Genomic DNA, 141,200 nt, shown 5'->3' with positions numbered 1-141,200 from the left:
GCAAGCAACAAACAAGTGCAGAGCAGTTTAAGTAAAGCCCTCCTCTTCCCAACATATCATTAAGAAGTTTCTGTGTCTTGATTTTGGGTTTCTAAATTAAAAAACAGATTATTCTATGTAGATAAAAGATCTCCCTCGTTTTGTTGTTGTTGTTTCTTTAAGTATGAAGTTAAACTACAGTTATTAAAAGTAATTCCAAAGATGAAGCCTTGTGTTTTCATAATCCATACTCAGACAATCCTGCATTGTCCAGTGCTCATTTGAGTATACACACCTTTAAAACTGCAGTTTTATTTACCTGATAAAATCCAACAGTGATAAAGGTATTGAAAATTCAAGGTGAGTTTCCATTTCTGATTGATAATTAACAAAGCCAGAAATAGCTCCCTGTGTGCAGATTTTGTCCATCCACACGCACTTCTGACAACACCCCACGCTCTGAGCTTCAATCACAGAAAACTGGCAGGCAGGGCTCTCCAAAATCTGCATCATTTTTTAAAAGAAACAGCATCTGAGTATCACTGATCAGACTTGCAGTCACTTTCAATCTAAAGGAAGACAGTGAATTCAGAACTGAAAATTCACGCATATTTCCTTAGAGAGGAAAGCAGCGGGAAATCAAATCAAGATGAATAGGAAAAATGAGATGTAGCGTTTAAATACATTATGAGTTTAGTACAGGGATTTCTGTCATCACCTTTTAGGAGAAGCCTAACAGTCATATCACAGGCATGAAGGAAATGATCAGAGAAAAAGGCATGCCTGCTATATTGAACTAAATATGACACACAAATGCAAATGAAACAAGAACTTCCAATTAAATACGAAATATAATGGAAAGCTTCTTACCTGAAAATGTTCTTCTTTTTCAAACACTACATTCACAGCATTAAGTGCAGAAGTGTTTTTATTTGAAACAAACACAACTAGCAGCAAAGAGTCATCTTTCCACACCTTACATAAATACAGAGCTAAGGTGTCACTCTGACAAAGTTCTGTTACTTCAGAGTGAGGGAGTTCTTCCAGTTCTTCTGCTAAGGAAGGGAGCAGCACTGTTTTACTGGCATTTTCACACTGAGAACTTGGAGAAGGCTGAAGAATTTCAATATTACTATCAGCAAACAAAGACAGTGGAGACAGTCTGCTATCTGAAAGCTTGTCATCCAGCCCAGGCTTTTTTACAGACTGAAGTGTTTCTTCCACAGTATCTGAAGAACAAAGGGAAGGTTTCCTTAACACTGTGCGTTTATCTCCATCACAGTCTTCCTTGGTAATAGATACAGTATCAAGTAAGGGACCAAAATCTGATGCAGTGCTATTTTGCATATCCAGTGCCTCCTCATTACTTTGGGCTTCATCTACCTTTGATTTTCTTTTGAACTTCTGAGTAGACAAATCCACTTTCCCCATCTGAAAAGTGAAAAAGAAAATTGATGATGGAAGGAGCTCCTACTAATAAGCTGTGTAAATGTTAACAACGAAACAGAAGAAAGGACAAGTAACAACCAACAAAACTAATGAAAGAACAGTTCTTAGGGAAAACTGGTAACAAAAACAGCAGGTAAAAAGAAAGAAGTTCTACTGAACGGGATGTATTCCTGAGATTGTTTAATCAATATCCAGTCTGTTTCATACTTTAAAAAAGATCAGATTACACTGGTAATTTCCAATAGTTTTCCAGTGTCTTGATGTCACCTGTCTAGCTCTACCAAAAACATCAATTTGATCTCTATTTCCATATAAGTATTTCTAATTGTAAATAAGGTTATATACAAACTTCTAACTGGCAAGTCAAAGAACCACTTACCAGACTGACACCAGCATTTGATCCCAGCCCAACAAACAATGTTGATGCCAGCTGCTGCTTTTCTTTTTCTTCCTCAGAGAGACTGGAAACTTGATCAGATTGTGACACAGGCGTTTCAGCCACCCGTCCTGCTAATAAGCTGCTACAAGACACAGTCTGCGGCTCATCTTCTTTCCCTACTTTGCTTTCTTTTTTTGGAAGATAGCCTTCTTTGCCCCAGAGCTTCCTTACTCCCTCCAATTTCAGAGTATTTGTCCTAAAAGAGAGAAAAAAAGCAGGACTAACTATGTGAACATCATGTTCATAAAAGCATGCCAGCACTCTACTTTAAAGACCATTTGCCACTTTGGCACTTTAATTTACACAGTGAATAATGGAGTACCAGTGAATGCTTTCCAATCTGCTTGAAGTTCTGTGTTAATAATGTTATTCACCTCTTACAACGCCCTGCAAACACAAATTCAAACTACACTGTAAAGTCTGCATAGATTCCTGCAGCCAGCAGTAGAAACCTTGTCTGCCAACTCTATCCAGAGCTTCAGGTTATATTTATAACATATTTGAATAGCAATTTAAAAGTGAACACAAGCAACAGAGTCTTTCTTTCCAGGAATCCCTACTCATCTTTAAATGACTCTACTCCAGATTCTGCAACAATAATGTAAATTAAGGTGGAAAAATCAAAGAGACCCAGAAAGTGCTGCCATTTTGTATAAGAAGTGTTCTTGTTTATGTAATTATTATTTTTTTAATGGAAATACAGATATGGAATTTGCAGTGTTCTAAAACTTACAGAGCATCTTACACTGCTTATTTTAACCTTCAATCTAAAAAGGTTTCCTTAAAAGGCGTGCTATTTTAATTCCATAAAAAGTAAACGTGGTTTATAAAAAAACTGAAAGCCAGTAAAGTACTCCATCCATTAATCCTGTCTAAATTTTATTACAGTAACTCTGCTTTGATCTATTGTTCACCAAGAATGAGAAACAGTTTAACCCAAGGAAATGGTTCTGACATTAAACCTGCCAGAGCTCAAGGAGCATTTGGACAAAGCTCTCTGATGTCTGGTTTGATTTTTGGATAGTCCTGTACAGAGCCATGAGTAGGACATGACGATCTTTGTGGGTCCCTTCCAACTCACAATATTCTATGCTTCCAGTTATTTCAAAGAAGATACCATCCTAAACTTCTTATGTGACAGAAGTTTTCAAGTTTAACTGCATTCTTTATAGCTCTATGTAATGAAGCAAAAGCAAGTGAAAAACAATAAGAACACAAATTTAAATGTATTTCGTTTTAAAAACAAATTAACTCACTCTTTATGCCCCATCTCAGCACTATTACCAGATGTATCAGAACCAAATGATAAGCCAGTGGGGGACTGTCTACCAGCAATACCAGATGAGGACACGCTTGAAGCAAAGGACAATCCATAGGGTTCAAAATTCAGAGCTGCAATACAAGCAATCTTTTAGAATTATAGTAAAGGCACAAACAGATAAGAAGGAACTCCTTCTGAAAGAAAAAAATCAATACAATGCACTACTACACTTCCCATGCTATCCTATTCCGGATCATATTCGCATTAAAAACAAATTTGTCCACTTAAGTTTCATTTAGACATGTGAGATAAACAGCATAAATGAACTCTATCAAATATCACTAAAATATCTGCCAGTTCTTAATATCTGCAGACCAAAATATTCTATCAGATCTATGCTCTTCCATTTGCTCATGCACCTACATAACACATTCTGAGTTCACATCAACATGTCCATATACCACCATCTGCTTTACAAGCATTCTTGACACTTTGGGCTATAAATTTATTTTCAACAAAACTGGCAAATCAGGATTCAGGCCACCCACCTCGGCTATGCTTTCTGGAACAAAATATAGTTTGAGTAACTACTAAAAATTGTTTCCAACAGTACTTTAACAAAAACTGTCAGGGTTAGGCAAGAAATACAGCACAGACCCTCCACTGCAGCCCTGAAACTATACAGGGCTACTTTCTCTCACTTCCACTCAGCCTTACGCTGCCTCCTTCCCAAGAAGCAGGACAGAAGTGTTGGAGATCTGAGAAGAAAGAGGTCTCCTGATGCAGGAGCTAATAAAATGTCTGTTCTTTCTTGGTTTTTTATTTGTTTGACTTTTTAAAAAGACACAAGGTCTTTGAAAAAACAACACTCAGATTCAAGCATTAACACCACATAAAAATTACTTACCTAAAAAATAAAATTCCAATTAATGAATTTTGTAGAGTAAAATATTTGTGAACATTCTGCCTAACCTACACCTTATCTCCTAGAGTTATTTTTGAACCAGTGGAAGATGCCAATCAACACTCGTGATAACTGAGAGAAAAAACAGCAATTCAAGCCTACGGTGGTTTCCCTGTATAATTTTAAGAACACTGCAAATGCTGGACTGTGAAAGGGATGTTCTGTAGTCACCTTTCCCTTGAGAAAGCTTCTCCTCTTGTCTCTGGTGATGGGGCTTATATGGTGCTGCACCCCGGCCAAGTCCCTCAGCCACAAACTCATCCAGAAAAGATAAGGAAGCATCTACCTACAAAGCATTAAGGAAAAGGAGAAAGTGATGAATACATTTTCTATACAAAAGCCTGATGTTATCAGAATATTTTTGTCTTATCAGCAAGATTAGGATCTTTTGTCTCACATGCCATATCTACCAGTAAAACTGCTGTATTCCTCACATCCACTAAAATTGTTTTACATACAGAAATTGTTTTTCAAGTATACTGAAACAAACTTTGAGCTAGAGATACGTAACTTAAATCAACCCGTCCAATATTGATTTCTTACATAAACAAACAAAAAAAAAAAGCAGAGTGGATGTGTCCTAAAGCAATAGATTCTACCATTATATGAAAACACCGAAGGAAAAAACCTCAAGGATACCATCCATATCAATACTATTTTCCCACCTTTTAGCAAAATATTTAACTTCTCAGAACTACAGAAAGGTTCAAGAACAAGCTTTCTTACCACCATGTCATTACAACTAGCATCAAATGGAAGCAAGCCCTTCATCAATACTTTGTCTTCACACAGATGCTTCAATTCAAAGATATGTTGTCTCATGCATGTATCTAGAGAGCCACTGAATTCCTGGATTAACTTGTCAACTGTTTTGGAAAAAGAGGCACGTGATGCTATCTTGGTGACTGCAGCCATAATCCATGCTTTAGTTTCAGAGGTAACAAAAGTCTTCTTCAGCAAGTTGTGCAACCTTGTCAAAATAATTTCTGGATCAACATCTGTAGCAAGGCTGGAATATTCCCCCAAAACCTAAGCATAAGTAACAGAGAAAATACACTATCACTCATAGCAGAGCTTTCAGTTTTTAAATCAGCGTATAGTATCAAATAGTAACAAAATGAAATGCATTGTGCAAACAATCACTGATGTTGAAATGTTGTGGTTTAAGCTGGAAAGCAGCTGAGCACCACACAGTCGTTAGTTCACACCCTATTCTCCCAATGGGATAGGGAAAAAAAATTGGGTGGGGAAGAGGGGGATGAAAAAAGAAGTAGAACTTGTGGGTTGGGATAAAGCTATTTACTAAGATGGAGAAAAAGATAATTATTACCTGCAAGGTTAAAACTGCATTTGATAACCTAACTGATAAAATGGAAGAGCTCTCAGCATGCAGGCAGATTGATGATGTTGCTAAACTCACAACCGTGTATTCACTTTTGACCACACATCTACCTTACCCAACTCATGACTTGAAGGAACTTCTGTGGGTAGAACACATTTTCCTCTTCGAGTAAAGCTAAATAAGACCGCACTGCGTATGTTCGCAGATGTCTATCTTCTTTTCCATCATCGAATCCTGGAAAGGAAAAAAGCATGTTTTGCTTTAAACACAAATGCCACTTGCTATTATCAAAGCACGTTTTCAGAAAGCCAAATGATTACATAACATGTTTAATGCTCCAAATCAGATGGTGATTTACCTTCAGCCAAAAGCCTCAGAAAGTTGTTAGGGATATCAGGATACAAAACATCACCTCCAACTGAAAACACTGCATTCATGGTCTGGATGAACCACTCATTGTTAGGAGCATACCTGTCCACATGTTAAGGAATGAAGCGCTAAGGCCTAACTTCATTTCTTTTCAGTTTGCTAATTAGCACATCTTAAACTGTAAACGAGTGAATAAATGGCAGTGTGAAAAAGAATGCTTTAATGAGGCTTCACACAATAGAAAGAGACCTGCTTATAAGGATTTAGATCTGGAAACCTGCTCTACAATACTTGAAGCTCACACAAGCTCCATCTGACATATTCTTTAGAGTCTATTCATCCAGTAGCACTTAATGAATGACAGATCAGCTCTTTTCAGCAGTTCTGCAGCTGTTTTACTAAATAATAAACGGTGTGAAGTACTCAAGAGAAAGCAATGCTGTTTCCTTATATCTAAAATTTGAACAGCATTTGCTAACTCTGTAGTTTAAGAACCATTTGTTTCTGCCTTTCCTCAAAGGAATCAAAATGCACTTTACTGAATGGAAAATTTCAACAGAACTGAAAAAAGAATACATGCACTCATTTGTTTGCATTTTAAAGAGTGAAAAGCACAACTGTAACACTTCATATTTCAAAAGATCATGGAAGATGCTTTGAAAGGTTCCAAAAGGCTTCTGAAAAACAAAAGGATATTTCTCAGCCAGTTCTGCTATTTTGCCAGCTAAGGTGATGATAGCATATTCTTCCTTGGTTTCTTTTAAGTAGTCAAGCATCTTCTGAACAATGACAATCACATTATGTCCATTTGTAATTCTATAAAGAATTTCTAAAGTCTGAAAGAGAAAGGAAGATACATTTAATCAGCTTTAATGACTCAAAACAGTAATCAGGGAAATAGAAACACTTCAGTACGATACCAGAATGAGAGCAACTGTCTTTGCTTAATGAGACTTAATTGAAGCATTCTGCTTATCTACAGAGTCACATTAACATTGTTCATAACTGCTCACTCTCAGTACCTGAGACATAATACACCTTTCCCACTCTTCATTTTAGAAAAGTTACTAGTAACTTAATTTGCATTGTTTAAAAATTCACTGACCTCCCTTTTAATAATGGGATCCGGATGGTCCAGACATTCAATTATTGTCATCTGGTGCTCAAGTGCCAGATTAGGATCCTGCTGAATAACACAGGTCAGAGCTTTTAAACCTAGAATATAAGCAATTGGAAATTATCTAAAAGAGTATACACCAACATTACAAAATTAAAAGGTCTTTAATGAAATCCAGTTTCCTTACCTAAGTATTTCAAATTAATCTGGGGTGACAAAACAAATTTTCCAATGCACTTGGCAGCCTTTTCAAGTAATTCAGATTTGGGGTAAACTGTATAAATTGTTTGGACACATTCAAACAAGATGGCTAAGAGAAAAGAAACATAGTAAGTGGGTAATAAATGATTATATTATGCAAAATCAAACAAGCACACAAGTATACACGCTAGTATGATAACATTATGAGACTGAGCACTGCTCACTGAATACTTTAAAGTAGTCTTACACCTTGCTAGTAAAGCATCTACTTCTAAAGAACTGAATACCTATATTTTGGCTTTCAAGCAGATATTCTGTATACAAGAAGATTCCCTTTTTGCAAATAAATGATATTCTCATTGTGTTCAACTCAAACTTGAAAGTATAGAGCTACTGCTGCGGTACAGCTTTAATTACACAGCCTAGCAGAACTATTCCTTTTGTTACCATCCATCTTCATAAAACGTGAAAGAATAAATTATGATTATTCTGGCTTGGGTGGTTTAAAACAGATAAATAGTGCCACAGAAGTGCAGTACAGCATGGAGTAAGACAATTTATTGTAGCTCAATACAAAAAAAGGAATGAACTGAGAACAAGATAAAACAGAAAACTACACGGGGAGCAGTTCTGTTGCACACTGACTCCATTTTTTGTTGCTGCTGTTCTTGTCTAACAGAAGCAATTAAACTGAATAAACTGAACATCTGGCTGAGGCTTCCTCATATATTACTGAAAGTCAGTACTGCTCTCTAACTTCCCTTTTCTGTGGAAAAAGAGCTTACACGATGTTTTAGAAAACAGAAGTAGGCATTATACAAGAAGTGGAGGTCTGGACCACATTCCCTTTTAAAGTAATTTTTAAAACAAGTCTAAATTCTCCCTCTGTTCCATTAGCACAGGTACTTTGCCAACATCCGTGCAACTTTACTTTAAAAGGTAAAATAACAGGACTGTTATGTTTGGGGTTTTTTGGTCCTTAATATACTATGAAACAGCTCTCAGGCCATGAGGATACCAGATATGCTGTAAAGAAAGATACCACTTGTTTCATCATTTACTAGTCAAACACCTAAGAACACAACTAGATTTTCAGAAGTGTTGCACACGTATTTTAGCATGCATAAAGACTCTCACCTACCATAGGTAATATTATGATTTATCTCTGCTCTTCTTAAAGATTCCTCCAGAACATCATACATCAGCTCACTTGTCCTGTTTAACAAGAAGAACTTACAGTTCTTGTTTACAGCATGTAGTCTCAATTTCAGAGCAACCAACACACCAGAATTAAAAATATAAAACAAGAAACTATGGATTCAATTTAATGTGTTAAGAGTTCTATAGGCCATCTCTAAATGACACCTAAATGTTTACAGCTTTCAGAAGAAACAACTACCATAAGAATAAAAGCATCTAAGCAGGAGAAAAAAAAACAAACAACTAGGTACTCTTTCCTGTGGCTTGTTGGGTTACCCGTTGTTTGGTAACCCAGTCACAGAAACTCCAGCAAAAACATATTTCAAGCATATTCCATAATAATTAATTTCCTGTCTAATTCAGAAGCTGAGAAAGTAATTTTTCAATGTAGAAGGTTTCTGCTGAGCATATTGGTTAATAATTTAAAAAAATGCATAGGAGGTCCAACTCAGGTAAAATCCTCTTACAAAAAAGACAGACAAGTTATCTATGAGATAATGATCACAGCTGTATTCTTTGTACTTCCATAATATTAATTACAAAGAGCTGATTACCTTGGATCATCTTTTCCTAACAGTCCCAGTATTCTTAAAAGCTGAATTTGTAACCATGGCGCTGGCACGCTGTGGTAATTGAAATCAATAGGGAGCTTCCCTCCAACTACCTGCTTCAGGATGATTACAAAACTCTCTGTCAAGTCTTTATACCCAGATGAGTTTTCCTGTGTAACAAAGAAATACAACAGAAATACTTTAAATACAGCACCTCAAAAGCACAATCTACAGACTTGAATACAGTCAAAGTAGCCACCACTTGATTTCTTTAAACCCAACTTCTAGTCTCTTCCCACAACATCTCCCTATGCCAGTTTCTTGGACATTTGCAAAAAAAAAGCGAATATAACTTTAAAGCAACAGGGAAAAAAACACACTGAATTCTTTAATGTTCTGTAGAAGTCAAACTTTGTTGCCAGCTAAGGATGCCAATGGTACTGAAGTACTTGGATATGCAAGAAGTGTCAGTCAAGCTTAATGGAGAGCAAGTGCAAACATAACATCCATCACCACTACATTAACTTTTCTAACAATTAGGAGTAATATTTTGGTACAAAACTACAGTACCCTACCTGCTTAAAACAAAAGATACATAAGTAGCTCTGAGAGACGATCCTTTGCCTACCTTAATCATTTCCAGATAAATATGCAAAGAAGCAGCCATGACTCCAACATCTCTGTCACATAAGGCTTTCCGGAACTTGTCGTGAATATGCTGTACTTGGTTAGGAGCAATGAGATAGAATTTATATAAAGCCTGAACAGCTTTTCTTCGGATAATTTCCCTGAAGGAAAACAAGATTTTTCACAAACCAAAGCTGTGTATTTCAAGAACTTGACTCGGAAAAACAGAAAACTTATTCTCATTTCTCCAGAAAAGTAAAGTAAAATTACAGGATCAGCCATCAGAACAGTACGACATGGATAGAGAGGGGAATCCATGTTTTACAGTTGCATGACCGGATGACTTTGTAAATACCATCTAAGTGAAGAAGAAACACAGCAAACTTAAGAACTGAGTAATGTTTAATGTCTGACAATTCACTAAAGCAGCCACCAGATAAACCATGAAATTCACAATTACAAATACACGGTGGTCACACGTGCAGCTTCAAAGAGAAAGCCTAGGAGTTACTGAGTGACTGTGCTGTTTCTTAGAGCTTTCTAATTAATATAGCACTTATAATGTTTCATCTTCTGGGTGTGGGGAATGACAAATACACCAAACAAATAAAGGTTTTGGATCTCTTCAGATACACTTTTAACCAATAAAGCTTCAATAAAGAGTTTCATAGAAAAGAAGCAACAGTGAAGTACTACAAGGATCCCCCCATCTGATTCCCCATATACTCTACAAATACCTTTTCAACCACATATTTACTAAAAGGAGTCCAGCAGACAATTATATTGACCTATTCAAAGCAGATATAAAAGGAATGAATACTGGTCTAATATTTTGCAAAGAGTACAAATAAATGAGATAAAAATACAAGAGAAAAATGGAGAGGAACCATTTCTGAAAGTAATGACTAGAAAGGCCAAATTAGAGAAAAAACGTCAGTTTACTAAAACCACCAACAAAATTAAGTCATTCAACCTTACAAGGCCACATGCAATTCTGTAAATGAATACATACTTAGAATGCTGGAGCTTGTCTTCTATTAAGGGAAGAACAGCTGGAATCATCTCCCGTGGAAAGATCTGGCTGACAATGGTTAACGCCATGCTCACCTCTACTAGATTAGTGCTCTGTAAGTCCTATTGAAATCATTGAAATAAGACAATCATTTGTCATGTAGACTTTTAAGTTCTGTACAGACACACCCACCTTCAGCCAGCAGGATGGATCTAGCCCACTACAGCAAGCAACCTGCTGGTAATCAGCCTGCTGTCTGCTTGTGTTTGAGAAGTGACAGCTCTCACTGAGCTAACCGAGCTCTTCCCTTCTTTCATACAGAAATAAGGAACTCCTCATATTTTAAATGTACATGATTTCAACAATCAGTATTTTCTTACTGGAACAGTTTAATCATTATAAAACTATGCCGAGCAGCCACTTGAATCAGTGGGATGAGCCACACTTTATACTGAAGCCAACAGTATTCTCTCCAGTGCCTTTTATCTAGCCCCAAGAATTTAAAAAGAGAATACTAACATGCCCAGTTATATTGGCAATTACATATTTTTACACTGTAATTATCCACGCCCTCAGAAGAGAATGTAAATTCACAACCTGTCCCCAGTACAACTGAAAACAGAAGATACAGCTCATTGTAACCTAACACCAAAAACACCCCCCAGCATGCAAACATGGATGGAGTGACGAAATGAGATCAGAATCCTTTATCAAAACAAATTAAACACATTTAAGATGCCCAGCTCACAGCACAGATAGTTTTGGTGCTCGTTTTGGTTTAGTTACTTGGAGAGTCTCATTTCTTACTTCCTTCTATAACACCAGTTTCAAAGTATATTTTAAGGATCATAAGTTTTTTATCACAACAGTAAAACGAGCACCATTTTCAGTCTATAATGGAGCTTACTGTGACGTAGAAGTAATCTTTACATTAGAAGTTAGAACTGATTACTGTGAAAGGTACTACTGGAAAAGAAGACAACAAACCATCACTCTGTGATGGATTTTCAGTGTCATTCCAAAGCATAATTCCAGTTTCTATCAAAACAATCAAAAGAACTCTAAGAACTCAAAGAAGCCAACAGGAACCCACTGTCGGCTAAAGGCAAACTTTTACACTGAAATATGCATGCATCGTTCATTCTGAAGTTCAGAAAATATACAAACAGCGTATCTTACAAATGGATTTTTTAATGGAGTTATCACCTGTTTACAATTTTAAATCTCAGTGCTCAGAGGCACTGAGATTAAAAAAAAAAAACCACATTTCAAATTCTGATCTAACCAAAGAAACAGGAACTTTAAGAGAGCAAGATTTAACTTATGAGTAAACAGCTGAGATATTGTACGACATAAATTAGGAAGAAGCGGTCCAAGGTTAGATTACCTCCAAACCTCCAAAAACACTGTACCTTCACAACTGTGTTCACAAGCAGAAGTAGCAGTTCATGATTTTCATGGAGAAATAAAGAAACTGCCAAGTAACCTACAAAAAAAAGCAGCCTCCATTACTACTCTCAATAAGTAACTTCAAGATAGAAAACTTAATACTGTCTGTAATACAAGAAGAGTTAATTCAAACAATTATTTTTTTTAAAAAAAAAAAAAAGCCAATGTTGGTAAAGTAGCTCATGTTTTAAATATCAAAACTTTATTTCCAAGCAAACATTTTTAAGTTGCAATAAAGCTCAATAAATAATAGCCAAGAAACCACACCCTGTGAGAAATATGACACTGTTAAGAGCTAAAGAGCAGCCAAGAACATCGTGAGAAAGCAAATCCTGGAAAGTGAATGTCTTGTCTGCTGACAAAAATCACATTCCTACGCTGCAAATGCACTTCCTCACATTTGTTTCTCTTTCCTTAAAAATTAGAGGTTGGTTTCAAATATAATTCCACACTCCAAGTTGAATATAAGATTATTTCCCTTTCCTATGCCAGAACTCCTTTGTTACTTAACAATAAAGAAAAAAACTTCAAACTCCAGATAAGAAACATACCAGGAACCTTTCCTTCAGAAAAAGAAATCCCTCTTCAAGTTAAACTAAAGGGGTAAAAAACAGAGGCTTGAGGAGTGTGCCATTACTCAGAAATACAGTGCTACTATTTGTCTTAGAAATGGATCTTAGTCAGAAAGGGCTTGGTTCATTTAGAATTTAAATATAAAAATGAGTAACTTAGGCCAAATTGCACTATCTGGACTATCAGAGTCCCAAATCTATCTGCTTGTGAAACTACACTTCATCAGTTTAGCACACCTGTAGAAACGTATTCAGGTTAACACAGGGAGTAATGTATCTTGACTGGATCAGCTGACAACAATTCTTTGATAAAGACTTTGGTATATGGTAACAAGAACAGACAAGATCAACCTTATGTATCGCATTTAACTGCAGAATAAAATGAACAACAAACCCACATACACTCTCAATAATATCTTATTACCAGATCAAAGTTTAAATGCACTTTGTGTCTGGAGAACTTTAAGCCAACTTTATTAAAAAATGCTTCTTCACCAAAACCTACTTAGAGGAACTCCTGGTATGGAAAGGTCTCAAACTGATAATAATAAGACACGCCAGTTCTTGACACTTACAGAGGTCATACAAAGTTTTCTTCAAATCAGCTTACCACCTGCCCTCCCAGGTTTGCTGAAGATTAACTTTCTTAATCACTACCAGAGCATCTGTGCACTGGTTTGCATTACTCAGGGAAAAAGCAACTTTAAATCATCACTCGTAAGGCATTTCCTCAGAAACTCCAACACTTGAGTGGATGATCCAGATGAAATTCAAACAAAGGATATCAAACAAGTATATCCCGCAAGACACTGCCTTCCTTCTCTGTATGCAGACATAGCATTGCTTGGAGTTAAGCCATTTGCTCTGCAAACAAGAAGAAATGTCTTCACTAGGCAGTTGAATCAGCAACTGCAAGAAAATTCTCCAGACAATACAACCTAACTGCTACTTCAAACAAAATCTACTGCAAGAAGTTCTATAGCCACACTGCTGGCAGGGCAAGGAAATCAGTCCTATGAAATTTTAAAGAAATCTGAAATAGCCTTTCAGATTTCCTCAAGAACTTGTGCACCCACACTCTAAGGATCTCCCAGTTTGACTCACTTCCTTCAGCTGTTCCTAAACTAAAGAATACCAGCGTCACCAAAACAGACAATAAGAAACCTTACTGCCATTAGCAAAGAGGGCCCAAGGTCCTTATAAAAACTAAGACGTTAACTGTAACCAAAATGCTGGGAAGGCAGTACCGTGCTTGTGGAAATTGTGCCACTCACAGTTTCTTTCTTATTTTGTATCAAAATTCTTAAAAAAAAAAAAACAAAAGGCAGATCCTGACAGAAACTCGTATTTAGTTTGGAGTTGGTTGTTAACCACATTTGTTGTAAACGACTTATTAGTGCTGCCACTGAAATCACTGAAAGATCTGGTGACTGAAAGTGATTTCTCTTGCCTCCTGCTCTCCAAACTCACAAACTAGGGAAGTAGTTATTTTCAGAAAGAGAGACTTCAAAACAAGGCAATAAAATCGGAATACTTTAAATAAGTTGTATTTCTAAATGAATTACAAGTCCTAAGAAATGTCAATAACACTGTTTGAAAATATTGAGGCTACAGCCATGTACACGTACCAACTCTTTTCTCCAGAAGGTTCCCTTGCTGTGCAAGCTTGATTGCATGTATATATCCAAAGGAAGATTCATATCCCAGCATTTCACAATAGATGAGCCTCACCATACATTCTTTCATCAGTCTCTAGAAGAACAAAAATAAATTATTGAAGATTTTCAGTCTTGCTTCATACTTTTCTCCACCACTTTAACAAAATGCAAGCAAAAAAGTGCAATAGGAACATACGAACATTCCTGTAAGTTTCCTAACATCAGATTATTTCTCACTTTTTCCATTATGAACATGTTTTTGTGATTCAACATTGATTTTGAGCACAACAGAACTCTTCCAATAACTCCCTCAAAGATATTACCTAGTTTTGAGCACGGAATTACTTACTGAGTTACCTGAAGTGTTAAACAATCTCACTGCTAACGCATTCTTTAACCAGTCACCACATCGTCCTAAGTTATCATTATATATGAGGCAGAAGAACAAAATCACAGTGTCCTGACTGTACAACCACACTGCAAACATTGGCAGCATCTCACGTTGATGACTGAGCAGCTATGCAGTAAAAAACCAGTCACTCCACTGGGCAATAAGAGTGAAGCTCAGAGTTTATAGGCAGGGAAAGCAGCAGGACGAAAGCAACCACTGACAGAACTTACAAGTGAGGTGGTGGGGGCAGAAACCATTGCTTTCAAACTGGTTATTTCCTGCTGGATTAATTTTTCTTCCTCCTAGAAAAAAAAATAATTAAACTTGCCTTAATTCTGTGTAATTTTTTGAGACAAGATATGATTTAAAATAAACCATAAAAATCAGAGGACACGTATTCACATAGTGGGACTCAATATTCTCAATTATTCCCGCACTCCCCGGGAGGAGCCAAAGGCCCGGCCCGCCCCGGGGCACCGCCCGCAGCCCGTACATGCTTAGAGGTGAGCGCCGTGATGTTCCGGATGAGGCTCCCGAGCCGAGAGGAAGCCGACAGCCTGTGGGGGCCGCTCGCACCCCCCGGCCCCACTCCCGGCTCGTGCTGCCCCAGCAGGGCAGGCAACGCGCCCAGAGTGCGCTCCACCACGTCGCTCATGGCAGCACCAACACGGCCCGACACAGCACGGCCGGAACCGCAGGGCGCAGCGCCGCCCAACTCACACGCACTTCCGAAGCGCCCGCAGTGCTACGCGACCGCTGGCCGGCAGGGGGTATCGCGGCTGTGTGCCGTGCTGTGATCTGCTTGTTTGAAGGCTTGTGCTGGCGGCTTGTAAAGCTTTTCCCCTGTAAGAAGTGCGGTGGCTGAGGATACCCCTTCCATTCCATGCCATTCTAACAGTTCCCTGCTTGCAGCTCTGTTAAAAATCGCTTACTCAGAGACACAGCTGGAGCAGCTTGTGAGCCTCGCAGACAAAAAACATGAGCTCAGGCAGCCAGGAAAAGCTGTGGTGCAGCTGATGGAGCTCGAATAAACGTCAACATGTCAGTAGCTTGGTGTTTATGTCAGATCCTTTTCTGAGCCTCGAGTGCCTCAGTAAGCAGCCCCTGCAGAAGGACAGCCCGAGCCCTCCACCATCCATTGGGTTCATTCCTGGTGCTGCTGCTGGCTGTGTTGGAATCAGGAGGGCTATTCATAGTGCAGACATGTTAGGTGTTACAGATATTCCTAATGCCTCGCAGAAAAATCACCATTAGCTCTTTTTATTCATTTTCTATTAGGCAATGGAGTCCTTGAAACATCATAATGTGAGATAAAGCAGAAGAAGCACATCCACAGCAGGATGGAAATGTTACCATCCAGGCACGCTCTTGGCAAGGTGGATTGGCAGCGTTTGTTCCTTTTTCTTCTTTCATCTCCTTTCTGTTTTCGTCAGCTGGATGGGAAGCCTTGAAGTGTGGTTATAAAACAACGGTAAAAATAGCACTGAGCAGCTGCATTTCAGCTATTTCTCAAGGCTCTGTATCAACTGCGTTCACCACAATAAAAACATTCTAATTGCCATTCCTGTAAGCTCTCCTTGGCATCTGATATCAAGTAGTATTCTTTCTGGCTCATGAGTCATTACTGGGAATACATAGATCTAGAATAGAAAAAGGGTTGGTTCCGCTTGAGCCAAAATAGAGTCTAAAAAATAGAAGAGCTTATGCGTTTCACTGGATTTTCTCTGCACTGTGGAGTGTGTAACAGTACGTGATGTAAATGGTGCCAAATAAAAACGGATATAGCGAGAGCTAAAGACAGCGCTTTTAAGTTGTCATTTCTCTATGACGATTAAATGCATTTTCTTGTAATTAGCAGTGATAATGTCATGCCAGCTCACCAAGGCACTACAAAGGAGTACTGAGTCAGATATGCAAATATAGAGCATGGCATTGCAGATGGGCTCAGTGCTTGCCTCAGATGTGTCTGAGTACACCTCTATGCACCATCTGTGTTGCCTGGCTGGAGCAGAAATGATTAGTGTCCCAAGTCGTAGGCTTGGCTTCGATGAAGGCAGGTTTGGAATTCCTTTCTCTACCCCACTGTCACTCCAGCTGCTGCAGAGTTCTGCACTGGTTCTTGTTAGAGAGGCTCAGCGAAGCATAAGGTGATTTAGCTCCAGGGAAATAACAGACATTGTAGAACTGGGGAATAATGTGGAAAAGATTTCTACATTATAGAAATAGAAACACTTAAATTATAAACATAAATGTATAATATAAAACATGCATTAGGATGCATTTGGACATATCAATATAGACAAAAAGCCAAATGTACACATGACACAAAAAGGTGTATTTTTAACCAACAACTTTTTTGCAGTATTCTTATCAACTAGAATTCCTTTTCTGATCTCACATATTTGTGGCTATCCTGATTTCAGTATATTTAAAGTACATTTACTGCTTTGGTATGGCATGGTGACATTTCTCTGAATGGCTAAAGGTTTATGGATGTGTCTTTTCAATGTATGGTGGGAAATGTTGGAAGTGGGATAGAAATAAATGGCAGAAAGAGTAAACAAAGAGAAAGTCTTATTTTTGACTCTTGAGAACATTTGATAGGCAGTGAACTATCGAATTAATACAAAACTGAGGTAGAAAGTCAAGCCACATTAAAGTAAAATGATGTTTTCATTTTTCAGTTACATTCTACACTTCCAGGATTTCTATATATGAAGAAGATGACAGAGTAAGAAGACAACACTTTCCTTTGGAATCTGCTTGTTTTCTGTGCTCCAAAGAAGAGGGAAAAAAACAGTTTAATATGTTAATTTTCCCCATGAGTTGTCAGGCAATGCGTAAAAAAGGCTTTTTTATGTTTACGTACAACCATGCTTGAGATGTTCTTACCTATGATATCCAATAATTTCCAACTCTGGTACAGCTTCACAGATAGCAGCTATTCTATAGTTGAGGACTGTGACTTATTACTGCAAGTTCTTTCCTTTCCTCTGAATCTGTGGATCTTCAATTTAATAAAGCAAGCCTGACATAACCTAGAGCATTGGATCTTGCCAGTATCTAATGTAAACAAGATGGAAAGACATGAGTATTAAGCGTAGTGATTGCTAGCAGGAAAATAAAGGAGTTGCAGTGATTTCTAGTTTTGTTTGGTCTTTTGTTTGCTTGGGTTTTTTGTTTTGTTTTTGTTTTTTTAGTACAACTAACTGTCATTCTCCCAATTTTTGTTTTTCCCAACTTATATTATAATGATATTATAAGAGATTGAATGGTTAGGCTGTAGTCTTGGATTCCAGTTATATGTGCACTGATGCCCTTCATGTCTTCATGTGGCCAGTTTTAGCTATTTTTTAGCAATCACTGCACTAAGTACTGTGGTACTCTGAGGTTCCTCAGTTAAAACGTTTCCAGCTGACCCCTGCATGTCTGTCTTTGTGACTACAAAGTGGAAAGATCTTTTTTAAAGAACGACTGCCATTGTTTATCTTTCATGCTGGAAGCAGATCCTGCGGTTCTGAAAAGCACTGCTGTGATCCTTTGTTCTTCTGTAAGATGGGAAAATGTCTTCCCCAGGTCTCTGGGGATTTGCTGCTCCTCTGTGCCTCAGAGGGATGCATTTTCATTTATGGAAATGTTCAGAATTAGCCCGTGTGCTTATTGCCATCTGTGCTTTTTTAATTCTAAATTTGACAGAACTAGATGTGCTTCGGTTAAACTTCTGATGTCATCTGTGTAGTGAAGATTCATTGAAGGCTGTGCCTTTACTCTGCCAATGAACCCTTGTAAAGCGTTGGTATGTATGTGATTCCTTGGCCTTCAGCACAGGACCAGGTTTCCCTTTCATGGTTTGCAGCTCAGCATTTCCCGTTTGATACATCAAAGCCTCTGCATCAATGTGTCCCAGCTGATGTTTGATCGTGGCCTGTTCCGAAGCCTTCAACTGTTCAAAAGGCGGGCAGGGCAGGGCAGGGCAGGGCAGGGTAGGCCACCCCATACTCTGGTTCGTGTACCCCGGTGTTCGGCACGCTGCCCCATTCGGAGGCCTCCAGCCGGCAGCAAGCAGGGGCGACCAGTGACTGCGGCTGCCGCCCCCCGCTCGCGTTGCGGGCCGCGCATGCTCTGCCGGCACAGCCCTCCCCCGTCTCCTCCCCCGGCCGGGCGGGCTGCGGGGCGGCCTCCACCATTTCCGCGGGCGCGGGGCGAGGAAGAGAGCGGGGCCGAGTTGTGCCGGAGCGGCTCCTGCGGCTTCAGCACCGCGGCACTGGACAGCGCCAGGCGGGCTGCGGCTCCGCGGCGCTGAGCGGCTGCCGGGCGGTGCGGTGCGGTGCGGTGCGGTGCTGAAAGCGGGATCCCAGCCGGGCTGGCCCCGGGGCTGGGCGGCTGCAGGATGCTCCTCAAGCTGGCGGTCACGCTGCAGGTGCTGTCGCTGTTGGCAAGCCGGGCTCACGGCTTCCCGAAGCCGGCGGGAAGAGGTAAGCTTCTTCACGAACCCGTTGTCTCCGAGATGAGGAAAGTTTTGTGGGGTATCGGTGGAGGAAAGCAAAAACTTTCCCCTCGGTTGGCTGAAAGCGATTAGATCCTGAGGAATATCATTCGCGGAGCAAACCAGTGAGTGGCTGGAGTTGCAGTGTGATACCGGAGTGAGGACAGAGCTGGTGGCACACGGAGCGGAGTTGCGGCGCTCTGCTCGGCTCTCGCTCTGCTCGGCTCTCCCGACACTCTGGATTATCAGATTTCTGAGCCCTTCCTTGTGCCGATCCGATTATTGCTATTTTAGTCAATCTCTTACTGCATTCCTCCCCCCAGTTTCCTTATGAGTTTTCTCATCAGAAAGCGGTTACTTTGTTTCTGTTACCTCGTTTTCAGAACCTCTCTCTCTGTCCCAATCAATCGTACTTTGTTTAAATGTTTGACTTCTTTTATTTTTGATCCCCAAGACATTTTTACAAGCACTTGCAGTTAGCAGCATACTTAAGATACCAGGTTTTATGCGAGAAAAGTAGAAATTAAGAAAAGATGTGCAGCCTCCTGAGATTCGTGTGCATCATGTAACTGAATACACTTGTTTATTCTAGATAAAGCTGTACACAACAGGGAATTAAGTGTAGAAAGACCTTTGGAGGAACAGGTACGTACCATAAAAGATATTCTACATGCTTCCTGTTTGTATTACCAAAACCTTTTTAGCACTCAGATGAAATATGCATGAATATTCTGCTGGCGTAGCTAATGACAAACAAGTAGATTCATCAGTAAATAGTGCTGTATTTTAGGAACAAAATAGATTTTCAATATTTTGTATGAGATTGTATATGTATATATATTTTGCTGTTCATTTTCCACAAAGCAGGTCATCAGCTCCAACTGATCACATGTGAGGAACTCCCTTGTGTTCACATCCAAGGGGAGTACACTCAGAGCTTGGGTTAAAGATGGAAAACATAACTGGTATTTACCCTAAAGCTGAAAGTCTATGCAGTCTCTTGCATTATCTGATTCTAGTCATAGAGTGTGTTTTGTTACTGTCAAGAAATGCCAAGAGATTAAGGGTGTAAAATACATTAAGCCAAATTCGTACTAAGAATGAAGATCAGGCATTAAGGCTTCGGCTGCTATTGATAAAGTAAGATGTCATACATTTTAGTCTATTTACTCCTTCAGCCTCTGCTTTTTAAATTATCTTTGTTTTTTGTATATCAGATTGCTGAAGCCGAGGCAGACAAGAATAGAAAGATAGCTCCCACAGGTAAAGCATCTCTCCATCTTTTGTTATTTTTCATAATGGTATTCAAAGAGGTATAAGAATCCATGTTGTATGTATTTTCCAGAAAATAAGCCAGAGTTCAGGAATTATTCCTTTGTTGATGACTTGAACCCGCTAAAGTCAGTAGCAGAAAGAGAGAGGAATGAAAAAGAGAGGGAGTCAATTAGAAGCTCTTTGTATGAACAGCAATTGGCCATTGATGATGCAGACTCCACCAAGAACCGCAGGCTCGTGGATGACTATGACTCTACTAAAAGTGGGCTGGATTATAAATTCCAAGGTATTTTGTACAAACCTTTAAGTAACTGTTAGGTTAGACTTCTCTTGCAAAGTAATTACAGTCACAGCCATTGCATTCATCACTAACCACGAACTCTATTCATTGCAGCAGTGACATTTCAGTTATTTCCAGTTGTAGAGGATAGGCATATTGCGATTTTGTTTTGAATCACAATACAAAAGAATTGCTAGTGTTGATTATTACAGTCTTCTTCCGTGGAGGAAAGTCCAACTGTAATTTGCACTAAGTTTTTTAGAGCTTTAGATCTGATGGGGGAAAAAATAGGACATTTTAAAATGTAGATATAATTATTCTGGTTTGAGAGGGAAAAGCACTTTTACATAGAGCTAAATTGCATACATTTGTTACAAATGTTAAGTCTGTTAAGTGATTCTCCTCATCTTATAGCGAAAAGCAGTTAGTGAAGACCAAAGAAATGTGCCTTTACTATGGGAGTATTTAATTGACTTGTAGTTTAAGTGAGTCCTCTGAGAGCTGGGAGAAGCATTTAGTTCAAGGTATTTTTAATTATATCAAGGTGTGCTAATCACAGATCAAAGCTTACTCATCACATTCACTTTCTCAGTGGTCATGATGATATTATTTCCCATAAGTAATGATTCAATAATTAAAACTCAATTTGCTGAGATCCAAATAAGACTGTACTATGCTGCTTGTTAAGCATATTATTTGATATGGTATCTATGGGTGAACAGTATTCTCTCATTCTTACAAGTTTTCTTATGGTTTGTTCCTGACATTTTTCAATGCTTTTTCTAAAGAGCCAGTTTTAAAGATATTTTTTTCAGCTGTACTAAATGGACCTGAGCACCATTTGTTTGATACTGATGTAATGCCTTGCAAAGCGTGTAGCAGTATTCCTAATGTGTTTTAATGAGCATGGCTTTGTTCTGATGAAGAAAAAAAAATACAGACATTTTGGAAGAAATGTAATCCAAATGAGCAAGAACAGTTAGCACATGGTTAAACTGTGATCCTTTTAGATGATCCAGATGGCCTTCATCAATTAGATGGCACTCCCTTGACTGCTGAAGACATTGTTCAAAAAATTGCTACAAGGATTTATGAGGAAAACGACAGAGGAGTGTTTGACAAGATCGTTTCTAAACTTCTGAATCTGGGGCTAGTAAGTGTCTTGTTCATATCCATGAATCTGTCTTGTGGGATGCCTTAGTGCTCTTTTAAGAAACGGTTGGCACAAACTCTATCCAGTGAACCTGAGAGAAAATTAATGGGATTCTGATTCAAAGCAAGCTCTAATAGTCAGTATTTGGGCACATCAGTTTCACTCTGCAACAGTTTTGCTATTCATGGGTTGGCTTTGCAGCACAGTATGCAAAACTGCAGAATGTTTCCGATGTGGAGAAAATACCAGCTCTACTCCTCCCATATCTGCCCTCATTATGTCTATTTCTTCTCATTATTTTCTATTAAAGGTCTGAGCTCATTCTTGCCCACCTACTAATTATTTCAATCAGTGGACATATGATCATGGTGATTAGCTGAGGGTACATGTCTCATTGCTGCTGGTCTGTACTTTGACTTTAATTTCTGGATGTCTCAATGGTTTTAGCCACTGCAATATGGAATCCTTATATTTTAATCTACTAGTGTTATATTTTCTGCATGAGATTTTGCAATCAGCAGCTGCTGATTATTGATTACAAAGGAAGGTGTGTAGGGACAGCTGTTACGAAGCACAGAATTAAAACAAAACATTTTGAAGATGACCTAGAAAGCTATTTGCTTTCTCTATTACCTTTCTACATAGCTATTCCCTTTCTCTATTACCATATTCTGTTATTATTCAGAGATAGATGTTCATTTGCAGAACTACGTATGTATATACTTTGTTATACTAAACAGGCAGTTCTTCAAGCTGGACTCCATTGCTTTTACTCCTGTGGGGTTGTATTTTCCTCTTGGAGGCTGTATGTGTAGGTAGTAGTTTGTATGTATGTACATATATTTGATACGTGTTTGCATATGTATACATATACATATATTTATATATAGGCATGTGTCCATATCTTTATATAAATATATGTATGTATATACATACGCACAACAGAGAAGTTACTACACCTACCCTGGCTATACTCAACTTTGCAGCAAACAGATTAGAAGCAACTTGTTTTAAAAGCTCAGATTTCATATTGATCTTAATTCTAAGAAAACCACAATGCTCTATAAGTGCTCTGCACAAATGTTTTAACAGATCACAGAGAGTCAGGCCTATACTCTGGAAGATGAAGTGGCAGAGGTTTTACAACAGCTAATTGCAAATGAAGCAAAGGATCGTGAGAAGGAGCCTGAAGATTTTGATTACCCTCCAAGCAGAGCAGACAGTGATTCAAAGGAAAAGCAACAGGAAAAAATGGTAATCACTTAGCTAATAATTTGGACTCACTCACAAAACAATACGGATAGTCCAACAGACTGCTTTGCTTTAGCCAATTAATAGCTCAGTGTTCAGAAAAACATACCATGAGACCTAAAAACAAATAGTGAATTATGTTGAATGTTAAAGCCGGACCCCAAATTGTAATAAGTTTGAGAAAAAAGTCTCATTTTCACCTGGGAAATAGGAAAACATAAGTATAAGATTATGATGCTATTCATTGCTCTATTAACTCTGTCACTAAAAGCAATGTGCTTACAGATTTATTTATTTTTATGTCTGTTGTGGAGACGTCAAGCAAATCTGATCAGGATAGTTTCACCAATGGGGAAATTGATGATACCCTGGATAACACATGGCCATCATCTAATGTCTTGGAAAGAAGAAATGAGCTGCCTTCTGAAGATGATTTTGAAGACCTCCAGTACTTTCCAAACTTTTATGCATTATTAAAAAGTCTTAACTCAGGTGAGTTTGTCATGTGTTTACAGTCATATTTGGGGAAAAACTAGGAAACCGAGTGTAGTGGAAATGCTAAGTCATGGCTTGAACCAGTGATTGAGCCCATGGTGGGAAAGTAGAGCCAACCCAGGGGAGCTCAAGTGCATGCAGTTCAGTGCATCTGAATGTCTCAGTAGCGTGGAGCCAGGATCCACCCCTTCCCAGACCTCATTTAAGGGTTGGCAAGGGAGGCAAGAGCCTCTCTTGCTGGAGATCCCTGCCTATCTAAGGCTTTCTGAAGGTAAGCAGCTCTTTTCCTTCATTTCTGAATCTGTGGCAGCTGTACTTGGGCTCATTCTCTTCTGCTGTAGCCAAAGATTTTACCACCCTGCTATTATCATCCCATTATAGCATTATATTGAGATTTTCTGTTTTCTCCTTCTCTTCTCTCCTGTAGCTTCCCTAGTTGCTAGAGACACGTTCTTTTAAAACGTTGTCTAAGTCACATAGCAGAAACTCATTTTGTTTGTATGGCAAAACACTGGAACCAGTGGTATTCAAAACTGTATGAAGGGATGCCTTGTGTATTCCATCCCATCTTGAGAGACATGATTCAGAAATCCTAAACTCTTTCAATTCTTGTAATGGCGTGAAAAACTGGAGAATTGTTTTCTCCTGAGATCTTTCCCATAATGTCCTTGTCTTCTATGCCAACAGAAATACAAGCAAGTCAAAGTAGAATTCTTGCAGTCATGCTATCAGTAAATGAGTCTGAGCCTCCCAGCCTTTTCACAAACCACAGGTTTGCTGTTTATTGCAATGAAAGCTCTGCATGTCTCTTCCTATTCCGGTGCTAGGCATTATTGCCTTCCAATTAGTGCAGACAAGGTTGTGGCACCCTGCCACAGTCCCTTTGTCAGCATGCTCTACCACACACTAACTCTTACTTTTAGCCAGCATACCTTCAGCACAGTCAGCTGCAATTTATTCTGTAGGTCTCTTGTCCTGCAGGAGCCTTAGTCTTTCCTGAGACTGTCCCTACAAACACTTGAATGGAGAAGTAGAATGAAAAACCCGTAGGCATATTTTGCTGAAATCCAGTCTAGAAACCTCATATTGTTCATGTTCTTTTCATTTTCCCTTAGTAGTTTTGCATGCTATTCCTTCCCCTTTTTCTATTCACAAAGCAGAAAGGCGTGTTGAATTTAAGAGGTTATCAAGCAAACAAAACTGGGTTCCACTGATTGCCTTGTCTCCTGCTTTGTCCTATTTACCTGCCAACTTTTAAGAAGCTGGAGGTGAAGAGATTCAATTGCATCTTATAGACCTATGTAAAATTGCAGAGAGCAATACAAAAACCTCTTCAGTATCTCTCCAAAGGGATTGGTCCTCTGCCAGTCTGAGGGTATGTTTCTGACTGTCCCTGTCTAACAGAGCACCTGACTCTGTTGGATCCTTCAGTGACAACCTGAGATGCAGAAGAAGCTTGTGCAAAAAAGGAAGAGTGTTACACTGCTAATGCAGAAATGGCAGAAATATTGCTCAGCAGATAAATACAGTAGAAAAAGAAAGCTAAGAACCAATGTTCATGAGGATAGTCAGAAATAGTATGTCCAGTAAACATTGTTTTTTTTATCAGAGAAAACGTTGTTTATGTCCTATTCTGAAGTCACAATCTTCTCAGCCATGTCATATTACCTGTTTTCACAGTACCCTGGTCATTATCTGGTGCATTGTCATCTGAGACGTTTCTAGTGAACCAAAAGGTCTCTGAACTATTTGTGATATGAAGCCAGACCGGTCTATTAAGTAGTTCTGTGCCTTTATCTGCCCACTGACCTGCTTTTTGAACTACTTCTGATTTATCCCCTCATGCAGAGACAGAGACGAAAGAGAAAGAGACCTTAATAACCATCATGAAAACCCTGATTGATTTTGTGAAGATGATGGTTAAATATGGAACAATCACACCAGAAGAAGGAGTTTCCTACCTGGGTGAGAGTACATACTTTTTGCAGCAGCATTATTAATGCTATGTTCTTACTCTACCAACTGTGATAATTATGTTGTCATCTTCCTTGCTCTTATGAGTGTTGTTTCAGACTTATTCATTCAAAATCTTATAGCTCTACTTCTAAATGACTGACCAGGTTGTGTCAAGTAAAACTCCCTCCATGTATGGCAAGCAACTTGGCATAGGAGGAGCTATTGTAACTTTTTTTCCTGGATCTGGTAGGGTCTGTGGTTGAGCAGACTTTATAAAATTGTTGTAATTTCCTAAAGATAGATTTAAGAATAGCCTGGTCTTGTTTTTCATCAGTTTTTGTTTTGTTTTCTCACCAACCTCTCTTTCTGGTTTCTACAAACTCTTATGGTGACTGTTGATAGCCTTTCTAGTTATAGAAGCAGAGCTACAGAAGAGCACACCTGCATAAGCTCTGTACAACCCTTTTATTTTTCTGAAGTGTTCCTGTTCTGGGTTAGCCTGATAAATTTTTGTTTACATCAAGGTAATTTCAAAGCTTAATAAATCAGCCTGTCGTGGCAGCAGGACTGGTGATGTTCTTTCATGACTTCTGTAGGCTTGTTTCATATGGATGGTTGCAGCTGCAGGATTGATTGATGCTACTCTAACTGTACAGATTGATTAGCAATTACTTGGCTGCAACGTATCCAGTGATTCATGATTCACATTTAGTGCATGGCTGTACCTCCCCTCTAAAGCACTCAAGTATGTCTCTTCATTTGTTTGAGAAGTCCTTGAATTTTGGAAGATTTGGACATTTTATTCTACAGTTCATTTTCTATTCCTCTGCCTACCTGTGTGCTTAAGGAAAGTTGCACATAATTAAATGCTTGATTACAAGTGATGTCAATCTACAAAGGAAGACAACATTACTTGAGTAGATACTGCTCTCACTAATAGCGTTGTCAAACTTTAATAGGCTGAATTCATTCCTGATGTAACAGGATAATGGAATTACACTAGGGAAGCATTTTTGCCTGATAAAATTCAGGATATTTCTTCCATTTAGCTTTGCTTTGAGTAAATAAATACTGTAACTTTGGAGTCAAATTGCTGTAATGACATAATACAGAAGGTGGGGATTAGTTTAAGAATTTAAGAGGTCTGATTTAGTCCGGTCTTAAAGCAAGACTATCAACTGATGTAGCCAGACACTGGCTTGCAACTTAGTGATTTAAGGAGAGGTGGATTTTGTACTCCATCCAAGCAACTCACTGTAGTGAAAAAAGCTTTCTCGTAGGTCTCAAGTTGCTTCTGTGGTATTTTTTTTTCTTTAGACTTGCTGTTGAGAAATGACTTTGAAACTGACCTTCATTTATTGAGTTAATACTCTCAAATATTCATGAGATGAAAGCACAGAAACAATTCAGTTTCTTGCAACACCCATAAGTGCTTCAGCTGTTTTGTATCCTTATTTGTCTAAAACTCACAATATATAATACACCTAGTAGTACTTGTATACATACTGTCGCTCAGTGCAGTCTAGGTTATGGGACTGATGCAATGCTATGTTCATCTGCAGCAGATGAAGGAATTAGTATGAATGTATAACAGGGAGAATAAATAATTACCAAAAAATGACAGCTTTTAATTGCTCCTTCAGTCTGGAATTAGTTAGCAGATCCCATGTTACTTGGCAGAAAATAACTACTGTTTCTGGGCAAATGGAAGTATACTCTGTTACGTTATGGTAGGAAACTGCCTGAATTATTTTTCCTCGCTCTTTGGGTGAAGCCATGCATAAGCTATGTCCCGGAATTATATATTCAAAATAATAAATCATTTACTAGATCAAGTCACAGGCTTTTGTGCCTTTTACATGAGAACAGTGAATTTGAATGCATATACCAGTAACAGCTGGCTTGGGATTTGAATACCACAGCATTATGTCATCATCATTGTATCCTACTCTACAGGAAAATATCTTGCTGCTGCAGTGAATGATGTTATTAGGTTTAGCTTTAAGTACAAAGGATCTAGTTGCAATGTGATGCACAAGAAAAACATGTGAGTACTCATACAAATGCAAGAGAAAGGAAGCTGATGTGTTAATACACACAGTATCATGTAATAAGTATTTAAAAGCTTTCCAAATGCTAAATATAGCCTGTAACACAAAACCCAGAAAGCAGAAACCAATGCATTAATATATATGAAATGAGAAAAATTACTACCTGTCTTTTGTAGCTTGTATTCAGAAAGTATAGCTCTGGGAGCGTTAATGAGAGGCTGTAACAAACTGACATAAACTGTACATTTAGCCAAATTGCATCCCATTTGATAAGTGCCCTGCTGATGGTGTAATGCTGCTATCTTCTGTCACTTTCTTAGCTTTGGGTGATGTATTTTGATATACTGGGAGCAAAGTCTGTGGAATGGAAGCCCTGTGATACATTTTTAGACTATTCAGAGGGTTTCATAAATCTTTCTAGAAAGCCTGTCTGCACTCTGAAGATAGAAATCTGCTTCACAGTCTTTTTGCACTAATAAGAATGGACAAACACTGTTGGTACAGAAGTTATAAGGTCATATGACATGGGATCACAGTTTACACCAGTAGATTGTACATTACATCCAATGGTGGTATCAACTGAGCTGCATTTGGGCAGCTTCTCAGAATCTTGAAAATGCTGCCCAAGCAGTTGAATCCTTCCAGTTTGCCCCAGCCTGCTGGATGGACAGGATACTGCTGCACAGGTTCAGAGGATGTCAGTTATTGAAATAATGATTGCTGTTGGCAAGGGTGCAGTGAGTGGACTGAAAGAGCTGGAATCTCTCCACGTAATGACCAGCAGAAAGCAGCAAGAAGCTCTCAGGGAAGTTGACTGGTACAGTGTAAGTTATTTCACTGTTTATGGTGTTCATGCTGTTGCTTTTGAATAAATGGGTGATGCTGAATTTCCCATGCAGAACTGAGGTCTGTGTCCTTCATGGTGCTCAGTGTCTTGAGAGAAGAGGGAATGTTGTTCAGGCCAATAGGAAAACTCACTTTGATTTCAGTAGAGCAGGGTAAGAAATGTGCTGCAAACATGTTTCTGCTGTTAGAGTATTAGTTTGTGAATAATATGGCACTTTCCTTTGGTTTTGTACACTGTGCTTGTGTCACGGTGGAGCTTCGCTCCTGGCGTTCCAATCAGAATTATCACAGGCCAGTTAAGTGTTAAGGAAATGCTCCATCTACACTGCAGAGAGAAGAGGAACTTTGTGTGTGATGAGAGTTTTCCTTCATGCCAGGCTGTCTTTTGGCTGACTTTAAAAATGAAGGCATATCAGTCCACTACCCTCCTAGTAAAAGCTCCATTTAGCCTAAATACATCAAGCAAACTAGTTTTGTAATACACTAATGTTAATAACAATGTTGTCAGCTTAGAAACAGAAACAAATGCTTTCTGCCAGTTTGTTCAGATACATTTGTAAATCATCTCCCACTAATAAGACCAAAATAGTGAGTGAATTTTAGAACTATTCTATTAATTCTATCTAAATATTAGACTCTGGTAAACTAAAACAAAGATCTTTCAGACATGACAGACAGAGGCACCAGTACATACGTATGAATTCTTTTTACACAGTGCAGTGATTATACTGTGCTGCTGTACACTGCTTAAAAGAATATGTTTGCTGCAAACTTACCCACGGCCGCCGCATTCCAAATGCAAGTTGTATTACCCAATGAACTGTTACCCTACAAATGTGAATCAGCTGTGTGCACATTTTATTCTTGCATGGAGTTCTCATTTATTTGCTAGTGCATGTAGCACCAACTGTTGCCCTTGGTACTTTTCTTTTTTATCTCACATATGTAGAGACTTCACCTTGATACTGTGTGTAATGAATTTTTTATTGCATCTTATGATTGATGTTGGCCATTTGGGGTTGGATTTTTTTCCAGTTTCTAAATTGAACCCTCTATATTATCTGCAACTGGAAAATATTGTGGGAAGAAAATTAAGTTAAAGCATGGAGATTTGCTGTCTCTGAGGGGGACTCCACTTCTCACCTCCTTGTAGAGAGTTTAGCTTAGTGTAGCCACAATGTACAGCTGTACAATGAGTGTACAGCTCATTGGATCACAGCAAACTGGTTTGGGAACAAAATCTCCTTTAATTAGGGGGGAAATGGAAAGATTGCTGCAGCTCATCATTATGCACTGTTTGAGTCACAGACGCCTCTTTCCCTAGACCGAAGCCACCTCTTGTCTGCATCCCCTGAGCTCTGACTCACTGTCAGGAGCCTCTCTCTCCCCCACCGCAGAGTAGGAGATTGTGTTGCTTAGAAATGGACATGGACATATGTCTCTGTTTACCTCTTCTGCCCTCTTGTCACTTGCTTTCCATGGGCAATTGAAGAGTACAATCTGCAGGATACACCAGTGCCAGAGAGAAGGTTCAGTGGTGAGCTGTTGCCTGGGTATACATGCACTTATTAGTTTGGTCCTTTTTTAAAAGATACTTTTGGGATATCATTCCATAGGCATACTCCCTTTCAGCCAGGCTGAGGCTGCATGGCAAAATTCTGAGGGAAGTAGAAGAGGCAAACAGTCCCCGTGTTGATTTAATATGGCCCTGCTCCTCTGTGCTGAGGCACGTGGAATCGCTGCTCTGTCTCACATTCATGCCTGGTACCCTTCATAGATCCACTTCTGAGCAAGGCAGAGCTCCTCAGTTTCTCTAGTATAGAGCAGTGCACAGCAGCCACATTCTGGAGTTTTCCTGGGAGGCAGGAGTATTCATTTCAATCCTGTGACTAATCCCTGAAGTTCTCATCAGCACAGATGCTCCAGGCCAAAGGTCTGATCCTGATATTTGTTTAGTTGGGTAAGATCAGGCACTGAGCCAAGAGCATGAGGCAAAGAGCAGATCTGTGACATCCCTTCTCAGTCTCCAAAATCAAATGCTTCCTGATACAGAGTCTGTGATTTTTGAGAGGGGTGAGGGAAGGCGTGGCTTGTTCGGTGCCAGAGGTTGCACATGATATATGGACAGTGTCAGGTGGAATTTCTGTTTGTTCCTTCAATTTGACCTGGAAGATGAAGTGCAGGGAACCATCCATGCATAATTACGCTTTCTTCTTCCTTTTTTTGTAATATCCTTTTTCTCAAAGACATTTGTTCACACTGTGGGCTTTCTTTATAAGCATTTAAACCTCTGATTTGTTGTCTTTATATGAATTTCATTTTGGTGATTTTCCTTGCCCAGTATTACATTATCATATGACTGATACACACAACGACCAGTGGGAGTTATTGAGCTCTCTTTTCTCTGTTATTTATTTTGTTTCTGATGGACTCAAGTGACAGATTTCAGTGCACTGTATGGTTCCTAGAAAAACCAAGGACTCTCAAATATCTGAGAAACAGAAGTCAGGGCACCTCACATGAGGGCAATGGGCCAAATACTGAGCAGCAGTGATTGTGTAAAGTATATGTGAATAGTTGAATCCAAGATGAATCTGCATGGAGGTGAGATAAAAGAATGTGGAAAGAGAGTGTAAAGCTCTCTGATGGGACTGGAATCTAGCAAGTGTGTTAACCACAGACACCATTCTGGCTGTTAAACTTGTCTTTCTGTAGCTTCATCTATGCCTCATCCATATCTATCCTGTTCTACTACTGCATTTGCACAAAAACACAAATGATTTTCTGGCCCCTGTTGTTTTGGTCATCTCCTGTTTTCCCTCATTCAGACTGCATAGAAAAACAAAGGGACATCTATGATATAGATGTTATTAATAAGTGGGGCCACTACTCACTACAGTAAGTTATTTTGGGCATCACTTAAGCAGGACAATGTACATGATAGCATAGTCTTTCCAACATCTATAGGATCTAAATTTTCTCAGCTACTTTTTTCAGGAATACTCAGTAGTTTTAGTTTTACTGGGTTGTTTTTTTTCCTCTCATCACATAGCATGATTATCAAATCGTGTGTATGAGTCTGTAAACCAACAAATATGTTACAGTTCATTTCTTAATCAATATTCACACTTTAAATCTGCAATTGGTTCCTGCAAATGTTTCGCTTCTTCTTTTGTATCCCTTTACTGTCTCCCCTGTTCTTCCTCAGCTTTGTTAGAAATCATGGTTTCATGGAGATGTCTGTTGATAAAAAAGTATATCACCCAGTTTTTATGGAAAGGAGGCTGAAGCTTTATTTTTCTTACTGTATTTAATATCTGCATTTTAAAAATTACTTCCTGCATTTACTCTCTCTCTGATGGCTGAGCACTGAGATCTTAAGTTATGATTTGAGATGATTATATGTGTGTGGGGTGCATAAGTTGTCACTGAACTCTTAAAATTAAACTCCAGCCCACTCCTGCAATGCAGACATCTGTGTGCTGCTGTAGCCACAAACCATGGTGTTTATAAAATGCATAATGTCAGAGCATTTAAAGTGGGTGCACAGGTCTTATGGCAATCTCAGATGAGGCAAGGATTAAGGAAGGGCTGTACCACAGAGCTCTAGGAGACCTCAAACAGTGTAAAGGAAATGCTTCTAGAACTGAAGAGATAAACCTGAGAAATAGTCTGTAAAGTAGGGAAATAAATGGCCAGAGCTTTGTTTACCTCAAAACATCCCTCTCTATATTGTATTTTATTGTTTAAATTGCCTTTCATCTGATTGTCAAGTGGTATTGCTGCTGTTTTATTTCAAATCACTCCAACCATCTTCCTGTAACCCATTTACAAGTCTTGCCACTACCTGGGGATTGTCATCTGGCATGTTGTTTCTCATGGCATCAATGGCACACCATTGTGACAATTCAGTCAAATGGAAGGACTCAAAAAGAAAATGCCATATCTTGACATGTAAGATGTGAAGCTGGAAAGGAACAGGGTGTTTGCAAGGCAAATTTGTAAGGTTTGCTATATGAACATCTTTCTGTGCTTCTTGGCAATTCTGTAAGGAGCCGTCATGGTGATTGAAAATATACTGATCAGATGAACTGTGAGCCTCATCTGGTAGAGCAGCTCCCCACTTTTCTGACTAGCAATGAGAAGGATTAAGGTAGGAGATGACTGAAGGTTGGATTGCTTTTTGCTTCGTTAGTGGAAATCCAGTGGATATTGACAGTTCCCACACTCTCATATGGTAAAAGGAGGATTTGGCCCCAGAATTAAGTTGGTGTGCTATTCCCCATGGAACAGTCACAAGCAGACACTGATACCCTGAGTTTCGTCACCACTGAAAAAAGGCCTTGTGGGCTCTCTAGGATCACCTACTGCAGGAGGCAGAATTGATGCCTGAAATATGTGCATCTCCTATAAGCAGTCATCAGCACAAAGCTTTCTATCTGAAGCTGCTGTACTGTGTGAACTCATTAAGTAAACTCATTTTGTAGCTATCGTTAAGATTGATCTTGGGTTGCACGGCCATCCTTTTTGGCTCCTTAATAAATGTAGCCTTTTAGCAGGCCTTTCTGTGGAAGTTTAATGACATGAAATCTCAGCATCAGTCAGTTTGACAAGGATAGAATGTGAAACTGCCTCCTGGGCACAAGAAAATTATGCAGATAAAAAGTCTCTGCTGGAAAATTACCAGTAGTCCAGAAAACACCATGAATCTGTAGAGAGGAGTCTGTGTCAGAGTTCCATTACCAATTCCATTAAATACTCAAATGGCAATACTCAAACTAGTACATTAATTTCTGCCTCTCTGATGAGGAAAAAAAGTCATTTAATTTGTACATTTTTTCACATAGTATCTTTCTCCACAGGTTTGAAGGGTGTTACCATAGTACATTCTCCCAAAGATAAGCATTCTTTTTATGTGACCCAGATTTTTTTGATCCCCCCACTTGAAAAACTTCAGCAGAGTTTCCAAAGTGATGGGTGTTTGCATTTCCAGATTCAGTCAAGGGGATCTGTCAGCACACAGTGCCTGCAGAAATTGGGCCTCAGCTGCCTCACAGCACCTCCCCAAAATAGGAGTCCTCGTGAAAAATGGATGCCTGAGTGAGTCACTTGAGATCAAAGCAGCAGGCAGAAAGGGAGGTGAGGCGGAAACCAGATCTTCTGACTGCTGCTGTCTGGTTCCACTGATGAGATGATCTGCTCCTCGGAAAGCCAGCCGCCACAGCCGTGACCTATTTACTGACGTAGTTTGCTTCCATTAGCTCCCTTGTTATTGTTCCGTTGTTTTAATTAGTGCCATCTCAAATAAGTGGCCGGCTCTGCAGAAAGGTCATTACCTTTCTGAACTTTTACTCTGTAAAAATTGTGTTGCTAAGGAGATGATACTGGAAAAGTAATCAATCAGTTCTTGTTAGGCCTCCAGATACTGCATTTGGTTGCTTAGCTGCTTGCCACGCACATCTTGGCTCAGAAGATGACTCACACCATTAGTGGAACTCAGAGCAAATGTTCAGCTATGGCCTCACCCCATATGTCAAGTACAAACATGTTTTGGAGCAATACCAGCTGTAAGAGGCGTTAATTCTAAAGGGGGAAAAACAGCAGTAAGAAGAATTGGGGTTCTCTGGGAAAATTTTCTTAAGTATATATGTAAATCTCCATAAATATAAACAGGCTTACAGAGAGAACACTGTTACACAGGAAATAGAGCTGCTTGTGAGGTCATGAATTTGAGGCTGATGTGCCATCCAGCTAGTAGGACAGCTTCAATATTTCTCCTATAAAATGTATTCCTCATTAAAAGGCTGTTCATATAAACTTGTCCATACTTTTACTGTTGACATGGAACTTTGAAAATATAATATTTTTGTTATCATATTCAGTCTGGCTTTAGTAACAAAGCTTGGACAATTAGTGCTGTATTATTCATACACAGATGTTCAATGGATATGCCTGGAATTCAATGCATTTTGCCACCTTACTGTACTTGGCGAGGTAGTCCTGTATATTAGCACTCATATATTGAACTAAAACAAAATTGTTAGCCAGATAAAAAGGCACAGGGAACTGTAGAATTTCTGGTGGAGTCTGTAGAAGTAATTAAATGAATCCCGTTCTCTTCAGAAGTGGAATGTGGATGTGGATATAATGATCTCTTAAACATCACAGTCTGTAACAAAACAGTTCTCAGTTGTATTGTTATATTTTGAAACTATCATTATGCAGATATTTAGAGACTGGCAAGTGGGTTATTAGTCCTTCTTATAGTGGAGCCTGGCTGTGACTTTAGTTGTGAAGGTGTTTCTTTCTGCATCGGCACCCAAATGTGACTACTCCAGGGGCCGAATCTGACAGGCACTCACAATCAATGTGCTTACCTATGTGTGCCACTTTAAACATTTCAATTCTCCTTCATATTTAACATCTACTTTTAAGGCTAATTTACTACATTTTGCCTGATTTAACAGATTTTGCTGGATTAAAGCATAAAATGAGTGACATTTATGCATTTGCATGAATTAGTGAGAATAATGTATTCACTTGGATTTAGAAAGGGTTTTTAAGTGAATATATTTACATAATGAAAGCAGAATATTAGCCTGGTACTCATCAAGATGTTTTAAAGGAGCACAGTGTTCTTAGCTGTGTAATCTTATCCTAAAAGCTGTGCTTTTTGCAACAGGAATCCTTATATACCTGCCAGAATGTTGGTATGGTACTGATTCAGGTTAAAAAATAGAAGCTTAAGTTCAGCTGAAAGAAATGTTTACAGTCTTTTCAATAAGCTCTGGATCAAGTGATAAGTGAGGCACCAGTACCACCACTATAACATTAGCTCATTTTTTTCTCTTTATCAACATGCCTGATCCAGTTTTAACCCAGCCCAGACCTTTGCTTAGGGCATAACACAAGGTCAAAAATCACATTAAAATGACACGTACCAGATTCAAATTGTTTTCACATGCACAAAAATAAAGCCCCAATCCAGTGTGATGTGGAACTGACAGGTTGCAATTAGGCAGCTTGCCAGCAAAAAATGCTTGCATTTCAGTTTCATGTAAATAACAAAATGTAGATGATGCAGGCAGACAGGATTATGTTACTTCTCATCAGATGCCAGGCAGAATTGCCTGTATTGAGCTGCCATGAGAACTGTGCTTGCTGAGGGAATTAATCCATACATTTCAGTGCTGAGCGTCTCTCTGATGGAAAAGCACTTTTCTAACCAATGGATGAAAGGTTGGCCCAATACATAAGATGATCTAAAACATTTACTATCCCTGTAATATCCATTCTGCCACAGTTACTATCTCTAATACTGAATATTTCTGCCGCTTGCGTAAAGGGAATGCTGATGATTCAGAAAGGTATCGTAAAAATGTTCCACCAAATAGCTGCTGTCAAATTTTCAACCTCTGTTTAATCAAGTCTATTAAAAATGCTGATAAAGCAAACGAAAATTCTGCATAATATGACTGAGATTTATAATGTGTTGTATAAAAAGGACTTTTTCCCACATAGGCATTTGATTATTTTATCTGAAAAATACATTTTTATGACAAAGTGCTTTTACTTGAGTTCAGCCCTAAAACTAGCATCGAAAAATATTTGCTAGATTTTAGGTGATTTGGGGTTTTTAGATGTGCTAAATTTTGGGTGTATGGCCTCCACCATCCGCTGGGTGTTCAGTTAAATGCTTGACCTCAGGAACTCTGAAAATCAGTTCAGTTTAAGTATTTATTTAATCTGAGTATCATTTAAAACCTTTTATTAGAGGTGCAGTATGGGAGAATAGGAGAATATTATCCTACCAGGATGAACTACGTATTTCACAGTCTTGGTGTTAAATCCTTCTTTGCTTTCACCCGAGTAAACTGCCAACAGAGATTGCTATATAAATTTTGTGACTGGTGTGATTTAAAAAATAACTCATCCACAGTTTTACTCTATTTCTGCATACTGGCCGTATTTGGTACTCTATTGTCATGATTTAGTGTTTTTTCTCACTAAATATTGATCAAGATTTAGTGTAAGCTCTGCATTAATTCATTACAGAACAGAATGAAGACTGTTCTTATGGAGTTCCACTCACCATTCAAACTGGTGTAGCAGAGAACCTAGTATAGTTTCTGTATCATATCTGACGAAAAATAACTGGAGTTTGGTTTTGTTTTGCCTTCATTTCTAGAAAACTTAGATACAATGATAGCTGTGCAGACAAAGAAGAAACTTGAGAATCCTTCCACTAAAAGCAAACCAAAGCAACCAGCAGGTACTTATTCTATAATTTTCTCTCCTAAAAATTGCTATTTAATAATACATTGTTTAATCCATTCAATTAAAAACACGTAAGTTACATTAGAAGGTAGACTGTTAATTAGAGAGGTGGTCTCTCAAGGACCTGTAACCATAGAGAGGATGTCTAAATGACAAGAGAAGAACTTTTGCTTAACTGACTTAATGTAGAAATGCTTCTGGAATGTAGGATACAAAATTAATTTATTTATGTTTCCTTAGACAAGAGTAGTGAAGAAGCAGATAGTACGAAGGAAGAAGCAGCTAAAATGGAGAAGGAATATGAAATTTCAAAGGATTCCACAAAAAATGAAGAACAAAATGCAGCAGAAAACAGCGAAGAGCCCAGAGGTACAAAATATAGCCATTGTTTTTGCTACGTGTACCTGAAGTGATTAGAATCTTTTTTTATCTTCAGTACTACTTTTCCATTAAAAGTATATTCAGTTTCTGTGGTGTCCAGCACAACTCTCAAATACCTACTTACATTTTTTTTCTCTCTCTCTCAGCTTGTAGTAGAAATAATCTTTAGAAGTGGCTTGTTTGTAAGCTTATAAGAAAAGATATTGAAGATAGTCTATTGAAGATTTATCTGTGCAGTTTGGTTCGGGTTATTTTATCTTCAGAAAACAAACAAACAAATAAACAAAAACATCCAGCCTTTTTAGACATTGAAATTAGCTCAGTATTTGGTTCTTTGTTTCACGCTCTTCCATAGAGTGACTTACTATAAAGCTATCTCTGTGTTCTCAGCTCAAATTTTGCAGTCTATCTGGTACTGTACCCTCTTACTGATGGAGCAGCTTTCTACAGGCTAATCACACTACGTTTTTTCCCTGACAAATGTGAGAGCATTACATCAATAAAGCTCCAGCCAAGTTAAGAATTCAAAATCCATTAGCTGGAATATTTCCTTAGGGGCTTTATTAGGTAATCCCAGAACTAATTCTATCGTGTGTGCTTTCTGGTCCAAAAATAGCCATACTTTAAAATTTCGGCTATAAAAAGGACTTATGATCATTTTAATGCTTTTAGTGTTTCCTTTCTCTCAGCAGGTATAAGTAGCTGTATTTCATCTTGTCTTCACAAAACATTCACAATCTTACATCCATGATACACTGTTGGTACTGATGAATGAAGATTTCTGACACTTTGTATACAAGCAGACAGTCAATGCTTTCAGTCTTATTAAATCATCTCTTACTGTCTTAACAGCTTCATTTCTGCTTAACAGTTGTTATGATCTAAAAGATAAAGCTTGCCTACAGTTCTCATACACAGTACCTGGGGTTGCTGCCAAAAGTTATGCACAGAGATGGAAAAAAAGACCTGATTCTAAGTTGGTGGGTGACTAATCTTGTCCAGATAAAACCCATAGCTGTCTGTGGGAATTCTCACTGACTAAGGTTGACAGGACTCAGCTTTTAAACAGAAACTAAGAATAGTTTTAATCTGCCTTTGCTGTAACCAACTTCGCTCAGTTAAACAGGCTGCATCAATCATTGATGTAAGTGCTTAATTTCTCTCATCCTTTCCTCTAGGAAAAACTGAAGCATATTTGGAAGCAATCAAGAAGAACATAGAATGGCTAAAAAAGCACAACAAACAAGGTAACAAAGAAGGTATGAAGTAAAATGCACCATGTACATTGCAAAACATATAACTTAAATTGTGTAACTTAGCTCTGTATTACCAGTTAAATCACAGTAATGTAAAACTGCATGTCAACTGCAGTGATGACGGGTTACCTTACATGTTAAATTTTATGACCTGTGTTATTTATATCAGTACATGAAAATAGCAGACTAAGGCAAACTCTTGGAAACTGTCTCAAACTGCCATTGCCCACAAAAAGTGCAGTGACTACACTGGAAGTTATCACGTACCACCCAGATAGATAATATTAGTTGGTGACAGGTAGACAGCTGTATGTTAATCACATCAAGTGTTTCATTTGTTAGTTCAAAATGTCTTTTCATTATGATTTTATACAGGAGGCAAACATCTGTTTAAATGCCTGGATATGTCTAGAAAAGCTCTGCATCTGGCTACCACTGTGCATGCCATCCCAAATATTGAGTTTTGATTTATAATTGTGAATTAAGTGGTTAAAATAAAAATCTATGTCACCAGCACTATATTAGTTTGGATTGCAGCCCAAATCTAAGCTAATGACTTGTATCTCTCACATGCAAAGCTGTGTAGAAGGAGAGCACTGACTGAAGCAGCTGCACAGGGTCTGCTCACCAGCTGCTCCACCATTTGACTCTTCCTTGGAGACATGGCTGTATGAGAGCTGGAAGGAGGAATCTAACAGCAGCAGGATTTCTAGCTATTTTTCACAGACCTTTATTTATCTATATCATGTTTTCCCTTGAGATCTTTTGTGAAACCTCCTATCCTTTCTTTCTGCTATTGCTGGGACTGGTGCTGTCACCCGCTCTGTAAGTGACGGTTCCTTGCTAACAGATCCATCCCTCGGGTATGAGTGGAGCCTGGCGAGAAAAATCCTTCATGTGCCAGCCGAGCAGAAGGGGATCTGAGATAAGATTAGCCTGGGGTAATCTAGCCTTCCCCTCTGTGAGCCACAGTGTATATAAATCACATTTCAGAGACAAGGGTGTGCCTACGGCCCAGCACGTTCATTTTCCTATACAGGAAATTTAATGGGAAGGACTTTTTCATTCGAGGCTACAGTTATTTTTTTCCCATCTTAAAACCATTTCCACACAATGGCAACAACTACAGTTGTACTTCTTGCTCAATATTTCCTTCCACTCCTAATATATATGTCTGTTTAAAAAATGATAATATAATAATTAGCTCTCAGTCACATGTCGTTATTCCTCTGTATCACACATACTGACAGAGCAGCCCCTCACCCCTCCTCATCAGTAACCTTTCCTAATCAGTAACCTCTCGTGCTGCTGCAGCCTGAAAATGGCTGTGCAGATCGATAGCATTTTATCTGCTTGGAAATGCATTAAGTTGTACTGATGTTAATACTTCCAGCAAATGGATCCACCGGGTTAGTGCTGAATGCACGGCTTTCTGTGGAAATGGATTTTCATCTACACTAAAATATCTTTACTGTCCTCTGGCAATGGAGATGAGCCTTAAATTGAGTGTAAGTTGTGACCAGATTAGAAAACAGTCCTTAGTCTTCAATACATCATAGTTATTGTATTTTTTTCCATAATTGTCATTCTTGTAAAATGCTAATTCAGTTCTCCTGCAATGATGATAAGGGAAGTAAAGTCAGTGAATGCATTGGTGTGTTCCTTCAGTACAAGATTAGGTGTTATTTCTGTGCCCATCAATCACTTCTCTACTATCATCTAGCATCTGGGAGCCAGCAGGAAGATGATTTACAAAGTAATTCATGTATTAAAAGAGCCAGGCTTCTCTATTCTTACTCATGGATTGTTTTACTCCCTGGATATACTTAAAGAGGTTTAGGTTTCTTCAGGCAGGTAGATCAATATATGAATTTCAGTGGAAGTTAGAATTCATTCAATGACTAATGACCTTGGAAACATTTATTTTCATTTTCCCAGTTAAAAAATATCAGCTGTCTCATTAGAAGGCAAGTTATCCTCAGTGGTCTGGCTGCATGAAAGAGAAATGTGCCACAGGCCCAGATGTTGGCCTGACTATCTTTTGTGTCCAGAGTTTGTCTGCATATACAGGAAGAATAGAACTCTGTCCCTCTGATGCTCTGGGTTTGTATTGCTGTTCTTCCTGTCTCCCAGACCTGGACTGATCTATGAAACCTGTACTCCTTAAAGACCTGTGCTTCACTCTGGTGTGAAAATAACATCTCTCCCACTGCTGGCTGTGGGCTGCTGTGTGTTCTGTTACTTCGTGGTCTCCAAAGAGCACAGCTGTGACTCATCTAACACATGCAAATAGCACGTTTGGATTTTTCACAGAATACTTAGGTAGTTTCATGACACCGAGTTGCCATTTAGGAATAAAAATAAAGACTGCAATTAATTGCAGGATGCATAGCAAATGGGTTGATTTGAATATGCAAATAAGACCTCACTTCATATACCGTAGCTGTTTCAACAACTCAGTGTAATGCTGCAGCTGGTGTGGCTATTTATCTCATTACTTGTACAAATTAATAGCCTGTAAATAAGCATTGGAAATTAAGAGACTTCTGGAAAAATAATCAAATTAAATTGCCACAAAATACACAAATTAGCCAGAATTTGGTATCTTAATGGATATGATCCCACATAGATTGTGTTTTAAATTCAACCTTCACATATCTGTTTAATGATGGAATTGTTAATAATTCTATATGGGGAAAAAAAAGCCTAGGAATTGTGATGTGGGTAATGTGGATGTTAAATTAATTTAGTATTTGCTGTTCCGTTCATTACTATTACACGATTCCATGGTATCTTTTGCTGGAGTCTCTCAGTCAGCCTGAATCAAATCTCACGGTGCTATTACTAACCTGCTATTTCATGCCATATTACTGAGATAAGATGAAGCCACAAATGGGTTAAATTTTCTTAAGCCCATAACAGAATGAAAGTGAAATCCTGGCCTCAGTGCAGCAAATGGCAAAATTCCTTCTAGCTCAGATGTGGAGATGATATCCATGAAGCACGTTGGGGAGCTTTGAATATATGTTTTCTGAATTAGTGACTTGTTATTGCCTCGTCCTGTTTTTAAAATGACCACAAACATAAATTTGCTTATTTAATATCTTTCCACTTCTACACATTCGTGGCCACTTAGCTATAAAAAGTCAGAAAAATAATTTTTTGTTGTGTTAGCCATACTCAGTCTGAAAGAAAGTCCTTCCATGTGATGTTATATGGTGAAATGCATTGGGCTATGCTACAAAATCAGTACTAACATAGCGTATACTGAAATATTCAGGATGCATCTGGTTTTGTGTAAGATATTAATTCATTTAACTTGGTATGAAGCCCTAAGACATCAGTGTTTTCCAGACTAAATTGTTATTCTAACAGATGAAGCTTTATATTCTATTCATGGGAAAAAGTGATGTTTTCTACCACAGGAAAATATTTTTAATGTATAGAAGATGAGTCATGCTGCACAGATACAACCATCTATCAGAAAAGGAGAAAGGATCTTCCTGTACTGTATTGCAGATTGACATATGGACTCTATAAGGCTTCTTTGACAGTAACACTGTCATAAAGACTACTCTGCGATATCTTTCAAATCAGGATGTTATGTTTTGTATTGGCGTAAATATTTATGTTGTTGCCATCTAGTTTCAGGAGGTTAATCTCTCGACTCTTCTAAAAAGCCCATGTTTGATGCAGGTGTCTGCAGTGAGAATTTTACTGGAAACAGTGTAATACTTTCATTTAAATCCATGACAACTGTGGAAATACTAGGGCTTTAACACCAGCTTTCACATGCAGAATAGAACACCAAATCTCTGCACCAGAAAATATTCTTACTTGAGTATTTATCATCAAACAAGCAAGAGCAAGAGATGATTATTGCTCTTGAGTTGAGTAGTAAAACAGCCAATAGATGGAAGAAGACTTTGTGTGGGTGGTTCTCTTTTTTACTGCTACAGAAGTTGTACTTGTGGTGAATTCCCTTTGTGTTAGATAAGTGCCTTTGTGGGGCTGATTTTCAATGGCATTGTTTATTAAGCAGAGCAATATTACAGGTATAATTAATTGTGTAAATCAATTCTTATTTTTCAGATTATGATCTTTCAAAGCTGAGAGATTTCATTGATCAGCAAGCAGATGCATATGTGGACAAGGGCATCCTGGACAAGGAAGAGGCTGATGTAATTAAACGCATATATGGCAGCCTGTAAAAAGCTGGTGGCTGCCCACCATGTAGAAAACTAGTGTAGCTTTTCCCCATCCCAGCTCGATGACTTATGGTCTGTTGTTTTGAAGATATCGTTAGAAATTCCTTTACACTGTACTGATAACTTTTTAGAGTTGGAGAGCTATAGTGCTCTGTACATTGACTGCATACGGTATTTTCCTACACTCGCAAATCAAATCTAAACACCAACTTCTGACACTGACTTTCTATTTGACAGGGTAAATATTTACGTAATGCTCTCTTTGATTTGTGTTTGGTTTACTTTGTAGATGAACCTATCATTTCTGATGGAGAAGTCTTTTAATGCTGCACCGTTTCGCTCTCACTCCACTAGCTTTCTATAGATGCAACTATGTAAAGGGCATTATTAGGAAATAGTTCATAGATCTTTAAATAAAATATTTGAAAATAATTTACCTATTAAAGTTTTTATCAATCTTAATATTTTACACCCAGAGATCTTGTTTTGAAATCCTATAGCATGTCTTGACTTCTGCATAGTATTCTCTAACTTGGAGCACAGTGTCCCAGGCTAATGGACACATCCCTGACACAACTGCCTTTCTTTTTAAAGAGCTCCATTCTCCCCAGTGGCTTCATTCAGCATGTCTAGAAGTTCTCTTTAGTGCACCATCTTATGACTGTGCATGCGTTAGTTGGTTTCCTGATGTGAGTTTCCTGATAACAACTGTAAATAACCATTACTTTCTTATTTAAAATAATAATAATAATTAAAAAAAAAAGGATAGCAATGAAAGCCATTTTGCAGGGAAGTAGTTTGCAACTGGAGATGCTTTTTCTGTTTTTCTGAAGGACTGAATGAAGCCATCGGATCTCAGCATCTCTGAACATCAAGTCTGTGGTCTGCTTACTGACTTGGCTCTGTTTTGAAGTAGTAACTATCATGTTGGAAAACTATTTATTTTTTCTTGTCACATACTTGCTGTCAGTAGGCAATTAGTTGGTACCCAAAGGATGAAAAAGGGAAACAAAAATTCCACTCTTCCTCAACTTGCAGAGTTTATGATCACGGTGTAGGAAATCTTTTCACATTTAAGTGAATGGATGATTCTATGCCTGAAGAACTCACAAAGTAAGAGCACTGAAGGGAGACTTACAGTACTGCCTGCATAGCACAATGTTCAGTAAGTGGATTGTTTCCTGTTTCCACAGCACAATTGGACTCTGAAGTTGAGGGGAAGATTGGAAGAGTGTTTCACAGCCAACTGTTTGGTATCCTAGCAAAACATGAATTATCAACTGAATTTTATCAATAGAACATTATCGGTAACAAACATTAAATGAATGTGATAGCAATGAGGTGAAACAACATAGTTCTTTCAAAACAGATGACATGTAAGCTAATGAATGCTTCCTAGCATCCAAAAAGTACATCCCAATATGGATCACTGAATTACAGTATCAGTCACTAATGGTGATGCTTTTGTTAAAACAGTATTCAGAAGTGTGGTCAAAACAACCTTATGGATAGTTGGTAAAATGCCAAGCTTCCTTTTCTGTCAATATAATGTGTAGTATAATAATTAAGTTTTGTTAGATGTTCATGTTAGTTTCTCACTTTGACCTCTCAGGCATCAATGCAGGAGTCTGAAACTAAAGGAAAGATATAATCTACCAACAACCTGTGATTACAAAACAGTTTGTGTCCACAAAGACTGGTCCAATATTTTTAACCTTTCAACTTGCCAAATGTTACAACCTCAACAAAATGTATATGACATCATTTACCAAAAAATCCAAACAATGGGTGTGACCAAATCCCAGTTCAGAGTACGCATATTTTTGAACCTGTTCAGTGCTTACCCTGCTGCTCTGTACAACTTAGAACATATGTAGACATGATTCCACCAACACAGTGTCTAGGTGAGAACTGATCAAGTCCTCTGATGTTCAGATAAGCAATCCCAGCAATGGTTCTTCAGGTGAGATTCACTTTCCATCCTGCCCAAGCCCAGACACTGAACTTGTTGTTTGAATGCTTCAAATACTGGTTTGATTGTACATCAAATGAATATCTATCAGTTACCTTTCAGAACTGGAGTGTAAATGTACAGCCTGCCTGACAAACCACCCTGAGTTTCTGAAAGGCTTTGACTTATGCTAAATAAAATCAAATGCAGTGACTTGAATTTCAACCTGCACTACAGCCCTTGTTAGTCCTTATTTTGAAGGCACACTAACACTGCACGTCTGCTATTGGGTATTTAGTATATAAACAGTAAATCAGATCCTGTCAGTGCTTTCCTTTTTCCTGGCGAGAAAGGTATGTTCAACACTTGCACAACCCTGGTTCTAAAAAGACAACAAGCAATTTCTATGTTGTTTGTATCTCTGCGGGATCCTTCAGAAAACCTTCACTCTCAAAATTATCACTGAAAATGTAACAAGTACAATTTATATGGTATTCACATTTTGAGTTTTTCTATTAGACTACTGTGTCTGATACTGTACTTTATTAAACACTTTACTACAAGCCATGGTAGTACAAGGCTGCTTTTGTGCTTTAAGGAGAATGCATCTTTTCTACCCAATACCCAGCCTTTGGAGGAGGCCCTGACACAGAGCAATAGGAGTTGCTCACTGACAGCTGCAGAAAGGGGGAGGCCCACTCTGAGAACATCCAGGTGAACTGCAGCACCTGATAGCTGAATCGGTTGGGCAGAAGGGTTTAAATAGGCTCCAGCCACATTACTAATGGATCTCAAATGAAAACATTTTATCAAATACATCCCACATTTCATTTAAAAACATTCAGTTCAAATCTGCCCAAGACTTCTCAGGCTTTGATTCAGGAAATTTATAAAAGCTACAGATGTGTAGGTTCATCCAATTGAGCAGCTGCAGAACAAGGAATATAATCTGCACTGTGCACCTCCCTTCCGCCTGAAATTTCCCCGTTCAATCCCTATATATATATAAATAAATAAGCAAAAAAAAAAAAAAAAAAAAAGAATTTGCAAGTGTAGGAAGATTGGGAGTCAGAAACAAAATAGGAGCAGGGGAAATGCTACATCATGGCTTGTGATTGAGCACCTGGTGGGAAAGTAGAGCCAACCCAGGGGAGCTCAGGAGCATGCAATTTAATGCACCTGAGTGACTGGAAGGGGCGCAGCCAGGATCCACCCCTTCCCACACCTCATTTAAGTGTTGGCAGTGAAAGCAGGGGTGTTTTGCTGGATATCCTTACGTACCTGAGGCCTTCTGAAGGTAAGCAGCTGCTCTCCTTTATTGCTTTGCTTGTGGTTATTGTGTTTGAGTTAATCCTTAACTGCTGCATCCTGGGATCTTGCTGCTCTGCTGTCTCTGCTGTGCTTTCCATTGCATTATAACAAGGAATGCTGAAATCGCTTATTTTAGGATCTGTTGTTTACAGAGTAAACTCCATCTTGTATTACTCTTTACATATTGCAGATGTATTGTTTTCAGGCATGGCTTCTCTCAGGGCTGCCTCAGGCAGGAGCTGGTTGTACAGAGTAGCCTTCTGACTTCCCAGCACCACTGAGGAGAGCTAGTAGAGCCCTGAGGGCTTGGCTAGGCCCAACTGTTCTCTGTAGGCCCTATGGCCTGCTAGGAGGCCCAAAAAGTCATAACAAGCACTCTGTCCCATGGTTTGGTTGGATGGAGTTCTCTAGTTTGGGGATTCAAGTGCTGAAGATGTGTTTTTGTGGCTGTGAGGCCTGTCCCTGCACAGCTCTGTGAGAAGAGGGCCCTGTCAGAGTGCTGAGGCCCAACTGAAACCTGTGGTTGCTCCCATCTGTGGAGAAAGGTGTGGGGGATGGCTGTCTGCCTGTGTTTCTGACCTGTTAACAGAACACCCCTGGGCTGTGGGCTGGATAAGGAGGAGGTATTGAAACTGCAAGTCTTCAGAAGGAGAAGTTTAATATTTTTTTCTGAAAGGCTGCAAAATGTATTTGATTTTTAAACCTGGACCTCTTTGAAAACGTTTATTCTGGATGTGGATATGTCCTACTAGAATTAACTGACAACAGCTGAAATGAGTGTCTCTGAGCAACAATCAAAAATATCTACTGCATTTTTTAAAAACTGATTTTAAAACTCTATTGCTGCTTTCATTAAAGGTCAATGCTTTATTTTCTTTACTATGAAGTTCCCTTCTTCCTTGGTAGCTTGTGTGCCACTGCAGACTTCTGCAGCGTCAGTGTTAAGAGAAAACTTGAATGAACCTGCTGGATGTGAATTACTGCAAGCTCTGGGGCAATACCAATCCCTGTTGGGATCAAAACTTTTATTTCAAGGTGTATGTGCGTTTTTGTTTGGGGTTGGTTATTTTGGTACAGCTTATTTCTAGTCTTAGTGGATCTGGGAGCTAATAAAAAGGAAGCGGCATCTGTTGTTGTAGGGATGCAGCAATTCTTTACTGAAAAGATTAGTAAAGCTTATTGAATGACTGAGGGAAATATCTTGTATGATTAAGATGATGCTCGTGTGTCAGCTAAAGGACAAAGACTCAATGTGGTCTGCACTCTGTCTTCCTGAGCTCAGGTGGGGTCAATCTGCACAGTGAATAGTGAAGGCTTCCCAGCGTTTCTTGTTAACTTTAATGAAAGGTTTTGGTTGACTGCACAACTACGTAGATCAAATAGTCATTGGGAGTCTCATTAGCAGTAAATATTTCTCATAAACAGTAAACCCACAGGTTAAGAAACTTCTGTGTATTTAGAGGAAGAAACAGGGGCAGAGCTTCATGTATGGTAAAGGACCGTATTTGCCATAAAATTAGCATCTAACAGATCATGTAATTGGATAAGTCATTCTTCGCAAGAGCCAGACTAGAATCAAGCTGACTTCATAATGAACAAACACACTGGAATTTCTTTATTTATTAAATTAAAACCACACAATATACAGCTGCACACAAGAACACACATCTGATATTCCAATGCTGTATTTCACAAAAGAAAACTCTCTTGCTGTAACTCTTCCATTTTATTAGCAAAAATCCAGTTTGCTGACAGTTCAGTAATGATGAAGGCTTTAACTAAACAAAACAAGTCAAATGCCCCTCTCAAGCAATAAACCAGTGTTCTTATACCCACACAGACACACAGTTCAGAGGCAATTTCTGCCGCCCTGAAGTAGACACAGCTTCCACAGCAAACTTGTCTGTGTCTGCAGAGTAAGTAAATCTTTGTTTATGGTTTGTTTTTTTACAAGCAAACTTATTTAACATTTTAAATACTTAAAACAAATTTCACTTTAACAAGTATTTACAAAATCTTTACTAAAGATCAACATCCTGCTTAAAGGGTGACCTCAAGGATATATTGTTGCTACCATGCTACAGTTTGCACAGAAGGGGCATAAAGGCCATTGCTAGATTTGGAAGGCTTAAACCCTTTGTTGATATAGCATACGGACATTAACCTACGGAAGGCAGAAGAGGTCAATTTCAGTGCAATTACCCATTCATGACTTATACAAAGTACATCATGATGATGAGTCCAAAAGACTTTTTTGAATTACTGACCACTTAGTTCTTTAAGAACTGATTTCATGGGAAGTTTTCAGGTCGTCACATCTGTCTTCTACTGGTGATATGAAGAAGTTGCATAGGGATCTTCCTCATTCTCCTCCTCTCTAGAAAGAGAATGACCATAAGCATCAGATTAGGAACAGATATCATACTTCAACAGTAAAGCTGTCTCAGAAATGCAAATAGCCAGTTTTCCCAGTGGGTCAAAATAGAAAAGACTTTTGTGTGAACTTCTTAAACATCATTAGCTACAACTCAAATTTCATATACCTTATCCTCTCAGAATAGAAATGGGGGGGAGGGGAGGGAGAACAATGAGTAATCAAGCAGTTTAGTAAATTATGCTCATTTGCACAAACCTTCCCTTTTTCTGAGTAGTCCAGCCAAAAACTTCTCAAGATATTGCTTTTTGTCTTGAAACAACTTGCTGAAAAAATTAAGCCTCCCAGAAAGCAAGGGCTTGGTTAAACATGTAGTTATTGCAGGGCTGTGTGGTGATGGCAGAACCAAAATAATTAGCCTACCAAAGTAACAAGACCACAAAACTAGTCCAAGCTGTTCATCTCTGGTAGAAGACTGGCATTTGGGTCACAGCCAACTTTGAGAGGTTCCTCTTTGTGGCAGGGACATAAAATAGGGGACTGCTTGAAACAATGTGAGGGGGGGGAAAAAATCTTCTAACCAAGGCTCAGGTCTACTGTGATACGGGTTAGCAAGAACAGCTTCTAGCCTTTTATTTCAGGCTGCAGGACTGTGCTAAACAAAGAGACTGAAAACACTTATCTCCAAAGTAATGGTCAGAAAATACTACTGTTGTAGATCTTTAGAACTGTACTGTAGTAAATACAACTTATTACAGGTGGTCTAAAAACAACAAAAAAAGAAGCTTTACATGAAGAAAGATTATATAGTAGCAGCTTTGGTCTAAAGCCCATAAGCAACAACAAGGCAGTGTGTGTATGTTTAGTGACTGAGCAATTTTCTTCTTTCACTTTAAGATGCTTAAAATAGCAAAGTGATTAAGTCACTGCACTGTCCCCCTTCAGGAAGAGGAACAGCAAAACATTACAATGTTTTGTAGTGCTGTCTCTTCTTGTATGCTGTTGCCACTTATCGCAGCAGAATGCAAGCACAGGAGATCTGCTGCAAGCTATTGCATGTTATTATGGGCTGATGCATACTAATAACTATATCTGTAGCACACTTGTGACTGAGAAACTTTAATCCAACCCTTGGATGCTTTTAGCATCCACAGGTACAAGGCAGCAATCTAAGCTCATGAGCTCAGCTTTTAGAAACCTGAAAATGTGACTTTTTTTTTTCCCACAGGTTTCATTTATGTTTTCTTAGCTGGTGGCTAATAATTATTAGACAAATTAAATGAACTTGTTATAAATTTCAGATCTTCAGCACATTCTTTTCTACTCTCAGTTCCAGGCAACTGAGCACATAACAACATAAGGCTCTGTTCCAGCGCTGCATGCTGGTTAATTACATTGGCTCATATAAGCAATAATGATTAGAGTGGCTGTATTCAATTATAGTGTTTCCCAAATCTGTCACTGAAAATGCAGTTGCAGAAAGACATGACCTGTCCCAGAAGCACAGCAGATGGCCTTAGTGTTCTAGCCTACCGCACTACCCTAAAATATTAAGTACAAAGAGATTCTATTAGATCTCTGTAGTTCAACTGTCTGATACCAAAAGCATTGCTAAGCCAAATTTCAGTTTCTAAGCTCCACAGATTTGATCCTTGAAGGTATCAGTATTTGAAGTGAGCTGGGATGACAGTGGAAGCTTTGCATTATACAAGTTTGCAAAAGCAAAGTTTGTATTTGCTGGCACAACCTCTCTCCAGATCCCCATAGCAAGAGAAGAGATGCTAGTTCCCTGCAGGGGTTCCTTCTATTATTGTCATGAGAAATGCTATCACTGGCAAATGTTAAAAGGTACTACTTTTTGTAGGATTAAAATACATAGGAACTTCTGGTTGCAATATAAAATACTAAAGTCTACATAAGTGGATCCATGAAGGAGGGACTGCATAGAGAAAGGAGGTAAGGCCAATAAATGAAAGAAACTGTAGTGTGGAGCATGTTGTGAGTTGGCTTGGGACAGGAGAAACAGCTTCCTGTGTCAGCTTCCACATAGGCTTTGGCTTAGTACTCTGCAGCAAATTAGGTTTGCTTAAATAGTTGCCTACTTACATAGCATAACATCTTGGAGAATGCTGGCGCTGTAGGTTCCATAGAGTAGTACTGAAATTCTGTGAACAGTGTATACTGGGGCAGCCTTAAACCACCATGTCAAGGCACCTGCTAGAGTGATATACTGTATATGTGTCTTGTGCATGATGATAATGTAGACATGCTGTGGACAAAACTACAGCTGCTGTCTGAGATGCACCACAAAGAAGGCTCAGTTTAGACTGAAAAGCCTCCAGGATGAAATGAAGATGCTTAATACTGAAAGTGGCATTTACCTGACACTGTCATCTTTTAGTTTTCTGGCTGCTTGTTTGGATAATTTAATCTGCAAGTCCAATCTCTGAAGAAAATCTTTGGCAGACAGTTCCTCCGGTGCAGTGGGCTGACTGTCAGCTTCTTGAGGACTGGGAGAAGAGCTACTTTCTTCCTGAACTGTCAATGGCCCTTCTTCACAAGAAGGGGAGCTGTCAACCGTTTCATTCTCAGGAGACTCCAGTGAATTAAGTCCATTGAACAGTAATGGTTTCTCTGATATAACGGGAATATTCAGGGTTTTCCTCAGAAATATACAGTCATTAGTGAACAGTTTGTTTGCCCTCTTAATTTGTTCCATCTGAAAAAGATAGGAAAAAATGTAAATTGAGTTTTGGTTAAGTATAAAATGTCACCTTTCTAAGGCACTGCAGTAACCTCTGCTTCCAATAGGACAACACTTAACAGTAGCAGTGATTTCAAAAAGATTATTTCACATTCAAAGTGACTTTAGAAATCCAACATTGTAGCTTCTCCCTTGCATACAGAATTGACTCCACACTACTGGTCCTTCTTGAAGTCCTATTTCTCAAATGCTCTTCCAATCTCATTACAGACTCATATGAACATTCAGGAAAAAGCAGAAGAGCTGCTGGTTTGGATTTCCATTAGAGTAAGGCTCAGAGCTGCTAACAGCTGCTACAAGGAAACTATTCTGGTGAAAAGCATGCATAGTATAAACAAGGGGCTGATAGTTACATCAAACATCCTAGGATGTGTTAGTCATGAACAGGGAGCACTACAAACACTGGGAGAGCAGTGTATGCCTCATCACGTTGTTTTTTTCCCCAACGTTAATATATATTAAGTTCAGATTTCAGCTGAAGATTCATTGAGAAGCTGGGAAAAGGATACAAGGCCCTCTAAGCAATTTGCAATACAACTAAATAGCCTATATGCTACACTTCTCCATTACACTGAATTCAGTGGTGTGGTTAACAAACACTTCTACATCAGAATGCATAGGAACAACTACATAACTTAAGTATTTTCTATGCAACTTTTCTTGGAATGTTCTGTAACCTACACATCATCAAATGCCATATTATAACAGAAGCATGAAGCAGACACACCTTTCTAAGTACTAATGTGCATGGAACCTCAATTGTTCTATACTTAATGTGAGTTCATAATACCATCTTGGGTTGCTCTACAAAGAAAAGGCTGTAGTGTATGCTTATTATTGCCTCCCTGTATAGAATATGAAGTTCTCACTCATCAAAATTTCCTTTTAAGTCAGTGAGTTAAGCTGACTTTCTATTTCTCAACTGCAAGTTATTAAGAAAAAAACCTCACACCAGAATTGACTGTCTACAATTAAATGACTTTACCAGCAAAAGTCGTAGTCACCTGGTGACTGCAATAGGCAGTGATTCATAATTATAGCACAATGATAGACATGCTCTGAATAAAACCTGCTTGAAAACAAGTGGAAAGAAAACTGCAAATATTCCTCTAGTGCAGAGAGGCGGCGTTATAACTTTTTATTAAACTAGAGAGAGTGAAACTGTGCAAGAATAAAAAAATGTTAAGTCTTGTCATAATAGGAACTTTACTGCTACAGTTTCTCCCCAGAAAAGTGCTGAGAGCTGCAAGCACTGGCCATTCACTGCTGCAGTCTGAAGTAACTGGAATTTACCTAAAGGATGATGGAAAAATTGCTCTTCTTATCTTACGTTCACCATTTTTAAGCTCTTCTAAACGTTCTTCTGCCACTGCTTGGTGTCCTTTCCAATGGCAAAAGAGAACAACTCTGCTGATGTGTTAAACCTGTTCCTTTCTTACAGCGAAGATGTTAATCTGCCTCTTCTGAATGTGCTCTACCTCACAGCAGATTTAAGAAGAAAATGTAGGAGAAAGATGTAATTGAAAGAGCTTCCAGGTGTTCTGCTCTGGCCAGAGACTGCTTCTGTTTACATATGAAAATCAGTGAAGGGTGAGGATGTGAATTCTCAGCATGCTCATATGCTCCAGGCTAAGTGATGTGTGGCCACTGGCAGAGCTAGAATAAACTACTGCACGTGAAAAGTTTATCTGTTGTGTGCAATAAGACCATCTGCTCTACTGCTGTTACACGTTTGTGCAGTAGTAACAGCTGTTATGTTGTATGTGGATGATTTGCTTGAATCTTGGAAGCCTGATGAAATACTGGCCAAACAAAATAAGAGGCTGCCTCTAGAAAGGTTGTGTATCAGTGAGAATATAGAGAACAATGAAATCAAACTCAGCATTGAATTATTCCTACCTATCAAATAGACAAAAAAAATGGTCTCATCTTCAGAGATGATGCAGCCAGTTGCAGTAATTAGCTAAGATGAAGGCACAAGTGGATTTAATATCTTTCAAAAGCTGAGTAACTAGCATTGAGTCTGAGAAACTCTCAAAGAGGAGATCATCACTGTTCCAGCTCTTGAAGACTAGAAACTCTCTTTAGTGTCCCTTATGTAGTAAAGGGCATATCTCTAAGCTCTCTCCCAAACAAAGTACTATTGGAATGCCACAAAGGAAGCTTTGCCTGGCTTGATAGCAAGATTCATAAAGCATCAGGTGCAAGTTTAAATGACAATTTTCAACACTTCTGAAAGTCAATGGCTTTCTTGAAGGCTACTAAAAACTCACATCTAAAATGCAAGGTAAAGCTATTCTGTGAAAACAACAATAAAAGACAAAAAATCCTATTCCAACCTTTGATTCCTTTAACAAGGGAACTAGGATGCTGATGCTTCAGTAGCTGATAAATAATGCATTGTACTGCTACTCCCTATCCTACTTCAGTGCAACACTATCCCTGGTTAATTCTTCCTGGACCACCCTTTAAATACTATCTGGTGACATTTGGAAAGGCTGCAAACCTGCATTAGTAACAATGAAATAAGAAATATGTCTCTGAAGTGAATATCATTTTAGAGTCTTGAACACATTACTTAATGTGCTACATTCTACTCTTACAACTGTAACTCCTACGTTCATAGATGTATGGAGAACTGAATTTAACGCCAGTTTTTTCTGTGCTAGAAAACAAACTGATTTCTGTTAGCTGGATCTGCAATAGAAAAAGCCTTTCCTCTTAATGTGAAGCAGCACTAATAGGTAAACTGGTGCTGAATTCATCAAAACTGCTTCACAGTTTAACAAGCAGACCTCATTCTTCCCCCACTAAAAGGGACCCCTTTGTAAGAAATAAAATGGTGCTCTATGTGAACCATAAATATGATACTGAACACGTGAGCTACTAATTCCCAGAGTTAAATAATTAAGTGTTCAAAGGAATATCTCATGAACCTCAGCCATGCAAGATTAATAGCAGCTGGGGAAGGAAGAAGGGCAGCAGTCAGTGAGGCCAAACAAATCATACAGATCTCTCCAAAATGTTATTTCCATCTATCTCAAATTGTTTATGTGTCATGGCCTCTCAGGCATGGGACAGGATGTCTTCTGCTACAAAGTAACTCCCCTTGAGGAAAACTACATGGGGAAACTTATAGAAACAGTAATGCTGGAGGCAAGGACAGCCTGAGATAATTGTGATGTTGCACAGCACCCCTCAGCACCTACACAACTATACAGGGTGTAGGAAGCAAATGTAGCTATTCCTCAGAGGAAGTCAGTCCCTGTCCTTGTGTGAACGTGTAAGAGCCTTCGTTTTGCTTAAAGCCAGCATGTTTGCATGCATTCATACCTCGGGATGAAACCATTAGGGCAATAACAAATGACTGATTGCAGCTAACTTGGCAGTACCCTGAGGGAGATTCCATGTCAGTTTAACCATTCTGAATTGGAGTCTACAGTGAAGCAGCGCTGGTTTGTAGGCAAGATACTTGCAACAAAGAAACAACAAAGGAGGTCTTAAAACCAGCATTTATACTTGAAATGTGTCATTAGCACAGCAAAAGTTCATTTAATGCCTCACAGTACAAAGTTATCATCTGTAAGTTAAGCACTTTAGATGGGACAGGTCTGATCCACAACTTCATTTCAGCTGAGATGGAACTGCAATTTTTGGAGCTAGAGGAGGGAAAGGAAACCCATTATATTCAACCTACTAATGTGGGACTGTGCTGTACCTCTTCAGGAGAGAACCCAACTGTTGGGTGCTCTCTGCAGCTGATGTTCATTGTATGCCTGTGCTGCTGGCTGTGCTCACCAACTGCTTCACCCCATGTATGTTGGTACCACTGCAATCCTGCCGGCCTGCTGGGCTTCAGGTGTGTGGGAAGGTCAGTGCGATAGGGAACAACCTGGTGTGTCGGGGCTGCTGTTGAACCTCATGGAACAGACTGAGTGTTCCATGAGAGCGTGCTGTCCTTTCTAGGGGATGCAAAACCAGCAGCGCTTCTGAGCCAGCTGCGAGTCACAGAATCGCAGAATGACCCGGGTTGGAAGGGACCTCAAGGATCATGTAGTTCCAACCCCCTGCCTGGCAGGGCCACCAAACATACACCTTTACTAGATCAGGTTGCCCAGGGCCCCGTCCAACCTGGTCTTGTTCCAAGGACGGGGCATCCACAAACCTCCCTGGGCAAGCCTGTTCCAGGGCTAACCACTCCTCCTAGAAGAACTTCCCCCTAACATCCAACCTAAATCTTCCCTCTTTCAACTTAAAACCACTTCCCCGTGTCCTGCTATTGTCAGCCCTTTCAAAGAGTTTACTCCCCTCCTGGGAGTAAGTTCCCTTCAGGTATTGAAAGGCTGCAATGAGGTCACCCCACAACCTTCTCTTCTCTAGTCTGAGTCGGGTGAGCAGGGGCAGTATTTAGCCCTGAAGCTGTCTGCAGGAAATCTGGTCGCAGCCAACGCGTTGATATCAACGTACCGTGCTTTCTGATGATAAATGTAACCCCAGTTCTCTGCAATCTGAGCTTAGTGCGGTGCGAGCGCAGATTCCCCGGTGTAGAAGCGCATCCCGTTACTGCCGGGGATACGGAACCGCACCCAGCGCCGTGCAGAGCCGCGTTCCTTACCGTGACGCCGTACTTGAGGGCGATGCCCTGCAGCGTGTCCCCGGCGCTGAGACGATGCTCCACGTAGCGTTCCGCCAACGGCGCCGCCACGCTGGCCGTGCTGCCGTACGAGCGGGCCTTGATGAGGGCCAGCCGCTGGGACAGCTCGGCCTCCGACTCCGGCCCGCCGGGCGGCTCGTCGCGCTGTGACTCGGCCATGCTGCCCCCGCCGCGTCTCAGCGCCCGCGGCCCCGCGCCCGCTCGGCAGCCGCCATCTTCCCCCCCCGGCCGGCGGTAACGTGACGGTAACGGCGCCTGCGTGACGGCGGGGAGCGTGCGCAGTGCGGCCTGGAGCGGGGCGGTGCGGGGCCGAGCCGTGTGTGAGGCGCGGTGTGCGGTGAGCTCAGTGCAGCACCGCACGGCGGGAGCGATGAGACGCTGTAATGCTGAGAGCCGGACTGCGGCCTGTGCTGTGAGCCTGGAGTGACCTCTGCCACTTGAGCTGCCAGTTCAGCAGGGCTGTGCTTGCCCAGACCTATTTCTTGAGCTAAAGTGGTAATTCTGATGTCACCTAATCGGGCATTGGACTTGATGCTCTAATCAGACTTGTATGTGACTGAGGAGTTCCCTCCCCTGAGTCATCCCCATGAGTCTGCAGACATCATTACATCCATTCCTCATTTCACATGGAGGTTGCTGCTGCAGCTGTACCAGCTTTAAATGTAGCTGTTTTAAGTGAAAGCTTTCATTTCAGAGCCCTCAACACAGCTCTGTGAAGTGTTTGCTTCACCTGAGGGTTTCCCAGAGCTGTAGGTGGGGAGAAGGGGAAACCTCTCTTCGCTTTTTCCCTTGGGAGGCATTCAGACCTAGATAACAGGCCTTGTGTTCTCCTGTAACACCACTGTACAGGAACTGGCTAAGGACAAACTTACCTGGAATTACAGCTTAGTAATTTAGTGTTTGCTCATAAAAGTAATTCTAGCAATGAGTGATGTGTCTGTGGCAGGGATTGGTCTCATCTTCCTAAAGTAGTTCTGAGGATATTTCTTTTTTTCAGTAGAACACGATGAATCTTTCTGCACAACTAGCAGTATTAAATGTATGCAGTCCATTGCCTGCCTGTTCCTGGGGGCTCCTGGCTGCCCTTTTATCTCCGAAAGTAATCCATATCTAGGTCAGTTAGTGCACAATGGTCTTGATTTATTTATTTTATAGGTCAACAAGCTGAAATCAGGAAGCTTCTAAACTAGAGATCAGTATCAGCTGAACCTTATTAAGACAGCCCATATAACTTAATGGCCAAGTGGAGAGGAAAGTGCCTTTTAGCTGGGTAATCATTCTGTTAATGGTTAGATAGTCAGCAGTTATTTTACCAGAAAAGAAGTGTCGGGCAGAATTTGCCTTGTGAGGTGTTAAATGAAATGGAGCATTACCTGATGTTACTTACCAAGCAAGTTAGAGACCTCACAACTTATAACGCTTGTAGCAACGTGGGTACAGGGATCAGCCACAATAGGGCTGCTTTAACTTCAGGAACATATAAGGTTTGGCTGGTTCACAGCAGCCAGGACAGAAGAGATCAAAACAGGGCTGCCCCCAGCAATGGAGCTGTATGGAGCAACACTGCCTGCCTCTGCTTATGCTGCAGCCTCTGCTGGAAAACAGTGCAATGTAGGACAGAGATCAGAGGCAAATCCTGCCCTTTAAAAATAACAGCCCCGGGTTCTCTAATTAATTGCAGCAAAGAGAGAAGGATCTGAATAAATTCAAAAGGAAAGTAGGTTTGTGTGAGCTGATGCACGTTACTTAAGCTGTGTGTATTCCTCATCAAAATAAGCCCATTATGTAGCAGTAGCCTCTGTGAGCCTGCATTAATATTTAATGCTCTCAGCAGAGGTTACTATGGGCTTCTGTAATAAGGTTACTTGAGTGTTACAATATCATGTACCGAGTTTACATTCTCAGAGCTTTTTTGGCTTCCTGTATGAAGTGCCAGTGAAGTTTCATTTGTTCCCCTTCCTCATCATTTGCAGAAGTTGAATATCTTTCTCAGCTGCATCCTAGGTGTGTGACTATCCATGCAAGGGCTCTCATTGCCTTCTTCATTGCCTACAGCTGTTTTTGTGCATTGCTTGGTAACGAGTCTTGTAAAGCCGTGTGCTGATTGAAGCAGTCTTACACAGGAAGGCATGCAAGTGGTTTGGGTCCTGCGGCAAGGGCTGGTTGTGCTACCACAGGGGTGCTGCATTTCCTCAAAGTGTTTTTACCTTCTGGTGTGAGCTGCTGGAGGGGGATGGTGCCGGCTGGCTGATGCTTGTTCTCTATGTGTGCTGGAAAGGCAGGCAGCCTTTGAGTGATCCTCCATTACTTCCACTGCAAACAGGTGGGGTGAAGGTGCACGATGGAACTGCTGTTTTGCACGTCGGAGTGGACCATCTGTGGCCTTATTAGACTTTGGATCATGGGGCCAGAAGCTGTACCCAGCAGAGCACTGCGCAGACAGAGAGTTGCAGCTGATGCTGCTTTGGAGGAGTGGGGGGCAAGCTATCCAATGACTTGAGGGGCAGCCTCCGGCCATCAAACTCTGTGGCTTTGTTCAGGTTTTGGTGTGTTTGTGTTTTTTTAAGCCTTCTTGTTTTTCAACTTTTCCTTTAGGTCATGAAGACCTTGGAAATCAAGCTGTTCGTAGCCCTGCTTGGTTAGTGAGTTGTCAGGCAGGTAGTTCAGCAGCACAGGAGGAGGAAGCATTTGGAGCCGCAACATTAGCATCATAAAGTGTTGTGCTACGCTGCAGTGGTTGTCAGGATGGCACCCTGGGACGGTGTCTGCTGTCCTCAATGACACCTGGGTTAAATGTGCTCACTTTACAGCTAGCACATCAGGCTGTAACCTCAATTCATGCCTTGCTGATTGCTATACCGAGTTTGCTGTTCCAGACACAGAGGGATGGATGGATGTTGACTTACCTTTTAGTGCATCACTAAATGGTCCCTTTCACATTTACTCAAAGTACTCATGACAGGAGATTATTAGTAGCACACCTTTTGCCTCCCAAAATGGCTTATAGGTTTGCAGGCAGTGATAGCTGCTGCCTCTGCTGAGCCCTTCGGCAGCTGATGTGCTGAGTGAACAACACCGCCTGCCTTCCCCTGCTGAATTCAGATTCAGCACAGCTAACCCCTGCTCTAGCCTTTTAATTAAAGAAACAGTGAATACAATAAATCTGGCTGTAATATGATAGTTGGTGGCACCTCCCCTGGCGTGTATACCCAGCAGTAAGTGCAGGCAAGACAGCCTTGTCACAAAGGATGTGAGCAACGCAGCCGAGGGCTGGTAATGAGTGAGCATCATTCTTCAGCCCAGTGCTTCCCCGTGTGTGGCTTTCTCAGTCTGAGCAGTTCTGGTTGGAGAATATTTTATCAGAAGACCTGTAAACAGATGATTCACCACCAGAAATGCTTTATTCAGACAGAAATAAATTTTCTCAATATTCATTTGTCAGAGTAGGTGTTTTTTCTTTAGTGTCATTACGTGCATCACTTGCCAAAGTAGTTCCAGTTGTAGCTGAGCTAAAGGGAGCTTTCTTAATTAAAGGAAGGAGCACAGAGGAGAAGACATTATATATCGCTGTGATTACTTTTAGGCTATTTGTTTTTTTTTACAGTCAGCTTTGTGTGTCCTGTTTCAGCAGGTCAAGAGTAACTCATTGAATCTACACAGGCTTATAGCTTATGTGTCCTCTATTGAACTGTACCTACGGTTAATCAGTCAAGGATCCAGGGAAGCTCCAGAATTCCCTAAACATGTGAATGAAGTCAGCTGATGCCCAAAAATCCAGAGCAGCTTATCGAACCCTTCCCCTCCATGCACTACTGAACTCATCCTTATTCCCGCTCACTGACCCTATTTCTCTCAGCTGTCCATCCTCATCTCGCATTTCTATCATCTGTTATCCTCAAAGTGGATCTGGCTTCAGCTCTGAGCTAAAGCTGCTCACACAAGGCAGAGTCTGAACTACCTGTAGGCTCAGTCCCCCAGGCTCCAGTTTGCTTCAGTTTGTTCAAGTGATCAAGTGCAGCTTCTTCACATTGCAAGCTGTGAGCTTGCAGCCTCTTTCACATACCCTCCAACTCTGGAGCCTGCAGATGTCCCACCAGCCCCTTGCCCAGCTGACAGAAGGGCTCAGGCAAGCACACAGATGCTTGTTCTTGCCATGTGTGCTTGCAGCTCTATGTGCTTGCTCTGTCTAGGGGGCAGGCAAGTGCTTACAAAGAGCAGCAGTTGAAAGTAAGGGAGATTTGTTTGTTTTCCTCGCACAAAAGTGTTTGCAAAGCTGAACTTGGAAAGAGCAGCTCCAGCTGGGTAATTTCGGAGGTGACTCAGAGCTTCATCCTGCAGCAGTACCTTGAGGACCCCTGTGGGGCTTCTGCCTATCCCACTGCAGGGAGATGTGACATGGGTGTGTTTGGAGCTGCACAGCAAGTTTCTATTCCAAGAGCTTTGTGCCCTCTGAGCTGTTTACTAGTGTGTGTTTTCATCCTGTGGGAATACATTAATTGGGCCTAATCAGCCTTGTGGCCGATGTTGTCACTTGGTGTCAAAAATAGGAATGTGCTTTTGGTCTGAGCCTATTTTTAGCAGCTGCAAATAGGGCACAAAACCAGCAGTGCTCACAGTGTGCTTCTCATCCAGCACAATGAGGAGATGGACTTCAAGGTATTACAGTGGTGTTCTTGGAAGTGAGAAATGGTGGTGGATGAAGCAGGTTGCTGCCTGACCAGCTGAGTGTTTTTGGGTACTGCTCCTTAACTTAGTCTGTAACAGGTTCAGATTCCTAGGCTTGTCCAAGCAGTGTTTCCCCTTGCACTCTCTGGGTCTTACCACAGTATTTCATTGGTCTCACATTCTGAACCCTGAGCAGGCTCAAGTCTGACATCTCCAACAGTGTGACGCCTGCAGGGGAAACACCCTGTAGCCATGTTCTGGTGTGCAGGAGGCCACCGAGTGAGCTCCAAAGCAACTCTATGCCAGAATACAAGATGAAGAGTTAATGATAGGGTAATGGCAGCCTGTAGGCAGGCAACTAGCAGCAGTGCTGCTCTGCTGTATACTTTGCCTCTCTGCTGGAGGCTGCTGTCTCTGGAGCAGTGTTGCTGGAAGCAAAAGGATGCTGGCTCCTCACTCAGTAGACCTCAGCTTAGTGCACCAGTTTAACTCTGGGCTGCTGAGAAATGTGTCAGTGTGTGACCTGTTTTGTAAGTTGAAAGTCAAAAACAGGAAGTGAGAAGAGTTCCTTATGTGAAGGGAGTTGAATCTTTTGAGAGAACTTTGTTTCAATGTATCCAGTATATTCAAAGTATATTGCATTTTTTCACTCTCCACTGTAGTCCAGTTGTCCCAAGAGATTATATATATCCTGCCCATATTTTCCTTGGTATTTATCAGAGGAGCCAGTGTCATGATGAAAAATGTTCTTGTGTCCTCGTGTTTTCTGAAGGATGGAAGGTAGTGCTCTTAGGTAGTGTAATACTCTGTCATTCTGGTGCACTGTGTCCAAACACTGCACTTTCTGCACCGGCACATCTAATTGGCAACAGACTTGTTTGTTCAAGTATCAGTGAGGGTTATGTAGTCAGACATAAATATATATATGCTCATTATAATTAAACCATTTCTTTCTCCTCAAAGAATTTTGCTTGCAGAGTGTCTTCTAGGGAGTCCTTCAGGGCTGATCATCTCAGTGCCTGAGTCTTCCCTGCCTCACTTTACTTTTAGGTCTCTTTATGTGTCAGTTTAATGTGTTGGGGTTTTTTTTCAGCTGTTTTCCCCATGCCCTCATTGCTTAACACTCATCCTGTAGAGCACTCGCTGACATGAGCAGCTCATTCTTGCTCACCGTCCTTTGATAATCTTTGTAATTGTTGTGTCTGTGTATAAGAAATATAGTGTGTATGAGTGTACAAAGGCCTCAGTCTGTGAAATAATCTGTCAAATATTGCCAGGAAAATCATCTTTGTGATGACTTGGCTCAGCTGATGACAGTCTGTTCTGAAGGGCTCTCAGAATGATTTGCTTCTCTCTTTCTGGTTGCTGAGAGCTCCTTAATTAATACTCTAGTACTGGCCATAAAACAGCATTTACCAGATGATCATTTTGGCACCTCGTGGTTATAGCCTGTGCTGTCTGAAGTCCCACCAAACTCAAGTGAGATATGGAAAGACTGTCTGTGGCACTGGCACCAAATGTGAGAGCACAGGAAGGAAATGTCCAGAAGATTATGGCTGTGGGTCAGTTCAGACTTATGCTCTGAGTGCTGGAGTTTAGATAGAAACTTGAATTGCAACAGAAATCCATCGATTTCTTTGCTGCTTGCAACAAACAACTGTTGCTTCCCTTGAATTTCAAATGTGGTGATGTATAGCATCATAGTGGTGTCTTGCCTTTAGGAAGATCATCTGAATGTAAATGATGGAAGAAAACTGGAGAACATTGGCAAAACATGATTGCTCACTCCTTGCAATCCAACGCAGAAAAGCTTGTGACTATTTTTTTCCTTCTATTTCTTGGCTGAAATGCTCAATTCTTCTGGCTTTGGTTTCCCAGCTCAGCCCAGCACCCATGTTTTAGTGTGCAGCCAATCTGTGTATGATACTAACTAGACATGGCAGCTCTCTTCTAAAATAGACTGTTCCAATCTGTCACTTTATTCCTTGGCATCAGGGGTTTTCATTTCCCTGAGATGAACTCCACTGCTGGCCTTGAGCCTGATGGAGTGGAAGGAGCACAGAGCAGCTGCCGTGGTTGCAAACTCACCTGAGCCAAGTGGGGAGCCCTGCCTCTCTGCTGAGGCATTCTCAGCAGCTGAACAAATGTTTCCAGAAGAGTGACTGAGCCACTGAGAGGGACGAATAGAGAACCCAGACACATCTTATGCACTGCTTGTATTGTTCTCAGTCATAGAGTTCTGCTGAAACTTGCCTCATCTTTGTTCCTGCTAAGCAGTTTTCTCAGGCTGCTTTAAACTACTTCTTAAATTCCACGTCACCTGAGCAGACAAGTGAGGTCAAAAAGTTTTCTTCGGGTTTGCAGGGTCATCCGCTCCCTGCTGACTATTGTGGCACTGCAGCAAGATGCCTTTCTCCATTATACATGTCGCAGTATGTTCCTTGCTTCTAGAAGAACATGCCATCTAAAGGAAAGAGAAGGTGAAGCAGAGGGAGCAGGGGCCATAGAATCCCTCTGCAGAGCAAAGCTGTGAGGATTTATCTGTTCCCTGTGAGTACAAAATGTACAACTCATCCCTGACTCTTCAGAGCTGGAACCAAAAGCTCAGAGGCTTCGGGCACACCTTGGGACTGGAACTGTTGTAGCCCTCTGGAGATGGATGCTTTGTAAAGCCATGTCTGTGCCGCTCTGAGAGAGGAGGCAGGGTTTGTTATGGCTTGGCACTCACTCTGTGGGGATCTGGGTGTTCAGACCTTCTGCAGGACTTACAGACAGATCCCACCTGACTCTTTTTCTCCCCAATGCAGCTCTGAGTATTTAGTCACACAGATTAAACTCAGCAAGCTGGTCACCGCTTTAATACACAAGTTGAGAAGGTTTATTGAATATATTAATTTCTTCAGTGCTGTAAGAGACCTCGTTGCCATTTGCTTCTGCTAAGGATCATTTTAGTCATCTGTCACAGGTAAGAGTTAATACTCTTTTGGTAAGAGTAGGATTTTGTATAACCACTGTATTGCTGCTCACCAGTGATTGATTAGTACGGCATTTAACTAATTAAGGTAGGTTATTACATATTACTTTTCAGGCTGAGGGAGATGGCAGTTCATGTAATCAAACCAGTGCTGGTGAGAAATGCATTAAACTGAGAAAAATACACTAAAATCTTGATTCTTAAGGAAAAACAATGAGATATGAAGTAGCTCCTGGGGTGTTTTTCACATCCCAGGCACACTTAGCTGTGTCAGTGCACCCTTGAACCAAAGGCTCAGGCAGTGTGAGAACTCCTGTACTAAACCAGGACTGCCCGCTATGGCAGGGATCTGTGCCTTGCTGGCAGCAGGCAGAAGGAAGCGTTCAGCAGCGGTTCTGAGGCACTGGCTGTGATGCTCAATAGAGGCTAAAATTGGAATCTTTTGTCACTGCTCTGAAAAGTGCAAGACTGAGTTTAAACAAAACCATGGCTTCTTAGCTGGGAAATTAACCTACATGAGGGAAAAGGTGCTGTGAGCATCAGCTGAGTGGTGCAGTGGTGCCTGAAACAACAGGAATGGATGTGTTTAATGGCCCTGTGAATTGAGATCACAACTTTAACACAGTCATAACTGCAAAGAAAAATAATGGTAATCACTGAGGCTCGATGGTGCAGTGACCTTTGAATTCCGGGCTGTTTGTAGCTGCTGCACTTGCTTCAAGGCTAGAAAGCACTTGCAGCAGTGGACGTACCCACTAAAGAATTAAATGCTTCTATCCAAAACCTAATAATCAAATTAAAGAAAATGTTACTTTCCAGGTACTGATCTTGGATTCTGCTTAGCATCCATGCTGTGAATACAGAGGATGATGTCCTCTAGCACCTCAGCACTGCTCCCATTTGTGCTCTGTGTAGCACACTGGGGCTGCCCATCCAGCTGAGGCTGCCAGGCTCTGTAAAATGTAATTGCTGCCACAAATGCACATGTGAGATTTAGAGCTAAGTTCTACAGCCTTTAATTGACCCGAGTGATTATCTATCTATGGTTTGAGTGCTACCTGAGCTGTTCTAGTGCGGGACTCAGACTCATCATCTTAAAAGCCTCTTTATGAATCATAACTCTGTGTCCTTGAATGATTGAAACTGAACAGCGTTGCAGATCTTAAGATTAACAGTCCAAGCCTCTCAGTGATGGTTGGTTTTGACGCACATCCAAAGCAGGTACCGCTGCTTATCCTCACTTGAGCTGTCCCTGTGTCCATGTTGGAACATCACAAGGATTTCTGTTAGTCATCTGTTGGCAGTGTTTTGTCTGTGCACAGAATTGACTCAGAGTTTCACTGACAGTCCATGAAATTTCCTGTTAAGGCTCTGGCTGTTACCTTGGCACCTCCACGTTGCCCTTACTGGCTGTATCCTGTCAGCTTTCTGCTCCTTATGTGCTCAGATGACCTTACAGCGGTTTCTCCTTCCACCTTCCCCGCACGCGGCTTTGTGCAAGTCAATGCTTTTAGCTAAAGCCTGGTTTTATCTGCAGAAGTCTTTTGTCATCTGCCTTCAGGGGAAAAAAGCACTTCAGACCCTGAGCCTTGAATTGTGAAGCCTTACAAGCGCAGATGCATTGCTTTCATCCCTCACCCTGAGCAGCTGCTGGCCACCTGCCTGCACTCTGCGCATCCCTCCCACCGTTGCCATCCGGCAATTAGGGGGAAATGCTTCTTTTGCTCTCCTGTATCCTGTTACAGGCCTGGTTTCTATTAGCAGCACCACTTATTATAAGATCTATGTATGTGTAAAGCAGAGATCAACCTGAGTACTTTTATTTGAGGATAAAACAGTTTCTCAATGCAGCTCCATTGCCATGACTAGTAGGTCTGCAGCTCCTTCCCTGGTGGTGTGAAAGTGGTTGGGAGCAGCAGTTATTACCTGGAAGGAAGCATTAAGAGCTGCTGAGGAGATGAGAGCTCTGCAGATCTCTTTCAGGGCTGTGTCTGAATGAGTCCCTTGGGATGCATGGAGTTGTGATAAAAGTAATGACTTTAAGCTGGATCCCTCCAACACTTCCATAAAGAAATCAAGGAGCCAATCCTAAATACATGTAAATGGTGACTGTTTGGAATACTCAGTGAGGTGTTGCTGAGCTGTAAAGATGACAGGTATGTGCAGGGTGAGCCTCCCCTGTGGTGAGTCCTGGTCCTTGCCCCAACAACCTCATGGAGGCACAACAGTGGGCACAGCTGGGAGCTTCTGCTTCTGAACATGGCAGTGCTGTCCGTGTCCTGTGCAGCAGATAGATGGGAGAGGCTCTAGTTCAGCCCAGCAGCTGCGTTCATTCTCAGCCCCTAAAAGGAGGATGCCGCATGCTCTGACACTGCTGGGTGCCATCAGGTAGGTGCCTGCTGTGAGGTGGCTGCTGGTGGCACCCGGATTGCCCACAGTGAGGGTGTGTGCATCCCTGCACGTATCCTTGGCAGTATCTGAGTTCTTTGGGGGATGAGTTTCTCTTGAATTTCCAAACAGCTTTGTTCAGGGGAGGAGATTTCCAAGGGTCAGCCAGAGGGCTGGTAGCTTGGCACCAGCTTAAGGGTTTTCAAATGAATTTCCCTGCTGAGGTCTCCTCTGTGAAGCTCCAAGCGGAGCAAATGACTGAGCTCAGTGTGAGCACAGAGAATGACCCATCGGTGCCAAAGCTTTCATAGCATCTCTGACAGCTCCTGAGTGCCAAACCACTTGTGTCCGGAGGTGAGCTCTGCTATCCTTGCACCCTGCTGGGCTCACAGACCTCGGGCCTTTCACTTCTGCTGTCACCGTGTGGTAATAGCTGCGTGTATTCTGCAGCATTCATTCCTGCCGTTGCATTGCTTACTCTCTGCAACAGTTTTACACTGTCAGCTTCTTTATTTTATTCTGAATGATGCAAGTGTTTGTCCTGATTGAATTATAGGCTAAATTAAGGACAACAGATGCACAATAGGCTGGACAAGCTGGCCCCATAGCCCATGTTATGGAAAAACATGACCCCAAAAAATCATATTATGAAGTAAAAAGGCTGCTTGCAAGCAAAGGGAGTGACTGACACAGCAAAGAAGTGACCTGTGCAACAAGGTGACCAAATACACACATGGATATGGAATAACTCATCTGGCACTGAATACCACAGCTGGGTGCTACAATAACTATGCGCATTAGTGGGAAAAGAGTAAGCTGAGATATTTTACAAGTCTATTCCTGTTTTCCTCGGCACCTGGAGCTCCTCCTGAAGTGTTCTTTACTCATCCCAGTGCTGCACTAACCAACAACCCAGCTGGATCTTGGAGCACTGCGGGTCCTTATGGCTGCTGGGGACTGTGGCTGCTCCCAGCACTGATCCTGCAAGTCTGAGCCCCTCCACCTTTGGGGCACCCAGCAGCACGGCCTTTCTCCTTGGGAGCTGCATGTCTATCAGTGCACCAGTGCTGAATGCAGCTTGGTCTGACCTGCTCTGTTAATTGTGGACTCGGTTGGACAGCTGGAAAGGAAAGGGAAGGGAAGGGAAGGGAAGGGAAGGAAAGGAAAGGAAAGGAAAGGAAAGGAAAGGAAAGGAAAGGAAAGGAAAGGAAAGGAAAGGAAAGGAAAGGAAAGGAAAGGAAAGGAAAGTATAAATGAAAGGAGAGGAAAGGAAAGGAAAGGAAAGGAAAGAAAAGGAAAGGAAAGGAAAGGAAAGGAAAAAATCCAGTGTTCAAATTGGATTTTCTCATCGACACAAAATAGAACAGGAAATAACATTAAGTACAGCAGTTCTGCTGTTATGGAAGATGTCTGCTCAAGGAAGTAGATGCATTTCATTAACATATCACATCGCTTTGTTTAAACTGAGCTCTCTCTCATCTCAGAGTTGATCTCCAGGTGAGCTCTGCTGCCAGGTGCCGGAGCTGCCCGGTGTCTCTCCATCACTCCTGGGCAAAGCGCTGCCATCCTCCTCCGGGCGCTGCGTGTAAGAAGATGCCACAGTCGATAACCCGGCTCAGCCGCTGCGCGTCTGCAGCGTAATGGAAGGGAGAGCTTAAGGAGAGCTTCAACCCGCAGCCGTACAGCGGTCGGCTCAGTCTGGGATCTGAAGGCGGTTGTTGAGCTGCTATCCTTCATTTTCCAATGGATCTGATCCACCTCCCCCACGCAGCCCAAAAGCACAAAAAGGTTGTTGTGGCACGGACGGAGCGCCGTTGCCGCCTAGCGGGGCTGCGGGGCTGCGGGGCTGCGGGGCTGCGGGGCCGACTCTTCTGCCCCCGAAGGCGGGGATGACAGGGCCGGGGGGAGCAGTGTAAAGGCAGCAATGCAGGAGCAGACCTGCCCTTCAAATTGCCCTTCCCTTTTTGCTAGAGCTAGAAGTGTGTAGAAATCAAATCCTGTCTTGGAGATGGGAAATGCAGTGCGTGACCTCACAAGTGTCTCTGCAGCTGTATGCTCTGATTCAGTTCTAATTGAACATCTGGGAATTTTGCAATCTATTTCCCGCGAGCAATCCCTGCATCGTGGGCACACACGTGTTGTGTTTTCTCACTGGGATATTTCCCCCTTCTCTTCATGTGTCTTATCCTTGTGTTGCTGTTGCTTTCCTTTTCTGGGGGGGTTATGCAAGAAAAGAGAAGTAGAAAGATGCCGTGACATGTTGGTGTTAGTATTGAAAGCATTATTTGTGTCCGTGTACAGCAGTGTGGTGATTTCACTAGGCTTTAGGCTTCTATGGAGACACAAGCAGGCAACGTGTTGGTTCCCCTGCAGCTTGGAGGGCTGTGTGTGTAAGTAAATCAGTGTGTGCTCTGGGTGTCATGTCAATAAACCAAAGAGCCCCGGTCCTGAGCACGTCATGTGGGGAGAGGAGGTGAATGCTGACAGATCTGAAGAACAACACCACAGGAAATCACAAAAGCCAAATTTTTGTGAAGGTTTATTTAGAAAAAACACAATGTTGGAGAGTCACAATGTTCCGTAGGGCGGCAATTCCCTTCCCCTTGAGCAATATGCACCACGCTGTGCGCATGCGGCAACTTATGGTCCCACGGTAACATCTCATCTAGAGCTTAACATGAACACTGCGCTGCCCTCAGCACCACCACTCACGTACATGTTGGGACACACACAAAGTTGAGCTTTTCCATGAGGAAACTGTATAAAAAACACGAGCCAAATTGAAGCTGTCAACTCAAGAAGCAATGTGCAAAAGTAGACGAAGATACTCCTGAAGGTTTGCTTAAGAAAAAGAGCCTCTTCTGCCCCTGTCCCTGCTCAGTGCTGCTGGGAAGTGTGGCTCTAACAGGGACTTGTCCCATCCTCACCCCTTCATGTTACATGCAGAGATTTCCACTGGATAAATCACCCTATAAGTGAGCTATAAATGCAAAATTCTTCCTTCAAGCATCACCACCGTGCTGTCATTGTACTGAACGGATCCTTATACTGCTGCAGTGTTTGATATGTGATGCTCAGGGCCAGATGATGATAAACCCTTGTGCAAAGCACTTAGAAGAGGCGGGATGGATGTCCCTGATCCCTCACAGCCAGGAGCAGAGCTGGCAGAGGCCGCCTGGAGCAGAGGGCCAGGCTGCTGGGTTCCCCCCCCCCCATATGCTAAAGGAGCCTGGGTCCCTGCCATGGGGTGCTCAGCTTTTAGGGCTGGGGCTGATACCCAGTGTTTGAGCACCCCTCCTCCTGGAGAACATGTGCTGGTGCAAAAGACATGGCATGTGAAGGGCAGGAGGTGGCCCTGGGCCTTCCCAGACTGTTCCTGGCCCATGATGTGAGCTGAAGGCAGCGTGGGGCAGTGAGGCCACATGTGCAGCTCTGCACAAAGCGACACAGGGCAGCATGCTGCAGGCACTGGGGCAGCCACGCCAGCCATCCTTATGGAGCGCTGCATGCACACACCAACACTGAAATGGCAGTTAAGATGAGAAATGGATTGCACTTGTTTCCCTTAAACACACATGCACGTACCATCCTTACTAACAAAAAAGTGTAAAAAAAAAATTAAATGCATTTAAAAAATGACAAGTTGGGATTGCCTTCATTGGAACAAAACAAGAAAATAGGGGCAGCGTGATTCTGATCTGAGGTTGGTCAGCAGCCATCTTCTGCCTTTAGGAATGTGGGTCCTCTCTTCCTCAATGCTGCAAAGCCCAGCGTCACCCTGCTGCTCCAGGTGGCTTTTAAGGGCTGTCTATTTAAGACCCTGCAGAGTTATGACTGTGTCACAGAACTTGCTGTTTTCTAAAGGAATATCAAAGTTTTTCTACAGTAAATCCTCAGTGTATCCAGGGAAGATCTCAGCAAGACTCCCCCGTGTTGTTTCACCTCCAAAGAAAGGCTTCAGCAGATATAGTATGTGTGAGTTCTGCAGTTGGTCCAGAGACCCTCTTGGTGTTCTTCCTGGAAGCACAGCTACAGCTGGAGATTAACTACTCAATTAGCCTTCAGCAAAAAGGTCCTGAGAATGTTGCTATAAAACTAACAAATATATATATATATATAAATAGCAGAACACAGGGCTCAAGGCAAAACAAATGCTTGTTCATATTAATAGCTGTAAACTGCGGATTCTATGAGCAAATAAAAACTTGTTGGCATAGGAAAAAAAACCTACCATTCAAAGTATATAGGATTGGCAGCACTAAGCTTACTTACTCTCTGGGATGAGGACAACAAGCACCAATGTAACACTGCAACACGTCCCACTGAACCCAAGCTCATGTAAACAGATGTGCTTTGACAGTGCTTACACATCCAGGCATGACCCTGCACGTGGAGTCAGGCAGGCAGAGCCCTGCACAAGGGTTGCTCCTGCACAGCCCCAGGGCTCGATGCAGGACCCGGGGTGAGACCCTGCAACGCTGCACTGCCATTTCTATCTAGCTCTGTGCATGGGAGTGCCCCGTTACAGGACCCAGCTCAGCAGATGATACACCCAGTAAGGATTATTTGCAATGTAAGGCATTACAGGACTTGGCCCTAAGGTTTCTATTTTCAGCAGAGAACCCCTTATCCATACACAAGGTCATACTTTAGCTTACCCAAAAGTGCCTATAACAAGGGTCAATGTCACTACACGTTATGCCCAGTAACACAGTTAAGGTTCTGCATATTGGCTTCAGATACTGTGAAACTTCTTGATTAAACTCAAACCAACTATGAATCTTCTCTCATGAAAATTAAATGAACTGTGGATGTTAAAAACGATCAGGCTGCGTTTTTAAGGTTAAGAGGAGACGTGAACAGAAAGGAGCAGCTCCCATTGCAGTGGTTTTCCAGCGCCTTCCCTCCCTCCCCATGAACGCTCTGGGATCGCAGTGCTGGAGGGCTCCAGTTCTGCCGTGTATCCGCTGTGTGTGGCTACTGCCGCTCTCCTTCCACGCGCTTCTTGCGAACTGGGATGGCAGGACAAGAAAAGAGCAGTCAGGGACAACCAGAGCATTTTCTCTGCTCCCTTCCCATGACGTGAGCGGGAAGGAGGGAGCTTCTAACAAATACTCAGCACTGTTATGTCCATAAGTGCCACAATTAACTTTTCTAGTTGCAGGTGTCGCTGTTGTAGATAAGCAACAATTGTAAGCTTTTACAAAATAAATTGAAGTACTGATATCAGTGAGTACCGGCAACCAGGAAAACATACCAGACCTCAAAGCTTCTGTTTAAAGTTTCTGTTTAAACTACATGTGCTATGATGACATCAGCCACTAATGTTAACCAGCATTAACTCACTCTGAACAGAGCAGGTTGAGATTGCCAGTAAGCAGAGCAAAGAGTGATCAGCTTGGTGTTAATGGGCAGGATTCAGGTGACAAGGAGACACGTGTGAATTTCCACAGCACTTGAGATGCATTGGACTGTATAGAGCAGGTCTCATGGGGCCCCACCTGCTGCTTCACAACCCAGTAAAAACAATAAATCTCTGACTTGGCCAGGTAAGATTAGGGATGTTCTGTTTGTGTGATACCAGGTGGTGTTGCACTGAACTGTCGTGTCCTGCACCTGATATTAAATTGCTGGAGTAGACCACAAAGGCAGTAAAACTGGATGAATGTGCACCTTCCACTACAGAAAGTCAATAATAATATATAACTGCAAAAATCCCATCACTTTGCTATCAGGAGGTTTATTTCACAGTGTTTTCCTGGCAAACACTGCATTACTCCAAGGCTGTCAGTGTACAATCCATCATTTATCTCCTAGTGTCTTGTTGCAGTTATTTTCTTTTTTGAAAATATTCTGCCCTGCTAAACCTTGAAGAAAACAATACAGTGCAAACCCTGGAAAATGAAGATTACCTCAAGATACGTGCCCAACAGCAGCTGGTTAAATAACGGACAGCTTCTAAGGAAACTAATAGTTTCAGGAACAAGAGTGTATTTTGAGGATGGTTCAGTACTGCTAAAAGTAACACTAGGCAGGAATGAAGTAGGTTCTACTTCAATTTTTATCTTTGCTCTTTGAGAGTAAAACCCAACCAAATACGTCATGGTTTGACACCACACTTTGTGTTATTAATCAGTTCTACCTCTTAGAGCTTATTTTTATTCTATTTCCTTTTACTGTAAACTATTCCTAGTCAAGCACAGAGCAGAGCATCACACTCAGGTTAAAACTTGCAAAGCTCTCTTATCCTTTCCTGTCACAGCAAAGTCTTTTGTGTTCCCTTAGTTGTCAAGGTTTGCTCAACTGTAGCAGAGTTAGGAATCTTGTGGTCCTTGAGCAAGCAGTGGGGCTGGCTGGCTTTATTTACTGGCCAGAAAAGCTGATGGGACATCTGGAGATCCAGGGCATTGCCTGGAAAAGGGTGCAGTTACTCCCCTCCCCAGCACAACTTGGGGAATCACAGTAAGACCTTAGGAGTTCTGTGCTCTAGAGCCTGTGGAGTTGAATGTCATCCCCCTCACATACAGACTGCATGTTGTGAATTTAATATTCAATCTTATGTACAGACTGGAAGAGTGTAAAGGCCAGGGCTTGGCTCACCTGGACAGATGAGGAGTGAATGGAGAAGCATCTTACCCAGGTCGTTGTTTTTAGTGATAGCTGCTGCTACTCTGGTTCGTGGGCCTTGCTTTGTGAACTGGTATCCAAACTTGAGGATTTTGGAGTTCTCCTCCAGCATCTTGGCAATCTCCATCTCCACAGCTGTCCCCAGCTGCTGCCTCTGTTGGTGACATGGTGAAATGTCCCCAAAAGAAAAGAAAATATTTGTTCTTAAAGCACAGAAAATAAGAGCTTATATTTCAGTACTGTGCTCAAACTACAAAGAGAATCCCTTCCCTGGAGACATAGCTCTGGGTTTTATGTTTCCTTTGACTAGTTTTATTTGGATGTTTTCCATGGTGTGGTTCCAGGGGACATGAGCTGCAGAACAGCTCCAGAGGCTGCCTTGGCTTTGCCCAGGGCCTGCTGGGAATCTGCACAGAAAGGAGACAGAAGGGGACTGCAGTTCAATGCTGCCTCATTACCTGGTTGTCAATTTTAATCTCTGTCAGGGACTCGTTCTCCTTCAGCGCATCAATCAGTGCCAAAATACCCGTCCCAGTGATGAAATTGGATTCTACATTCAGACTCTTCAGTGTTTTGTTCACTTTCAACATATCTGCAAACGCCTGAGGGGTTAGAAAGAGCGAACAGATCAAGTTCTTGAAAGCTTAGGGAAATAACTGTAAATCTGCAAAACATGGCTTAGTATGTACAAAGAAATAAAATACAAACAGGCTTAAAAGAGCATGGAGGTAGATCAGAATAGACTATGCTTCTATTACACATAGTAGCAGGGAAATTCTGCTAGGTAAGATGAAGGATTTACCCTAAAGCATATACAGACCTACTTTAACATTGTATTTTATTTCCAAATAGTGTTGTAACTTACAATAGCTACAGGGTCATTGCTTCGAGTAGCAGCGAGGCTGAATGTCTTCACATGTACGTTGCTTTCCAAGGCTTTTGCAAATTCTTTCAGTGTTGGAATAGGGATATTCTACATTAAGAAGATAAATTGAGTCATTAGGAAAGCCAGTCACGTCAGTAGACACTGGTTCTATTTATCATCAGACTGATGGATTAACAGCCACAGACTGTGTTCTTGAACCATCCCCAGCGCCCATAAGTGCGTCTCAGGAAGGACCACTTGTGCTCAGGGTGCTCAGCATCCATGTGGGGCTCTGTGCTGGCACGCTGTGTCAGCGCTGCCTGTATCTGGGTCAGGCCAGGGCCAGCACGTGACTGATCTGAGCTGTTTTCCCATTTTGCTGCTGACTGTTCAGTCTCTGCATCCCAGCTCCTCCCCATTTCCATATGTGCGATAATTGAATTAGGGCAGTGATGATCATGCAGCGCACAGGAGATGTCTTCTTTTAGGAGCTGCTAGAGAAGGGCAGCCAGAGGGAATCACCCGGTTGGCTTTTAATTGGCTTCTAATTCATTATCAGGCATTGATGACCTGGGAGCCTTTAAAACACTTCTCTCTCCTGCCCTTTCCTGTGTGTGCTGCTTTCCCTGCACAGTACAGAGAGTAAAAATATAAAGATAAAAGGGTGCTGGAAATATTTGAATGAACCCATCTGTGAGGATTTATACAAAACCATGACATCTACCTTTATGTTGTTCAGATTAACTTCTACAAGAGTAGGATCATTTGCTTTTATCCTTTGTAAACTTGCTTCCACGTTGGTTGGATTAGGTGGCTCCTCAAAAATGGGCTTCACCTTTTCACCTTTGACCACATCTGCAATAGAAGATGCATCGAATGCTGACATCAGGACCAGGCACGGTGGGTGAGCCTGGCTCTTCAGTTGTTGCTTAGGACAGCTGCACTCAGGAAGAGGTTGGCATGAATCACAGAGCTCAGAGGCAGCAGTGTTAGCCCTGTGTCCTTGCCATGTTCCTGGCACCTTCCCATACCAGAAGCACATCAACAGCCAGAGCAGCTGGGAGGTATCATCATGGGCAACTTCCTCCCTTGTGTATATACAACCAGTTCGAGCCAGAGCAGCTTTTAAGATTATTGCATAGGATGTAATATACAGCAAGGGCTGCTTTGTTCTTTGTCTGACATCTGTGAGGAAGGTGTGCTCAGAGCATTCCCACTGCATTAGTGAGCAAACCTCCACATCTACAGATAGACTGTGCTAAAAGAACAGCCTGGGATCAGGAGGCCCCTCCAGGTTCTCCTCTGAGATACAATTTTGACTATTGGCAGCTATAAGCTACATATATTCTTTGAAATGCATAAAAGTTGTAGCTTAGAACTTGATTAGTACTTCTACTTTCCAGATACACAGTTGTGAGGATTAATTTGTAAGCCCTGACCACCCAAGCCACTAAAGGAAACAAAGGAGTATGTTTTGGATGACATGTGTATTTAAACCCTTTCACTTTGTCATAGTGAGTTATTTAGAAGACTTGTGCTCAAACCTTGGTGTACTATGCTCTTCTGTTCAGTGCAAAGTTCATCCCACATCATGGGCCAAAACAAAACCAAATACACTTTAGAACTAAACAGAGACAAATACATTCACAAACCTGAAGCTGGTTTTCATTCCATTCCTCTTTGTATCATTTTTACTTATTTACCAGTTCCCTGAGAGACCATGTATGTGCCTGAAGAATACTCCAGCCTTCCTAAAGATCAGGATGTTGGTGGAGACTTTGCTGTACTTTGGATTCAAGGATGGAAAGCAAAGTAAAACCAGCAAATTGAGTTTGCACTCAGAGCAATGCCATGCCAAGCTGGGACCTGGGCATGGATTCACCCCCATCCTCACATTTGACAGCATGTCACTCAGCCTAGAGTTAAGCAGTCTTCTCCTTTTTCACATTCTTGTTGCTTCCCATGAGTTTTATTTTGTTTCTTTAATCATGGTGCAGTTTCACCACACTGACAGGCAACTTCTGAGCTATGTCTCTTTCTTGTATTGAACCTTTTCAGCTGCCCAAGGAAAGGCATTGCTTTTGGACCGAAGAATAAAGCAATGTGACAGGGCAATTTTCTGGCTGGTAAGTCTGTGCTTGGAGCATAGTTTAGCTGACTCACATAGCTGACATTGTGACTCTGAGCGACAAAAATAATTTGAAATCTGTGTGGATTACTAATATATGCAGTTGCCTGCTAGGAGATAGATGGCATTTCACACAGGGCCCCACTTAGGAGGCTCACAGAGAGCCTTAATACTGAGAAAAATGAAGTGACACAGCATTCTGTCTGCTTTCCCACCTCCTCTTTGGTAATAAGGGATGGAAATGAAAGTACTTCGTAAGGACAGCTGCAGTTCTCCTGGCCTTGCAAGAAGAAAGTGCTTTTTGAGTCCCACTTCCATGGCAAAGGGCATTCCACAGTTTTGTCTTCAACAGCAAAGTTACTTTACTTGGTGTCCCAGAGCACACTGAGCACTGGATGGAGACTTGGCAGCTCCTAAGCCCATGATGAGAAAAATCTGGGGTTCAAACGTAACTCTCACCTCTGAGAATTTATATACAACAGGTCTGCTTTATTTAGTATAAATGCTTCTGGGTTTCTTGGCTGACTGTGCTTCCAGTGTACCTAAGGAGTCACATAACAGGTACAGAACCCACAAAGAAACATTTGCTTACTTCTCACGCTTCCTTTTCCATCTTTACTGCGGGCTCCTCCTTCATCAAATTTTGGGTTGTTGACCATGTTGTGCACACCAAGAACAGCTATAAATGTGTAAACATCAGCAACAGGATACAATGTTAATGGCAGGAAAAGAGATCACAGAAAAACGTATGCTACAAATTCTACTTCAGCTCCCCAAAGAGTTTACAGAATTTCAGCTCAGAGTTGAGCGTGCTGCAGCTTACACTCAGGGAAGAGCCAGCTGGAAGGCACTGCAAAGGGTCACCTTGTCCAGCATCCCTCCCTCACAGGAGTGCTGCCAGCATTAATCAGGTCAGTGATGGCTTTGTCTAGCTGGGTCCTGAAAGCATCCAGGCATGAAAATCCCACAGTCTCTTTGGGGAGCTCACTGCAGTGCTACCTTCCTAATTATCTATTTATTTATTCATTTTCTGTCATGCGCAACCCAAACCTCTTCCTGCTCCTTGTTGTATTGTTTGGCACATCGGGGATGGTTTTGACTTCACAGGATAAGCTGTGCTTTTTCCTTATGCTTCTCCCATAAATTATCTACCTGGGCTTTATGCTCTTAATGTCAGTTTTTACCTTTATTACGATATTTTCCTTCTGAGAGAAACTCTTTGTTCTGTAAGCGGTGATACTCGCTGTTACAGACACCATTCATACTCTCAGCAGTAGGTGTGCTGCTGCTTTCTGTTAGACTTTGAGACCTACAAACTCACTCACGAATGGCTGGATGCTGACCAGAGCTGAGCAACACTCAGAACTCCATTCCATAAACTTCATGCTCTTTGAGAAGTGCCAGCTGAACTATAGCCCTATGATTCCTGTGATGAACCACACGTCAGTCAGAGCCAAGAGTAATGCATCCCAAAATGTGCGGTGTAGCCAAGGATTATAGAAGATAATGGTGAGCTCGTGTCCTTTGATGGGACAACAGAGCAGCTATAAGAGGTTTGGGTTTAATGTTGATCCAACACAGATTCAGCTGAGTGGAAAACACTGAAATATTTCATTTAGATTTTCTTAATTAAAAACAGAAAAGTATCAATGGAGCTGAAGCTCTCCCACCAAAGTTTTTATATGCATTAGAGCCATGAAGCACTGGCCATGCACCTCAGCACACAGTAACATCAGTGGTCTCTAACAAAGCACACGCAGTCTCCCACTTGTTGACCCTTCCCTTCCCCAGATCCCATTAGCTGCTTCATCTCCTCCATTTGCCTGCCCCACATATTTGCCTGCCCCACATCAATTAGAGACAGGTGAAAGGTCTGCAGCAGCTCTCGGGTCATGCTCAAGGTGCTCATGGGCACGGCGTGGCCCCAGGCTGGCTGCCTGTCCCTGCAGTGAGACAGCAGCAGCTGGGGAGGATCCTGACCCCAGTGCCAGGTCCAGGCAGAGAGCTGGACGTGTCAGGGGACTGTGCCCATGTACCATCTAACCTGCAAGGTCATAGAGCTCCGTATCTGAAGCGCTGGCCAGGGCTTCTTCAAGCTCCGGATCCAGGGTCACTTTCTCTTCTGTACGAGTTTCTATGGGTTTTTCTTTAGGGATAAATATTTTTCCTAGGAGAAGAAAAAAAAAACACAACAGAGTGACTAATGGATTATTGTAACAACTCATCTGCCTCCTGGCAGTGGAGGGAATAGGTCTGTGACAATGGAACTGCTTGGTTGCCGCCTGTGTTGGTGATTGTTACTATGGAAGTGAATTTCCTAAAATAAATCCCCAGGAGCAGTGACAGCTGGGATTTTTCTGAAGTTTCTGTGAGCTTATATTAGGCAGAATCAGGTCTACACCAAAAGCTTGCAGAAATTTCATCCTCGTATTTAACTGAGGCACCAGAGGCAATTAAAACCACTCTATTGCAAGTAACTTTCAGTTTACAAATGTTGTCCAAGAGCCTTAAAGCTCTGCAAAGCTGATCACTGTCAGACACGCAGTTTAGTTCCCAGCCTTTTTGTCAATATTTCCCCTCCATCTCCTGATAATCATTCACTTAAACAGCCTTTTCTTGATCACCTGTGCAGGCCTGAAAAGGCTGAACTAAGCCCCGTGTTCCCCAAGGCCTGTTTGTTCCCTGCTTGTTTCCTGTGCTCCAACCCTCCTCGTGCCCAACCGGCATATGGGTGTTAGTGTGTGGTTCCATGTGGCATCACATGAAGACCATCAGCCCTGCTTATGAAATGAAAAAGACTGCAGGAGAAATCCAGAAACAACACAGGAGGTCAAACTTACTCCCTTCGGCTATTATTGTAGCCAACAGCATTACTGTGATGCTGGAGGATAAGATCCCTTAAATTAAAGTTCCAATGGAATGAAGCAGGGATGAGTTTTGGATGCAGGAGGCTTTGGCCCGTTGTCAATTTCAAGTTGCCTTATTTATGTAGCACGGTCTCGGTGATATTGTTACCCTTAATAAATGCAGTTTTGCTATTTTGTGTTCAACTACAGACTTTCTGCCCCTGCTTTTTTCAACACTGGCATCCTTGCAGCTTGTTTCCCATTATCATAGAATCATAGAATCACCACAGTTAGGAAAGACCTCCAAGACCATCTAGTTCAACCAGCTACCTACCACCAGTATTTCCCCACTAAACCACATCCCTTGGTACAACAGCTACATGTTTCTCAACCACCTCCACAGACAGTGACTCCTCCACCTCCCTGGGCAGCCCATTCCAGCACCTGACCACTCCTTCATAATGGTCCAAAGCATCATTTCTGTGTAGATAATACCCAACACATTTATCTCTTTCATGCAAGCTTTTTCTACTGCAATTTCTGTACTGACAGTTTCCACGAATGAGGTCACTGAATAGGCTCAGAAAAACAAGCATAAAAATGGACATTTCTGAAGCAGTCGAGGTTTTCTGTTGCAGAATTTGACTCATTTATAAGATAAAAGCCTTTGTGGGCCAAGGGTAGGGATTGTTTTCACTTTCAGCCTGCACTCAGTGGTGAATCATGGACAGCTGTCCCAACAGCAGCAAAGTCAAGTGGCAGACTTGGGGTGAGGAACGCTTGTATGGTGAAGACAGACCAGTCACACTCTGCAGAGCTCAGAACGGAGCAGATGCTGCAATTTCAGAGTCACTCCATACTGTTCCTTAACCTGAAGTGTGGGATGGCAGCTTCCAGATGCCACAGACCAGGAGTTAAGCAACTTGACTGGTTAGGATAATGCCTCAGGAGTAATTTCATGACTCCATTGGAAGCTACAAGACCCAAACGAGCCAGGAAATCTGAGTAAACAATCAACAACGAGGAGCACTGGCTGTGAAATATTCTCCTTTCAGATCAGTGTCAGTTCCTTGAGTTCTCAGTAATCAGTAGCTCATTTAAGACCTAGAGGGAATCCTGCTTATCTTCATCCTGACTGACAGCATTATCCCAGCCAGCCTTGCTCAGAGCTGCACCTGGTACCAGCCATCTCAGGAGGGCAGGCAGTGCTGTGCTGGGAACCTGGAGCCCAGCCTGACCTCCTGGAGGCACCAACAGAACGCTGTCTTTGGGTTGAATTTCTCTGCAATTCAAGGGAGCCTGGCTTGGTCCTCAGAGCTCCTGTGAGCAGCCTTGGAAAGGCCTCATGCTGTGTCAGCACCCAATGGTGGGGCTGTCTGGGGCAGAGTGATGCTTCCATTTCAGAATCTCAGACTGGTACAAGTGGGGCTGAAGTCTTGCTAATGGACACAGGGCCTCAAGTCTTGGGTAAATTAGATATATATTTCAGTTGGACCTTCTCTATGAGCTCTGGAAGCAGGTAGGCCAAGTACCTTGTGCAGAAAGAAAGCAGAAACCAATACAGGTTTACCCTTTTTCATACGTTTCACATATACAGGAATATAGTTCTTAAGCATTTGTTTCAGGCATATATAATTCTTGGTTGGCAGCCCGAACCTTTCTAAATGTGTATATGACTCTCAATGAGAGTTTCATTTAAAGCATTCTTGGCAAATGTTTTAGAAAAAGAATATTCTATTACTGGTTATATGAAATATTTAAAGGGGCGAGGTCATGTCAGAGATGAAAATATATATCTTTAATATATGGCAGCCTTTTTGGCGTCCAATGGCTTTGTAAAAATGTTCTTCTTTCTGCTATCTAGACAAGGACATTCTTTTGCATTAGGTTGATGGGAGGAGATTTTGCAGCACAAAGGTATTTAGAAGAGCTTATGCATTTAGCATGTCATTAAGCATTCATAAGCATACATCAGCAGCAAAACTGCGTGTGTGTGTTTACAGACAGTCCTCAGTCCATTTTCCTGCTTTATTTTAAGGACAGAGTTCAAAGATGCAGGAGGTCCCTCCTGTCCCACATTCCTACATTGTAAATTCATTTTACAGCGCAATTCATTTTATCATGGAATCCACTGACAAAAAAATAAGGATTAAGGCTTGCGTGTCCCAGGGGACCAGCTTAGATTTAAAATGGATTATTTGTAAATACTTCCAAGCCTCGGAGGAATTGTTTCATTATTTTGAAGTTAGATTTATGAAGAAAAAGCTTTTTCTATTCATGCTGTGATTTGGAATTTAGATATGATTAACGTTGGCTGGGTTACCTTTGCCTCCAGAATATGTTCATGTCTTTCTTAATAATAATAGCTTATCTTTTACATTATATATTTATGTATATATATATATATATATGATATTATATTTATTATATTATATATATATCTTTATCTTTTATAGTGCTCTTTTATTGACATGAAATTCCACATGCCATTCAATGGAATTCTCCCCTTCCTTCAGTCAAACCGGGATAACTGGCTGTGGTGACCTGGATGACAACTGGGGTGGATGCTTATAACCCAGGGGACTTTGTGACTGTGAGTGTGGGGAGCGGAGATCTGTACTGGCTCAGCATTACAGCAGGCCTATTCTTTTTAAAGCACTGCAAAACTTCTATTCAAATTGAAATAGGATATGGTTCACGTTTTACTCAAAAGAGGTTCAGGGCAAGAAAGGAGCCTATTGAAAGGCAAAGAGAGGGATTCAGTAAAAAGGACTGAATCAAACACAGACAGACTTAGAAATGCAGAGTGAGATGAAAGGAAAGCAAACCCTCTGGAAACAAAAATACTCCCAGGTACTGTCATAAATCCATGGACGTAGTTCTGTCACTTGGTTTCAGGAAGCTGTGATTTCCTGCACTGCTCTGATGCCTCCCCTAAAGCAACGTCAAAGGAAAGCAAGGAAATGAGACACATCCCTGTTTCCATCTCCTTATGCAATAATAGTTAACTACATAAGCACAAATGCACATCTATAGGAAAACTGAGGAGGTGACTATGTCAAGTGTATTGTGGTAAAATAAGTATATTTGCTTATTGTTACATACGGGGAAAACTGAGCAGCACAGCAGATGGGACTGTAGTAGTAAGCACACTCAAAAAGCATCTGGAGGATTTCATTGTCACGTGAAGTTCACAGCATTCAGGGCACCCAACTTGTGTTGTGGTGTATCTGCTCCTTGCCTTGTTTCTTAGCCTTCATCAGGCTCTTGTGAATACATGTAAATTGCCACCATTTTTATTCACTGAGTGTTTAATATTTATTCCCGCTGTGCACAAGCCAAAGGAACTCAACAAAGTGAACAACGGTGAGAAATAACTTCGTTTTTACTAAAGTGCCCTTTCTAAAGTGTCCTTTCTATTGGTTTCATGAAGGACAGTTACTTAACTTTGTAATACAGAGGCATTTTCTGCCATAATTGTAAAGTAATTACTTTCTCTTCCTATAAACTCTATCTCAGATTATTGTACTTTCAAGAAAATATCTGGTTACACTTATTGCTTCTTCCTTTTCAGTGAATCACTGACTACAGTGAGTGTCTGTTTATTCTCCATTACAGAATGTTGTAATTCTGAGGTCAGAGCACTGACCTTAGCAGTGAAATTCAATGATCTTGGAAATCTGCCTTGCATAAATCACAGACACTTGATTCACATTTTCCATTTTGCACCATTCTTTTTCTTTTGAGGCTTACTTCAGCTTCCCACTCCAGATACTCTGTGAAAATGGAGCTAAATTAAAACTTACTGAGAATAAATGTGTATTATGAAGAAGAAAGCAGCTGAGTTCAAGTAAGTGTGAAGCTGGAAGCTAGATTAAAATGCAGTATTGTAATTGCTGCTGCAGTTACTCTTGGATTACTGACTGTATCATCCATGCCTTAAATCAGGAGAACGCAACAGGAAGGTTGCAAAGTTCAGCTTTCCACAGCTGTTAAATCTATTGTGCATATATACAGAGCAAAGACAAATTGCAGCAGCATCCTTGGCTTCAGTCAGCACGCAGTGATTCTGCCACCTTATTGATGCTGTGTTGGCACGTGTGCCCTCTATACATGTAGGCAGAAGCTCTGAGAACACAAGTGCTAATCATGCATATGTGGAGAGCACTGGAACAAACTGGAGGTGCCAAAAGTAGAATACCACTAAGATTCCAAATGCAGGAGTGTTTCCTTGGGGATTGCAAAGGGCATACATTTCTGGTCACATCCTCAAAGCATGGAGACACTGTAGCTCACAAAAAACAGCTGGAAAAATTTACTTGAGATGACTAAAACAATGTGTTTTCTCCTAACCTTGTTCTTGGAAACAGCTGAGTCCTTTTTGCTGACACTTTCCAAAAATCCAGCCCGAGGCAGACTCTCAGCATGGGAAATTTCAGTGTAAACTGTGCAAGTTTGGCAAAGTCACGAGCAACTAAAACAGGGTCTTACAAAAGCAAGCAATGAAAGACATTGGCTGCATGAATTACTGTCAGCAGCGGCACCTTTTTTGTGCTTTAAGAGACAAACATCAGTTTTAAATTTAAGACTTGAAGAATAGGAAGAAGGTGGCAAAAATTGAAATAAACATCTCAGCTTTGGGGGTGAAAAGACTGCTTTTGTCAGTCCAAGAAGAAACCATGTCCCTAAACTAAACCCTAATGTTTCTAGGTAGAGTCTGGTACAGAGGATGGGAACTCATTAGCATCTGTTCTAATACTTTGACCTTCTGAAAATGATTCTCATTATCACTGGGCTGAATATTGATACTCTGTGTGGCACAGCACAACTCTCAAGATAGACGGTCTCTGCCAGAGCATCTGAAAACAGGGGTTTGCCCCAGAGTTCTCTGGATAATCATCATTTTTCTTCCTGATTTCCTTCTATCAGTTGGCTGAAAATGTTAGTATTTAATCACACACAAGCGTTTTCCCCTTCCCCTTCCAGGCACAAATAATAATAGCCCAATTCACTGGAGTTTTTCCATGAGGAGAACTGGATTGGATCCAGGCTGAAATGGTTTGGCCAAGAGTGGAAGATCTTGCAGAAAACAGAGACAGTGGTGAAACAGCAATCCTTAACAGCAGCCTAAAAGGGCACAGCCAGCTTTTTGTATCTGATCATCTTTCACAATAGAACTTCTTTCAATTATGTTTCATTAGTATCATGTAGTAAGAGAACCACTGCAACAAAGCAGAAACAGAAATGTTGCTAATAGAGCATGCTTGTGTTACAGCAGTACTTAACTAAGGTCAGCTGTACAAATTCAGTGAGAGAAAGCTGCTGGCCCACTCAGTAAACAAGGTAAGTGCAGATCAGAGGATAATGTTCCCTTCTTGAAATGGATGGATAGGAAAAACTGGGGACAAGGCTGTGAGAATAACGGGGCAGGTCTTAAGTGCCAGTCCAGATCCTAGGACACAAAATGCACCATTTCCACTTCTCAGACCTTCTTTCAGCCTTAAAGTCTCAATCCTGCTTCCTCTTATTATATTGCTACTTATCATTTTGCACCTTAGAAATGAGTGGCACCAGCCCTTACCCTCTTCATCTTCTCCTTTACTTCTGGACCACAATAAAAAGGCTTCAGAGAGACCTCTGTGTGACCGTTGGCTGTCCCAGCTACACGCATAGAGGGCAGTGGGTCACTGAGCAATTTCGCTGGCTTCCATGTAGGGATTTCTAGAGTGTCTGTCTTAAGCAAGAACTAATCCAAACGTCCATAAAATAAACACTTAGAAGCTGCCAATCACTATGGCTACACTAATCAGCACTAACTCCCCACACCTCTGCTGCTTATTAGAAATGAGCCCTGCTGGTGGGAACGGCTGACTAACAGCAGAGTTATGCACCAGTTCCTGAAAGCCGCCCATGGGAGAGAGCACTTGGATGGGGATGCTCAGACTGAGCGTCCATCCCTGACATGTGTTAGAGAAGATGTGGGGCAAAGCGGTCTGACAAACCTGCTCGGTGGTAGCCTGGGCACACAGCCACCATGATGGGAATGTTCTGCCCCAGGCTCAGCACAAAACTTGGGGGTTTCACTGAAATTTGAGAGCCAAGCCTTGAAACCTTTTTGTGCTGCAATTAATGTCATAAGTTAAAAGGCTGAAAGCTGGCAGAAGGCCAAAGCTCTAATGCATGCCACATGTTTGATTGTTTTTGCCAAGCGTTTCCAGTCCCTCAAAACCATGATTATAATCAAAACCAAGGCAATTCCCCACACAACCACCCCCCACCTTGAGCTCGTATTTAACACTTCCTGTGCTCCAACCACTCGGAATATCCCCCTTCGCTTTGGAATTTGTTTGGCCTTGTTCTCTGGCACAATCAAAACCTTATGGTTGTGTTGAGCTTATAGAGACCCACACATGAAACTGAATTGTGGTATTGCTTTTTGGTCAAGAACACCCCAATAAAACATTAACAACAGAAGAAGAGAGGCAGAGACAGCGTGTACAAAATAACCCTGTATCACAGACTGTTCTGGAAGGAAGACATTTTAAATGCTGCCTTCTTTCAGCTCATCACCAGATTTTCTAGTCAGTATCAGATCTGCATGACAAAGATAGGAACTGGTAGAAACATCATTTAACACTTGGTAGAAGCATCCCACTTTCTAAATATGGAAAAATAAACCATTTCCCAGTGTATGACAAATATCAAAATATGAAAGAGTAACAAAAGCTTAAGCAACACTTCACATCTTCTAACCCTGCTGACAGGCAAACATCCTCAGGTGGTAAATAATGCCAAATGCTACACAGGCATCGACACCTCCCACTGCTTAGACATAACTAGAGGCACCTTGGAACTGTTCCAGAACTTAATATTTAAACTACCAGAATTGATGTAAAATATATTTGTGGTTATTTACAATATGCCTGCATTACCGTGCTGCTATAGTGTAAAAAGTGATTTAACGGGCACATATATAACATAATTACATAAATATTTACCAAACTGTAAATACACTTTGAAGCCCACCAACTTGCAGGCGAAGAACAAGCTTTTCCCCAGCTATCTTCCTCAGTTTCCTATGAAGATGCAGTTTCAAAACGTAAGCTATTTAACCCAAGCTAATTACTGAGCTTTAGAAGAATACTATCATTACTTAAAGCTTGTGAGTAATATCATACATTGGACATCTAAATGCGTAGGAAACATAGACAGAAAACTCAAGTAGAATAAGCAGTGTGTGAGTCTCACTGCCATGGATGGCACTGGGATCAGCTTCACACAGCTGCTGCACCAGTCCTGTGGGTGCAAGCGTCTCCATGCAACACCCTTTTGTGTATTTGCGTGTGAGATTTCAGACATGATCACAGTGCAAATGGCAAAGCCAGTAAAGTATCAATAAGGTGAGACCTGACTGAAGGCGTTGGTACAAATGTGCAGCAGCCTGCGAGTAGTAACTTACCCTGTTCTGGGACAGTGGTACTGGAAAACTGAAACATTTGGCAATATAGCCACACAACAATAAACCATTCTCCTCTCTGCACAGTACATGGTTGATCCCTTGCTACCTGCAGGATCTCTGGAGCATTCCTGCATTTCCACAGGGCTCTGAATCAGCCCAATGAATAGCATGGAGCTCAAGGGATGGATGGAGGACAAAGGAGATGAATAAATATGCTGCAGGATAAAATAATGCAGTGATCAGATCTAGCTGGAAACTGTCTTCATCTGAAACCATTCTTCCACAGAAGGAAAATACAATGTAATGACAGTAACAGCCATTGCTGCCTGGCAAGGAACATTTGTATCTTCAGTAGTGACACATACAGTAAAAAATGTTGCACTCCACTGTCTTGAAATTCCCTCTTTTCTTTAAGCAGGTCTCACTGGAACCAGGGGCTGATGGTCAGGAATGACCCGGGCTGAGTCCCTGCTGGAATGCAGGGGTGGCTGCAGGCAGCTCTTTGTATCCACTGCACAGAGACGAGGAAATGGTTCCATACAACACTGCTTGGTATACAACGCGATTGTTCCTGCCCTCAGGTTATCCTACCTATGTTTAGGTGTTTAGAATTAGGTTTTCCTTTTTTTTTTTTTTTTCCTGTGACTGCAGGGCAAGGGGAAACAATGAAGCTATCTGCATGAATAGTGTTACCAGATGTGCTAGTAAACAAGTGGAAAAATACTTATTTTTTGCAAGCGTGTTCCCTGAGTTATCACACACAGTAGCTGCGGGCAGTACTGACTTAGAAAGGCATTTCTTTCCCTGCTGAACTCCTCCCACAGCACACACCCTCACAAGGCCTGGGAGCAGCAGTGTGCTGAGCATGAGGCCAGCCATGCCTGCACCCGCCTCCAGCCAAGGCCCAGCCGGCAGCACACCTAACCCTGCGGCTGCAGCCATGGGGCAGTGAGGCAGACACCATGTGATGGGCAAAGCCACCGTGTCACCTCCTCCTACAGCAGCCCCGAGCCTGACTCACCAGCCTTGCCCTGCACTGTGGCCTCCACCTCCCTGTCCTTGCCAGCCTGACAGAAGGGCTGGGTCGTAGGTGTAGGTTGTGATTCAACCCCGACACAAAAGGTGGCCGTACCTTTCTTCTCCCCTGTAAATGGAACAAAGTCTTCCCTGTCCTTGTGCTCAAGTGCTTGCTTCTCCAAGTATGAAAGCAGGCGTTCTCTGTCGAAGGGGCCCGTGGCAGGTTTGGTGGTCTGGTCCTTTTGCCGAAATCCAGCTGGAAGCAAGGCGTTCTGTGAAGGTATGTGGAACAGAAGGTGCCATGTAAAGGAGATGAAGCAATCTCATACAGTTTTCCAAGTCATTCAATCTTATTATTTATTTTTTTAAGTGGAATCATTATTTGCGTGTTTCTTCATATAGTGCTCCTTGAGGACAGTGGTAACACACGTTACCTAAATGTAGCCAATAAAACCAGGGTGTCATCCAGGCTTCTCATTCGTAACACCTCTTAATATCTTCATTAACTACATCTACAGCCATAATACCAGAGAACAGAGAAAAATCAGAGCACTTCCTGTTACACATACATATACATAGACATTACAGCCCAGGCAAACAGACTAGATAAGCTTCCTCTGCATTTTCTTCCCCCTGTTTACTTTTTTATCCTCCCTTTTTTTTTCTCTCTCTCTTTGTTTTTTCCAGAACTCTTTTCAAGCTAATGCAGATTTCTCTTGAAGTTCAGAAATTAATGGAATGCACAGAAAGTAACTGGCAAATGATGTAGATGTCAGCTATTCAGAGCACGCAAGAAGCAAGTGTACAAAGCCCCACTTTAATCATGTAGCTGCATGACCATGTGATTGTCTCTGCCTCCTGCAACATAGGAAGATACACAGAGCTCCCACATTTCTGCCCAGGAAAAACCCAGAAAGGAATACAGGAATGTGGACACGGCTGTGTTTACCCAGCAAAGTCCATGCATTGAAGATGCCCTCAGAGTAGCACAGGAACATCTCACTGCTGGCCAGAAAATGCACAGCAAGGCTGCTCCATGGCAAACAACCATCAAATTCAGAGCATATCAAGTGAACTCCAGACATCAAACATTTCATCTCTGCTTGCACAAACGTGCCCAGAGTGCTGCAAAACTACAGCACATGCGCAGCTTGGCTTTGTTTTACATCTCCTGTTTCCATCTGAGATGCTTGGAAATAACAGAAAGTGCTATATGTGAGTGGTAGGAGCGAGGGAAGCAGCATATGGAGGCTCAGAACAGTAAAGCCCAACCTTAAATTGCCAGGTAAATTTGTGCAATAAATCCACAGTCTGTATGTTGTTATATTTCCAGTTATTTTTGCCTTCAGAGCGAGTGGGTTTTATCTGCCACTTTACTGGCCCATTTCCAAACTCCTACACTAGTTTGGAAGGTTTGGGGGTAGAAACAACCAGAAATCCCAGCAAGATAAACCTACTGTGACCATAGGTTTGTAGCACTGGTGGTACCCAGGCCAGAGATCCCTAAACTTATTGTCAGGGTGCCTTCAAGTATCCAAATTATCCTCATTCTCTAGAAAATGACAGCTCTGTTGCTGAATCTTATTTTCCTTAATCATGCCCAAATATATTCTCTTCTGCTAAATATATCTGTGATGAATGACACAGACAACAGATTTCTGAAGTTCAAAAGACGTGATTTTCACGCACACCCATTCTGTTTGTTTGTTTTTTGCTCTGTGCTCAGAAATAGCAGCCATAAAAAGCCATAAAACACTTCTCAGCACACAGCAGTGGGCAAATGTGATTAAAGATTTAGGGTGCAGACAAGCTCGTGTCTAACACAGGAACACAGTGACTCCTACAAAAGCAAGGAGCACATCACAGCAGGAATGAAACCAGCATGTCCCCAGCAGAGCTGCTCCTCCTTCAGAGTGTGTTGCCCCTCCCATGACAATCTACAGACACTGAGTGCCCCAGCCTGCAGCATTTATAAGCAACAGCTCCCAATTGTGAGCCCCTGACCCCACTACTAACCTCAGGATCAAGGTCATCGAGAACATGCTCTAGCTGCTTCAGTTCATCCTCTGAGAGTTTGCTGAGTATTTCATCTTCGTTGATATTCTTATATTTCTCCAGCTCTTTTCGGAAAGGCAGAGACATGGCTCCTGCTGCACTGCTCAGCTGCTTCCCCTCCAGTATCCAACCATGCAGGACTACAGAGCTTCTCGCGGTTTCACTCCCTGTTAACAATAAAGCATTATGAGCATCTCGGTTTAGCTGCTGCAGCCTTGAAGAGCCCGCATGCTGAGAGCCACATTTACAGTTTATTAAGGAAAACAAAGCAGCACGATGCTCTGGCTCAGCTGTAGGAGTGGGATGCGCTGGGGCTGTGCAGCCCTACCCGAGGGATGGCAAGGGACCAGATGGCACTTGGGAGCCTCACAGGTGCAGTGGCAGAGACAAGCTATGAGACCTATGTAAGAAAAACCATCGGCAACTGATCCCTTCCGCAGAGATAAATCTGTTTTCTTTCACTTGCTCAGAACCAGCAGTACCTGCTGTTCTTTTGGCCAGAGGAATGAAAAGCATCAGAGGAAAGAGGCAGCCACAGAAAGCAGCCCAGCCCTGATACAGAAGAAACAAAACGTTACGCCTTGAGGTATTTTATCTTATTCCAGCTTTGCCGAAGGCTAAAGGCTTACCCGTATCATCTCAGCTGGCTTTCCAACATTCTGATTACCTAAGCAGCTTTAGACTATGCTGGTTTGCAGTGTTATTTCAGAAACTCTGGCTACAAACGGTAGCACTTCTCATCAAAATAAGTCTTGCAGGGGGGATGTGCTACTCGGAGCTCAAGAGATCATTTGCCATTCACATGGGCACAACAATTAGTCATTGTCACATACTTTGTCATATGACTAAGAACTCTCTCTTTTTATTCACTCTTTTTTTTTTTTTTTTTTTTTTTTTTCCCCTCCCAGATGCAATTTGAGAGCTAGAGCCCGCTGAAAGTGGATGGACTGAAAGGGAATTAATGCATGATCAGACACAGCATCAGCTGCAGAGTTTAAATGGGATCCAGGCCTTCCCAAGCGTGCTCAGTTCCACACCTCCGCACAAAGCTCTGTGGATTACCTACAGCCAGCGGTGGGGTTTGGCAGCTGAGTTCCTGCATGCACAGATTTAAGTTATGGCTGAGATGGAAAGCAGCCAGCTGGCACTACACATGGCTGATCTTTCAACCAGGATGTCCTTCAGCCAGGTCCTCTGTTGTTCTACACCACCAAAATCCATGCAGGTTATTAAAAGATAGCTCATTTTTCTATTTATTTGACTGTAGGAAGGGAAGAGAATAACCAGCACCATTTCAAATTTCAAGTTAAAAAGAAGCTGTGAAAACAAATTGAGGAGCGGTACAGCACTGCTAAGGGATCAGGTGCCTTCTCAAAGTTCCTTTGGATAAATTCATTAAACACACGGCATTTCAGCTCGGCACTCATTAAGAGGGCTGAAAACATTGATTTGAGGGGATTAAAGCTTCTTAAAACTCTCTTTAATGGTTTTAATGATTCTTTCATTACAGTCAAATCGTGACCCTGGGAAAAACAGACGCATAATCCTGAGGTCAGGCTTGGTGGGTACAGTTGGAAAAGTAACAGGTAAGTGCATCGCATGACTTGCCCTGCCTGGGCCCAGCACTGCTCTGCAGGGAGAGCAGCTTCCAGTGGTTTTACCACTATCAGCAAAACCATGGATATAAGGGCTGTCCTGAAAAAGGTTGTAAAGTTGAAGCCAGGAGCTAATGGGTAATTACTGCAGAGTCAGGTTTGTTTTGGAGATGTTTCTGATTTCCTTGAGAACTATTTAAGGGTTTAGTCATAAAGGGCAGCATGCCAGGAGGCGCTTTTCAACATATCAGTCTCACTTCTGTCATGGCATGAAGCACTATTGGATAATCCACGTTAATGTTAGTAGTGCATGGAAGAGCTCAAAATGATGCTTTTCTTGTGTTTATGACAGAAATTCCCTTGATACTTTCCCTTTCACAACTGCATCTTACTCTTCAATGACTGAACAAAAAGCAAAGGAACCGCTAAAGGAGATTCTTTGCCCACAGTCCCTGCAGGCAGTAGCTTGCCCCTCACACAGGGAGCCCTATTGAAGTGCCAGTCTTCATCTTCAGCCTCAACCTTTCACCACAGTCGTGTTATCAGGAACCAAGGGAACAAGATGAATCTAACAAGTCAGCATTGATCAGTCTGCAAAGGAAATGCTGAAGTCCTGAGTTCACACGCCCTGGAAATGGCGCTGTAATGTGATGACTGCTATCTGCACCTTCCTAATTGGATTCCATTCTCTTAATTTTGTGTATGTAAACAAGGCCATATGCTGTCTGTGCTGCTTAGTGCAGTTTGACTTTGTGAGTGTACACTTAGTGTTTACTTTTTACAGATGATATCCACGTGGGTTGCTTTGTTATGGTTACCATAGGAAATAAACATACAGAAAACTGAAGAAAAGCAAACATAACTAGCAGCAGCTCCTAACTGCCCTTATCTGGAGCACGCAAAGGCAGATCAGGTGTCAAAGGGAGGAGATGTTCCATCCAGCTGCAGAGGCACTGTGCTGCTCAGCATGGCCTTGCATCAGGGATACTGAGGGAAGAATGAGAGTTCATAGCTAAGACTGCAGAATTTCTGTTCAAACTCACAGGGAAGAGCGAACACTGAGAATAAGGAATAGAAAAGCATATATTCTATTTGTTTTTCCATTTAGTTTCAGTATTGAGGAAGAATTTAACAGCTCAGAGACCCATTGCTAAGCTGCAAGGCATGCCATGCTGCTAGATGCCCAGCAGATCCCATTTGTGCCCTCAGAGCAGAGCGGAGCTGTATGGAGCAGTGCTTCTGCTAACTGCTACATGCAAAGATTTGTGGAGCACAGATGTTTCACAGAGAGCTTCAAAGTCTCCACTGCCATCATTTTGCCTTTGATTGCTTCTAAGGAAAGGAATACTTATTTCTGTTTAATCTGGGGCAGCTTTTTCACCCTTTGCTATCAATGTGAAGATTCAGAACATATTTTGAAAGACAAGAGAGGTGTCATTACACAGTCTGCATAAAATCATTACAGCTCTACGTGGCCAATGCTGCAGTAACTCCTATATTTTCTTATGCTATATAAGTAGTTTTTTATTTTAACCCTTATGTGCTACTGAAAGGTTCTGTAGAGTACATAGGCTTGAGGTTCTGCTGACACTACAGCATTGCCAAAATTTTCCACTGCTGATATCTCTTCATTGTGAGATGGAATCATTCCCTTCTAAGTTACTGCCTGATGTCAGTGGTCCACTGGAGAAGCTATTGGAGAAGTGCTGGAATTTGTTGGAACAATTTGGCCTCCAGGATCAGCAGTTACAAAGGCTCACACCTCCTGTAACACAAGCTATACACCTACAAAGTCATCATGTCTCTGAAGCATCACAGAGATGAGAATATTGCGGTCCAGACGATGTGAGCTCCTCGTTTGTGATAATGCACACAAGCTAAGAATGAAGTTGCACGGCAATCTGCATTTATTAACTAACAAGAAATGTGCTGGATGGGAAATAATCTTACAGACTTCTTTGCATTTTTATAGGAAAAAAAAAGATCAAATTTAAGAAATTGCTCCAAAGTGATCAAGAATTGCAAATCACAGCAACTGTTATTTATAAAGGAAATCCTAATGTACAATCTCCTTTGAGCTTTCTCCACATTGACAGTGATGACTATTTGTGTGAAAAACAGCCCTGGAGCTGATCTGTAAATGTTTCATCTCAAGTAGCCAAGCACAATTGTGAGGAACAGGTAGAATAAATCCCGAGTTAAATTGATACTGGGACAAATAAATAGGATTGGGGCCATTGTGATTAAGAGCAGTGTTTGTGCCACACAAGCAGATGCTGTGAGATTCAGGTGATCATTTTGCACCATCCCAGCAACACTGCCTCAAATCCAGCTCCAAGATGATGACCTCTCTGCTGTCCAGAAGTTGTCCTTAACTTCATTTGCTGCAGAAAAAATCCTCACACATCTGCCTTCTTCACCTGGAAATACTTGGAGGCGAATGGCTGAGATGGTCAGCTGAAGCAATGTGCCTTTCACCTACAGACACCCAGCTCAAAGCAGGCAATACAAATGTTCTAGATGCCCAGCCCAGGACTACAGAAGGGATTTGTTTGTTTCCACAAGTTACTGTTACTGCCTACCAGTACGGTTTCTAGACTTGCACATTCTGGTCTGTAAAGCACCATTTTCCTTTCATCCTAATTTACTACTGTATTAACAATCCAACAGATTAGATACCCATCTGATTACCCAAACTGCCACCAAATGCTAGCAGTGTGTTAGCAAGGATATATTTCATCTATAAAATGATGCGTGGTCCCTGCTTTTATGTTTGGTAAATTATCTCATTACATTTCCATTCGTATGATTAAAACCTGCTTGGCAGAAAATGTTACTTTATGTAAATGCTTTTTCTCCCCAGGGCTAATCTAGAGGTAGTTCACATTCTGTTCCTAGCAACTGCTTTAGTCCAATAAAGAGACCAGTAAATAATTAACAATTACGATGTCTAATATTAGTCTAGTCTTGAACCTTCAGGAGGATCAGGCAGTGATCAGACACTCCATTTCATAACTGGATGAGCCTTTCTCGCCATTGATCACTCTCGTGCCACTCTGTAGGTTATGTTACAGTGAGCTCCTTTACTGAGAGACTGACAACCCAACAAAATGCAAGACATCAATTCATTTCAATTGGAGTTTGACTGTGCCCTTTATAAGTAAATAGCCATCATGTAAATTGCAAAATTATCCATATGACTGTGCCATTATTATTGACGATATAAAGAGAAGCAGACCCTTTGATTCAGATACCATGAGAGTGTTTTCACTGGCAATAAGAGGAGGATGAAACATTCATGCTTCTCCCATTTAAATACAGAATAAAGTTTCATGATCGGTAATTTCTGATTCTTTCCACAATAACATTAACAGTACTACTCATAACTGTTCAAAACATGAGTGTAAGTCCTAGGAAAAAAACTAGTTTTCTTTACAATGGCTGATGAGTTTCTGACCTATTTCTGGATGAAGTTTTATTTTTAGATCATAATCACTAGAATTGTTTCCATACCAAATACATAATGAGCAATTAGGCAGTGACCATATGATAGTCTGCAGCCCACTGACCATAACCAGCGAACCACAAATTGCTCACTTCCCACCTACAGAATGGCCAAACAAATGTAACCATCCCTGCCAGCAGCGGGATTGCTGTTAGGGTGTCTGGGCACACCAGTGATGTGTCAGGTGTAAGAAATGGGAAGGAATACAGAGACCTGTCCCTCTGTCACATCTCCTGCAGGAAGATTCCCTGCCATGGTCATAGAGAGGTAAAGCTTTGGTTATAAAATAACAAAGCAAACAGCTTCTATTTCTGCTCACTGTGACTGGTGACTCTGCAGAACTGGAATGTAGGTTTCTTGCATCTTTAGAACTGGAGAACTTACTTAGGAAATCCATGCAGGGGGGTAGCTCAGACTGCACCACTGCTTGGACCGAACAATGGCTGCAGCCAGCAGCAGCCAAGTGGATGGCACAGAGTGGAACAGGCATTGCACCCTGCAGCTGTTTGACCAGAACAGATCCATGGGAAAACACCGTAACTTCACACCTTACTGTCCTCACATAACTCTTTTATAAAATCATGCTATTAGTTAGCTTTTCTACAATTATAAACATCAAATATTTACTGTCTGAAACCAAGGGTGGTGTAAAGCATGAGCCTGAAATCCTGCAGAGCAAAGTCTTCTCATACAGTTGGACTATGAAATGGCAGCCCCACCCAAAGGCTGTGAGCTCTGGCTGTGATGTGCACCAGAAGCACCTGCTGCTGAGCCATACGTAGCTGCCACCCAGCGCCACTGGGCTAAGATTCAAGATCCCAATGTGGCGATGCTGGTTGAATGGGTATGAACCTATGGCAGAGCAACTGGAGGAAACTGGCATCATGATTATGATAATTCAGCCTCGTTTGATAGCAACCAGCCCCTGCAGGTTTGATTCTGCAAAGCATGTGCTGGGGTCAGGAATTACCCCCAGAAAAAATCCAGATTAAGAAAGATTTTAAAAGTAAGTTTACGGGTTTGTGTAAACCAAAAGACCAAATTTAACCAAAGTTAAACAGGGCTACACCTGTGTGTTCCATTCCATAACCTGACATGTTGGTACACATAGCTAAAGGACACTGCTTGGTCCCTCTTAATGCCAAGCTCTGCAGAGCTGCCACAGCCTCAGCCCAAAGGATACCCAGCCATGGAAAACATCAGGCCGGGACATTCAGTAACTTAGGAATGCTACAGAAAACCCTAGAGCTGATCAGTAACAGCAGGAATGCATAAACACTGCTTGCCAGAAGTAGTAAAGCAGAGGAAATAAACAATAATAGTTTGGGGAGGGGAGTTATGCAACAAGAGAGCAAAGTGCACCATTTTGAACAAAGTGATTTAGATTGTGAAGATGAGACGCTACAGGATAAGTTCAGATGAACCCAACAGAACCGGATGAATGGGAGAAAACACACAGCATCACAGCAGAGTCTATTAGCGAGCAAAGGGGTGTGGAATAATGCCACGAAGGTGATAATGTCATTAGAATACATACACAGGAACTCCCTACAGCCCTGGATTTGAGTTCACATCTCCCTCACAAGGGATTGGAGGAGGTGATGCCTGCAATATTAGGCCAGCTGGTCCCAGGTGTTCTTTCCCATTACACGTTCCTACCTCCGGGCAGAACAGAGGTTCAAGGGCAACTGCTGAGAATAATCAGCTAAAGCAAAGCTTTTGTATGATGAGATATCGCAAAGTCCGGATCTATTTACTTCAAACACAACACAACACCTTACTGAAGCTTCCCTCTACCAAATGCTTTTAGAAGTGTAGATTTACAGTCTGTTATTCAAGGTAGAAAAATAGGATCCGTTCCAATTATTATTTGATGTTTTATATTATTGCATTTCTGGGTTTGTTTCATCACTATTAATGTTGCAATGCTTTCCCTAAGTTTGTTGTTCTTAATAGCAGTGCAATCACACGAATCACCATTTTCATTCGTTTTTCATTGCTGGATTCCTCACTTATATCTCCCAATGGTTGACTACAGATTTTCCCCCAGCAATAGGGATTCCCTCAAAGCTTCCATCAAACTAAAAAACCCTGAGCTAGCAGAGGAGCTAATGCTCATTTTATCATCAGAAGATGATCAAGAAGGGTACTCGTGATACCTTGAGGACACATTTTGCTCACCCAGAGCTTAGCAGTGGTACCAGATGAGCATCTTGTTCCTCACCCCGGCGCTGGCACGTTTATTCCGGGCTGCTCTGCCGCACTGGAGCGTAACGCAACGCCTTCCTCCGGTGCTGCAGCCTTTCTGCCATACAAACACACTGTGCTCCCCTCTCACCTTCCTTTACAAAAAAAAAATACCTTCCTTTCTTCATATTCCATTACATTGCTTCAGCCCGGCTTCATCATTTAACGCCCGGCATAAAGGATGTGAGAGCACCGAAATAAACACATATGCATCACCTCATAAAACGATCTGCAAAACAACATCCATGGCTCCGATCCATCCGAACGGACGGGGCTCATCTCAGCTCCGCACCGTGCTCTCCGCACCCCCCCCCCCCCCCCCACCGCCCCGGCACCGCCCGGGCCCCGCGCTGGGGCAGCCGCGCCCCGACCGGGGGATGCTCCGCCGACCGCACTGCGCCGCGCCACCCCGCACCGCAACCACAACGCAACAGCACCGCAACAGCACCGCAACCGCACCGCCCCACCCCGCACCGCGCCGAGCCGCCGCCCGCTGCCGCCTTACCACGCCGCCTTACCACGCCGCCTTACCACGCCGCCTTACCACGCCGCCGCCTGCGCCCCTCCGCGCCCCGAGCCCGGCGGCGGCAGGTGGGTGCCCGGCGCGGCGGCTGCGCAGCGTGACCGCGGCCCTGCCGGGCACTATGGGACTCGTAGTTCGGCCGCCCGCAACCAACAGCATCACCGGCCGCAGCCCCCGGGTACCTGCCTGCCTGCCCTGTACGATAAAGGCCAACCGAGTCATATCCAGAGCACGGTTATTGGCCGTCACCTTCGGATCGTTGTCATGAGAGTGAAGGTGGAAAGGGAAGAGATCGTTTGGATGCTTTTCTGCTCTTCTTTTCATTCCTTTGAATGATTTAATTTGTCTGGGCTTTGACACCGTGCCATCATTAACCAGGAGTTTGTGTGTAATCATAGAATCATAGGATGGCTTGGGTTGGAGGGGACCTTATAATCATAGACTCATAGGATGGCTTGGGTTACAGGGGACCTTAAAGGTCTTTGTGCTCCAACCCCCTGCTGGGTGCTGGGTGCCCCCCAGCTCAGGCTGCCCAGGGCCCACCCAGCCTTGAGCACCTCCAGGGATGGGGAACACGCAGCTCTGGGCAGCAGTGCCCAGGCTTCACCACCCTCTGAGTGAAGACTTTCCTCCTAACATCTAACTTCCATCTCCCCACTTATAGTTTAAAGCCATTCCCCTTCGTCCTATCACTATCAAACCATGCCAAAAGTCAGTCCCCTTCCTGCTGATAAGCTGCCTTCATAATACGTAACACAATTTGAATGCGGCCCCTGCAATCAGTCTGTCCACAAGCAAATTAACCACAGGACAACACGCTCAGTCCAAGTGAGGCTGTCAGTGCTGAGCACCAAGCAGTGAGTCACCAGCAGCAGGAAAACTGCTCCTGTGATTAAAACCTCTTTAAGTTTCATGACGTGTTGGCAAGAAAATGAGACATTCCCTTGTGAAGAAGCTGAATTTTCCTATGGAAAATCATTCGGTTTGGGTGGAAGCTCCACTGCCAACACGGTCCAGTCCAGGCATGAGACAGGGAGATGTGGACTGTCATTAATGTGGATTAAAACTCCTTTTGGGTTTTCTCCAGCCTGTAGGACCAGGGCTTGAATGAGTTACTGAAAGTGATATTACACAAACACTGCAAAGGGAAATGGACGATATCAACACAGAACAGAAGTTCGCTTTGGGGTGTTTGTTTTTTTGATAAACTTGGGCGAGTTTTGTACTCAGATTTTCCTGTCACGCCTTAAAATGTATTTGAGTTGAAACTCTGTTTCAGTGAATGGGAAGAGCCCCTCCCGTGGCAGCCTTTCCTTTAGCGTTGTACCTGCTGACAAACAAATGTACACAGCAGCAGCACACCGACGTGTATGGGAACAACGTTCTCCTTAAAACAAAGCACACAAGGTAAAACACATCACATCTCAGTCCCATCCATGAGCAGGGGTTATGTTATAATTTATCCCTCTTTCTTCTAGACCTACAAAATGAAAATACCCTTTGTACTATGAGGGTGGTGAGGCACTAGCACAGGTTGCCCAAGGGAGGTGGTGGTGCTCCATGCCTGGAGGTCAGGCTGGAGGGGCTGTGAGCTGCTGATGGAGCTGTAGGTGTCCCTGTTCAATGCAGAGGAATTGGGATAGACGGCCTTTGGGGGCTGCCTCCAACTCAATTCTATGATTCCATTCTATGAGAAGATAAAATAATACAATATTGCTCACATATCTGAGAGGTGTTATACCCCATGCGTGGTGTCTGCTAAGATACACCTGCATCAAATGACTGTGACTGTCCAGACTGACCACGGGGTGTTGGTTGGAGGGTACAGCCCCGAAGTGCTCCTTTCTCCCTGCTACAAATCACACAGCACTTTGCCTCCAGGCCCCGAGCAGTCTGGCTGCTGCCTCCCCACCAAACCATCACCCAGTGAGTGCTGAGGTTTGATGCTTCTCCAGCACCGAGCTGAATGCCAGCAGTTTGCATCTGTGCAGATCTCTAACCGGAGCATACAAAAGCAAGCCTCCTCTCCCTTGATATTTGTAGCCAAAATGCAGTCGGTTGTTCTAAACTGTTATGTTTTGTTTTTCCTTTTAATAAAAAAGCAGAGGGGCTCCTGTGATCTTTTCATCTGTTTTCCTCATAGCATGGCTTGTAAGACTTTGCTTAATTAATTCCTGCTTGAACTGGGGTATGTCTTTTAGACCAACATCTGCTCCTGATTACTGTGCTATGCGTGTTCTGATCCCTTCTCTTAAGGCCAGCTGTTGATCAAATGCAGTGACCTGTACTTAGAAGCTCTTGGTTCAGAGACTGATCAGCAAGTCTCACACCTCGGGCAGAGGCAGCATTGTACAAGGTTGAAAAGACCTCCAAGATAACTGAATAACACTAACTTAAACTCAACAGTTGTTACTCCAGAGCTTGATTCCTGTGAGCCCTTCTGTATCCATAGCACAGTAGATCCTAAAGACACGCCTTTAGATGTGGGTACCACACTTGCTGTGGCAGTAATGGTAACAATAAATACCTGTACTTACTGATCTGTGGAACTGCATCTCAAATGGAGTCACCGCTTCCAGTGGAAGGAATCACTGGAAGGAACGTGATTTCCTCCCTCGTGGTTTGTTTCAGCCTGCACTGAGCCACTCTCATCACAGATTATAAAGGATTGAGGGTCCAAGAGTTATAGGGCTGAGGGTGCAGGTGCTGTGTTTGTTCATTACACTTTTACTGGCAGTATCCTTCCTCTCTACATCCTGCATCAGGCAGGGAAATATTTCCGTGTCAGCCCGCGGTCACCGAGCTGGTGCTCTCCATTTATACCCCACAGGCAGTCAGTAAATACAGCACGATTTAATCAGTTCAGGATTAGGGCCGAGCCGCTGCCTGTGCTGGGACCGGGTCACCTCAGCTCTGTGGAGCTCCCACAGTGCACAGGGTCCCCTCAGCGCTGCGTTGCATTGGCCACGCTTTCCTCACGCTAAATGAAAGCGTGTCTCAGCCTCTGAAACAGCCATCCCTGTGCTCATCCATTTGAGAACACTCTGTGAACCCTCGGATACACACGGTGCTGTCAGCTCGGGAACTGCCCGCCCTGACGCACCGCCCCGCTCTGAGGCCCGGCCCGCTCCGCACTACAGCTCCCGTCACACCCGGGGGCGTTGCGCAGGCGCGGTGCGGTGCGGTGCTGGGAGGTGGCTGTGGGAGCTCAGTCGCTGCCGCCCGCCCGGGTGAGTGGGGAGCGGCCGGGAGCGGGACGGAGCCGGGGGTGGGTTGTGCTGACCGGGCAGCGCCGGCGAAGGGGACGCGGGGCGGGAAGGGAGAGGAGCGAGCGGAGCGCTCAGTGCGCGGCCCGGGAGCGGGAGCGGCCGCTGCAGCAGCTCCGCCGCCCGTGGAGGGAGGGAGTGAAGGAGGGGGCCGGGTGGGTCGGTGCTCGGGCCCCGCTGCCCTTTGCGGCCCCGACCGCCGCTCCGTTCGTCCCTCCCGCGGTGCCCGCAGCCTGCACCGCTCCCAGCCGCACCCACCCGCTCCCTGTCGCTCCCCGGCCCGGCTGGGCGGCTCCCGCCGCTCCTCTCGGCCGGGCGGCCCCGGGGTGGCTGTACGGGGACCTGGGGGGGCCGCGCCGTGGGCTGCCCCGCTCGGCCGTGCGGGCCTTGAGCTGCGGCTGTGGGAGCTGTGCATGCGTCTGGCCGCGTCTGTCAACTCGCTGTGTGTTCTGTGCAGCTCACAAAGCGTTAGTGGCACTCGGTGAGGAAGGACGCTTTTCCGGTGGCTGACAGGGGTTACTCGGTGTGGATCTGACATGAGAGTCTTCCGGCAGCGAGCACCGTGCTGCTGGGGCTTTAAAGCATTACATATGATAGACGAGCACAGAAACGTGACATCTGATGCTCGAGGTGAAAGGCGACAGGAAAACAAGCAATGTAACGTGAATATGTGAATGCCTTCTGCTGTTAAGCTGTAGGCTCGTATGTTTTGCAAGTTTTGCAAGACTTCAGACAGCTTGTATAGCTGATTTGTTTCCCTTTAATTGAAGGGTCTGTAGAAGTTTCTCTGAGATGGAGTGCTGTGAATCAGTGCCTCTGAAGAGGTGAAGAGAGTCCAGGGGTTGCCTGAAAAGCTGAGGTCAAAGGCTCCTGCAGCAGCAGTGCTGCACTGTGAGCAGGGATTGCCTGGGGCTGTGATTTCTGCTGGAGGAATGTCCACCTGATAGGTGATAATGGGGCGTTTGGCCAGTATGTGGCACGTAGCAGGCCTCCTTGGGATGCTTCTGAGGTGTTCATCCCTCTGTTCTCCTGTCCGTGCCCTGTGTTTGGTTCTGATCACAGCACCTGCCTTGCAGGTGTTGGATGATCAGGTCTGGCAGTGTTCTGCAGGTGGGTGCGCTGCCAAGGCATCACCTCTGCTCTGTGCTGAGCTGCTGGGCAGACACTCCTAGTCTCCAGCTGCCACTATTGGTATCCCATAGGCCAATAAGGGCATGGATCTGCTGCCAAGTAGTAGGTGACAGGTTTTCCCAAGGTGTGCAGGAGTAGATTGCATTGAGCAGCACCAGCTGGTGACCTTGCTGTTGCTGCAGGCCCCTGTTAGCAAGATCACTGCCTTAATATCACACAGCTGTGGAACTGGACAGGAATGCAGATCATAATCACGAGTCTTGTGTGCATCCCGGGTGCCCTCTGATATGGAACAGGACTGAGCGGGAATGCAGATGTTCTCCCATCTCCTTTGCTATGGAAATGTCTATCCCTCATTGTGCTTTCAGTTATTCAGTGCTGCTCTCTGCTCACCTCTGTCCCCGTGTGGCTGTATTGACATGAGTGAACTTGTGAGGGCTCTGTTTGCTCCATATAGAACTAAGCAGATAATTTGTGTGAGCAGAATGAAGCCTCAGGCTTGTTTATGTAGGAAAATAGCCCAGAACAGCTCTTCCTCGCTTCCTGGAGACACATCTGCAGGCGCAGGAGAGATGCCACCTGCTGGCTCCGTGTCACCCAGCCAGGGGATGTCAGCTGCAGTGCCAGGTCCATCTGCCCTGTGCGAGGTGGGCACAGAGGGCTGGGGGGTATCTGAGAGCCTTCTGGTGTGGTGCTGCCTGGCCACAGTGTCCTCAGGTGCTGCGAGATGTCCCAGGGAGCTTGTGGGAGTATTCAGTTAGTTAAAGTCATTTTTCCTCTTGGTTTGGTGCATGAAGTTACCTCAAGAGCAAAGCATGTTCATCAACAGTTAATATGTAGCTTTGCCACAGTTACAGTTACTCATGTTGGGGTCGCAAGAAATGATGTCCTTGCATATAACAAAAGTTTGCAAAGAAAACTGGGGAGTGACTGGTTTTAAACTTGTTCATTTGTTTTTAATGTGCATTTAGATAGAACAGAAATATCTTAGTTGTAGATGAAGTGTATGGAAGTTGCTTGACAGCCCTTCAAGGGATGAGTCTGGTAGTTATAAAACAGCCTGCAATAAGGTAATTGCTCTCTTCTCACTTCCTCAGTTGTTCATTGATTCATCAGAATATCTTCCTTTCTAATATATCTTCTCTAATAGCAAGTTAAAACTTGTTTGATTGTAAGAGATGGTAGTTTCCACTACCTCAGATGTTTCTTATGTGACTCTTAAGTTGCTGCAATGAAGCGCTTACTCTCCATGATTGTTATATACGTGATAAAAAGATTCTCAGCAGCACTGTTACCGTGAATAATGGGAAGCAAGTGAGAAAACCAGATGTGTTTGGTGGGAGGTGGAGGGGATGGTTTGATCTGCTGATGACTTTGGCTGCCCTTCATGTCCTTTTTAGGCAATGAGAATTCCTGGCACCATTCTTTAAAACCTGATTTTTAGCACGTTATACATACGTATGGCTGATACTTTGATAGATATTAGGAAACGTGTCCAAAACGCCTCGAATTTGCTGGGTCACAGGTGGTTCTCTTCTTGCTAAGGAGAGTCTCTGTTACAAATTAATGTGGTTTTTTTGCTATAATGCTTTTTTTCCCCTCTTTGTGTGTGTGTGTGTGTGTGTGTGTGTGAGCATTCCAGGATTTGAAGTGGACACTTTAATTATGCTGTAGAGGCAGGTGAAGCTATGGGTTATGACCGGGGCATTAATGATGAGTCATTTTCTAATATGAAAGATGTAAATCCAGTAAATAGAAGGTAATTAATTCAGAGTGACAGCATTTTACAGCTATTTATAGAGCGGAAACACAGCCTGCCTGGATGTAATGTATGGTTGTGCTGTGCTACCCTCGGTCACAGTAAGGGGAGCATTACCGTGCAGCATGCTAACTACTCTGCTCCTTGTAATTACCAGTTAAATTGACACCTTTTAATATTTGGATGCAAATGGCCATGCAGAAACGTGGTAAATGGCAGCACATTGATTTAGGGCTCGGGCTGTGCAGCCTGGTCACAAACAATGCTGTGTAAGCGGCTGCAGGAAATGTTTTTCTCTTATGATAGTGTTTAGTGTTTTAAATTGTGCAGAAGAGGAAAACATTAAGGCTGTAGGAATGAGAAGTTTGCATGCAGATTGTATGGCATGTGCTGCAGCTGCAGTGTAGTTGTTCTTCGGCTGGCGTGCAGCTCCAGAAGCAAATACTGTAGGGCTATAGGACGTGGTGCAGCAGCCAGCAGAGATGCTTCTCTGGTTACTTATGGAACACTACTTTGAAAAGTGTAGGTAATTAGCTGTAAATGTGGTCCTCGCTGGGTTGCAGATGTTGGTGGCAACTGGAAATTTACCACTCCTGCTAAAGCCAGATAGACTTTACAGGTGGAACAGCCCGACGGCCTGGCTGAACCTTCACATGGCTGAACCTTCACGTGCTCAGCTCTGTTCAGTGTCTCTGAATTAAAATATCCCAATGGCTGTGTCACTGCCAGCATTCAGAGAGAGACCTTTCTGGGGGTAAACAAGTGAGGAGAAGGAATCCCGTAAGCCCAGTTCGTTGGTATAACATGACTATGCAGCCTTTTTACTTAAGAGGTAATAACTTTGTTCATCTGCTTTTGAAGTACAGGGTAAGCCCGGGTTAGAATTCACGTAGTTACTATATGTGATGTGATCATCCAAACTGGAACTTGGGCTCCATAGAACAAACAGCATTTGCTATTTCCAATAGTAATATTAGTGAGCAATTACGCAGCCCGTTATGTCCTTTTGGTACTGCTGTTTCATAGACATCGTGTTCCCTAAGCTTTGCATCAAGGTGCTTTAATTTTCATCTGACAGAACAGAACGATACTTCAATTGCAGTGATATTATTAATAAACATCCTCTGCTTCCCTTGTAAGTAATGGGTGAGGATATGAGTCACTAATAACCAAGTCTTGTTTGTATTGACGTACTCCTTTACTGGCCTTGAACAGCAGCAGCAATTATAAAACAGCTGCTCTTTTGACTGAGTATCTGTAAAAACTGGTGGCATTAAGCTGGGCTTATAAATTGGGGTATAACTGTTGTCTCCTTCCCACCCCATGTCCTGCCCTGCTCTGTGGGAAATACAGCTTTGGAGTTCTCAAGAGAATTAGGTATGGCTGTGAATCTTAAAATATGCTCAGCTTGCTTCTGTGTTGTTGTTTTAGCTGTTGATGTGATGGGAAAAGTGGGCTTTGCAGGGTGGGATTCTGCTCAGGGAAGAAGCAAGACTTCTGAGTGCTCTGTGTCTTTCATAGACCAGCAGATCAGTATGAATAAGGGATTAACAACTTACCTTTCAGAAATGCATTTAGAAGCTGAATATGCTTTTTAATTGGGATATTTACATTAATTATGGCTATTTTTTTCATAATCCTTTTTTTCCCCCCTCCTTTTATAGGTCTGGTTAAGAATAAGAGTTGGGTTCTGAAGCATTTGAGCAACTTGCTACTGCCTGAGTCATGACGCTCCCATTTCGAAAAGACTTGGACAAGTACAAAGACCTTGACGAGGATGACATTCTTGGCAAATTATCAGAAGAAGAACTGAAACAGCTGGAAACAGTTTTGGATGATCTCGACCCTGAGGTAGGTATTAGCACAGAGAAGTTATTTCTTTGCATTAGTTCATAAATTAGTGTGCAATAACTTGAGACTTTCTGTTACTTCAACTCAGCTTGTAGTTAGTATTGTCTTGGATGGAATTTTTTCCTAGTCTGCTAGCAGTCTTATTTACGGATACATATGTGTATATAATGTCTCAACAGGGTTGTTTCCTGTTTGCTATGTGAACACAACCACAGTAAAGGAAAATAAAATAGGGGTTTGTCAGGAGGAGCTGTGTGGGATTTATTTATACAGGAAAAGTTGCTCTTAAGTGATCTTCTTGAAAGAATTTACTTAGAAAGACCTGTTCAACTTTCCTGTTTCCGGTGTTGGATGGTAAACAGCCCTTTGCATCCATTTCTGTTTTGTTACTTCTACTGTTGGATGGGAGAGAGAAGGCACTAAACTCTTCCAAAGGAGGATTCCTCATCCTGTATCTAGCAGCCTATTGCTATTCTTGTACCTTGCTGACTTTGCAAAGAGGAGGCAAAACATTTCTCAACAGCTGGACAGTTGTCAGTGTGGGATGTATAAGAATATTTTAGCCTTCTGGCTGAGTGACGTCTTATACAGATTCTGCAGGAAGTGTCTGAATCCAAGACCAGTGTTTTCAGCACCTGATTCTCTCTGTTCTTGTTTATTTAGCACCAGGTTTAACTTTCAACTTGATCTTCAGGGGTTGCTTAAGAATTTTGTGATTACTCATTTTGTTGTACAGCAAATTATTCCTGATATTCTGGTTTGCTTTGGTTTTTAGATATTTTAATAGTGGAGAACTGGCAGATGGGATTGACTGTCTTCTTATGAGTCTGAATTTCTGTTTGCACATCTTTTTTTTTCTTTAGCTGAAGTATGTTGATGTAGCAAGAATAAAAAAAGCAAAACCATGGGAAAAAACAGCAACTTGAATCAGGTAGTAAAAATACTTGGTGCTGTTAATAGAGAGCAGCATGGACAGTTGTCTTAAGCACAGGGAAATTAGCGGTGGAGGAAGAAGGCTGCTTACTGACTGTCTAGAACTGTAAATAGCAGAAGTTTATTTGTTCTTCAATTAAACAGTGCCCATTCTAGAGAAGAAGCACTAAATAACCAGCAAGCCTCGTACTGGGTTCTGTTGTATGTAAGGATGTTGAGTTTGAACTTTGAGGAAAGGGAGGGGGAAGAAGGAGAGGAATCTGAACAGGTTCACTCAGACTTTTTAAGCTGTATTTATTTGCTCCATTTTGTTTTGCAGAATGCGCTTCTGCCTGCAGGCTTCCGACAGAAGGACCAGACTGCTAAAAAGGCCTCGGGTCCTTTTGACAGGGAACGTCTCCTTGCGTATTTGGAGAAGCAAGCTCTTGAGTACAAAGACAGGGAAGACTACGTGCCTTTTACAAAAGAAAAGAAAGGTAACAACACCATTGGCTGTGTAGGTAGTTAGGAAATTTGTGAAGTGGGCCAGCCTGAGCTACTCTATACCAAAGTTTAGCAAAGCAATGGCAGCTTGACTGCTTTGTAGTCCATGGAGTGCCTTTGTGCAGAGGCAGGGAGTTTCCTGTTCCAACCTCATGTGGCACTGGGCTGGTGTGCTGTGTGTGTAGTGCAGGAAAAAAAATACAACTCAAAAGATTTTACCAAAGGTTGTCAAGTTCCGATGGGGATGACGTTTTCCAAATAAGAGCTACCCCTGGGTTTGTATCAATAGTAACAAATACTGTTGTGCCTCTAGCTTACGCCTCATGGTTCTGAGTACAGACAGTGATATTTGTAATACTGGACTGAATTTGAAACACAGCAGTAGAATGATGCGTCATGGTAGATACCCAGTAATGTCTGGCATTATTAACCTACAGCATTTTTGAGCAAGTGGTGTAAGCAATCATGTTGTTTTTCTGGTATTGTTAGTGAAAGATTTTAATAAGACTGCATAGTTATTATTAGTTAAGTATACACTTAACATTGCAAGAAGCCTTGAAATCTGGCAGTGGCTTATGATGTAAAAGCTGTGGAAACACAGACCTGATGGAATAGGTGCATCATTAAAGCCTGGGATTCTAAATCTTCTGGTCTCTAGGATTCTCACTGGCTCAAAATGGAATTCACTTTCAGGAGAAAAGAAAAAAGAATGCACACTTAAATAATCTATTCTTACAACATTTATGTTTTCACAAGATGTGTTCCCAAACTTACTGTGCCTTACTGAGTATCACTGATTGGGACAGGAGCTCCCAGTCCTGCACTGGCCCCACATGCAAAGCAGGAGGCTTTTAGCTCTCACCAGTGTTTGTGTGCTACTCCTGAGTCCTAGCTTATCTGAACCCTCCCCACACCATGGCAGGTCTGTTGCAGTAAGAACTGACAAAGCTGCCTGATAAACTGTGTTCTGACTGCTCAAGGTGAATAAGCTCCTCTCTTAAGAACTGTTCCTCCTTTCTTAAGGGTTTGCTACCAAGCCCTGTAGTTCTGCAGAGATTTGTTGTGAATCGTTGCTTATTTGAGACTTGAGTCCTCATTCATTATTGAATTTGTATACATGACTGTAATCATGCAGTAGATCCAGTGATGTTTTTTTTTGTGGGGGTATTTGCATTTTCTCTGTCTGTGCAGATAGCTGTAGCTATTGTTCAACATTAGTCTCTTTCCTGAAGGATTACAGAGATTGTCAGTTTATAACATGCACAAGGGTGGTGATGCACTGGAACAGGTTGCCCAAGGAGGCTGTGGATGCCCCATCCCTGCAGGCATTCAAGGCCAGGCTGGATGTGGCTCTGGGCAGCCTGGTCTGGTGGTTGGCAACCCTGCACATGGCAGGGGGTTGGAACTGGATGATCATTGTGGTCCTTTTCAACCCAGGCCATTCTATGGTTCTGTTGTCTAGCTTAACACTTTTCTGGGGCTCTTAGTTGCTGATGGAAGAGTTTTCTGACTGCATCTATGCAAGTACCCAAGTAAAGGATGATGCTGGGTAGCACTGGGTGCAGATGGCAGAGGAAAGTACCTGCCATTTTGGTCCTCCCTGTGCTGCTGCCTCCATGGGCAGTATCTAGGCTCCTGTGTTTCCATCCCAGCCAGCTTCTTGCCTGACAGACCTGCTGGTGTGTTCTGGAGACAGCACAGTGGTCTGATGGGAGAGTCCAAGTATGTGGCGTTGCCTCTGGTGTTTGGCAATCCCTTTCAGCTCCTTCAGGACTAAGGTTGGCCAGAGAGAATTTCATCTAATGAGCACTTTGTTGTTTTGCACATATGTTTCTTTTCCCATCAAGATGTACTAGTGCTTCGTTCCACTTTGTGGTTCTGTAAAGCCTGCTTATATATATATGCACACAGCAGAGCTACTTGTTTTGGTTGATAAAATCTGTGAGAACTGCGTAGGAAAATAGAAGGGTCCGACTGTAACACATCTTGGTTAAGACAACTCAAATGTCACTTCCTTTATGTAATAAAGTATTACTAAACATCAGGCTGGGTGTTGCAATATGGCATGCAAATTTAGTTAATAAAATTTCCCATATCTTTTGAAGAGGATTTACTATAGTAACTTCCTACTTTTTTTTAATACCATGAAGGAAGAAAATGACATTGAAAATGAAATGTCGCTTGCTTTCATCCAAACAGAAATAATGTGAATATAGGTGGAAATTCACGCCCCTGTTAAATGAGAGGGAAGAAGGCTGGCTGCATTGCAGGGTTGCTGAGGGATAATCTTTTCTGCCCTTGAAAATTCTGCAGTTTGGTTTTGACTTGTTGCAGCGTTCATGTCAGGTTTGTGCAAAAATGGCAATCCTATATCACTTAATCCATTAAATCAGGAGCTCGTGATCTCTCATCAAGGTGTGAAAGGCAGGAGAGTAAGGATTAAGGGTAAGGACTCTGTGCGGATAAAAAACCTAAAAACTAACAACCATCCTTATGTAATTTTCTGTAATGTTAAGAGGAGGGAAAAAAGGGCTGGCTCCTTACTATTCTGTTTGACTAGATAAGTGCAGCTGGCAAGTTATGGAATGATGTGGGTGGAACATTTTGCTTGGTTATGCTGCTAATTCAGAAGAAAACTGTCAACCCTAAGCTTCAGACTGAAAGGATCTCAGGAGAGAGAGGGATCAGAATTGTAGCTACTTTCTCGGTGCCATTTTTGTGAGGCAGGGTTGGCTATCGTATTTGTGTATGTCTGGCTGCTCTCGCTGGTCTAATGTGGTCTAATTACCCCTTCCATGGAGTAAGAAAGGAGGAATCTATCCTTCTCTGCTTCTCTGTCAGTAGAACCAGTGTCTATCTCGGTGACTGCCTGCAGGTTTATCCGAGCAGCTCAGCCTGGGTTGTTACCACCCCTGGTGACCTTGTTTCCCTACTTCCCTCTTCCAGTCGACCTACTTCGTTTTAAGTTAACATATTATTAAAACAATGTTCATCTTTTTAACTGCTAGGCAATGTGAGTTCTCCAGATTTTAACTGTTTTTTTGCTGTGTTGTGAGATGTGGAAGATGTAAAATCACATAAAGTGCCCTGTTATAGTGAGATGAATAGTGCTGAATGAATGTGATGCTTAACAATCCCTAAATTGTTATATTTTATTTTTCCAGTTCCTGGCCTGGTTTCAAGAAGCATCCTTTAAAACATACTTTGTTTTTAAACAAGATGTAATGACTTCAGTCACATTCCATTCCAATTAAGTGTTGAACCATACAGTGAACTATTGTTGCCTGACGAATAATTCAGGCAAGAGATTCATGAAACCAATGGGGTAATAATTTAAACAGAACTGGCTTTGTCTCGGTATGTGGCCATGAGCATGCCATGCCAGAAGGATTTCCCAAGGCACAGTGCAGTGAGCAGGATGCCCCATCCCAACAGAGGAGGGGGGCTTCAGCTCTGGGCACTGGTGCCCTGCCCACGCTCCTCACTCAGCTCAACCAGGTTCCATGCTTCTATGAACAGCAAAATGTGACAATTATTGCAACTGATACAAAGCAGAAGTGTACCTGACATTTGTGATGTACTTTCAGCTGTGCAGTGTAAGGCATTAGCAAAGTACTAAATAAATCAAGGTTTCTACTTCTAGACTTTGCCCTCATCTCGTTGTACTTATCCAGCTTTCTCTCAGTGTTCCCTTCAGGCTGTGTTTCTTCTGCTTTTTGTGTGACTTCTGCTTTTTTTTATTCTGCTCTATTGCCCAGAATGTATTGTTAGGTTGACATAGGTGTGAGCTATTTTGGTGCTGACCTGCCTGGCTGGTTTGTGCTGTGCTCGGTCACTATTTGAATTTAGGATGCTGCTTCCCCTGTTTGCCTTTCAATCACTGGTCTTTAAAGGAAATGTGTTACATGTTGTGAAATGAAGTTAATATCTTGTATGAGCTTTGAAGAAACAACTTGTCCAATTGATGTTCACCATACGAGAGCCCTGGAACAAAATAGCATGTGATATACCAGTCTTAATGTACAACAGTGTTGTAATTCACAGCCACGTGTTCTGTAGACAAATAATGGATAACAGTGCAATTTCCTCAGTAAGACACTGAGGAAAACAACTTTTCTAAGCTGAATTTCAAGAAGATTAATGTTTACATATACTCGTAAGCAAGTTGATAAGCATGAGCCTGTTGTGTGGTAACACCTGGTGATTGAGTTGTGGATCAAAACAACCTCTGTTCCTCTGAATTTTTAGTGAATGAAAGGTATATTGGATATGTTAGATGTTGTGCGCCCTTCTTCATGAAGTCACCGAGGACAGGAGGTTGCCCTCAGGTGACATCTGGTTCTTCTTCCTCGTCAGGGAGCTGCAAAACTGATGTGGAGCTTTGTTCTGGCCTCCTGCTCATGGTCACTGGGTGCCTCCTGGGCTGTGGGGGAATGGTGCTGGCAGTGCTGAGTCCATGGCTGCGCTGAGGACTCCTGAACACTCTGCAAGGCCTTCCATGCCATGTTGGGTACTGCAAGCAGTGTCTTGTGTGCTTCAACACACATCATTCAGCTCTCCTGCCTTTAGTGGGTTATGCTGCTTGGTAACTTGGAACTGTGAGTTCATTCTGCTGCAAAGAAAGGCTGTGACTTAATCCCAAGATGGAGATAATTTAAGATGTTAGCCAAAGCCATGAAACACCTGAATATATAATTATTACAGAGCTCATATGGACATGTCTGAAACTTGCCGTTTTGTGCTGTAGTGTTTAATCTTTGCAGCGTCCTTGTTGGCTGAAGAGCAAGGAGGACGCCATGTTTCTTTGTGCTATTTGGAAATGTTCCACCTAAAAGCCAAGGAAGCTGCTCATTGTATAGACTGTGCAGATGTGTATTATAAAACCAAGCAAAACAAAAAGAAAAGGGGGGAGGAGGAGATGGGGGGAGGAGATCTCCGAAGTGCCTTGGCAGCAGGCTTTGAGTTACATCATGGTCCCCAGAGGTGGGGAGGTGTTTTTTTGAAGCATTTGCTGATTGCTGGAAGCAGGGAAGGACTTGCTCTCATGTACATGCTGTGAATCTCTGAACTCTGGGCTTAGGCGAGTGAATGAGAGATTGTATACACAAGGGTGTGACCTGGTTTATAACAAAAACTGCTCCTGACCCAGTTCATGTGCCTGGAGTTGGCTGTAATTTGTACTTCTGGAAGGGAGCGGCTTTTAACATTTTGGCTTTAAGAGAAACTTTTTCTCTTTTTTTATCTTCTTTTTTTAAGCTTGTCCCAAGAGCTGGACAAGTATGGGTAAATTTAGTCTCATTTTTTCAGGATGCAAATGCTTGGAATCTGAAGGTCCTAACCTGTGAACTGAAGAATTACTTAAGATAACATCAGAAGTAGTTCTCTTTTGTTGTGGGCACTGTGTGATGTGCTAGACAGGGGGCTGAGCTAGGTTAAAGTGAAGTTGGTTTTAAAAAGCATAACATTTAGGAAGTTGCTTTTAATTGAGCCCTGGTTGCTTCTCCCCCTGCCCCCTATCTGCTGCACAGCTACTTGTGGTGAGGAATAAGAATCAGTAGCTGAATGGATTTGAGAAGATAAAAAGGATTGTGAAACTTCTCTGGTTTGGACTGTTCAGCAACAGGGCAGAGTGTGAGTGGAACTAAAGCATTAGTACAGGTCTGGGAATAGAAGGCTGTGCTCCTTCCTGGGTTTTTTCCCAAAAGAAATAGAAGGCTCAGTCAAGAGCTGATGTTAAGGTTGGGGGAGATCCCACAGTGCTGCCAAAGCACCCACTCTTTGGATGCTTACGCTGCACTGTAAGACGTGTTGAAAGCAGAAATCTTGAAAACTTGAGAATCTTTAGTTTGATTTTACTGGAAATAATCACAAGAGGCATCGCCAGGATCAGAAAATGTCATTCAGTGCTTTTTGCAAAATCACAGAGTGACTCGGCTTGGAAAAGTGTTCTATAAGATGCTTTCTTACAGTGCTGTGTAGACACTTGTTGCCACAAGTCTGTACCTGGTATTTTTGACAGGCCTTCTTACATAGTGTAATTATCATTTCTCATCTGGAAAGTAAAAGAGAAATTTTAACAGCAGAATTCGTAGGACTGGTCACCTTACAATAGGCAGAATTTCATTCTCATTCTTGTAAGGTTTATTTATTTATTTATTTATTTGTTGAACACATGGAGTTCACAGAAGAAGCCAGCTTAAGAATAGCATGAGATGCACTGATGCTGCAAGTAAAGTGGTGTGAGTGGAGGCTCAGGCATTCAGTCTCACCGTTTCCCTTTCTTCCTTCTCATGCTCTGCCAGCCTCACTTATTTCCTAGTCCATGTGACTGAGGGAAAACAACACAGATGCAGATGATGAAGGACTTTAGGTTGTGTGGTGCTGTTCAGAGCGCTTCAGAGGATGGTGGACACCTTATCACGTGTTATCTCTTTTAAAAATTCCAGTTTAAGCTGAAAATTATTCCTGTCCCAGAAGGTGATACTGATACATTGAAATGGGAGTAGAAGATGCACTGTGTTGGGTGTATCAAAGTAGTCAGATGCATTTATCACTCGTGCCTTAAACTGAAAGATTCCTTTAAAGCATCTTATCACTGGGAGGCATTTAGAAATGCTAAAGTTAGTTTTAGTCCAAACATGTAACAAAATACACTTGTATGTATATGAGGAACAAAATACTCTGCTCCTGGCTCCTGCCCAGCTGGCCTGCTGCTGGGTGGGGGATGAGCTGCAGTGCTCCATGGGAGATGTGGAAATGCCTTATTGTGAGTATGGAAGGGTGGATTCCTGAAGTAACTGAGAAGTCTTGGATTATGGACACCACCTTCCGCCCTTGGGAGCAGTTAAGTGCTGCTGCAAGCTGTGTCCTCAGCTTTGGCTTCTGGTGGCCCAGGCGGGCAGGCTGAACATGCCCAGATGGTGACAGCCAAGGTGGATCATCCTTGTCTTTAATAAGATGCCCTTAAAGCCTCATCTCTGGCTTTCAAGAGCAAATGGAACAGATATCATTCCTTTGTTGCCCACACTATCTTGGGATTTCTAAAATGTTATATGTATCCCTTATGAATAGAAAAGTTTAAAGTAGCTATTAAATGCAAAGTAATATAGAACTTTTCACTTTCTTTACTCTAGGGAAAATATTTATCCCAAAGCAAAAGCCTGCCCAGTCTTATGCGGAAGAAAAAATTGCTCTTGATCCAGAACTGGAGGAAGCCTTGACAAGTGCCACAGACACAGAGCTGTGTGACCTCGCAGGTTAGTGCTGTGCGTTTCTTTATGTTGAAAGTATGACTGGGCTGCTGCATGTTTAGGAAGTAGAGATGTACAATTAATGTTAGAGGGTGTTTGTTGTCTGAAATGTAGTAGAAACTACTATGTAGGTCAAATTAAATGCTAGTCTATTTGCAGCGTATCATCTTTATTGCTTCGTGCTGATATATAGGAACGTTTTGGCTTAAGATTCCCAATTTTAAAATTCAGACTCTTTCATTACATTCCTCAGGCCTGGCTGCTTTTTGTTTAGTGTTCATCGCTGCTTTTTCATACATATGTGTTGATATGTGCTTATATTCCTAAAGCCTCAGTCAAGAATGCTTTGGCTGAACTGTGCGTGCAGCTGTGATGCCTGAACCTGGTGTGGTTGAAACTTTCTGTGGCATGAAAGCTAACTAAAAAGCCTTTTCTACCACGTGAGAAGTTTTTCTACTTCTTTTTGAATTAAGAGATTCAGTGGGTTATTGTAGTGGTGATCTGGTGTTTTATGGACTTGAGTTGTTATTACTTAAAGGAACTCTGCCCCTAAGCTGAATTAGCCAGGGACACTAAAATTGTTCTTTCTTTTTCCCTATTAACAGCTATACTGGGAATGTCCAACTTGATAACAAACAATCAGTTCTGTGATATAGTAGGAACCAGTAATGGGGTTGGCAAAGACAGCTTTTCAAGTAAGTATTTACACAAGTGCAAAATAAATGTGTTATTTGTACTGCAAACCCTTACTGTAGTGTTAACTACTAGTTGAGTTCTGGCAAGAGTGGCATTACTTACTTATGCTTAAATCTATTCCATAGTTAATGGAGAGATATCTCTGGAGAGATGGAAGTGGGCACAGAAGTGCATTTGTGTGCCGTTGCTTTTAGGTTTAATGTGTGTGTTTGTAATTCAAATCCTGTGTGCTTTCTGGAAAAAAGCTCATGATCAAGAAAAGGAGAAGGGCTGTGGGAACACTGGAGGAGGACTGAACTTGATAAAAAATATAGTCAGAAATGATGGTATACTTCTTGGGTGAGGGAGAGATGTGAAGACTGAGGAAGTGATCTTTAAATACAGTAAACATTTGATATATATATCACATGTGTACAGTGAATGTATGCAACTGTTTGATTGCAATTGTATCCCTTACTTTTCAGATATAGTAAAAGGTGAAAAAATGTTACCTGTTTTTGATGAACCACCAAATCCCACAAATGTGGAGGAGACTCTGCAAAGGATTAAAGATAATGATTCCCGTCTTGTTGAAGTTAATCTAAATAACATCAAGGTAATTACCTGAATTATGCAGGAAATAGGCTGCCTTTTTTTTTTTTTTTTTTGGCAGAAGATACTTAAAGCTGTACAGTTCTATGGGTGGATACAATGGGCTTATTGTAAGTATAGAAGCCTTCCTGCAAAATGTTGCAGTGTGCATTAGCTGCATGTTTCTGGTCTGAGATAAAGCAGTAAGCCATCTTGGTATCTTTCACAAAATACATGCTCTAAAAGTCTCAGATTTTCTTACTGTCAAACCAGGTTCCTGTTGCTGCCAAGCTGGTGACAGTTGCAGCAGTTCACCATCATGGAATTAACTACTTTATATCCTTTGTGCTTTGTGAAGCAGTGTGCTCTCAGTTACTGCTAGTGCAAACAAAATGGTGTTTGTACCTAATATTCTTCTGATTCTTGTACAGAAGAGCTGTCAGCAATTATCAGCTCTTAAGAATTGCTTTTCAATGTGACTGAACATTTTTGTGTGTGTATATATGTATATACCTGTAAGAAAAAAAGAACTATAACACAACTGACTTGCTGCAACCAGCTGCTTGTCACTGCGTTTGCACTGTCTCACTGGCAGTTGCTATTTGTTGCTATTAAAAAAATGCATGGTTTAAGAACATTGCACAACAGTGAAGTACTGGCCGGAGTATTTAAAAAGGTAACAGAACAAAACTGCTATTATAATGAGCTGAGAAACTCACTAGTGTAATTAACTGTCTAAAAGTATTCCTTTTACAGTTGGTTGGTACTACTTTGTAAATTGGTGAATTCTGAGGTTATTTTTAGTATAACACAGAGAATAGAATTCTATTGGTTTTGCCAGTTTAGAGCTCTTAAGTGATTTCCTCTGTGTGAGAGATTACTATGGTAGTGATAGTAAGGAGAATGTTCATGTAAGCTCAGTAACATTTCCAAGACAACCAAATATCTTTTAACCCTTCCATTGTGGCATTGGCATTAGTTTAATAAAGGTGACTTTGCCTCATAGAGTTGCCAACTGGCTACTACTGCATCTTGCATGTAGCTCTGCTACACATCTAAGCCTTTACTGTGAGACTGCTGGAGACCAGCAGTGGTTAATAATATGGTGTGTTGTGGTATGAAGAGAATAAGGCAATGGAAGAATTTGGGGTGGAGAGTGGGGGTTAAACTTATGCATCTCAAGAGACTGATATGCTATTTTTATTTCAAGAACATACCAATTCCAACACTGAAAGAATTTGCAAAGGCACTAGAAACCAACACACATGTGAAGAATTTTAGCCTTGCAGCCACCCGAAGTAATGATCCTGTTGCTGTTGTAAGTACTTGTGCAAATGTGCTTCACTGGGATACAAGGGGAAGTTAGGGTGGAAAGATGTCAGTAAGGGATAGAACAGAATTCTCTGTGTGTGTGTGTGTGTATAATTTTCAATATGAAAATGATTAATTTCTTTTACTCTGTATTGTATGTTTACTTTAGCAAAGCTTTGCTGTATCAAATTTGGTAAACAATTACTTGATGACTATACAGCATTGCATCAGATCACGAGATAAACAGGAATTTCATTTTGCTAAGCTCCTTCCTGTTTTGCTTTCTTTCCTAGTGGTTTAATTACTAATGTTCATGCCATGAATTAGGAGCATACTCAAAATTAACTTCAAAGGAAATACAACTGAGGCTATAAATGCTCACTGCATTTTTCAACTAAGCAGAGTTTTGGTTGAAGAGAATAGTAAAATACCCATCTCTCTGGTCTTACTGCTACCACAGATGGGCTCAGTGCATTGGCATTAACAGTATTTAGTTTAACACAATTGAAACCAAAGTCTTTATGTTTGGTCCTGTTTTTCTACTCAGAATCAAAAGTAGTTCCATACTTATTTGCACATAAAGAGGTAAGAAAACAGCACTAACAAATGCGCTGGGACAATCCTTTGCACTTATTTTAGCTTCAGTTGCTCAGTTAACCAAATAAATAAACATTCAAATCCTTTGTTTTGAGTCAATTAAAAGGTTCCTTTTCAGTGGAACAGAAACATTTGTCATACGTAGAGGGTTGACTTTTGGGGTTCAGTACTTTATTGGTTTTACATGTTTTTTGTTCTTGCTTCCTACCAAACCTGTAGACACAAGCATTTTGAGTCAGATCTCCTGTTTACAAATTAACCATGTCTAATTCTCACTTCAGTTGGCTTAACCCCCTTTCTGTGACCTCTACTTAGCAGCTTGCATTACTTATTGCGTGCTGTGAAAGCTTACAAAATGGAATTGGTCCAATATGCTAATTTCAGACAATTTATATTCCGTGTAGCTTTTTAGTTTGTAACAAGAGTAAGACAGGCCTTTTCTTGACTAAGTACTATTAAAAAGAGAATGTAGTTAATTCCTGGTTTGAAAACTCACTTCAGCCTCAAGAAGTGAATACTTGCAAAGTTACACTATGCGTCTGTGAAGGCATTGCTCCTATTGAATGAGTTAGTGATAGTGGCCATTGCTCTATACTGTGAAGCACTGTAGCACAGTTCAAAAGTTTAATGGTACTTTCTTGCATTCAAAGGCTCTTGCAGATATGCTGAGAGTAAACACAAAATTAAAAAGTTTAAACATAGAATCGAACTTCATCACCGGAGTTGGAATTCTGGCGCTGGTTGATGCACTGAAAGACAATGAAACATTGACAGAGATCAAAATTGATAATCAGGTAAGTGAGACTATGGTAGCGTAATTAAAATCAGTGCTTACATGCTGCCTGTCCTTGTTGACTAATTAGTTTTAGGTTTCTTGTGATAATTATTCAAAAACATTTTAAATATCTCATGCCGTATGTGTTTGTCTTTAAGATTTTCACAGGCATTTATTTCAAGAAGCACTTCTGTGCTTCTTTGAGCTTTAAAGTGCAAAAAGATACAATAATGAGCTTGTGCCTTTTAGATTAATAAATACATAGGTACTGGTTGGCTAATATGATGAAGGAATACTGATTGCTTTTTTATGAGGGGTGAATACACCTAAGCTCTGCTGTCTGTGTGTCTTTCATTTAAATAGAGGCAGCAGCTGGGTACTCTTGCAGAAGTAGAAATTGCCAAGATGCTTGAAGAAAACACCAAGATCCTTAAATTTGGATACCATTTCACACAACAGGGACCTCGAGCCAGGGCAGCTGCAGCTATCACAAAAAACAATGACTTGGGTAAGACCTGTCAGTCGAGAGTAACTCTTAAAACTTGTGCCACACACAATCATTTAAAGCTGTTTGTTTTTTCCAGATTTTCCTTTTACATAAGCAGGAGAGAAAAAAAAAAGTCAACCAGTTTCAGATTTCTCCTGTGCTTTCACTCTTATTCTTCTGTTGCTTCTCGACGTTCCCTGTTTATGTTATTGCAAGATGTCCATATTCATGAGTTGAGGATTTTTAGCGTAGTCTAGAGACAGGAAGAACATTCATATTCCAGGTGTGATGTGGCAAGGGAAGAAAAAATTTTGATTATTTGGTTTTATTCAAATAAGACTAATTGCCTTTTTAAAGACTGTATTTAAATTTATTAGTGTGAGATGCCCTCCTCCATGTTAGTATGCCCAGTCTCATTTGGAATGCTTGAGCAGGGAGTGGTGAACTCAGTCATGTGCAGAAGTTGGCACAGTCACCTCTTCCCTTACAGCTCCATTAATGCACTGGTGCCTTCCCTGCCTCTCTTAAGTATACATGGTAGCAGTGCTGTTTTAATTTGCTACATTTAGTTTTGTTTGGAGCTCACATTAGAACACTAATTAAACAAAGCAACAGAAAATTGGTTAACAGTATAGCACGTGAATAAAAATCTAATATAATAGTGTCAAATACTTGAAGGGTTTCAACTATGACAAGCAAAAGGAGGTCAATATATTAAAATAGAACTGCATCTTAAAATTCCATTTCATTAAACTTTGTTGGGTTGGATGCTTTGTGATGTGGTAAGGACACACATCCCTTTGGTGTGAAAATGAGCCAGGCTGGTCAGTAGGAGTAGCAGGAACTCAGGAAGAGATCTAATAACAGAGAATGCTTTTAGGAAGCCAGAGTTTGGTTTCCTGATCTGCTTTCCTTGTAGTAAAGTTTAAAGTGGAGGCAAACATCTCTGAAAGAAAGAGAGGAGTTTTTTTTTTCTTGTCACTCTCTGTGTCTCTGTCCTTTAAGGCTTCTCTTTTGGCTAGTTCTCATTCTGGAGTTTGACTGCTGGAAATCTATATTTCTACTGATATCTTGCCTGTTTTTCCTTGCTTTCTCAGTCTGGAGTATCCAAGTAAAAAATTCTGCAAATACCTTTTCACCTCTCCAGCCCTGAAGCTGCGCAGACAGGTTACTTGGAGTGCCCACTTGGGTGTCAAGCACTGAAAACCGAGATGCTCATTCTTTCAGTTGTCTTTGTACGTGACTTCTTTATATTAAAACAAGAAATGAACTCTGCATCTTTCTCCTTTGTCTGCACTGTGCTGTACTGCTTCCCCTTCCTTCTTAGTCTGAAACTGCGTGCATATTGCCTTTAACTGCATGAGTGGAGAATTAAAGGGCATTCAGGGAATTCTGCATAAAGCCAGAGCAGCATGTGAGCAATTGGTGATTTTATTCATGGATCTTTGTTGCTTTTGCATTTTATGGTAAATGAATATTTGTATTAATAAATGGAATGCTTTAGGCTATTGAACGTAGCATCATGAAAGGTGTTTTAATTTAGTTTTGTTCCTTTGAGTGTGTATAAGTTCAAATGTGTGTAAATCTTATTGGGTGTTTTTGAAAGCCTTACATTGTTTCCTTCAAAGCCAAGTAAACTATGGCAATAAAAACAAAGACTAACTGGTTAAATCTGCTTACTTAAAGTAAAATGAATAATGTTTCCTATATGATTCTCCTAACAAATATTTTAATTTGTTCTTATGGAAATGGTGAATAATATTAAATGTTGATGACTTGAGACTGTACTGCATGAGCCTTTATGCAGCAAAGTAGGGAACTGTACTGCATACCAATGATGCAGAAATATGTAATATAGTAACAACAATAGTTTAAAATACATCTTTTTCTGTTTTTTTACAGTTCGCAAGAGAAGGGTCGAAGGAGACAGCCAGTAGATCTTGTTAGAACTGTGTGAAGATTTCAAGGGTCTTCAAAGCACACTCCTCACGGTGGGCTTTGGCAATCTTGGACTGCATTTACCTGGGTTAGAAGGGAAAAGACTGGAAACCCCATTCCTTTAAAGCAAAGCTATATTAATAATCTGTTGGTATGCATCACGTTTTTCATAACCACACCAATCCGTGTACAGATCCAGTTTGTGATTGTTTTTGTTTGTTTTTTTTTAAAGAACTTTTTATTTTGTATTTTAAGACCTTGGCTGTGCTTTCTACTAAAACTGTAATCGAATTGTATAGCTGTCTGTAGTCAAAGAATGGGACTTTCAAGATCACTGGGCATATAATGACCCAATTGAAATGTTAGATAATCTAGGGGTGCTCATTTACATGAAGGGGTATGTATGTTCTGGAGAACAATGCTGTAGTCATAATGGATTCTTCACACAATAGTTGGACTCATTGTTTAGAGCTGTTCATCCTTGTTCATATGCACTGAAGGGAAATCTTTCACAATTGTCTTATTTGTATTTTTTTTTTTTGTTGTTTTGATTTGTTCTTGATACTGTGATTAAGTGTAAACATCCCTTAAAAACAGGCAAAAATAGACTTTTCTTCCAAGAGATTTGAGGGACTAACTAAAAAAACAACAAAAAAAAGTGGGAGCCTTGAGAAAAAAAAAAGGTAAAATCCCTGCAAATCGGGTTCTTCCTTATTCTGCTCAAGTCCTAAAAGCCTTTTTAAATGTCCCCAAATTGTAACTTGCTCTGTATCTAAACTGGACACTTGTAGACTACCATGTGCTCATTAGCATTTAGTTTATAGCCTTTGTTTAAGAATTTCTATTGACATGCATAACTATTATGGATTTCTCTTGATGTCATGGACAAGCTTTTGTTAAATTTGCCTAATTTAGTACAGGAGAAACAACCTTAATTATAAAAGTCAGTGGGTCCTAGGGTTCTGGCAAATGGAAAATTCTTTTTTACAAGCTATTGCATTAAATTGTTAGTGCTTCATATAAATGTATAACTTTTCATGAAACAATGAAGTAACGCTTTCTTGAAAGGCTTGATGTTTGGAACACTACGACTCACAGAAATTAACCAATGTGTAGTGTCAAATTTGCATAATACAGTACTTATTCAAGCATTTCAAGGTCTGTATCTATGCCAATTGCTAAGGCCGCAAGAATCACTTAAATTTCTGTACATAATCAAAGTACACGTATTTGAAATAATGAAAATCTAGGGGCTTTTTGCTGTGGGTCTTTTGGACTGTACCGTAATGAGCTTATTTTATGTCACGAGACCATAAAGTAAAAAAACATTGTGAAGGACTGCTCAGATATATTTATGAGAATTCAACTGACAACTCTTCATCAAAGGATCGTCATGCAGTGAGCATTTTATATATAGGAGATGTATAGGACTGAAACTTTTTTTGCATCGCGTTGTATGTACTATAAGAATTAACAGAGCAACCCTCTGACACTGTGCCTCTGTTATAATTTTCTGCAAATGATGTCTTGGATTTTAGACAGGCCTTATTCTGCAGATGACTTCCAATTTTACTGCAACTGTACAGCATGTACAGCAAATTCCAAACTATAGTGCCTTCAATGAAGATGTATTTAACTGGTTTTTAACCGAGGAAGAACATATTTTTCCTGTTTCAAAATTGGCCTTTTATTGACTAATTACAAATAAATGTGTGCTCTGAAAAGCTATTGGAATCAATTCTATTAAAACCAAAGACTTTACGGAGTGTAAGTTTGAAGCAACCAAGAATGATCTGACTAGTAGCAATAAAAAAGGCTGCTTCTGATTTTGGCTTCTATGAGTTTTCAAGAGCTTCCTAGATGTTAAGTCTCACATACTATGGGTATATTCACAAGTTAAGTGGTTTTGGTTTTTTTTTGTTCTTTACAGACAGGAATGATGTATAAACATGGCCAAAGCCTGTAATGTTCTCAGTTGCCTAAAGCTGAACTTCTCATTCGCCAGGCACCATAAAAATTTTGTGTCAAAAAATAGTCTATGATGTTTTCCTTCTTTTCATGAACGGCTGCATGCCCATGAAATCTCTTCATGTGTTGTGATTCTGTGACAACTTGTTTTATACTATAAAACAGGATTATGCAGTTACGTCCTACCTGAAGATGAAGTAGAAAAATGAATGGCTGGATTATGGAAATGATAGCCAAAATCGCCTTTTTATTACTTTATAGAATCAAGTTGAGCTGGTTAATACTCCAATCAAAGGTAGAGGCTTCTAATTTCTCTCAGGTGTCCTGTCGTAGGCAATAATAGAGGACCTTTCTTAACTGGTTAACTGCTCTGAATTTGTTTGTCGGCCCTTTCAAGGTAGGTATCTGACAATGGGCATAGAAAACTTCCCCTCAACTGTTGAAAGACATTTGGCATGGAATATGGAACGGTTAAAATGACTGTAACACTTTTGTACCTACAGTATATAACCATTTTGGAATAAATGAAAGAATTCAGTCCGTAGCCAGGAATCATAAACAGTCTTAAGCCAAGCTGAGTGCTGAGATTTAATGGTTTCAAGTGCAGCATACGACTTTGAGTGTAGAAGTGGTATTACTTTGATAACTAGCTACATAAATGCAAGGTCTTTTTCCAAAGGAGGTGGTACTCTCTTCTAGATTCTTTTCCAGGTTTAATGCAGAAGCCAAATAACCATGCATTGTTGATTCCATTGGCTCCACTCGAAGCATGGAAATGTAGACTATATTCCAAAACAATTATCTACATACTGTTGTATTTTAAAGAAATAGCCTCATTCTCTCTACACCTTGTAGGCTATAAACGAGCATGTATTCAATTTAAATTTCCATTGAGGAAATGTGAATTGAGTTTTCTAGCTTATCAGCACTATATGCTGTCAGACTGTAAAGCAGTAAAATTTTTCGAATGATTAAACTGTTGTATCGCTTTGTTTGTTTCTTGAATAGCATTGCGGTATTGTGGGGTGGCGGTGTGTGGAGGTGCAGTTCTCCCTCAGCTCAGAGCTCGCAGCTCACAAGATGGCGGCCCGCCTCGCACCGCGCTTCAGCTCAGGGCGGAGCTCTGCGGGCGGAAGGGGGCGGTGGGAGCTGCGGGCGCGGCCCTTCTCACAGGGAGCCCTTCCTGCTCCTCCTCCTCCCGGCGCTCCGCATCGCGTCACTGCGCGGCGCCGGCGCGTGTAGCCGCCATGGCCGACATGGAGGAGCTGTTCGGCAGCGACGCTGACTCGGAGGCCGAGCAGAAGGGTGCGGCCGTAGGTTGCTGTGTACCGGCCCGAGGCCCTCCGGCACAGCAGGGCGGAACGCGGGGCTTCGGTCGGGTTACCAGCCGGGGTGGGGTGGGGGTGTGCCGCCTGCCGGCTCCTTGCTTTTCATTGATGATCAGGGGGCTGGAGCACCTCCCCTATGAGGACAGGCTGAGGGAGTTGGGTTTGTTCAGCCTGGAGAAGAGAAGGTTGCGGGGTGACCTCACTGCAGCCTTTCAATACATGAAGGGAACTTACTCCCAGGAGGGGAGTAAATTCTTGGAAAGGGCTGACAATAGCAGGACACGGGGAAATGGTTTTAAGTTAAAAGAGGGAAGATTTAGGTTGGACGTTAGGGGGAAGTTCTTTACTAGGAGAGTGGTCAGGCCCTGGAACAGGCTGCCCAGGGAGGTTGTGGATGCCCCGTCCTTGGAGGTGTTCAAGGCCAGGTTGGACGGGGCCCTGGGCAACCTGATCTAGTAAAGGTGTATGTTTGGTGGCCCTGCCAGGCAGGGGGTTGGAACTACATGATCCTTGAGGTCCCTTCCAACCCGGGTCATTCTGTGATAGGTGAAAAGTGCTAACTGGCATCATAAGGGACAGCCATGTAGCACCTGGCTATGGGCGCTGCCTCGGAGTTCTTAGCTTTGTGTAACGGCTTATTCCTTCTACAGCTCTAGAATCTTAGATAATAGCTGTTGGCTGGGTGTATTGGGTGCTACTTGCGGACGTTCTTTGCGTTGTTGTTGGTAAACATTTTATTGTTATAGGTAACTTGTGTGCCTTGTGTAGTTCTGCTGTTGGGTAATGCATGCCTGTGTCCCTGTTTGAGCCCACATAGGGATGGCTTAACTTTGAGAGACGATGTTTGTTTTGCAGATAGTGATTCTGGTTCAGACTCTGACTCTGACCAGGAGAATGTGGGCTCCGGCAGCAACGCCTCAGGCAGCGACAGCGAGCAGGATGACGAGCGGGAGGCAGCAAAGCCCAGCAACAAGGAGCTGTTTGGAGATGACAGTGAGGACGAAGGAGCCTCCCATCACACGGGCAGTGACAACCACTCCGAGAGGTCGTACAATCGCTCCGAAGCTTCAGGTCACTCTGAGCACGAAGACAACGATCAGTCGGATGTGGACCAGCACAGCGCTTCAGAAGCTGCTCATGACGATGAGGAGGATGAGCGGGGCCATGGGTCTGATGAGGGCAGTCACCATTCGGAGGGAGATGGTTCAGAAAAGGCCCATTCGGAGGATGAGAAGTGGGGGAAGGAGGACAAAAGCGATCAGTCGGATGATGAGGAGCGACAGCAGAACTCTGATGATGAGGAGAGACAGCAGAACTCAGACGATGAGGAGAAAGCACAGAACTCCGATGAAGATGAGAGGCCGCAGATGTCTGACGATGAGGAGAGGCTCCAGAACTCTGACGAGGAGAAGATGCAGAACTCTGACGACGAGGAGAGGCCGCAGGTGTCAGACGAGGAGAAGGTGCAAAACTCAGATGATGATGAAAGAGCCCAGCACTCTGATGAGGAGAAGATGCAGAACTCTGACGATGATGAAAGGGCCCAGCACTCCGATGAGGAGGAGCAGGAGCATAAATCTGGTAGGATCCAGTGCAGTTGTAATGGTTTGCTTCTTGCAGCCTGCTTTGTTTTCTATTGTTTCATTTACATTGGCTTGAAAAATTCAGACTTAAACATTAATCGCACAACTTTCAAATGTGGACATCTTTTTAATGGGTTGTATGTTTTTTTTTACACAGTGTGTTTAAATTACTCCTAATCTGAAACAATGTGATTAATAAAAGGAATTTTGAAACATATGAAGCAGAATTCTTAATCTGCTGAGAATAATTATGCTTCTTAGGAGAGTCTGCAAGAGGCAGCGATAGCGAAGATGAAGTTTTGCGAATGAAGCGGAAGAAACCAATTGCATCAGATTCAGAGGCGGATAGTGATACAGAAGGCCAGAAAGGTAAAGGTGGGATTGGTTTGTTGGCTTTTGGCTCATTTGTCTTTTAATCCATCATTCATCTGCTATGGTACTTGATACAGTTGATAGCATTCTCATTGTGATGTAACTGCAGTGCCATGGGCATGGCAGAGTGGCACAGAAAACATGCTCTGTGAGGCAGCACGTGCTTTATTTTTCCTGGTGATTTCTCTTTAGCTTTGTCATCCTCCACGAGGGACAGAGCTTTTCTTTTGTGAGTGTTAGTTCACACCCCGTTGTCAGAGCTCAAGGTGCACCTTATCACAGGAGCCTGAGAAACCCTCTACTGGACATGATATTTTGCTGTCCAAGAGAACATGTTGCTTTTAATGAGAAGTAAAACTTCCAAAGCGTGCAGTGAGGTTGCTTGTCGTGTGTTTAAACTGTTCACTTGTGTAAAGGATGAACTTTAACTCTTGATTTGTCTGTTGCCATTTTTCACCTGGAATTTCAGTAATGGAGCCTTTCCAGAAAAGCACTGACCCTCCAGCTTCAAAACAAGGGGAAACTTTTTCTTATTTCTTGGGACAAGAGAATAATGTGTGCTTCGTAACAACTAGAGATCCTTAAACTTTGTAGGAGATTTTAAGTGGTAATAAAAGTGAAGGCTTATTTTTTCTGTGTTTGTTTTTGCATGAAGGGGTGTGTACGTTTGCATGTATGTGTATCTTAAAACAGGAACATTTCTCTCCAGAGCACGCAGACGTTATGGACCTGTTTGGAGGAGCTGATGACATTTCTTCAGGGAGCGATGGGGAAGACAAGCCACCAACTCCAGGACAGCCCATAGTGAGTAGTCTGACTTTTGAAGTAATGAACCCATTGTTCCACTTGGAGATCTGCAGTGGCAGTGGGGTTTGATAGTACTTTATTGGAAAAAGTGTTAACAGCATTAAGTAAGAACCTACAGGTAATTTTGCCCTGGCCAAAAGAATGATTGAAATTTTATGTACAGCAATATTAGATGTATTGATATGCCTTTCCCCAGCCCTGCTGCACTTCTTCCATATGGAAAAAATTACATGTTTGATGGCCATCAGGTGAAATACAAATTGAAAGGTCTTCTTGGTACCCTACTTAGGGCTGTTTGACAAATATTGTCATTTCAAGCCTTGAAGATATTCAAGAATGTTGTTGTGTTGTTGTTTTTTTTTATCTCATCCCATGCTTATTTTCTCATTCCTTGCTGAAAACTGTACGTCAGCTCTCTTGCTGCTTCCTTTCTATCTTTGTTTTCTCGAGTTCCCTCTGGTATTTGAAATGGCTTTCAGTGTAATATAAAATGGATTGGTTTTACTGAAAAGGTTTGAGTGCATTTATAAGAAGCTTTCTGATCTCTTTACATGCCAGTAGAATTGTTCTCAGTCAAAATGGAATCGCTTTTTCCAGCAACAGGAGTCAGACTGATATGTTTCACTTTTGCTCCTATTGTGCTCCTTTGCCATTAGGATGAGAATGGGCTGAGCCAAGAACAGCAGGAGGAAGAGCCTATTCCAGAGACAAGAATAGAGGTAGAAATACCAAAAGTAAACACAGACTTGGGTAACGATTTGTATTTTGTGAAGCTGCCCAATTTCCTCAGTGTGGAGCCCAGGTAATTCTACATTAAATATGCAGTTGATAAGTTGTTGGGTTTTTTAGTGTTTTGCTTTTGTTTTAGCAGTGCAATTATACTGGCTGTATTTTAAATGGTTAACATTAGGGTGCACACTAAGGTCAAGGATGTAGGCTGGTGAGTGGGCCATTTTATAAAATTACCTGCATTTAATTCCAGACTTAACCCTGACCTTTTCATCCTGATACCGAGGAAACGTTTTGTTCTGAAGCAGGCTTGCTTTTTCTAGGTGGAGCCATTGAGAGGGTGTGAATGTTAAAGTGGCTGTAATTGAGGGTGGTGGAGATACTTGGGTTGGCCTCCTGCAGTGCAGAATCAATGCAGTAAATTACATTGCTGCAGAAATGGCTGTCTCACAGGCACAGTGCCTCCTGTTGTGTGCAGTGTATAATTTAAACTTCACAAGCACCAGTTATTTTGCACAAGAATAATCCAAATTAACTTGTGGGAGCACTAATACTGTGTTGTATAATTTATTACAGACCATTTGATCCCCAGTACTATGAGGATGAGTTTGAAGATGAGGAAATGCTTGATGAAGAAGGGAGAACGAGATTAAAACTAAAGGTATAACATGAATTTTCCTTCTCTGTGCTCACCTAACCACATGTTATCAAAGCCTGTTACAGGTATTATATAATGGTGTTTTGAGTTAGGGTTTAAGTTACGAGGGTATGGGTGAGTTCACTGCTGGAATATTGCTGAGTTTTAGAAATGCTGAAAAAAGAACAAATTAAAAAAACAACCTGTTAACAGCTACCTTTCCCCTGTAAGAGCCGTTCCATTCACCTTCATCTCTTTGTATTATACAGCAAATCATTTAGCCCTTCTAGCTGCAATTCTTGACAAGCATAGGGTGTATTTTACAGTACTCCACTATGAGCTTAACAAAAAGTTGCTGTTCTAACAGGTAGAAAACACAATACGGTGGCGGATGCGGCGAGATGAGGAAGGAAATGAGATTAGAGAAAGCAATGCCCGGATAGTCAAGTGGTCGGATGGAAGGTTGGTTTGAGCTTTTTGCTTTTGGAGGAATACAGCTCCTGTTTTCACAGTGGAATGCTGTAGTCTCAGTGCATTGAAAATGCTTTGCTCTGCTTTGTTTGCAGTGAAATATAGTTATTATAGTATATGGGATATGCAGAGGCTTTTGTTGTTTATAAATGAGGCAAAAAATAGACTGTAGTGACTTTATCAAGTAACGGGTACATTAATCTCTTTTAAGCATGTCTCTTCACTTGGGAAATGAGGTCTTTGATGTGTACAAGGCACCGCTGCAGGGAGATCACAACCATCTGTTTATCAGACAAGGGACAGGTCTGCAAGGACAGGCTGTTTTCAAGACAAAGTTAACCTTCAGGTAAACATGATCTTCTGTATCAAATGGTGCTACTTCTTTTCCAGTTAAGTACTGTAACTACTACATAGAGATCGCGATTAGTAAGCATTCAGAGCTCAACTGTTTGCTAAGTATGTGCTATTTTTGGAGGGTTTGGGAAAGATTTTTCCTAAGCTGGATGTCCCAGTTTGAAAGGCTGATGTGTTATTCAGTGCAGTATCAAGGCAACATGTATTCATTTACTTTTTAAATGTATTTTAGTTTGTATTGTTGAGAGCAAGTCTCCATCTGAATCAGAGTGGTGGCTGTCAGGGTGGTGATTATGACTTGGGATATTGAAGTGAAACGTGAGGATGACTTTATGGCTGGTAATGGACTGCAGGCAGGGTGCTGAGAGAGGAAGTGATGTCTCAAATAGCTATTATTGTGCACAGCAGTAGTAATGCTTTTACTCTTGCATAGATCAATCTTTCAAATCTTAAGTGTGCCTGTCCTGTGATCGACAATTAAAAACAGATTCCTTTTATAAGTATTTAACCCAAAGCAATTTTCCAACAGGCCACACTCTACAGACAGTGCCACCCACAGGAAGATGACTCTGTCTCTGGCAGACAGATGTTCAAAGACCCAGAAAATTCGTATTTTGCCAATGGCAGGTCGTGATCCGGAGTCTCAGCGCACAGAAATGATTAAGGTATCCTGACATGGAACTTCCTTATCTGCTGATTTAATCGTTTCAAAAATAAAGAAAAACATCTGGAATGTAGCTGAACATTTCAGAACTTTTGGTGCGTTTCTGGAATACGGTGTATTTTGGAGTAACAAGTAGTAATTGTTAGCAATGTGTGCTGCTTGTACGTGCAGCTCCCTTGTTTAAAATTGCTTAATCTTATAGATCACCAGAAAACATCAGAATCACGTACACTCTTCCCATTGCTGTGAGAGGATTTCAAAAGCTGCAGTAGACTACTGAGATTTTTATAATGTTTGACTCATCCTTTGTATTTTGCTGCTTTCTTTGGACAGAAAGAAGAGGAGAGATTAAGAGCTTCCATTCGCAGAGAATCTCAGCAGCGAAGAATGAGGGAGAAGCAGCATCAGCGTGGTCTGAGTGCAAATTATTTAGAGCCCGATCGCTATGAAGAAGAGGATGAGGGAGATGATGCCATCAGTCTAGCAGCTATCAAAAACAGATACAAAGGTGGCATCAGAGGTAATAGTAAACCTTACCAGTACTGAAGTAGGGCCTTTGCAATTCAGGTGGACTTATTTCACAGAATCCTTTTAAGATTACATTTTGCCACTTAATTTGATACATGAGGAGATGTGAATTCAGTTCATGCAAGTTTACGTCATTTAATAATATTTAAATTAGATCCTGTCTGTTTTTTTCTGGGACTAAATGTATGAGGAATATTTTTCATACTTTCTTTTTCTCACCAATTTCAGATAAATATTTATCTTCTCATTTTTCTCTGTAGAGGAACGTGCTAGAATCTATTCTTCAGACAGTGACGAAGGCTCAGATGAAGATAAAACACAAAGGCTACTCAAGGCAAAGAAACTTACTAGTGATGAGGTAAAAAATGCCTTTGTTCTTAAAAAGCTACTCGTTTTCAGTCAGGAACATGCACTTTATACAGTTTGTAAAGCTGACGTTTTTGTAGTTTCAGTTTTGCTGTGATTCGCATAACATTTGTGTTGGCGGGCTGATTAATTAATCATGCCGATTTCTTATTTACTGCATTAGTTCACAGATTTGAGTGATACCTGGAGGAGATCCTTATTGTCACTGCTGATTGCATGGAAGAGCAGGTGCTGTGCAATGTAAAGTGACTTCAACAGAATCATGCAGGCAGGAAGAAGGCCCAGCACCAGAACACTAACGCAGTGCTGTCTCCTAAGCTTAATTAGATTCTTACTACCTGCTACCTTGTAGGTTACAAGAAGTGTTTTTGTGCTGGCATGCCGGTTTGATTCATCTTCCAGTCCTGTTTTACTTTAAATTATATTTTATTTCAATTAAATGTTTATGTGTAGAATAACGTACAGAAGTTTAAAAACAGAAGTTTGGGTAGGTCGGTGTTAATTTATGGAATGCTTTTCAATGCTTTGTTCAACTTTGGTTTTACATCACTGTTTCCCTTAAGAGATTATTTTATCTCAGCCCTTGTCCAAGATTTTTCAGTCACTTTCCCTTAGTCACATCTACCGTGCTGGACCAAACTGTAATTTTGAGAGCTCTGTTGGTGCTGGCAGATTTATTTTTCATCTTATGGACAAGACACTGCTGGCTGTTAGTTTGTAATGTAGCAATGTTGGGATTTTGCAATTCTAGTCTCTCAGAAGAAAGGCCTTGTTAACCGTGTTTCTCTGCTGCTTGAGGATGGTAGCCTCCATTTTACAGTTGCACGCTGTAAAGGCAGTATTCCTGTCAGAACCACAGAGGGGTGCTGCAGCTCTAGTTAATGAAACCCAGCCAGTAGAGCACAACTTACTTCCTACATGCTCGGTGAAAGTACAGTATCTGTATATATGAAGCACTGCTTTTCTGTACTGTCAGTCAACAGCACAGCACAGATCTTTGTCCTGCTAACAGTTGGTTAGCAGTGCTGAGAATGTCAGGCTGTTATTAATACCTTTTATCACTATGTGGCAAGTTACCGTTACTCTAATTAATGAGGATATTCAGCACATAGGAAGGTGAGTCATTAACAATAGCCCTGCTAAATTATAAGAGAACAAACATTCTGAGGAAGTAGCTGTGATTGAGATTCCCACCCGTACTAATTTGTTTTCCATGCTTAAATTTCCTTCCTGATTCAGATTCTCACCATTCTAATTCAACATTAATATAGAATAAAATGTTTTGAGTGATAAGTAATTAGAAAGGCTACATTGTCTCTTGCTGCTTCTTAAAATCCAATTAATGTGTGTTGCTCTTAATAAATAAAACTAACTAATGGAAGTGGAGATAAGGTTACTTATGCCTGAGGGTATTTTCAAAGTTACTTTTCTTTTTAAACTGTAATTGATTGCCACTCATCCTTTGTGTCAAAATGGATGAGTTTTGCATCAGCAATTGACTTGTAGTGTGAACAAGTGTCTTCAGAACTGGTGGTGCCTAGCAGGCTGATTTAAACAGAACTGGTGTAAATGTGTTTCGATTAACAATCAAACTGTTGGCTCTGTATTTAAGTGTTAGGAATTGGTCATCCAGCCTGCAAAAAGTCATTGCAGTATTGTTACAAACAGGAGATTATCTAGAAATAGTGTGACTGGAAAAAAAAGAAGTTGAGTTCTATATATTGATAAGGTGACCAGAAGCAATTTGGGCCTGTATTGTAGGCTACTTGGTTAATCAGAATCTGTTAACTGGGTTTTTGCCTGTTCTTTTGTTCACAAACAGTTTTTCCATAATTTCAGTATTTTCACCCTGCATTGTGAATCACTCACCTGTTTTTGCTGTTTGGGTTGATTTTACAGCAAACACGAGACCTGTGTCACCAAGTTAGATGTTTTTCTTCAAGTTTGAAGATTTAATAAAAGAGATGTACAAGTATTCTATTTTATCCGGTCTAGTAGTTAGCAGCCCTGCCCACAGTATTGCGGTGAAACTAAATGATCCTTATGGTCCTTTTCAACCCAGTCCATTTTATGATTCTATGATCTGTAGGAAAACACCAGATTTTAGTTTGCATCATGCATTAGAGACTGTATTTTAGCATTTGAATTAAATGGTGTGAGGTGCTTTAACAGCAAAAGAACCAACAAAACAGGCTGTAAGTTATCTCAAGTGATCGGCTCATGTCAGGTTCTTTGTGAATTCCTCTGAGTAACTGAAGTCGCACTGATTGGAGTTCCCATGACCAACCCTTTGAAGCCTCCTACTCTGTATTTCTAGGTCTATAAGCTGTGGGATTGTTTCTCAGTACTAGTGGTTCCTTATCAGTCTTTCTCCCTAATGCCAGGATGCGGTAGGCAAAAACACCTGCCAATTCATGGGATTTTTGTGTTGCTTTTTTTCTCAGTAGCTCTAGCTTAAGGTTTGCAAGCGTCAGCAGTCTGAAAACTGAAGGGAGCTCTCCAGGCTGTCTGAAGAGAAAGCTTCTCTGTGTTGAAAATTTCCCTATGAATTCTAAGAATTACCCATGCTCATAGGCCTTGTAGGCTGTTGTCACTGTATAAATAGCGCATCCTTTTTGAAGAGCATATTTAGAACCCCAGTGTTAGGAATCTCAGGGAAATGTTATGCTTATCTCCTTAATTCTTAACTGCTGATAGTGATATTACATACGCCATAAACCCAGATTGGGAAATTACTCTTGCACGGTAGTTTACTTTGAAGCAGATATTGATGCATTCCCACTGAGGTGAATGGGGGTGCAGCTGTATTGTGGACCCTCTTGGCTTTGGGGATTGAGGCTGGAACCAGTGCTAACCAGTGAAGTGCAGCACTAGAGAGGCTTGAGGTGGAAGTACTAGAACAAATAATTTTACTCTTCCTTCAAAAAAATCCTTGTTGTTGTCTGTTCTGAAGCTGTTTTTTATTTTAGCTTGAGTATGTTTTTTATTCTTCTTTCTTGCCTCAAGGAAGGGGAGCCTTCTGGAAAGAGAAAAGCAGAGGATGATGACAAAGCAAGTAAGAAGCATAAGAAGTATGTCATCAGTGATGAAGAGGAAGATGATGATGATTAACACTGAGGGAGCACTAAGGTTGCTTCTTATATATACATATTTATATATAAATTGTACAGTTCTCTTACAGGAAAGATGTAAGTAGCCTTATTGGGGTTATTTTGATACAGGCAAATTCCATTGAAATTTGTGTTTCTGGTGTGAATAAAAGTCGGTTTCTTTCTTTTTACTTTCTCATATTTTTACATCTTACTGCAGCAGCTGCTGCAATGGGGATCAGGGATCATCACGGCGCCAGTTTTTAAATCTTGTACAGAACATTTCAGTTTTGAAAACTGTAATACAAACTGGTTGTACAATGGAATGAAACTGAATAAAATAGTGGTCTCACTGAGTTTATTAGGAAAAATCATAATCTTCATACAGAATGCCTAAATGATAAGTTTTCCCAGCCAAGTTATGGAGATGAAGGTTACCATTTGTACAGAAGATTTGGAATAACATGTGAGTAGCACAGTGCCATCCTGTTTTTTCCTGCTCTTTCCTTATTTACTGCTGGCTGTGGATGGTATGTTACTATGCTGTTATATTTTGATATTTTTGACTGAAAGTTTTTCTTATCATATCTACTCTGAGTAAACTGTGAAGTTTCTGTAGTTAGAATAGTAAACCAACCATGTAAGAAGTTTATTTTTTCATAAATTGAACGAAAATCCAGGTCTTAGCTGAATGTTAGCATCAATAAGAACAATCACATTAGCAACATAACTCAGAATAGAAGCACTTGTTTATACAAAACTAATGAATTTCTTCAAATTCATGAAAGGTTTCTTTAACAACTGCAGCGAGCCACACTGAATACATACCCTAGTAATACCATTTTGTAATCTCATGCAGGCCTTAATGATGCATTTTCCTCTTGTTCCTACTTGGCTGAAAAGACAGCAGAGGAGAATATTGTGGACAGATCATTGCTGCTTTTATGCTATTTTTAAACACCTTATTTGATTATGCAAATAGCATTGCAAGATGAGAAGAGGCTACAAGAAATGTCTATCTTTTCCACTCTTTAAGATTATGTTTCCCACATGTAGTTTCCCTTGCTGGTGAGATAACATTTCTGTGTTATCTATGTTGTTTTTCTAACTGGCTTTTCAAATAGTCCTAGAAAGCTTGCGGCTTCATAGAGATAGCAGGAAGAAAGCAGAAAGCACAGCTTAATGCCTCTTTAAATGCATTGAGTGATGCTATGGAAAGTTTGCTTTGTGGATTTATGTTTCGTAAGATAAAGTAGCTAAGAGTTATGTAAGAATAAATGTTACTCATCTCTCTCCTGCCCAGATGAATTATGCTTTTCTATAAAAACTGTTGAGTTACAGCTTTTAACCTGGCTGTCTTGCCTTTGAAATGTGTAATTAGGCAAACAGTTTACTGAAGTACTCTTACCTCCATTTTTCCTGCCTGGAAGGTGTGGGAAGCACTCTAGCTGCAGAGGCACAGAGCTCTGCACGCCTTAATATATTCTGCTCAGCAGCTGACTGCGGTGTAGACACTCACAAATACGAAAACAAAGTGAAAAATGTCTACTCTGAAGTCTGAGTGCTGAGAAACTGTTCCATTGTTGTTGTTGTCATTGTTACTAAGAGATCCTGCTTCTCTTCCCCGTGCAGATAAAACCTTTCTCCATCTGCTCGAATTTTGACCCTGTAATCCTCTTAGGTTAGACCTCGGCTTGGAGTCTGGCTCCTCACATGTGGTTACCTGCTTTTCTGTTGTAACCTGCTCAGGAAGCTGTAGAAAAAGGGAGTTGTTTCTTATGCTATATGGATGCTAAGCTTTCATGTCAGAGTCTCCCAGGTGCCTCCTAAGCAGCAATGCAAGGAGTATGGAAATGCACCACCTTTTACTGCTGATGTGTTTGCTTAATGTCAGTTTAATTAAAGCATTGGTTATTTTTACTGTATTCCAAAGGATTTAATCATTCTTATAGGTCTGATGCTGACTAAGCCTTTACTTAGTAAATGGGCTACTTTAGCTTCCAAAAATGAGGCTTTTGTGGATTTAAAAGATTAAAAGCAGTGCTTTTTTCTACTGTCTTCTTTTGTAAATTGCTCTTTTAAAGTCTTATTAAAACGTGGAATTTTAGAAGGTGTTTTCTCAGCCTAAATTGGTTTAACAATCACCTTTTAATTAAAGTCACTTGGACACACTTTGTCTTATCCACATTTGTTGATTGTGAGTGTGATGTACAGCTTTGTTTCACTCATAGGCACTTTTTTTTTGCTCTCCCTTTTCCCAGCTTCCAAGTATGTGAAAATTACTTGGAATTGTTTTTTCTTACCCAAATCAGAAATACAAAGCTGAAACTAAAATGTGTAAGGAGAAGGAAAGAACAAGTAGATGAACCATATTGACTTTTGTACAAACTGGCCAGAGTATTTCTTCCTGAAAGATTATGATTTGAACAATTTCCAAACATAAAAATCTGTTTGAAGAGCTGATAATGAGCTGAGTATTAGATTTTCTGGCCAGTGGTAGAGTGTAAGATCAATTGTCTTGAAACCATCACTGAAAGGTGTCCCTAGCTATGTAGTTTTGTTGTTTCAGCTATCTTGTTCAATTGTATACTTGCCAATTGCTGGACTGGAATTTTCTTTCTAACACTGACTAGCATTTTCTTCCATCTTAGACATGCAAGTCGACACAGTTTTCATGCTAAAGCAAGCCTGGTGGATCAGGGGCTGCCCTCAGAAGGGTGCAGCTGCCCATGCAGTCCTCTCTTTAGCAGCAGGTTTGGCAATACCTGGCTTAGCTCAGAGTAAATTTGCTAAACTCCCAGGACATTAATTTTCTGCCGTGTTGGAGTTTTGTGCCAGATGGGCCAACAGAACTACCTCATTGGCCATGTGAACATGGCAACCAGCTCAGTAAGATAGCATGTCATGAAGACACAAGGGGTTATGGCGGAAGGATGCTCTCTTCGGCAGAGTTGTGAACATTTACTTGGCTGCCTTTTGAAAACTTAGCTGGACCGTGTAGAGGGTCTACTCTAGATAGCTTTCTACTGGTGTAGCTGCCTCAGCTGGCACATTTATGTGTCAGTTGTGACTGGAGGTGGTACAAGGGGTAGAACAGGGCGGTTCTGTGTGTGGCAGCAAGTTTTAACTCAGCTCAGATGTGAAACTGCAGCCACAGGAATGTGTTAAACATGAGATGGTGACTTTCCAGTGAAGTCATAGGTATTTATTTCTCAGGCAGTGGGCATAGGAGCCCGTGGTGTCAGCCCGTTCTAGTGGAGTGCTTTTCTTTAACAGCTTTATGCTGCTGGTCAAGGTCTCTCTCAATCAAGAGACTGTTACATGGCAAAGAAGGAGAAGATTTTGTTTCTGTTAAATGTTCTTTTAATATTAGTTGTAAGATGTATTTACATGTTAGATGTGTGAAATGTAGCTGTGCTGTTGTAACACTTAGACACCTGCCTGTGGCTTGACTTGGAAGTGCTTGTGGAGAGCAATGTGACTAACACCTCGTGTTGCCTAGTGATGCCCTTTCACTTGAGCTGGGGTTTTTTTAGTGCTTGTCTGGACATGAAAGACTTACAGAAAAGCTGCAAGCAAGTGTTGACTGCTAGCTTGTATCTTTAATTGCTTTAAAACTCTTGGGCATTCTGATGAATTATATAAGCTTAAGTAGCTGAGAAAATGACATAAAATGAAGTAAATCCCTGCTGAAATCATTCTCAGACAGAATCTGACCAAAAAAATCCTTTCACAAGACTCTTGACATTTTTCTTTTCTTTTTTTTTTTCTAGAGGAGTTTTTATGGTTTCAAAACTAATGGACTGATGCTTGGGGGGAAAAAAAGGAGTTATTGAAGTGGAAACTTAACTAGAAAGTTCTTATTTGTTGCTTTGTTTTCTCCATTATTTTGTGAAGAAATGAGAGATAGTAGAGCCAGTTTACCAACAAAATCAACCTCATGTCTTTTGAGTTATGATGAAATTTTCTGGGAAAGAATGGCATTCCTGCAGTTACTGATAGCCATGGAATCATATATACACTATATTCTTCATATGTTGTAAATTAAACATAAATAAAATCCTAAAAATGGTGAAAGTATCAACTATCACACCCTCTTTTTTTCTATCCCATGACTGAATAACTGTTTGTGTTTTCAGGCTTTTCCTGTTTTCCTCAAAACACTTCATAATGTAACTGGAAAAGACACGCTGATCCTAGCGTGATGATTTGTCAGTTAATTTGTGGGTTTTTCTCTCCTTTGTCAATGTAAAGGTGCACAACACACATTCAGTACAGAACAGGCTCTTAGAATAGGATTCATTGTTGAGCTCTACCGTAAATCTTTTCTTTTTTCTGATCTTGCTTGGATACTCAAGGACCACTCTCATTTTCATATGTAACAGAAATAGACTGAAGTTTTTGGCAGTACTCAGCATCTTTCATTCAGGTGTTCAGTACACTTGTACATAGTGCTCGTGTTTGAGAAGTTGTCCTGCTTGGTTGGCTGAGGGTTGTATTGTCAGATGTGTAACCTACTAACTAAGTCCAGTGCTGGTGCTGGTTGTATTTAACGCCAGCAGCATCAAGTTTTGTTTACAAATATGGAATAAGGTTACTGTATTTAGACTATGCAAACTTGTCATCTCCCAGTCTTATTTTTCAGCTTAAAATAAACTGCTACTCAGACTATACTGTTTATGAAGGGAGGAGTGCATCCCACAGCAGATAAGGAAGGATCAAGCCAAAGTGTCATGGTTAAAACATGGTGGGCTGTTTTTTCTTACTTGTTTTTCCCTCACAGAAGTAACTGGAAAAAACTCAACCAGCAGCAGTTTACAACGTTAGAGGTTTTCTTCTTTCTTGCAAACAAGTTAATCAGTGTAGGTTTAAGGGAAACACGTAATCCAGACTCTGAAATGTATCTGTCTGTAGATAGATAAATCTTTCACATTAACATCAGCACGACTTGAGTTATTATCCTTTCTCCATAGCCTCGTTCCTACTTGTTATGTGTCAGATTGGATTGAATTTCCTGTCTTGGCACTCCATTTTTTAATTTATTTTTTTTTCTGTTGCTCAGGAAAGGAAATGAGAACATTTTTCCCTTGGAGAAAACAGGCAGAATACCTACAATCATTTTGAAAAGTATCAGTGATAATTTGCAGCTTCACAACTGATGATGAAACAAGAGGCTTAAATAGCAAGGACAGAAATAGAGGAGTGTTAGCTTACTGACTAAAAGTGTTTGTCTGTTTTTCTACCCAACAGTTCTGTGAATTTTCTTGTGATGTAGCTGATGTTTTTTTTTCTTGGAAGTCTTAAACCGTTTTACTGAACCCTCCTTATGATTTACAAGCAGGATAGAAGCTTTGAGTAATGTGACGATAGCCAGTCTAAACTAAAGTACTGCTGAGATGAAATAGCTTCCAGAATAAACACACGGGATTCTTAGCCCAGTGAACTTTAAGAACTCAGTCAAGGATATGAAGGCTGTCCTAGGGAACAAAATCTGTCTATTCATCCAATGAGGGTGGCATAAAGCATGTTATAAAGACACTGTGAGTATTTATGGATGTTTGTAAAAGGCTGAAGAGAAGTGTTGTCTAGTAGAATGCTAACTGAAGCCTTGACCTGTCACTGTGTGATTAGGCATTGCTATAGAAACAGGAGATTTATTTGTTTCAGATAAGAGGGGGGATCAGATTCCCTGAGAAAATGAGATTTTAAGTAGGATGTGCAAATAAAACATGCTTGGAAGGAAAAGATAGACACATGTATTTGATAGAAAATAGGGGAATTTATTACTGTCCTCTGAAGCTTTCAAGACAAACTGGTCCTAATTTCAGCGCCCAGCAAAGCGTGCAGTTCCATGACATGCCTGGTCACAGTCAGTATTAATTTCAGCTCTGTATTGAAACTTCTCTGAGAACATACAGAATGAGCCAGCAACCTGCAATATAGATACTGCATCGACAGCTTCTCAGTGCTGTCCATTGCAGTCCAGAGTGAGGAATGCAGTTTTATAAAGTGATTTCTGTCTCCCTGTCGGTTTCTCCCAGCTTATTTAACATTTAGTTTAGGAAAGAGAAGTTCAGTTGACCACAGTACTCTTAGGACATTGCTATTCACTGAGTCAAAGTGTCCTAATATGGGGTTATATCTTCATCAAAACACAAGAGTACTTTTTTTCTCTTACAGTCATGCTTAGTCATGGGTAGTGGGATAAACACTGAATAGATTTTTATCTTGACAACCAGCTGTCTTGATCTGGCTGCTTTTACTCTGTGTACGTGTTAGATGGGATACTGCTGTAAATACAGATGTTTGTTTGGATATTAAACTATTTGTGTCTGTATTTAAATGTTCTCAGTTGTACCGGGTAGGGGGATGTTCAGGGATAGCAGGAATTGACTGATGTGGGCTGAATGAGTTTTCTGCAGCCCTGTCTGCCTGTGTTCTTATCACGTAAGTAACATCTGTGTATCTATTTTGGTTACTTACAATCCTTCTCTGGTTGATCACAAGGAATGTGTGTGCTGTAACCATTTAGATAACATTTCCCCAGGATCTCCACTGGCAGTGACTTTCTGCTCTTGAAGTAGGCAGTGGTGGAAGGCTTATTCCTGTCCTTCAGTAGGATTCCTCCTCACCATTCAGTGGTGTGGGCAGGTGCTGCAAGCAGACTGCTCAGTCCTGTGGACAGCTTGTTCTTTCGGAAGCCATTCATTCATGGTTGCCTTGAGTGAAGGCTTCTCTGTTGTGACCTGAGTGATACTGCTGTTTTCAGGGCAGTGGCAGAGCACAAGGGACTAGAGCAAAGACCTGATAGTTTCGTGTCTCAACTGTTCGTTAAGGACCTCATTAACAGCGAATTCTGGGCAGTTCCTTAAAACTGTTAACAGCTTTAATTGTGTGTTCAGCTAGGCAGACAGCTATCTGCTGAGTTGTGAGCACTTGGATCAGTGCATCATTTCACATTCTCTAAGAATTAATTGTAGATGATACCAGGATGGGCTTGTTAGCTTAAACAATTGGCATTTTATAATGTCTTTAACCATTTTGTTCCTTCTGATCTTGTTTAGAAAAACACACTGCTGGAGGATATTAATGAGGGTTTCACTGCAAAGAAAAATGGTGTATTCCCTCTGTTTATGTGGCTATGGGAGAGCCAGCCTTCCTGTATCAACAAGCGAGTCACAGTTTTTTATGAGGGATTGATATGAGGGAGTGGTGTTTTATGAGTACCATTTCCAGGTTTTAAATGTGACATTCAGAAATTTGTATATAAATCTAATCTGTCTGGGATATGGTAAAAAACTGTGTATCTCCAGATGAAAGTGTTTTCTGAACATGATCTCAAAGTGACCGTGCTTAAATTGAGAACATTTCACTAATCTGTGGATATGTTACCCTCTTACCAACCCCGTTTGATCTCTCAGAACTAAATAGGATTATACTGGCTCTCATACTTTTCTCAAACGCTGACTCCGGAGTAGCTGCTAGCATTTGGCAGGCAGCACCATATGTGTGTTTGTCTGTCTTAGGATCTAATCTTTCCATAGCATGACATTACTAGATGCTGGGGAAAGCTAAATCTATGAATGCAGCACTGCTAGTTTGAAGGCTGGAGCCATTTTGTGATTTGATGCTCGTGGACTTCAGGACCATAATTTTTCTTAGTTATTTACTACCTCTGCTGCTGTATTTTTAAAGCTCATATTCATGTAACAGTGGTTTAAAACTTGATTCTGTCTTTGAACTTCTTTGCAAGTAATCCACACAGAATAACTAAGAAAAGCTGGCCTGCTATGAAAAGCTTATGTCAGGTGTGTGGGAGACCTGTTAAGAACTGGCTCTGGAAAAGGTGAAGAGCTGCTGAGCCAGCTGCAAGGGATAGTCATGTTTCTGTGCGTAGTACTGTGTGAAAGTAGCCTGCAGCTGAAATACATCTCTCTGCTGTGGAAGATGCAATTCCCAGGTAGATTGGAAGGAAATTTTAAGTCAGCAAATTACTGTGAGGCATGTTTTGTAAACTTCTGAGCCTCCCTGCATCCCTCCTCTCCCCCTCATTTTTGACAGTGTCCTATTAAATCTCTTTAAGCTTTCCTACACAAATGTGTTTTGTTGTTAGGGAACATCACTCAGGGTGTGCTGGTGGGTTGGCTTGTGTTGCAGGGAACCTAGAGATGAGTCTTAAGACTTTTCAAAACAGTTAGGAAACCAAGATTTCATGTTTGGATCGGAGATCTTGGGGAGCAGTTTAAAATGCATTCCATGCTATGGGGCTTAACTTTGGGAATATCAAAATCTGAAATATTCTCAGCGCTGGGTGCAAATAGGAAGGGATTCACAATCTGCTCTTACCTCTCTGTGGTTCCTGAATTTGAGAAGCAAAAAGGCATTATTTTTTAAATGTGTGATTTTAACATTTCAAAAGGAAATATGGATTTCAAGCGTTATTAGAAAACTCTAGGCAAATTGGCACTTGGACAACTTTTGCTCCAGAAGGGGTCTGGCTTTTAGATCGATCTTTCAGCAGGTTGCGTATGTGTTTGAAAAGTGGAAGAGTTTTAAATTTCAAGGAGATCTGAAAAATGCTGAATCTCTGCAGTAATTAGTCGAATTCTGTGTACATGGTACATTAACTTTGGATATTTCTTCTGGTACCTTCTCAGTACTAGATGCCATATTGTTTTGGCAGTATATGGCTCTCTAAGTCCGCACGTCCACCCTGTGGCGTGGACTTGGGTGCTTTGAAAACTAGTTCTTGTCTGTATGGGAATAGATGGATGGAAATGTGTTGTTTTGAAAGCTGAGAAATGGCAGAGCTC

At 41.6% G+C, this 141,200-nt stretch overlaps 6 protein-coding genes and 2 long non-coding RNA genes across 24 annotated transcripts in view; 5 read left to right on the top strand and 3 right to left on the bottom strand.

Annotated features, from left to right (window-relative positions):
• Positions 1–15,282, bottom strand: part of AP4E1 (adaptor related protein complex 4 subunit epsilon 1) — a 17,730-nt gene extending 2,448 nt beyond the window's left edge. The window contains exons 1-19 of one of the 6 annotated variants that reach the window (XM_015872878.2): positions 15,075–15,282; positions 14,812–14,883; positions 14,161–14,284; positions 11,924–11,997; positions 10,512–10,633; positions 9,501–9,660; positions 8,876–9,042; positions 8,263–8,336; positions 7,108–7,230; positions 6,909–7,018; positions 6,500–6,639; positions 5,793–5,905; positions 5,550–5,668; positions 4,819–5,121; positions 4,264–4,378; positions 3,124–3,259; positions 1,808–2,063; positions 850–1,410; positions 299–483 (exon numbers count right to left, since the gene is read on the bottom strand). In XM_015872878.2, coding sequence (XP_015728364.1) covers positions 299–483; positions 850–1,410; positions 1,808–2,063; positions 3,124–3,259; positions 4,264–4,378; positions 4,819–5,121; positions 5,550–5,668; positions 5,793–5,905; positions 6,500–6,639; positions 6,909–7,018; positions 7,108–7,230; positions 8,263–8,336; positions 8,876–9,042; positions 9,501–9,660; positions 10,512–10,633; positions 11,924–11,997; positions 14,161–14,284; positions 14,812–14,883; positions 15,075–15,236 — 3,116 coding nt within the window. In that variant the 5' untranslated portion in view covers positions 15,237–15,282. Of the gene's footprint in view, positions 1–298; positions 484–849; positions 1,411–1,807; positions 2,064–3,123; positions 3,260–4,263; positions 4,379–4,818; positions 5,122–5,549; positions 5,669–5,792; positions 5,906–6,499; positions 6,640–6,908; positions 7,019–7,107; positions 7,231–8,262; positions 8,337–8,875; positions 9,043–9,500; positions 9,661–10,511; positions 10,634–11,898; positions 11,998–13,107; positions 13,397–14,160; positions 14,285–14,811; positions 14,884–15,074 lie in introns of those variants that run through there. The other 5 variants (XM_015872881.1, XM_015872879.1, XM_015872883.1 and 2 more) reach the window with 5 other exon arrangements.
• Positions 15,280–17,726, top strand: LOC107318722. Its single transcript, XR_001557456.2, has 3 exons — positions 15,280–15,426; positions 15,860–15,957; positions 17,266–17,726. It is a non-coding gene; the product is annotated as an uncharacterized LOC107318722 (long non-coding RNA).
• A 1,028-nt stretch (positions 17,727–18,754) lies between these two features.
• SCG3 (secretogranin III) lies at positions 18,755–45,010 on the top strand. Of its 3 annotated transcripts, none has more exons than XM_015872995.2 (12): positions 18,755–19,056; positions 19,660–19,712; positions 20,285–20,330; positions 20,413–20,628; positions 21,633–21,775; positions 22,868–23,029; positions 23,341–23,518; positions 25,370–25,486; positions 36,563–36,646; positions 36,892–37,020; positions 38,211–38,279; positions 42,381–45,010. In XM_015872995.2, exons 1-12 carry the CDS (start codon positions 18,972–18,974, stop codon positions 42,497–42,499), a joined length of 1,401 nt encoding a protein of 466 aa, XP_015728481.1. In that variant the 5' UTR covers positions 18,755–18,971; the 3' UTR covers positions 42,500–45,010. The 3 variants fall into 3 exon arrangements, with proteins under 3 accessions (XP_015728481.1, XP_015728480.1, XP_015728482.1); XM_015872994.2 differs by having other exon boundaries at positions 18,756–19,056; positions 38,211–38,291; XM_015872996.2 differs by lacking the exon at positions 20,413–20,628 and having other exon boundaries at positions 18,756–19,056; positions 38,211–38,291.
• Positions 45,011–47,350: 2,340 nt separating this feature from the next.
• Positions 47,351–55,811, bottom strand: LYSMD2 (LysM domain containing 2). Its single transcript, XM_015872997.1, has 3 exons — positions 55,512–55,811; positions 50,514–50,851; positions 47,351–48,135 (listed from the first exon to the last, which is right to left on the bottom strand). The coding sequence occupies exons 1-3, from the start codon at positions 55,707–55,709 to the stop codon at positions 48,084–48,086; spliced, it is 588 nt and encodes a 195-aa protein (XP_015728483.1). The 5' UTR covers positions 55,710–55,811; the 3' UTR covers positions 47,351–48,083.
• Positions 55,812–68,099: 12,288 nt separating this feature from the next.
• LOC107318690 (tropomodulin-2) lies at positions 68,100–96,538 on the bottom strand. 6 transcript variants are annotated; one of them, XM_015872820.2, is made up of 10 exons: positions 96,453–96,538; positions 88,536–88,741; positions 86,635–86,791; positions 77,242–77,364; positions 75,790–75,876; positions 73,794–73,924; positions 73,070–73,177; positions 72,663–72,806; positions 72,214–72,358; positions 68,100–70,589 (listed from the first exon to the last, which is right to left on the bottom strand). In XM_015872820.2, exons 2-10 carry the CDS (start codon positions 88,659–88,661, stop codon positions 70,555–70,557), a joined length of 1,056 nt encoding a protein of 351 aa, XP_015728306.1. In that variant the 5' UTR covers positions 88,662–88,741; positions 96,453–96,538; the 3' UTR covers positions 68,100–70,554. The 6 variants fall into 6 exon arrangements, with proteins under 6 accessions (XP_015728306.1, XP_015728310.1, XP_015728304.1 ...); XM_015872824.2 differs by having other exon boundaries at positions 96,466–96,529; XM_015872818.2 differs by having other exon boundaries at positions 96,427–96,512.
• Positions 88,740–96,032, top strand: LOC107318691. Its single transcript, XR_004308586.1, has 2 exons — positions 88,740–89,160; positions 89,483–96,032. It is a non-coding gene; the product is annotated as an uncharacterized LOC107318691 (long non-coding RNA).
• A 3,012-nt stretch (positions 96,539–99,550) lies between the features above and the next one.
• On the top strand, positions 99,551–122,435 carry LOC107318689 (tropomodulin-3). 4 transcript variants are annotated; one of them, XR_001557443.1, is made up of 11 exons: positions 99,551–99,674; positions 104,265–104,451; positions 105,704–105,860; positions 113,001–113,123; positions 113,723–113,812; positions 114,278–114,408; positions 115,594–115,701; positions 116,942–117,085; positions 117,430–117,574; positions 118,651–118,788; positions 119,456–122,435. XR_001557443.1 is itself a non-coding variant. In XM_015872817.1 (10 exons), the coding sequence occupies exons 2-10, from the start codon at positions 104,326–104,328 to the stop codon at positions 119,488–119,490; spliced, it is 1,059 nt and encodes a 352-aa protein (XP_015728303.1). In that variant the 5' UTR covers positions 99,551–99,674; positions 104,265–104,325; the 3' UTR covers positions 119,491–122,435. The 4 variants fall into 4 exon arrangements, 1 of the variants encoding a protein (XP_015728303.1); XR_001557444.2 differs by having other exon boundaries at positions 99,633–99,712; XR_001557445.1 differs by lacking the exon at positions 99,551–99,674 and adding an exon at positions 103,957–103,977.
• A 194-nt stretch (positions 122,436–122,629) lies between these two features.
• LEO1 (LEO1 homolog, Paf1/RNA polymerase II complex component) lies at positions 122,630–136,467 on the top strand. Of its 2 annotated transcripts, none has more exons than XM_015872814.2 (12): positions 122,630–122,764; positions 123,643–124,368; positions 124,632–124,739; positions 125,452–125,546; positions 126,206–126,351; positions 126,855–126,939; positions 127,283–127,377; positions 127,598–127,732; positions 128,270–128,405; positions 128,738–128,924; positions 129,193–129,290; positions 132,305–136,467. In XM_015872814.2, exons 1-12 carry the CDS (start codon positions 122,707–122,709, stop codon positions 132,407–132,409), a joined length of 1,974 nt encoding a protein of 657 aa, XP_015728300.1. In that variant the 5' UTR covers positions 122,630–122,706; the 3' UTR covers positions 132,410–136,467. The 2 variants fall into 2 exon arrangements, with proteins under 2 accessions (XP_015728300.1, XP_015728299.1); XM_015872813.2 differs by having other exon boundaries at positions 124,632–124,745.
• The last annotated feature ends 4,733 nt before the right edge of the window (positions 136,468–141,200 follow it).

This window comes from Coturnix japonica, chromosome 10 (assembly GCF_001577835.2).
Source record: "Coturnix japonica isolate 7356 chromosome 10, Coturnix japonica 2.1, whole genome shotgun sequence".
In the NCBI taxonomy this organism is placed as follows: domain Eukaryota; kingdom Metazoa; phylum Chordata; class Aves; order Galliformes; family Phasianidae; genus Coturnix; species Coturnix japonica.
The sequence above is the reverse complement of the archived record's forward strand: the minus strand, read 5'-3'. Positions and strand labels throughout refer to the sequence as shown.

Bases quoted from the DNA above. Each gene is read 5' to 3' on its own strand.
- LOC107318689 (XM_015872817.1), top strand. From the start codon at position 104,326: ATGACGCTCCCATTTCGAAAAGACTTGGACAAGTACAAAGACCTTGAC. The intron at 113,813-114,277 runs GTAAGTATTTAC...CTTACTTTTCAG, and splicing joins TGGCAAAGACAGCTTTTCAA to ATATAGTAAAAGGTGAAAAA. The intron at 117,086-117,429 runs GTAAGTGAGACT...TCATTTAAATAG, and splicing joins AGATCAAAATTGATAATCAG to AGGCAGCAGCTGGGTACTCT.
- LOC107318690 (XM_015872820.2), bottom strand. From the start codon at position 88,661: ATGTCTCTGCCTTTCCGAAAAGAGCTGGAGAAATATAAGAATATCAAC. The intron at 73,925-75,789 runs GTAAGCAAATGT...CTTCTATTGCAG, and splicing joins TGGAAAAGGAAGCGTGAGAA to ATGTGGTCAAAGGTGAAAAG. The intron at 72,807-73,069 runs GTAAGTTACAAC...CTAACCCCTCAG, and splicing joins GCAATGACCCTGTAGCTATT to GCGTTTGCAGATATGTTGAA.
- LEO1 (XM_015872813.2), top strand. From the start codon at position 122,707: ATGGCCGACATGGAGGAGCTGTTCGGCAGCGACGCTGACTCGGAGGCC. The intron at 127,378-127,597 runs GTTGGTTTGAGC...ATCTCTTTTAAG, and splicing joins GTCAAGTGGTCGGATGGAAG to CATGTCTCTTCACTTGGGAA. The intron at 128,406-128,737 runs GTATCCTGACAT...TTCTTTGGACAG, and splicing joins AGCGCACAGAAATGATTAAG to AAAGAAGAGGAGAGATTAAG.
- LYSMD2 (XM_015872997.1), bottom strand. From the start codon at position 55,709: ATGGCCGAGTCACAGCGCGACGAGCCGCCCGGCGGGCCGGAGTCGGAG. The intron at 50,852-55,511 runs GTAAGGAACGCG...TATCTTTTTCAG, and splicing joins CCCTCAAGTACGGCGTCACG to ATGGAACAAATTAAGAGGGC. The intron at 48,136-50,513 runs GTAAATGCCACT...TTCTCTTTCTAG, and splicing joins CTAAAAGATGACAGTGTCAG to AGAGGAGGAGAATGAGGAAG.
- SCG3 (XM_015872994.2), top strand. From the start codon at position 18,972: ATGCTCCTCAAGCTGGCGGTCACGCTGCAGGTGCTGTCGCTGTTGGCA. The intron at 19,713-20,284 runs GTACGTACCATA...TTTGTATATCAG, and splicing joins AAAGACCTTTGGAGGAACAG to ATTGCTGAAGCCGAGGCAGA. The intron at 23,030-23,340 runs GTAATCACTTAG...TCTGTTGTGGAG, and splicing joins AAAAGCAACAGGAAAAAATG to ACGTCAAGCAAATCTGATCA.